General features: G+C 40.0%; 5 protein-coding genes across 5 annotated transcripts; 2 read left to right on the top strand and 3 right to left on the bottom strand.

The window, feature by feature from the left end:
* Positions 1-57,723: 57,723 nt before the first annotated feature.
* On the bottom strand, positions 57,724-80,012 carry gpr176 (G protein-coupled receptor 176). Its single transcript, XM_038727482.1, has 3 exons — positions 79,112-80,012; positions 66,798-67,050; positions 57,724-59,921 (listed from the first exon to the last, which is right to left on the bottom strand). The coding sequence occupies exons 1-3, from the start codon at positions 79,338-79,340 to the stop codon at positions 58,685-58,687; spliced, it is 1,719 nt and encodes a 572-aa protein (XP_038583410.1). The 5' UTR covers positions 79,341-80,012; the 3' UTR covers positions 57,724-58,684.
* A 1,339-nt stretch (positions 80,013-81,351) lies between these two features.
* LOC119909097 (acyl-coenzyme A thioesterase 1-like) lies at positions 81,352-85,972 on the bottom strand. The gene is made up of 3 exons (XM_038727157.1): positions 85,061-85,972; positions 84,762-84,964; positions 81,352-84,272 (listed from the first exon to the last, which is right to left on the bottom strand). Exons 1-3 carry the CDS (start codon positions 85,515-85,517, stop codon positions 83,667-83,669), a joined length of 1,266 nt encoding a protein of 421 aa, XP_038583085.1. The 5' UTR covers positions 85,518-85,972; the 3' UTR covers positions 81,352-83,666.
* A 2,756-nt stretch (positions 85,973-88,728) lies between these two features.
* On the top strand, positions 88,729-119,704 carry susd6 (sushi domain containing 6). Its single transcript, XM_038726284.1, has 7 exons — positions 88,729-88,962; positions 95,345-95,557; positions 114,202-114,396; positions 114,686-114,880; positions 115,012-115,150; positions 115,953-116,428; positions 117,270-119,704. Exons 2-7 carry the CDS (start codon positions 95,386-95,388, stop codon positions 117,293-117,295), a joined length of 1,203 nt encoding a protein of 400 aa, XP_038582212.1. The 5' UTR covers positions 88,729-88,962; positions 95,345-95,385; the 3' UTR covers positions 117,296-119,704.
* Positions 119,705-121,389: 1,685 nt separating this feature from the next.
* srsf5b (serine and arginine rich splicing factor 5b) lies at positions 121,390-128,953 on the top strand. Its single transcript, XM_038726339.1, has 8 exons — positions 121,390-121,542; positions 121,803-121,951; positions 122,866-122,936; positions 123,035-123,157; positions 124,731-124,803; positions 126,156-126,229; positions 126,384-126,491; positions 127,376-128,953. The coding sequence occupies exons 2-8, from the start codon at positions 121,826-121,828 to the stop codon at positions 127,707-127,709; spliced, it is 909 nt and encodes a 302-aa protein (XP_038582267.1). The 5' UTR covers positions 121,390-121,542; positions 121,803-121,825; the 3' UTR covers positions 127,710-128,953.
* On the bottom strand, positions 128,740-137,998 carry slc10a1 (solute carrier family 10 member 1). The gene is made up of 7 exons (XM_038726338.1): positions 137,460-137,998; positions 137,253-137,339; positions 135,986-136,098; positions 131,512-131,716; positions 130,536-130,714; positions 130,222-130,421; positions 128,740-129,212 (listed from the first exon to the last, which is right to left on the bottom strand). The coding sequence occupies exons 1-7, from the start codon at positions 137,676-137,678 to the stop codon at positions 129,151-129,153; spliced, it is 1,065 nt and encodes a 354-aa protein (XP_038582266.1). The 5' UTR covers positions 137,679-137,998; the 3' UTR covers positions 128,740-129,150.
* Positions 137,999-144,179: the final 6,181 nt, after the last annotated feature.

Here is a 144,179-nt window from a genome sequence, read left to right as displayed (position 1 = left end):
CAACTTCTCGGTACTGTGTGTCAATTTACCTAATACCAAAATGGATCCAGGTGGACTTGCTATTAGCTCTGATCTCACTGTATATCACAATCATCACCCCTCACAGTGTGATCTGTAAAGTGCAAGAAAAATTACATCTTTTGGATCAGGTGTCGTTGTGACTGGGTCTATTGGGATCAGGTTTCACAGTCCTTGTGTTTGCATAGGGTCTTTTTTTAAATAATTAATCAGGTCAGTTCCAGTAGGTTTCACATGGGCCCTGTTGGGTTTTGGGTCCAAAATTTAGCAACAAACATAATCTCATTAATGTCAAGCAGACTTTGCTTGACATTAATGAGACTGGGTCAACGAAATAAAATGAAAACATTGCATTTTAAAAACAACGATGTCAACACATTCCTACATCACAATTCAAACAATTGCCTCACTCAGATGTGACCAGACTGCCCATTTTTCCAAAACTGTGATATTTCTTATGGTTTTAGCTTAGGCGAAATTTATTTCAGGGGAGGTGGAGCACATCTACTATCAGACAGTGTAGTCATTTGGAGGCACAAGCCATATTGCATGTTAAGTAAATTGACTCTGTACAGTAACTTGTTACAGTAACAGCAACATAGATAAACACTTTCTTTAAACAGCAGCCCATAATGAAAAGGGGAATTGATACCGTTATCCAGCCACTTTCTCTGCTTTGTCAGATTGAGACAAAAATTTCACGTGTTTCAGCAACATCCTTTGAGTGTAGTGTCTGAAAGAGAACCTTTGGGACCCATTGTGGTATCCAAACCAACCTCAATGCCAAGAATTCCCATACAACACATGAAAACTCACAAACGTCAGCATATGGAGAAATCAGGCCACTAATCGTCCTTTGTCACCCGGTGACATTCCTGATGTTCACCCCTGGCAACCAGGACTTAGGGAAGCGCAGAGATTTTGTTTGACAGCCGTGTCACTGAGCTTAGTGTTTCTCAGGGCGGGACTGACCTCCTCTCACGGGGGACCCCTATGGACTTTGTTTGGGTGAAGAGGGGGAAGCTTGCGTGAGCTAATATCACAACCCAATGTAGTCCAGCCAAGGACTCAAACATTCTGCAGAACATCAAAACAAGGTAACAAATTTGATTAATGAACCAGCTTTTTTTGTCCACTTTGAGCCCATGAATGTCAAGCAGCTTCTGACTGTCAGTCAACAACCATGGGTCAGTTTAAGGGCTTGTATTTTGACCTATTAGATTTTTGTTTTTTTTATGAGTGCACAATGCAAAAGGAAAATCTCAATCTATTTGTTCCAAATATTCTTGATCTGATGGTGGATTTCAGAAGGGAACAGGTTTTCAAGCTAATTTACTTTATACATGTTCTGACTTTTAGATGAATTAGAATTGTGCATTAGCAATAATTGTGAATTAGATTTGAAGACATGCAGTTTATTATTCTTTAGTTCAAATCTCACATGCGAATCACAGTAAAACTAATGCAGAGACATGCACAGGGACTTCATTTTGGTATCAGCAGAGAGAAGCAACCTTAAAGCTGTTGTCAATACTGCAAACTTGTCTGGAAAGATGAACTATGTATGTATGCAGATGTTTGAGGATGCTGCTCAGAACTGAAACCAGCTGTGATGTGGTGACTTTAATGGATGGGGTACCCATGTACAACTTTAAATCAACAGAGAAAATACATTTTTGGCGGGCTTGTCAGCATAGATCAAATACTGATAAATGCAAGAATGTAAATTAGAAGTATTGAACCTCCACGGTTGTTCAAAGTCAACAAAGTGAAACGTCAACCTCGCGCTAAATGTGAAAAATATCTTGTCAGCATGTTTTCCTAAAAAACGATGTAGCTTTGCTAAAAATCCCACTATGTCAACAACTCAGCAAAATTTAACTGCTGAGGTCTTTGATGCCATTTTTATGTAGTTGGTACTGTAATTGCCCATTTTCAGAATAAAGCGGTTTGATCCTTTGATTAGAGACAGGGCCAGTTGGAAAGGCTCTAAAATGAGCGCAGAGGTTCCTGACCCAAAATAGCCAAGTCTAACTCTAGCTACACTCTGGCCGGCAGAGAGCTGTTTCATGTTATACTGCCTTTGGCTATTCCTGTCACTTCTCCACGGGGTTCAGATAAACACTTCCATTCAACAATCCCAAAGACATAGTTAAGAGGCCGCGATTATAGCCTTGGGAGTGTCGTAAAAATATCTCCATTGGGAGGGAGGGGTGTCCTGACAGCCACAGTTTCGCTTCCTTGTTTCTATTTTGCGTGTTTCCACAACTTTCCCCACTTAGGCTTGTTGACCTGTAAGGTGAACTGTTTCTGCACGTGCCGAGAGTTTCCCTGCGACTAAAAGAAGGTGTACTCAGACAGCCTGGCTCCCTGTCTATGCCTGGCCTCATAATTTTAAGTGCAAAGCAGCTATGTTTATTCTTCTAAGTGAATGTGACTCTCTAGCAGTGCCACTCACATGTTTGCATGACACTGTTAAAGTTTGTGTTATGCACACAGCAAGTATAATTGTAAACATTATCCTCTACTTTGGCACAAATACAATAAAACATTTCCATATTACATCTTTCTCCACAATGTATGACCTATACACTACAGGCCTAACTTGAATCTTGACACATTAAAACTCACTCCGAGAACACAAATCCAATATTTCATGGTGTAACAGGGGACAAATTGTGAGAAGAAATATGACCAAAGCTCTGGCTGCAGTTGTTAGGTCCAAGTCTGCGGCTGCGGTTGCCAGGTCCTGGAGGAAAAACAATGGGAAGCGACTGAGCAGTGAATGTGGTCGGCGGCAGAGAAGCCGCTCCTGTCCTTTAATGTGGCTTCTAGCTGTCTCATTGGCTGCCAGCTTCTTGCTGATTTACACCACAGCGGCAATTCACAACCCAAACAAACCCCAGACAACTAATTATGTCAGGTTGACTCTGTCAGCTTATCATGGAAGCAAAGCAGAAAAGAAAATGTTGACCACAAAGGCCAAAATCTCTGGAGTGCTACTCCAGACAATATGATGATGGAACCCCGGTGATGTCTGTTGTGGCCTGGTTGTGAATTTACTATACAGTGCATAAGCCCAGGGAGGTCTGGGGACACTGAGCTGTATATTTTATGAGGGACGAAAGGGGATGTCTGCAGGATAATTCATGTCCCAACTCTAAGATCTATGTAGTATTTTAAATCAACATACATGCATATTTGTGCACAAATAACCAGGACTCACGAAAGAAGCAATCACTAGCTATGAAGTCTTTGAGAGTGATGAACCCAGGAAGCCCAGAGAAAACACAATCTTTTCCTCCTGTCAAATTCCTCAGCTCTCAGAGTGTATGAAAATCAAACACCCACATTTTATTAAACTGCCAACTATTAGAATACAAGGTAGGGCATTATCATGAAAGAATGAGACAGACATAAAAGTTTATTTCTATGAATTAAGTCTGCTGCTGGTACTTTGTGTGACACTAACCATGATGACATCCTAAATGTTGACATTAAATATCTGTTAATGTTACCAAGATTAGTAAATTAAAGTGAAATGTGATTCTGTTGTCTGTTTAAGGTTCAAACCATCTACAGTGAACGCTGAATAGCAGTGTAACCAAAACATCACTAAATAAAAGCTACAGTCAGATAAAAAAAACACGATTTACATTAAAAAGTTATAACCTATCGTTACCAAAGTCTAGACATATCGCAAATATAAGTTATTGACTTCAAATGTACATTTTATGCCTCCAATAATAGAGTCGTTTTTGTATGCTGTCAAGAAAATTAGCATTAGTCATTAGTTAAATCAGGCCAAACAAGAAAGAGCATTGTTATTGAATGTCATTTAGCCACCTGACTGACCCTTGAAGTTCAAACCAGACATGCTAGCCTATATTTTAGATCCACTTTGGTTATTCAACAGGCTTAACACCTTAAAGAAAACTTGTTTTTATGCTTTTTTTACCTCTTTTGAGCTGTTAGTTGACTAACTTTTGCACCCAAAAACTTGAAGAAACACTTTTTTCAGTAATAATTCAGTGTGCTAGAAACCCCAGCCTACTGTTTAGCAGCCCGAGTCCTCGTGTCTGGCTCTGGTTCCTCCCTGCATCAGTTTGGCTTTCGTTCAATCCACCTCTCGCCTGTTATAAAGGCTCGTTTTACTGCATACTTTCCTATACACTCCTGGCCCAGAGGTTTACAAGTTTCCCAGTCTCTATGGCACCATTGAGGCATTTTTTTCATGCGTCCTAATTTTTTCCTCTAAAAACGGTCGAAATGAGAATAAAAAGGTAGCAGGGAAGATTTTGACAAGATCAGGAGATAAATATTGTTCCTTTTCATTTTCTTTAGGAAAGGCCATGCCTGTTTATCATTATAAAGAAAATTTCACTGGATAATGCTCACCTCAACATGTTTCTTTCCAGATGAAATCAGAAAAGCAGATCCAGCACTGCAGCTTACTGATACTCAACTACAAAGGGCACACAAGGCATTTAATATGATACAGATCTCCACTGCCTATCTAAAAAGGATGGGAACAGTCAGGCTTGGTTCTTACAGGAACTTCGGGTATTTCCTTTGGTCTTTGCTCCCTTGGAGGCAGAAATAATGATATTGTCTCTCCTCACTTTGTCCGGAAACCAAAACAAGAGCTGGTGGTCTAAGGTGACTCTTTTCTTCAAGTTATAGACAGCAAAGAAAGATGACAGTATAGTACTGTAATTACTAGTGATGCATAGTTACTCATCATTATGACTACTGACAGACAGAGAGAGAGAGAGAGTAAACTGTACGGGCTTTAATTCAAAGAGACCTTTGCGTCACTGGAATAGTATTGGATGACCAGAAATGCACTGATTTCAAACAGTGTTTTGTTTTTGAAAAACAACCTGATCACAAGCACAAACACATGTGCAAAAAAAAATCAGTGTTTCTGTATTGTGCAATATGCTGACAGTTCAAAAGCTTGACATGTTTAATGATTCATAACTACCTTGATGTGGCTTCTAGGGGGTGCTACTGAGCATATTCCAGCTTATTCTGACATCACATTAATATTGTTTAATCACAAAAACTCTGACCCAGTTTTCCCCTTAACATTCACAGACTTCTAAAATGTAAACTATAAAACCATATCTTGAAGGTTTTGAGTGGAAGTCTACACTTAAATTCTACTATTTTCTTTCTAAAAGCAAACATTACAGATGTTACTGTGCTCCTCTGACACAGTGAATTTTGAAATGCATGCGCTCTTATCATGCAAATGGTCCATAACAGAATTTTTAAAAACAGATTAACGTTAATCTGTTTAATTGAACAGATGCAAACCAAAGAGTTGTCAGGGGGGAAATATATATATGTTTGTTAGGATTCAGGCAAACACAGAAGCACGGACCATAAACATTGCTTTCAGAAACTTGAGAACAGGACATGTTGGTTTTTTACAGTCCTAAACAACTGACACAAACACTATTTTTCAAGGCCTTTTGTTTAGGCTGGAGACTTTGACTGTCTTCACAATCTAGCAGACATTAAAAAGAGATGTTGGCCGTGTTTTGGTTTATTTTTGGTTGACATCCATGGATCGCTGAAAATAAACGGAGGCCTTTTGTTTAAGGGTTGAACAGTGCTTTTCATAGCAGCCTCGCTGTCCTGTCGGTGCTGAGACAGAAACACAACGGATGATGAGAAGGAAAAACTACAGTGAAACACTCTGAGACTAGGAAAAAATGGAAAATTAATGGAATGATCCAAAATGTCAGGTTGTGTGAAACATGATATTAAAATAAACTATTTCAGATATTCTATGACAATTTCAAATTTTTATCAGGTTCTGTATCTGTGTAACTGTGGTAATTTTGAAGTATTGACAATCGCAGGACCTTGCCAAATTTGCAAGATGTTGACACATCTCCTCCTTAAAATTACGGCCACAATCATAAATCCCTGTAGGGACGAATTCAAGGAATTGCCTGCTGCTCATTCAGGTATTCCCTCTAAATATATCAGCCTGCTTTGAAAACAACGGACTGTCCTGTAAAAAAATTGAGGAGTCTTCAATTCTAAATCTGCTTTGGGTTGGGTTAGGCTGTAAATCTCAACATACAGTGGAGATGTGGACACGGTGTAAATCTTTTGCCCCTCTTTGCCCTGTGGCCTTCTCCTCTGAATGGGGCTCAGTGTTTCAGTCACACCTGCTCACCTTTCCCGGCCTGCAGCCCTGGGACATGGGTGAGCTGAGACTGAGATGAGAGGAGAAGAGAAGAGGCCTTGGACAGCTTGGAAAGGGGCAATGACCCTGCATATCCCAAGACGTCATGGTATTGCCTCTGGCTCTGTACTTTGTGAACCACCAGTTGTGGTTTTTAGGTCATGTGCGAGGACATGGAAGGAAAGATTCATGACCGGTGCGTTTTAGATCGGTGAATACTGGCACACTTCGGACAAAAAGCCACACAGCATGCAGTTTGCAAAGGCTTAAATAAACACACTATATAGTCTCAAGTAGTCTTGCAGAGTCCCTTCACAAATGCAATGCCATGTGACTGACATGTCACTTATTCTGGCTTCCAAAGGATGGGAAAATAACTAGCGCCTTGTGTCTTTACTCATTCTTAAAACCACTAACAACCTCTCTTACTGTGCAGCAGCTATATGTATACAGAACATGCTGTATTAGCCACAGCATGTCTAACATTAGCATGCACTGATTTTGCAGACAATATAATGCAAGCAAAACATAACTTTTGGAGTCCGTTTAGTCTAAGCATATAATTCTCTCTTGTAAATTTTGCCCTGCTGTCTCGACATTATAACCACAAAGAGTCTGTTTGTGTTGAAACTTGCCAGCAAATTTTAATAATATATTGTAAATATTGGAGGTGGAAAAAAAGATTACAATGTTTTGAAGCATGCTCAGACAGGGAGAGTATGGAAGTATGTTAAGATTACTAATGCTAAGCAGGCAGTGAGAGCGGTAGGCAGAATCCTGCTTTCCATTAGCACCAGCTTGATAACTGCCAAGTGCAGCCAGCTTAGACTTTCCAGATGTGCCTGTCCTTGTATGATCCTCAGCGCTGCTCTAAGATCTCACCTCAGGGCTGCAAACCGAGACAAGGAAACGAACGCAGCAAGGGAGCTAGCTCAGTCAGCTAGCCTCACAAAGAGTCGTGTATATGCAGGAAGCCAGACAGACTCGGGCAAGGCTGCCCTGCAGAGGGTATGCCACGTTAACACCGCATCTCTGCAGTCAATGACTGGCAAGGCTGCCTGAAAAGATGCCAGGCTTGTTTTTTATCACTGTGTTTTTTGTTAATGGGTTGCTGTGCTTTCAAGTGTCGGACAAACAAAAGTCTATAATCATGAGAAAACACAGGAGGTCTTTCCTGCTCTTAACAGCCTGTGCTTATTACCTAACACACTTTGTGTTAATCACTTTTCGAAACTTACAACTATACAGCTTATATAACCAAACACATAACAGGATTCAGTTGCAATGCTGACAAACTCCTTTTGAACGAAAGACAATAACAGCAATTTCAGTTTTATTTAAACAAAATAATTAAACAAATCAAATGACTATCTGGTTAGTTGAAATCTGGGTGGCCTGGACACGAGAACGCATCTCATCCCACTGAACTCTAACAGAACTAAATGTTCAGCCCTGAGAGCAGAGGTGATTGATTCCAGTTCGAGTCAGATCACTGCCTGTGGCTTAGCAGCTCACCAAATCAAACACTAAACAACAATGTGTGAGCCCAAGCACATTCGGGCTTTTATTCTCCTGACTGTAATGTTTGGGATTTCAGGCTGACAGCAATCTGCAACAGTTGCGAAAAGTAACGCATTGCCAACACAAAGACGCCAGCTGTTGGCTGCTCTGTAGCCCAGTGGCACTAAAACAATTCATGTAAATCACGCAGTAAAATATAAATTTTGAAATTGAATCATTAAACTTTAACAACTGCATATTTGCCATAGACTGTATATAAAAAAATATTTGCAAGATAAATGAATGAATAAATAAATAAATTAGCCACTAAAACTCAAACTGAACTTGACTTTAAGACATAACTGTAAAATCCAAAATTAATGTGTTTTTAAAAAACTACTCAGGAACAGCATGTGCATTAGCGACAAAGATAATTGACATTTGGATGATATTTGTACTTGGTGTGCTCTCTTGAATCCAAATGAATAACAAATGGATTTGCCAGGGAGTGACGAACACTGGCTCAACAATAGAACTCTTCATAACCAACTTTTCATGTTTGTCCAAAGCATCACACTCTGTATTAATGCCATACAACCAACTTCTTGCAAGGACCAAAATGCATTTCAGAACTGTCCTATATTTTAGATTTTATCCAAAGCTGAATTATGTCGTCATGCTTCCTCTTTACTGCCTAAGCAGGCCAGGACAAAATTTAATTATTAGCAGGCAGAGGAAGACAGCAGAGAGGTTGCTCTGCACATTAGGCCAATCAGAGGGGATAAAGTGATGACATCACTTCCACAGAAGCTATTAGAGCATTTGTGTTTATGGGGAAAACACGAATACAGGTCTGTCAGGAGATTATAAATCAGGCAATTTTTTGAAAAAGGACAGCACAAAGGAATAAAGGAGATGTGTAGCTGCAGTTTGGGAAAAAGTTGAGAATGCATGAAATGGAAAAATATCTATAGATGAGAAAAAGCATAAACCAATGAACCGCAAGCACAAGACTACCCTACCCCTCTTCCAAGTCAGTGTTGAGGTAGCAAACTAGAGACTGTCTTATGGACAAATAGAGATGCAAAGTGGGGAGAACTTATTTCTGGTTCCACAAGTTGAAGTCCAATTAATTTTCTGTGTAAAAATCACTTGGAGACTGGCAGGTGGAGCATTTCTAAGGCATCAAACTACAACTCCCAACTCCTCTTCTGGCTATAAAATGTCAACATCTGCTTCTGTGCGCCCATAAACGTTGGTGTTTTGGGTTGTCACCTTTAGTTGTTTTGTATCATGTTCTCATGCCAGAAAAACAATGCAAAAAAAAGAAAAGAGTGCACTGGAATTTGAATGAACTTCTCCCAAGCATGTTGAAAGCACGCTGAGAGGACCATAATGCTGCTAAACCTTACAGATCTTAAAACCATCCACATCGAGGGAATGTAATTCTGCTAACTTGATCCTCAGCCTAATTGTTGACAAAAAATGTACATCAATCGGAAAAAGTGAGAGCATGAAAATGAACAGATTAACATGTCACATTTCTCTTTTGACCTCAATCCAGATGTGGCACTTCGTAAAGAGACTGTTTCCTTGCCCACAAAGTTTCGGAACTACACCAGACACGGACGTTGTTGTCATCCACTCCCCACTTCTATTTAGGACTACACAAACCGACCAGCTATTATGATACAATGTCTCCATAAAATCATATGCTGCTCGGATTCCTGATGAGCCTCAGCGGGTGATCTTACACAGCGCACAACCATGTGGGTCACAATTTCAAACCCAAATGGCTCAAAATGGCTCTGAGCGAGTCACGAGGGTCCCTGGTGTCATAGCTGCCAGTGACAAACTTTGTTTATAAAAGACCACACAAACACAAACAGCAAGGGATCCATTTAAATCTGCAAGGGGGAAGCCAAATTTATAGTGAAAGCAGATGGCTGCTGATATCATGTTGAAAACAATTACATCATCACGTCATAAATAGTCAGGTCAAAAACAGTGCATTCACACTTATAATAATCAAGGTTTTTGGTGAATTTCGCAGCTTTTCCTAACCACAGTCAGACATACAAGATGTCTTTTTATGTCTTTTCATGCAGTTTAAATATAAGCTGAATTATGAGATTAGTGCAACCCACTGAAAAACTATTCTTTCACTACTGTTGTTGATTTGTGTTCACTTTATTGACTCAACAACAGTTTCCCACCACAAAAGTGATTGACCGAGCTCTTGACACAAGAGCTTATGCAGAATGACAGCTAAGTGTTCAATAAAAACAAATAATGGGGACAAAGTTGAAGAGATGAAGACATCTTACCCCAAGGTGCAGTAAGGACTTTACCACCCAGTGGCTCAAAAAGATATCATGCAAGCAACTGATTGGACCAAGATCAATACCAGTGACTCAACAATCACTTCACCAGGCACTAGTTTAAGTCCTTATCATTTATGTCCGGAGAAGAAATCTTTAAAACAAAAAAAAAGATAATCGAGAAATGCAACTACTAATGCAAATTCTTTTATTTGGGAAGCTGGAAACCAACAAAGTTTGGATGTTTTGCTTACTAAACGATGTTTATAATGATAATTTCATTATCAAAATTACAGCTGAAATGATTAGTTACAATTAATTAAGTCTATCAACCAAAAACTGTTGTGAAAATTGATGAATAATTTTTCAAGCAAAAATGTCAAAAGATTGTTAGTTCAAGCTTCCAAAATGTGATGATTTGATGGTTTTCTTTGTCATATACATAAAAGTAAATTGTCAATCTTTGATGTTTGGGCTGATGGTAGTATAAAACATGCAATTTGTATACATGGATTTGGTCTCTTATTCATTATTTACCTTATATTTTATATACAAAATGATTAACTGACTAATTAGAGAAAATATTCGGCACATTATTCAGTAATGAATATAAACATTAGTTGCAGCGCTAATCAAAATAGTTGGAATCTTATCATAAGTTGTGTTAAAGAATTGTGAAGTTATGTTCATGCTGTCACACATTTTCCCACCAACAGAGGTTGACATAAATTCTATAGGGTAACTTAACATCTTCAAAACATACTGGATGTGGATGGGTTTTATTGTAAATTCTCAGTTGGTTCTAAACCTAGCTGAGCCAAATGAGGTCTCTGCTGCTTATTATTAAACATCATAACCAACACTTTGATGGTGTGCTGAGTTACTGTGAGCAGTGGTGAATAACAGGGCTTGCTGTCTATATGGGTCACTGTGGGGTTTGAATGTGGCTGAGGGAATGTGAGTGAATGAGGGAAAGAGTGGAAGTGGAGGGCTGTGTGTCGTTCCATCAGCCAAGCCACAGCTGGCCAGATTACAAGAGTCTGGATTAGAGGCCAGGGGTGAGGGTAGGGATGTAGATCCCATTGATATAGGACCTCAAACACATGCGGAGGCCACACATTATTATAGCATCAATGTCAACATCAAGACACGCACAAGCTCGAAAATGCCAAGGCATTCATTGTGTTAAGCCAAGAACCAAGCAGCACTTTATTCTTTGAATTGTGTTTTATGTGGTCCGTTTGTTGGATCTGATTTTGAGCAGGTGTGTTTCCTCGTTTCCTCTTCATCATAACAGACATCACAAGCCTCAAGCCCAGAGAATAAGGGAATGTAACCTTGACCTAACATTTATCATGTTACCTATCATTGTGTACAAAACAAAAAACATTTTTGCTTTTGGTACACCATTGTTTTCCGATTTCTTCTCTTGAAGCATAACCACTGTAAATGGGAGAGTGAGGAAAAGAGCACTGCATGAACGTTGCACTATGCAAAACCAAGATGAGCTTTGTGATTTTTTTTCTTCAGTCTTATTAAATCACTTCATCAGAATAATTGCTTCTATTTGAGAGCAGACACATACCAAAACAGGATATAATTAGAAGTGTTGCTTATGTATGTTTAACATCAACACCATGGATACTCAGTGTCTAATTATAATTCATATGAAACAAAAAAATAGACAAATCATTTCCAGGAAACATATTATATCAAACAAACACGTACAAATATATATAAAGGCAGATTTCAGTCATTCACTCGCGTGGAACAGATTTATTTATGACAATACCTACTATGTTCTGAATTGGTATATATTATCCGGCTCTAACCTTTTCACTCTCTGTAAGCAAGATTAACACAGCAGAGGTTGGGAAGTGACAATAATATCACTAAAATAATAAACAATAAAAAAAACAGACATTTCTCTATTTCCCAACATGGGGCCTAGTCATTGCAAAGAATTCACCATCCAGTATTTTTAATTTTATTTTATATTGTTCCCTTATTTATATTAACTTATTTTTAGTATTTTATTTTTATCTTTGTATCGTTATTTTTTATTTTCCTTTTTTCCCCTTTTCTTTTAATATCTCATGCCATAACTCTCTCTCTCTCTCTCTCTCTCTGAGTGGATGCGTGAGTGTGAGTGCAGAGTGATTCTAGAGCGTGTGAGTTTCTACCTTTGTTTCTTCTGTGTTTTTGGTTGTTTGTAAGTGTTTTATGTTGCGTAGTTGTTAGTTGTTGTTTGTTGTTGACAACGTGATGTCTGCCTCCCGTATGAACAGCGCTGTAGTGATCTTTTTGGATGATGTGGCAAAAGTTCAGACCGTGGTGGAGAAAGGGATAAATATTCGTGACACTTTCATCCCTGTTCTCCCGCTGGTGAGTCCCGCTAAAAGGATCACTATTTCTAACGCACCTCCGTTCATTAAATCTGAGGATTTGGTTAAAGAGCTGTCACATTACAGCCAGCTGATTTCTCCTGTTAAAATGGTTCTGCTGGGCTGTAAGTCACAGAAGCTGAAGCACGTCATGTGTCACAGGAGACAAGTCTTCATGATCCTGAAGGATAACGCCACTGATTTAAATCTGACATTCAGTTTTAAAGTTGAAGGCTTTAATTATGTTGTCTTTGCGACATCTGACACCATGAACTGTTTCGGGTGCGGGGATGAGGGTCATTTAGTTCTTGAAACGTTTGGATCATCCCTCCTGGGCCGGGTCGGCCGTGACGGAGCGGTTCTGCCGCGCACGAGTGCTCATGCTGGGTGATGTAGTGGTTGTCGCTGGGCCGAAGCTGAAGGATGCCACTGCTTTGGCAGCTGTTCTGGGTGTGAGGTCGGTCAGAACCATCGCAAGACTGCTGGAGCACTGGACACATAAACTGTCGGGACATGAATCCGTCAGGTTGGAGGAATATACTGTCAGACTGATTAAACCTCAATCGGACGATTCCTTTCCTGGATTATGTGTCAGTGGAGAACAATGATAGGATTTTTTTAGATGTACCACACTGCATTTTAAACTTGGATGAGGCAAAAGGGAACATCTGGTTGTGTGTTGGTGTGTTCGAATAAGGGGAAACTCCACAGTGCAGTGGACACACTGTGGCATGGACATCTGGGTTTGGCGGTGTCTGACCTGCGTGGAGGAGTCTGTACAAACCTCCTCTGACGAAGAGAGTGGCTGACCTGCAGTGGAGAGTGTTGCACGGGATCATGGCGGTCAATGCATTTCTGTCCGTCATCAGTCCCGGTGCAAGCGACGTCTGTCCTTTTTGTCCTATTAAAGAAACTGTGTTTCATTGTTTTTGTGAATGTGTGCGCCTGCCGCCGTTGATTTTTGTTGCTGGGGGAAACTTTTCAGTAAGTTAGGGGAGGTTTTCTCCACACAAGTGTTTGTCCTAGGGTTCAAATACTGTAAGGCTGCTAAACATAAATGCCAGCTGCTGAACTTTATTTTAGGCCAATCAAAGATGGCGGTGTATGTGAGCAGGAAGAGGAAGGTGGACGACTCTGTGGAGGTGGACGTGACGCTGCTGTTCACTCGGATGAAAGCCAGAATCAGGATTGATTTTAATTATTACAGAGAGATGAAGGATATTGATCAGTTCTGTGTGATTTGGGCTCATGGTGATGTGTTCTGTCGAAGATGAACAGCTCATCTTTTCTGAAAAGTTGATGTAATTTTGTTGGTTTATTTTGTTTGTGGGATATATGAAAGTATTTATTGAGCTGTTGTTTATTGTTTCTATTGTTTAATGGTGTATTAAGCTTTTTCTGTAAATAACATGTTGATTTAATGGAATAAAGTCTCTCTCTCTCTCTCTCTCTCTCTCTCTCGGGAGTGAGAGTGGCATTACTGTCATTATTGTCTTTTTTTTAAATATGAAGTACTTTGTGTTACATGGCTGTTGTATGTGCTGTACAAATAAAGACTGCAAAGATGCAGCAGCAGGTTAAAAAAGCAAGCCATGCACCAGATAATTCTTAATTCCAGCATTAACATACAAAGATACAGTTATATAAAATCATGTTTAAAGCTACGGAGCCCTGTGGCCATAGAAAGAAATTAAGTTTTTTCCTTCATTTGTGAGCACAAGATAAGTGTAGAGAGAGCCAGCACAGCAGACCCACCGCATTTATCTGGGGGGAAAGTTAATTCTGAAAGACTATGTGTTAATAGTTTGTGTCAAGCATAGAGGCTGCTTTATGTGTAGCTCTGGTTGTGTCTTCTCTCTCTGGTCCACTGTCAAAACAAACCTCAACCTGCCGGCGCCAAACCAAACGTCCTGGCTGCATCTATTGTTTTCCACACCTGGTGTGTGGCTGCAGCCCAGCCTGGCTCTCTGTATGTACATTTATCTCATGCTTTATCAAAACATAGGAACGAATTGTATCTCGTACAGTAGCATTTCGTGCGCTCAGTAGGGCAGTGAAGTAATTTCCAGTGTTAGCAATATGTTGGGGCTCAACAGTGCGGTATGCGGTATTATCGCATTTTTCATCAATGAAGTAATTTGGTGCCATATAGCAGAGTAAGAGTGTCTGTATCTGTCACCTCACTGCACAGCCAGCCGCTAACAGCAGCTTTATGGTCTGAGCAAGCTAGCTGCTGGGTGCTAGTCAACAACATTGTCAAGCAAACTCCTTTTTGTAGTTTGACTCATTTATTAATTTAACACACCCAGTAAAATGGGTGGAGCGAGAACCAGGTATTTGACTGTACTTGGCTAGTTGCGGACTTTTGAATTGGAATAGTACTTTGGCTGCGACTTATGACGTTTCCAAGTCCACAAGAACACAAGTACAGACAAGAACGCAGATTGAGAAACAGCCCATGAACAACACACATTCTAGAACAGCAAACATCCTGAAACAGCACACCTTCCAGAACAGCACCATGAACAGCTTACAACCTGGAACAGCACACATTCTAGAACAGCAACATGAACAGCACACGTTCTGCAACAGCAAACATCCTGGAACAGCACACTTTCCAGAACAGCATACATTCTAAAACAGCCCCGTGAACAGCACACATTCTGGAATAGCTCAAGATCTGGAACAGCACTATGAACAGCAAACATTCTAGAACAACCCCATGAACAGCTCACAATCTGGAACAGCATACATTCTAGAACAGCACTATGAACAGCACACAATCTAGAACAGCACTATGAACAGCACACATTGTAGAACAGCAACATGAATAGCGCACATTCTAGAAAAGCACCATGAACAGCACCCATTCTGGAACAGCACCATGAACAGCACACATTGTAGAACAGCAACATGAATAGCGCACATTCTAGAAAAGCACCATGAACAGCACACATCCTGGAACAGCATACATTCTAGTACAGCTCACAACCTGGAACACCACTATGAACAGCACACATTCTAGAACAGCAACATTAACAGAACACGATCTGGAACAGCACTATGAACAGCACACATTCTAGAATAGCATACATTCTAAAACAGCCCCGTGAACAGCACACATTCTGGAATAGCTCAAGATCTGGAACAGCACTATGAACAGCATACATTCTAGAACAGCACTATGAACAGCACACAATCTAGAACAGCACTATGAACAGCACACATTGTAGAACAGCAACATGAATAGCGCACATTCTAGAAAAGCACCATGAACAGCACCCATTCTGGAACAGCACCATGAACAGCACACATTGTAGAACAGCAACATGAATAGCGCACATTCTAGAAAAGCACCATGAACAGCACACATCCTGGAACAGCATACATTCTAGTACAGCTCACAACCTGGAACAGCACTATGAACAGCACACATTCTTTAAAACCACCATGCACAGCACACATTCTGGAACAGCAACATTAACAGAACACAAACTGGAACAGCGCTATGAACAGCACACATTCTAGAACATCCCTATGAACAGCACACATTCTAGAACAGCATACATTCTAGAACAGCTCACAACCTGGAACAGCACTATGAACAGCACCCATTCTAGAAAACCACCATGCACAGCACACATTCTAGAACAGCAACATTAACAACACAGATTCTAGAAAACCACCATCAAAAGCACACGTTCTAGAACAGCAACATTAACAACAGCTCACATTCTAGAAAACCACCATTAACAGCACATGTTCTAGAACAGCAAAATGAACAGGACACATTCTAAAACAGTACTATAAACAGCAAACATTCTAGAACAGCCCCATGAACAGCACACATTCTAGAACAGCAGTATGAACAGCACACATTCTAGAACAGCAACATGAACAGCACACATTCTAGAACAGCAACAATAACAGAACACAATCTGGAACAGCACTATGAACAGCACACATTCTGGAACAGCACCATGAACAGCACACAAACTAGAACAACACTATGAACAGCACACATTCTAGAACAGCACAATAAACAACACACGTTCTAGAACAGCAAACATCCTGGAACAGCATACTTTCCAGAACAGCATACATTCTAGAACAGCCCCATGAACAGCACACATTCTAGAACAGCACTATGAACAGCACACATTCTAGAACAGCCCCATGAACAGCACACATTCTAGAACAGCACTATGAACAGCACACATTCTAGAACAGAACCATGAACCGCACACATTCTAGAACAGCACCATGAAAAGCAAACATTCTAGAACAGTGTAGTATCCAATATTTATGTATTTTACTCATAACAGTTCAAAATAGCACTATAGCAGCAGGACAGAGGGTCAGTGACCTTCTACAGGGAGAGCAGTGATTGGTGGTTATGTAGGGACTGAACCCTTCTATAGAATCTGACCTCTAACCCCTTGTTTTGTTACCTCAGAATAGTACTGTACCCTTCTATGGGTTTGACCTTTTACTTTGCAGACTCAAACCCCTCTATGGTACCTAACAGATACCTAAACATATCCTATATAAGCTATGTTTGATGTACAGAGAGACAGAGTGGCCATCGGGCTGGGTCACTCTCCAAGCTACTGCAGAGCTTGTAATTGATGCTGAACTCCTTGATTTAATAAACTTTATGATCAAAAACAGTGTCAAGCGGGTTTCCTCTCAACACATCATTGCAGCATTATTGTTCGGACACCACAACAACACACATGCAGTTAAACAATGACACTGGTGGGAGATTGTTTTTATGAACATTTTTATTAACAATGAGTTTCAGACAGGCCTCCTATTTCTAGCCATGACCACCAACCATCGAAAATGTTGGTCAAATTTTATGAGCTAGTTAGCCAATTAACGTTAGCACACTGGGTTTGTTGATAACGCTGCCTCTGACTGACTCGAGACATGATATAATGTTAACAGACTGACACTAAAAAGGCCAGGCAAGTGATTGCGTAACCTATTGTCTCTCCTACCATCAGCTAGGCTATATCCAAATAAAAAATTGGACTTGCATTGGCATGCTTTTTTGGCAATTCAAGGATTTTTCTCCATCACTGGAAGACCAGACAAAGTCTGTTTTTGATAAATTGTTAAAATTAAAGACAGACATTGCCTCTTTTGAATTTTTATGCATATAAAGAAAGAAACATGAATTGAAAACTGAATGAAAATATTCCTAACTTTTTTCATGAAAATATACTCCTTAATTTATGTCGTATTTTATTTATATTTTATGCCCTTCTCTTTCTCTGTTGTCTTCTTTCCCCATTATTTTATTGGTTTGGCTTATTTTACTTAGGTTAACTGCTGTATGTGCCCAGGTCATGCCACTTGGCTCCCATCTCGGCAAGGCCTCCGGGCAGCTATTTCGGACTAACAAGACCAGGCGCCAATCTGAATGAACGGGCAGAGAGCCAGGTCTGCACTTTTACAGGTCACCAGGACGTAAAAACTACAATCTGCAGTAAAATCTGATGAAAATCGCTGAAAAAGTCAAGAAATGCCAAAATGGGTGTTGTAACAGAAATAAAGTGTAGTATTTGGAAAACAATCATATTATGGTGCAAATTTTTCTATATGTGAGGCAGGCAACAAAGTCAAGCTCCGCTCATTCCAGCATATCGGAGATAGCAGCCATCTTCAGCAGCACATCAGCTGAGAGCTCAGCTGATTCCTCTCTTAACATTCATTGGCAAATTCCAGACAAGGCGCCTATTTAAGCTGCTGTAGCCTACCTGCCCGTCCTCGCTGCTTCCTATGCAAAAGCTCATAACCCATCGCCACTCCAGGTCCACCTTTCGGGCTGTATCTGATAGGGATGCACAATATTGGCCAATCGGCATATCTCATTATCGGAAGCATATAGGGGAATTTATTTGGCAGAATAGAATCAATCATGCTAACATGCGCCACCGCACTGTTGTGCTGCAGACGTCATGTCTGTGTGCGGATAGAGCCACACAGACGCAGTTTAGGCAGCTAGCTTCTGTCCTCCTTCCCTATGTCTCTGCATGATTCACTGCAGGTAACAATGTGCAGATTGAAGCTACATGGAAATCTAAGCATAACAGTTAGACTACAGACATCTTTCATTTAGTTCGTTGTACATCTAGCTTGCAAAGCTAGCATTAGTGCGGTGTGCTTTTAATAACATAGAGGATGAGAGACATGGACAGAGCGGATCAATTAACCCCTTCTACATGTTATGCTTGTTTAATGGATGTATCGACAAAGTTGTCTTTAACTCTTGAGGTTTTGTTGCACATGCTGCAGTGGCTTGGAGTTACCTTCACTTCAGCGTGTCCACGACCTATCTCTGCGCTTGCCACTGTTCGTGCGTGTGAGCCTGCATGTGTGCGTTTGTGTGCGCGAAGCGACACAGAGCAGCAGAGGCTGCATCCTCTTAATAAACAGTATGGTCTTCAACCCCAGGCCTGTTTAACACCAGGCTTCAGTGCCCATCTAGTATCTGATTAAACATGTAAATTGCATGTCTGCTCTGTTCTGTATGGGGTTCTTTACTGCAGCTCTCTGCCTTGGGCTTTCCATGTATGCACATGGATGGGCAGGGAGCTGCTCTCCCTACCTTATGGTTTTTCCATGTAGGCACGTGGAAGGGCAGAGAGGTCCCAGAACAGAGCCATACCACCTACCTTGGCTTAAATATAGCTTTTAGTGCACATCGGCAAGCCACCATCCTGTCCACTACCTTTAGTAGCAGCTTTCAGTGACAGGCGACTGATTCTGAGCAGATGCTGTCTTCACCTAGCTCCTCCAGGTATCTGACAGAGAAAATTAATTCATTTTCATCAGCTGGCTGGATTCTAACTGCCCTTTCAACAGCAATTCAATTTGCACTTGACCAGGAATGCAATCTTAGATCCACCAGAGCTGAGATATTGCATTTTTTGCTCCTGACTGACACAGCTCTGTGCTGACAAAGACAATTATTCATTACAATATGTTGAGACACAGGTGTCCAATTACTATGAGAGAGACAGGTAAAGCTTTTAAGACATATAGAGATGTTGGTTTTTTTCTTCTTCTTGCTTTGGAGCACAATTCCATCAGCTGCTTTTTCCATGAATAATATTTTCCATGATGGCTATATGAAATGTAGTTGATGTTTTGACCTAGACATCAGTGCTGTGTTGGCTGGTAAAAATCTAATCCACTGAATGATCCTCTCAGTCACTCAAAATCTGGTGTTATTCACAAAGGTTAACACATAGATACTGAGGTTGATTTCTAGTTGCTCATGATGTTGACCTTATTGTTACCAAGAGCAGATTAAAAAGATAATGATATTAAGACCACTTTTAAGGGACATCCATGCGATTTTCAAATTTACATCACACACACACATCCCTTTAAATGTTTTTATTTTTCTGTGGAAGTAAGCCAGAGTTGAGATTCATCTTTTGATGTACATTAACAACAATGACTACACACCAGCAACTTAACTAATGTCATGATTGTGAATCTTCCGCAAAGCTACTTAATGCAATGCATGCATGATGAAAGATAATTCAATTTCTGTAACATTGTAAATTGTCCTTAAATTTCTTCTTGTGTTTCCATGAACATTCAAATTTCAGACCCATCATTATGGTCAGCTGGAGTCAGAGCCGTTAATTGGATGCTGCCAAGCCATTTCTTCCCCACACAACCCATACACTCAGCGGGTAACTGTGACTTCATAACCACATGTCTGAATACAGTCTGCAAAAAGAAAACATCAACAAGGTTTCTACATAAACACTTAATTGTTTATAGGGAATTCCCAAAAGCTAGCGCTTGCTCATATTTAGTTTATAAATGAAAACGTGAACACAGGGATTTGGCTCACATCGACCACTGGTGTATGTTTATGACACGTGACATTGTCTCTACTTTAATATGATGCCTGGCGTTACATAGAACTTTTAAGCTTCACTATGCATGAGTTTATATGAAAATACACCCATCATATCAGTTGAATTCATGGTCACTGGCATGGTCTTAATGTTACACAGCATTTGTGCAAAATAGTGCAAGAGTGTAAAAATGTTGCTCCATGTATACCTTACTGTGGGCTATGTTAATCATAAATTCTGGCTCATGTTTCACTCTTTCTGGATTGCTGACTTATGCTGTTTATACTCTCTGAGCTTCTATATTTCTTTTATTTAATTTCTGGCTACGTTTGAGCATTGTATTTACCCACCATTTACACTAACATTGTATGTGGTGTCAGCAATTTCAATGTGTTTAGGACATGACTTCCGCATTAACTGAATGGCTGCATCATTGGTCTATTTATTAAGGAACAATATCGAGGACTGGAAAGTTAGTAAAGGGAAACCAATCTAAACCCATAGTGAGTATGAGGATTAAATTGCATATTTCTTATATTTGCCTTGTTCATAAGATATTGCTCATTCAGGCTCTTGCGTTGTCTTTATGTGTTCGTCTGAGTTGGTCTTAATTTTATCATGACTTTGTGTCCATTTGTGGCTAATGCCACCATGACAATTACGCACACTAAAGACCACAGCTAACAACAGCCAGCGTTCTTTATCTCTACCCATCATTATTCTTCCTTCACATTTCTCTATCCATTGATTTTTCCTTTGCCAGAGACATTCCCATGTGGGCACAGCCAAGCTTTCCAGAATAGAAGCGTACATGTAGCAGCGCACCACCCAAAACCAGCAGCCAGCCAGTCGTCTAAGTGTCTTTCCACATATTTTACAGATTTTGCCCCCTGGCTTGATGTGGCCCTTAACAAGAGGGTGGTGGCACAGCAAACCATGACATTGTGCATGTGTTTAACCATCAGACAACAGGGCTTATTATCTGTTGATGTAGAGAGGAAAGGGTTTACGGGAAGTCTTCAAGTGGAGAAACATGAGCATTAACAATACCTCTGGAGTTAGAAAGAAGTCACCAGTAATCTTAACTATTGTCTTAAAGTATTTGTTTATAACACTTTTCACAAAGTCTACCACTCGTCTTAGTTTTTATTTTTAAAACTGTAACAATGGCTTAAAAACATCCTATCCCTGGAGTAGTGCAAAGACCTCGACTCAAGCAACAGGATTTGATTACGAATGAATTGTGCCTCTGGAGTAACAAATATGGTTTCACTGGTTTACACAGTCATAACTTACATGTCCCCTCTGCCTCAGGCTGCATATGACCGTAAATGCCCCTTATTAACCTATGTTCCAAGTCCCTCAAAGTAAAGAGCTTATTCAAAGTCAAAGACATCTGAAAAACTGATAATGGCATAAGGCTGCCCCTCTGGACTGCTTCAAGGAATCCTGATATTATACTGCATGTCATAACTCTTATTGTGCTGGAATGCAAAGACTACTTGGAAAAACGATAAGTACATATACATGGCAATATTGTTGCTATACATTCATGCCAATAAAGCTAATTTGAATTATATACGTATATAATATAAAGGTCTGTTGGGACAACAAAAAAAAAAGAAAATAAGAAGAAAAGAAAATAAAAGTTGTTCAGGGATAATTATAGACCTTTATTTAAAGTGATGTCTGCCGCCAAAATGTCTAGTTACACCTCCCTTAAACTGTATGCTTAGTAAAACCAAAATATCATAAATTTAAACCAACAATTTGGAATCTTAGAAAGGATTATTGTCATTGCAAAGAATTTAATAAAGACCAAAATATAATGTAATATAAAAAACAAAAATAATATTACTCAGTAATCAATATTGTTTTTATCGTTGCACAGTACCTACATGCAGCGTCCCGCTCAGTGTACGTCAAGTATGTTAAAAGGCTTGGACAACTCTGTCCTTCAGATGTCAAAGGTCACTGATTAAATCTGCCAGGAGACAACTGCTCATCGTTACATCTCACAGCCCACAGGGTGCATGTTGCTAATCAACAGCTGATGAATGCTAGCCCGGGGTCACTCTGCAAGCTGCCTAATAATGCCTGTCTGTTGGCTGGTAACCCTCAGAGATGAAAGGGCTCTCATGGATGACTCTCCCAGACTGACTGCTGAGGTAAAAGTCCTCCCAAAATGTCCTTGGTCACCTGTGTGGATCAAGGGGAGATGTGTTAAGTATGACCTCCAGCGGAGATAGTAATGAGACAAGAAATACCGGGAACTCTTTAAATTACAGACAAGGTAATTCTTCCCAATTTACACGGCTTTATTGCATTTTGTAGAGATAAAGACCAATAACAAAGCTCCTACTACTTTAAAGAGGTTGTATTATGCTCATTTTCAGGTTCAAAATCTTAATTAGGGGTTGTACCAGAACAGGTTTACATGGTTTAATTTCAAAATCACCATATTTTTCTCTTACTGCACATTGCTGCAGCTTCTCTTTTCCCCCTAGGTGTTGTACACTCCGCTCTTGAGCTACAGAGTGATGCATCTTATTTGTACAAAATCTTTGTTGGGAGTTGCACATGCACAGTTCCCAGCTAAGGACTACTAGCCAATCAGAAGCAGAGAAGGGTGGGTCGTAAGAAACAAGGTAGTGTGATCCAAATCAAAGCCGCTTCAGACTACGACCGTAACCTAGCAGATAGTATAAGTTATTACCAGTCCACAACCACACAACATCATTGTTCCACATCTTACCATAAACCACTACAAAATCACCATATTTCAACTTGATTTTACATAAAAATTGGCTAAACAATTTGAACGTTTGCTCAGTAGCTTTCACATCGGGTGTAACGTTAGCATTATAGCTATAACTTTAGCTGTGTTAGCCAACATTTACAACAACTCCGCACTTGAACAGTCTGTGAAGTTACATTGCTGTGTTTATTTTAATTGTAATTCACAACCAATAAAGCATACTTACAGGTTGTGATTGTGAATTTCCAGGCCCAAACAGAGTCAGACTTGCATCGTCTTTTAGGACTAAACGTTGAACTGTTGCCGGTGTTTTTACGATCTATGCTGCCTTGCCGAAAAATGCTACCATAACGCAAATCAATGGACTCGACTCTACTCGGCCCTGCTCCGTTTTCCATTGCAGATAGTATCCAGAGATAGTACGTACCTTGTGTGTGGCGTCGCTATGACGTGCTTTCTGTGGGAGATGGGGACTCCCTTTGGGCTGGACTTTAGGCTTTTTCACTTTGCAAACCCGTTACATGCACAAAAAAGAGATATAACTCAATAAAAAAAGCATAATACCACCTCTTTAATGTCAGGGAATTCAATAGTAGGCTATAATGTACTCTGAAAGCTAATTAGCTATAGCATGAGCCATTTGTTTTTCATGTGTGTACTGGGATTAAACACAGATGTTGTCAATTTCACCTATTTGTGTTCTCCTGTTCGAATTTCCTTAACTTTGAATTCTATAGATGGCAACCACATATTAAGCTATGAAAGGTATTGCTCTCAGCGCATATGACAGTAAAGCTTTGAATCTTGAACCTGTAAAGTCCCAACTCACCAAAGATGGCTGCTAGTACTAGTTACTGCCATTCAAATGCCCAGTGAAGCTCTAATCCATTGCTTTTCTATGGACGAAATCCAGTTGGGAATATGTGTGTAACAAATATTCAGCAATTAATAAACTCAGAAAAGCTTTGATTTGCATTAACTTACTTCCTTCAGACAGAATGTCCCTTTTCATTTTCTGCTGATCACCACACTCTAAAGACAGCCGAGTGTGCACCGAGAGCCGAAATGACAGCGGTTCACATTAAACATCACAGCATGTACCTGTGGAGAAGGAAGGTTTGAAAACAGTCGTGGCCCTGCACAGGCTGCTGCAGAGCTGCGAGGCCACAAGCCACGCAGTGTTGTTAATGCAGCTGCAGCCAGACATTTCCTGGATGTCCTGCACGTGCCATGGAAAAACACATCACTGTCCGCTTCCAACGTGAAGGCCGCTGCCCTTTTACCAATCCACAAAAGAATGTGAGTGACGCATTAAAATCACAAAATTAACAGACAGACATACTTAAAAATGAATGGAAAAGCAATAAAATAAGGACCTGAGTACAATCTGTAAGATGTTTTCAATTTTGAAGGTTGGTCCCATGATGACCACTATGGAAAAACAGGATTCAGTGTTGAAGCACTTTCAATTTTATTACATTTATTTTGTATTTAAATGGAACACCTGGGGGGAAAAAGTAACACCATAGAAACCAAAAATGACAGAGTATGAATATGTTTACAGGCACAATCAGTATTCAGTATTTATTAATTTACACCAATACATTGATGGACAGAATTGTCATGGAAATGCCCCTAATTATCTTAATCAGATCAAGATTTTAACCAGAGTTGGAGTCTCACATCACAGCTAACATCGGGCAAAAGGCGGGGTACACCCTGGACAGGTCGCCAGTCTATCAGAGGGCCAGTAGACCAAATATTACAGTAAATTAATCCATGTGGAACAGGTAATGAGATAAGTCTTTATGTTAAACCATGCAAATGTAGTAAGAGAATATTAATCAGTCTTCATAATGAAATCTATTCAACATGGTTTTAATAACTTTGCACAAAGCACCTCTGCAAAGACTGATGGTGAATAGTAGCCAATTGTAAATCTACTCTGTCATCAGGCTGCAACACCACAAACTTTGGGGGAAAAATTAAGCATCTTCATCTTCTCTTAAACCTGCAAAAACTGATTTTGTGGTCACTTGGGGGCAGCGGAAGTAGGCTGTGAACACAACAGTGACCTTTTAAGTTGATATGGCAAATGCGTTTGCAAACAGTTGCTTAATTACTCATCTAGCCAACACAGAGAAACATTATCATCTATTTGGAATTGTGTTTCAGGCCACCTGATGAATGTAAGTGCAATATTCACTTTTTTTTGCTCTGTTTTGGTCTAAAAAAATATCAGGCTCATTGGCTTCTAAGTGTTTACTGATGGGCAGGTAGCGTACAGTGGGTTTTCAGAGCTGATGTGAGCAGTGAGAGTGAATAAAAACATTTAATTTGCGGGCCAGAAAACCAAAACACACTGAAATATGCTATAAAGCCGCTGAGTTATATTTAGGTTTGTCACTATGTGAGACTCCTTTCACACATATATGTGATCCATTGCTAATGTACAAATATTGACTATAGCAGCTAGGGACTTAACTGACTCAAAAACCTACTAATAAAAAGTCTGTAAACAAAAAGCTTCTCATTCAAAATAATACATCATATATATATACAACCACGAGGGTAGAGGGTATATATAGAGGGTATATACATATACTGTATATACCCTCTACCCTCGTGGTTGTACCTTTCCTTCCAGGTCTGTTGTGTATGTATAGATGTAAGTATTTACCTACCTGCCTGAGTCACCTCTGCATCAGTTATATTGGATGTTAAGTAGAAGAGATGATAGACGGGCATTCCCTCGCCTCTTCTTCAGAAACAGCTGCAGCACTTTATCAGACGCAGACATCCTGAGATGTGAGTTATTCATTAAGGGTCAGTACTTCTTCTAAAGAAGATGGATTTTTATGAGCTTTATGTTATTTCAAACAATATGGATGTTTTTATAATCACCAGGTTTGGCTCTGGTCCATGCATATCACATCTGGTCATGAAAATAATTATACACTGCTGACAGGTGGAGCTCATCTCATAAAATCAGACATAAGGAAGACCGGGACAAATGCAGCAGTTTCACATGCAGCAAGTCCATATACTTTAAAGCGGTTCTTATTATTTTTAAATTAACAATTTAAATCACTACATGTAATGTGAGAGGTGTCACTTGTACAGAGAATTATCACCACTGCGGTTCCCCTCCACTCTAAGAGAGTACTTTAGCATCTTACAGCTAATTTTTTGGGTTGTAAAGCTCACAACTTTACTGTTTAGGTTCATACTTACTGCTTTTCATCTGCATTATTTCTAGACACAGCAGGCAGCTGTTTTAAGTGAAAAAACTCACACAATCTGCTCAGCACCAAACAGCAGCGAGACAAGTGTTTAGCAGCTAAGGTGGCAGATATTTCTCTCTGGGAGGGGTTAGTAGCTGAAAAGAGAGCTAAAGGAGAGTGAATATTGGACTACATTTGTTTGGTGGACAGAAACACGACTGCAAATGAATGCTATCAGTACTCCGTGTCTGCAGGATTTATGAACAGGCATTAGTTTGCTAACATGTTCCCCAAAATGGCTTTATAAATAATACGTCAGGGTTACAACTTCTCACCCCCCAAAAATCAATTAATACTGTTTTAACATGCTTTTGAAAATACAATTTTTTAAATGATTTATTAGCTTTACAGACATACTAATTTTATTTTCAGTGTAAATCATCAAGAAATAACAATGAGAGGTATATCATACAAGCTCAGTCATCACATCACGGCATGTGTGTCAGGGGACATTGGTAGTCTCCATGTCTGTGTACTCGCCTGTTTAGGGCACCAAGCTACACTAGTAACATCGGTCCAAGTTTGGCCTGATCGGTTAGGTAAATGTAGAGTTGCCAAAAAATAATAGCTTGGCCAGGCTACTGGTGTTGTTAGCCCAGCATTGGCTCAAGCAGTTGGCCCTACACAGGAACACAGGGGCCGTCTAGTCCCAGTACACTATGTCCCTGACCTCTGTTGGTGATGTGGTTGCAACTTAATGTCCCCTTTTTTGAAGGCTGTTGAAAAAAACTCTTTGACCTTGAAGATACATATTGAATTTTCTGCACTGCAAGTTTTTTTTCCTGAAACATAATCTCACAGAGGGCCTGGTGCATATGGAGGGCACTGTGAGATGCTGTGTGGCACTATGGCACAAATGAGTCTTTGTGTTGCCTTCATCATCTCCAGACTGCATCTCCAGGCATGACAGCTGGAGGGTTTGGTGGGAGATCCCTGTGGTACACTTGACCCTACATTCAACCCATCTGATTTTTTAACTTTCTCATTGTTAACTTCATCACAATCATATATTGTTCCCATGCAAGGTTTTCCAGGTCCTGTCAGGCCTTTCGGCTAAAGTCCCTGTGCTGTGTCGGCCTCTGAGCCTTGCTGCTTTGGATCAAGAGCTGCAGGGAGCTGAACCCGGCTAGCTGGCAGGTCAATGGCGTCAGTGTTGCTGCACGAGAGTATGGCCGCTTCTGCTCCATCTCACCCTGCCTGCCTGAGCTCAGCTTTTCCAGCCATCATTCCCGCTAATTAGGACAAGGGTTCTTGTCAGCCTGCAAGGGAACCACTTTCACATGGGAAGCCCTACGTTTGTTTCCACCACTGAGGAGAATAATCCTTCGTCTCTTCTCTGAGGTCACCTTCACTTGGAAAAAAAAAGTTCCCCTCACGTGAGCTCTGCTAAGCCAAAGACAAGAACATAAACAATCAGTGGAAACACTTATGGCGCTGCTCATCCTTCATCCAGTAGACATTTTAACATGATCTATCTTGACACCGAAAAACTACTATTTGAACTATTTTCCTAAACCACACAACTTTCAAAACAAGGTTCCATTGATCAAAACCAAACATGTTACATCTCGCTGACATGCTGGCTGTGAAATTAATGAGTCATCAGTTCCAAATCTACACTTAGTTTGTCGTTACTGAATAGTAAAAAAGCTCTGTTGGCAAGAACTTGTTTGTGGCTCAGGTGAACTCTACTCAAGCTAATATAATTGGAAACACATCTCCAAAATAAGTCTGGAAAAGAATGTAGGTTAAGTCCTAAAATGTAAATTATGAATAGGTGTCAACACCTGCAGCTTATCAACTAGTGGCACACAAAAAAGTAACAAGTGTAACAAGTTTTTTTTAATATTGTCACCTGCATAAATTGATTTCTTAATGAATTCAGGCAGCTGTGAACACAACATTATTATCACCTAATATGTTATATTGAGGGCGGCACGGTGGTGCGTTGGTTAGCACTATCACCTCACAGCAAGAAGGTCGTGGGTTCAAACCCCGGTTACCCCGGCCGTTCTGTGTGGAGTTTGCATGTTCTCCTGCGTGGGTTCTCTCTGGGTGCTCTGGCTTCCTCCCGCCATCCAAAGGCATGCAGGCTAGGTTGATTGGTGGCCCTGCGATGGACTGGTGACCTGTCCAGGGTGTACCCTGCCTTGTGCCCACTGCCGTGACCCTGTACACAGGATCAGCAGGTGGCAATGGATGGATGTTATATTGAACCTGTTGGCAAGCTCATGTACACATACAGATAATTCATTTTGAGTCATGCTTCTGGCCTCCTGTTGCATTTATTCAATATTTGGTCTCCACCAATTCCCATTAGGTTGCTAAATGCTCCAAGCTGTTCACCAGGTACTTGGTTACTTTGTCTGTCTGCTATTTGGTGCTGGGGAGGTGGTGTAAATAGGTTTTATTATAGCTTTTTTTGGCAAATACAGCTGCCTGCTGTGATCAAAAACCAAAACAATGATCCAAAAGATGCAGGAATGAATAAGATGAAAACACTACAAACTGCATTCATTTTAATGTGAATTGTCTCATTTTACTATAAACAACTTAAGCCATAAGAAAAATAATGTTAAAATCCCATACCAAATGAAACTACAACCTTTTCATTTTGAGCCTTTCATATAAATGCATAAAATATCTGTTTCAAATACTCCTGAGAATATCATGGACACTTTGTTTTGGCATCTACAAAAGGAAAATAACAGAAACAAGACTAACTCTGCAGCGCTGCACCACCCCCCATTGTACCTTGGAAGCAACAACACTCAACTCGGACGGAGACTTCAAGAGCCATTGTGCATGTTTTTATATGAGACACAGTAAACTGGATGGAAATAACAAGAGGAACACACAGCCCGGGCCACTGTGGGGAATGGAGAATGCTGGTAAACAAAGAGTCTCCCTTAAAATTACAAGAGGCCAAAGCAACAAGAGATGAGGACTGGAGGCCAGGATGGGAAAAACAGAAAAAGAAAGAGAAAGTAAGAAAAAGAAAATTCAAGAGGGAGGCATTAGAGAGAGATCTTAAAACTGGAATACAGCATACATCCATACAAAAGGCTTAAGTAAGACCATCAGTAAATGCTTTTAATTGGGACACCCTTCTGAGCTGTCCGTTGGTAAAACTGTATATTGCTTTGCAGGGTACAGAAGGTTTAAATAAAGCTTAGTTATATAAAACAGCATAGTTTTTTCTAGCTACTTTGGTCAGAAACATCTGGTATTTTAGGCTGGTATTTTAATTGTAATGCTGATTGTATTACATGATAATAAACACATACACACGTGCACCTTAAATGGTTGTGTAAAAAGAGAAGGAAATGACATTTTAACTGGATTTATAGGTCCTCTGAAAACAGATTTCTGGTTGATGTTCCTGCCACTGAACCAAAGGTTTGTCAGAAGTCTTGTGTTTTGCTTATTTTGTGGGACTCCCTTCCTAAAATAAACTCCATTTGGCATCCAGGAGGTGTTTCTGGCATCTGTGAGACCCTGTAACATGCAGGCTGCAAACTTCCAAACTTTCTCTGTGCCACAGAATAACACATTTTCTTAAACCAGATTTTTCTCCAACGCAAAGCGCTAGTAAATCTTTCATCAAGCTCGTGCATGAAAGCCATAAATCAGTATCATACAGCGTCTGAGCTAGCGAATAGACTACAATAGTATCAAATAGTTATATTTTCATTATCTTCATTCATGTTTGTCCTTTTTTCTGAAGTCCTTTCAATGACATAGAGGTAGTTAGATATCCTGATTGGCACATAAAGCTGGCAGTCCACATAAAACCTTCTCACAGCAGTATATAATGATGTGTTTTACCCAGTTTTATCCAGCAGATGGTGTTAGAAGTCCAACAAATCTGAAGTCCTTGATCAGGATAATTATTGCTTTAGTCTGACTGCTTTGTGCACAAACTATTTAGAGCTGGGTCATTTTGAGAAGTCTTATTTCATACAGCCATATGAATATGGAACGTTGACTCTGAAAGGCCTCAAACATTGACAGGAATATCAAAGTATTTTAGCCAAACCCAACAAATCCTAATTCAATATTGATGGTGAATTCCTTTCAGCAGCACTATTTCCAACAACATTGTTGAACCAGAGCCCTTCCACAAACCTGAGAAATTTACCGAAGCCAGTCAGACCAGAGCATGTCCAGTCTCACTGGGTCCCACTGGACTTGGATGGGATAAATATCCATCTCTGTGTGAAGTCAGGCTCTAACAGAGGAAGAGAATCAGCATTTCAGTGTGCTGCTGCAAGAAAACAGCTGATGGAAAACAACTTAAATTCAGTCAGCTACACATATACACATGGGCCTTGATTGCACATACAAAGTCCTGCTTTAAATGTATTAGACAGCAGGGCTTTGGGTATGTCTGCGTGTTCATACTCGCATTCAATATATTATGTGATATTAATATTTTTACAGTTGTGGCTCACGACTCTGTGTTTTTTGTGTTATGCACTGAATCATAAACTAACTTTCAAACTATTTCTTTTGATATTTTATTAAAAATGAATATTATGGTTGATAACATAATTAGATTAAACTTTGTTGTCATTGTGCATGTCACTAGTACAAAGCAATGAAATGCAGAATACTTTAAGTCTTATTGCTTCCCTGTATGGCTCATGTGTGCAAAATGTGGTTATTAGCAGTTTTGCTCTTTTGTGCCTTTTTGCTTTATATTGCATCAGTGTTTGGCTGCTTCCTGTCTTGTGCTTGTGTTTGTATTTCCTAACCGGTTATTTCATTCATTTTGAAACATCTTGCAAAATGACTGCAGTTAAAAATCAGCCTGCAGGCTTGTGTTTTATGATTAAATAAACTCAATTAAATTACATTTGTTGGGGATCGAAGTACAAACGCAACAACATTGTGATTCCATACGTGTCTGGAGTATCAGAGAAACTCAGGAGGATTTTCAACAAACACAACATCCCTGTGTTTTTTAAACCCAAGACCACGCTAAGATGCTGTTACACCCCAAAGATCGCACACCCAAACACAAGAAAAGCAATCTAGTGTATGCGGTCCAATGCAGTGAGGAATGCACTGACTTATTGGGGAGACTAAACAACCACTACACAAATGCATGGCAGTAGTAAATAAAGGGCAGCTTTGCACGCTCCTTATAGACTTAAAAGCAGATGTGTGCAAAGAATCTTGCTTTCTTGGGGATGAGTTGTTATTTGTGTGAGAGTTTAAGTATTTTCTGGGGTTTATCTTTTGACATCGCCCACCTTGGGGCCACAGCAGTGCAAACACATCTTGTTCAACAAAACACCGTTAGAATTATTAGTTGCTCAAAAGTTTCGGAGAGTTTGACATGACCAGTGCTGTTCTCTGAGGGTTCTTCATTTAACAATGCCCGCCATAGGGGCTACAGCACTGCAACAACAAATCTGAGCAGACGCAACATCACAACCTCAAATTGGGATTATGAGATCTTGTCTACAGCATGTACTCGCCAATAATGTAACGAATAATCAGCCATAAGAGTTGTAGCAGTAACTTGTCAGTGCATTGTCCGGTCACCAGCCCCATCAAATAAAACAGTCCCTTCACTCATGGTTTCAATAGCAAACTGTCATAGGAATGACAATTACCGGCAAAAAACATTATATTCTAACCAGAAACATTTAAGAAAACGTAAATTACAAAGCATATTATGTATTTCATACAAATAGAAGGTTTTTCAGTAATTTTTAACAAAGCTCCCATCACGCTATGACTCACGGGATGTCTGACAGACGGCCTTTAACGCTGAGAGGCTAAGGTCCTCAAATTCCACTGGAAGCCATGAGAAACATACTCACTCTTGTGTTTTGCTGGCAACATCTTGATTATTAGATAGTAAACAAAATACTTCAGATGTAATACGTAAAAAACAAATGTTTCAAATGCATGCTTGGTTATTTTTCATTCGCATTCCTCCTGAGTAGTGACGTCACTGATAGAAGGGGGTCCCACACATGCAATAGACCTACAGGATGATCACCTGGATTTCCCCATTTGAAAAGAGAGTAAACCAAATGCATTTCCTCCTGTGTTTAAACATGTATTTAGGTTACACAAACAGTCCACGCGCTTAACAACGATGGCGATGAGTTAAAAGAAATAGCCCGTGACTTGTTGTAAACAACAATGAAATAGACTAGTGTTATTTTTCGTTCTTGTTTTAAACTCCACCTGTATGGCAGCAGGGGGCTGTAAAGACCTGTGGGTGATGCAGAACAGGGGTCTCAATTATATAAAGAAACCTCGCTAAAAGTGTACGTCGAAAAGACAAAATGGCTTACGCCACAAAAAAATATTCAGACTTATAAAACCGTGCATATGCACCCTTGTAAGCTTGCTCCCTTTATAAATCACATTCAACCTGAAATGTGGCCTATGTGAGGAAGCGCCATATCCGATCCCTTCAAATGCTTACAACTGTCTATAAATGGTTAGTGGAATTAATATTAATACGCACTGGCTGTGGGAAGAAAAGGATGCAAACTCTGACAGAGGAGCTACACAATGAGATTTAACTCAGTGGTTAAACTGTCATATAACACAAAACAGATGGCTCTCACAAGATGTTTACAAATGCGTGTGTGATTATTTATCGTTCTTGTTTTAAACTGATTATGCATGAGGAGACCAAAACATAAGGCTCTCGAGGAGAAGTGATGTCAATCGATATGCATATTATTACGGGGTTGATCCGCTTTATAGCTTTGATAATAATAATAATAATAATCTTTATTTGTAGAGCACTTTTCAAAAACAAGTTACAAAGTGTTTTAACAAGTGTAAAGACAATAATATCCAAAAAACAATGATACAAAAACAATACAAGATAAAAAAATGAAAAGATTAAAATACACGTTTAAGATAAATATAAAATTAGTAAAATAGAATAAATAAAAGGGATAAAATAAAGTCAAATAAGATCAGGAAAGGCTCTCCTATAAAAGTATGTTTTAAGAAGGGACTTAAAAGAGTTCACTGACTCAGCTGACCTGATTTCCTCGGGCAGGCTGTTCCAGAGCCTCGGGGCCCTGACAGCAAACGCTCTGTCCCCTTTAGTTTTCAGTCGAGACTCTGGAACAGACAACAGACCTCTGCCCGAGGATCTCAAGGTACGTGCTGGTGTGTATGGGACTAAAAGTTCAGAAATATAACAAGGCGAGAGGTCATGAAGAGCTTTAAAAGTGATCAATAGAATTTTAAAGTCAATTCTAAAAAACACTGGGACACAGTGTAATTAAGCTAAAATAGGAGTAATGTGGTCATATTTCTTTGTTCTGGTTAAAAGCCTGGCAGCTGAGTTCTGGACAGTCTGGAGTCGATCAACAGATTTTTGGTTTAAACAGGTGAAAAGGCTGTTGCAATAATCCAGGCGTGATGAGATGAAGGCGTGTAAAATGGTCTCGGTGTCCTTAAAAGTTAACATAGATCAAATTTTTGCTATATTTCTAAGTTGATAAAAACATGATTGAACAAGCTTTGTGGTGTGCTGCTCGAAATTTAAATTACTATCAAACCAAACACCAAGGTTCTTTGCAACAGGCTTAATGTGATTTACTAGGGAACCAGCAGATGGCAGTATTTGTTTTGCCATCTCCTGGGACCCAATGACCAGGATTTCTGTTCAGTTCAGTTGGAGGAAATGATTTGACATCCATTTTTTAACTTCACAAAGGCAGTTGTTAAGTGAACTCAGCATTCCAGGGTCTGTGGATCTGACAGGCAAGTACATTTGTGTGTCATCAGCATAAATATGAAAAGAAATGCCATGTTTATGGATAATATGTCCAAGGGGAAGCCGATACAAGGAAAACAAAATGGGTCCTAAGACCGACCCCTGAGGCACACCATATTTAACTGGACAGAACGAAGAGACATAGTTGTTTACAGACACGCAAAACTTCCTATTTGACAGGTAGGATGAAAACCATTCTAGGGCAGTACCAGAGATCCCCACCCAGTGCCTCAGTCTGTCTAACATGATGTTGTGATCAATGGTGTCAAAAGCAGCGCTAAGGTCCAGGAGTACCAGGACTGAGCACATGCCTTCAAGAATAGGATAAGTCTCCCACATCATATAGACATGTTTTCTAGAGATCCATCCTTAATGTGTTGTGTATGATTTCTGCAAAGTTTCTCATGGAGGGAGAGAGTAATGCGCCCATCAAGCTGTTTAAAGCAGGCGCCTGTCGACCTGCGCTGAAAGAGCGAATCTTGAATGTAGAAAACATCCGTCTGATCAACGTAATATCAGACACGGGGTAGATCTGTTTTTTATATTTACGAGGAGCAAACGGTAGCCTATAGTTAGTGAAAGGGATGGATTTATGCGTGAGAACACAAAACAGATGTCTCTCACATGATGTTTGCAAATGAGTGTGCGAGTGTTTATTTATCATTCGCATTCCTCCTGAGTAGCAACGTCACTGGCCGAAGGGGGACACACACGCAAGACGGGAAAGAGAGTAAACCAAATACATTCCACCTGTGTTTAAACATGTATTTAGGTTGAGCAAAACAGTCCACTCACAACGATGGCGATGAGTTAAAAGAAATAGCTTGTGACTTGTTGTAAACGACATTGAAATAGTGTTATTTTCCATGACAAACAGCGCTTCACATCCATACCATTTTCCGGTTTTATACTGCATCACAGATCGTCGGACATTATGGGATTTAAGATGAGATAGATGTCACCCTATCTACTAACCTAACAATAGGAGACAATTTAAGTAACAGCGGTAAAACATATTTTGTGAAAATGTTGATTGAAAATGCCAATAAGCTCATTTTAAAACAGATTGAAAATGTTGTATATATTTTTTCGTGTTGGCAACCTTTGTATGACCAGTTATTATAAATTAGAAATGTGAATTTCGTTGAAGGATTGCCATCTTCTTTATGTGATGATACATTGTTGCCTTTAGATAAAAACAATTTGTTGATTATTGATGATTTAATGAGTGATGCTAGCAATAATGTTGAGGTCCAAAATGTGTTTAAAAAATATCTGCATCATAAAAATTTAAGTTGTTTATACCTAGTTCAGAATTTGTTTTTTCAAGGCAAAGTTAGCCACACTATTAATTTGAATACCAATTATCTAAAATCCCAGAGATAAATACCAAGTCATGCTAATGGCTAGACAAATGTTTCCTGGGAAGTAAATTTTTTTATGGATTGTTTCAAGGATGCCACCAGTGTTCCTTATGGTTACTTGATGATTGATTTTAAAGCTAAGACACCTGATGATTTCAGACTCAGAACTGACTTGCTTTCAGACCTGCCTGTTGTGTATGTGCCAAAGAGAAAGTAAAAACACATGTCTGATCGCATTAAAATAAACCTGTCTTTACTGCAAACTATGCACGGAGCATCTCCATCTCAGAGAGTGAATATTATTAAATCTGCATCACCAGACCTTTTGGTAGTGTTATACGAAATAGCATACAATGTTTTAAAAGGTAAAATTCCTTTAAATAAGACACAGTATCAAAAATTAAAAAAGAAGAAGGCAGGGATTAGACTACTCGCGCTTCAAAGAAAAAGAAGACGTTGCTTAAACAGTCTGGCGGTTTTCTTCTCCCCCTCCTAAGTATCGCTGTGCCTTTTATAACGAGTCTTATTGGTTTAAGACAAACTTAGATGACTATGGAGTATGCACAAAAAATGTTTCTGGTACCTAAACAACAGCTTGATCTTTTAAGAAGACCTCCAGCACACGAGTCTATTCGAGAAACTGTTGAAAATAACCTGGATCGTACTATTAAAGACATTCTGGATCAAAAGACTGAAGATCTTCATGAAAAAGCAAAATTGCAGAGATTTCTCACCATGGTAAAACAAGGAGAAAAAGACCAGAACACACTAACTTTGTCAATGCCGGTCGCTGAGGATTTGCCATCAGAATCAAGAAGGAAGAGATTTTGTTTTTGAAAAATAGAAGTTTTAAAAAATATGCCAAAAAACAGCAGGAATAAAGCTCAGCATATTTTGGATAAAATGTCCTCCTCAAAAAACATATCTGCATGGACTGAACGTGGGGAGTTTGTGTTTAACGGTAATGTTATTAAAGGGTCTCGTGTATGATTTGATAAGAGGAGTAACTGCTTCTCACAACATGCCTGACAGTCAGAGACCTACAGGTTGGGATGAATATCTGCAATCTTCTAATATTATTATACACACTTAAAAGAATCTGATACTGGGACACACTGGTTACAGTCTGCATAATTATTTTGACCACATACAACCAAGGGTCGTATTTTTTTCACAAATTTGCACACCATAAAATCATTGCATGACCATTTATTACCATAGTCATTACATTGTCATAAGATAACTCTCTATCCATGTGGTAAAGAAAAAACACACAACGCTGACCGCACACTACAGAACCCACATCTTGCACTTGTCTAACAGAATGTTGCATGGACTTGCAATTACTGTTGAGAAAGACAGAAAAGGATTCAGGAAAATGTGAGTATACCGTAGAGTTCCCAAAACTGTCAAAGAATGATCCCACATCCTGCTTGCCAATATAGATAGCGACCAAGTGTTGTCCTCCCAGGGGGGAGGGGTCTGTGTTTGCCACCAACATGGTGGGTCTCTTTTTAATAACTGATTTAGGAAGCTGGTCACTAGCAAATACTCCAAGAAAGACGCCTTTGCTTCACTACCTTATCAAGTACTTTTGACAGTTCTATCGTATTCATACTATCGTTTGTTAAGTTAGAAAAAAGTCAATGAGAACCTGTCTCCTTGAATATATCTCAATAATAGAGTCATATGTGGTGTAAATAACCGCATTTATTGTGTGTTGAAGCGGATTTCTAAAACAACCCTCTAATCTAACACTACCGTTTTTAATGAGCGACATATGGTCTCCGCATCCTTCATCAGGGCTCAGGTTAAAACAGAACAGACTATATCCATTACAAAACTTGTTGCGGGTTATGGCTATAGCGTTGTTTTAAAGATACTTTCCAGTTGCCGAGTACAATTGATGATACTCCCTGATGGCATTCCTTCTGGTAAAGTTGGGTTGAAAGGGTTTTGAAGGATATTGCTGGCCGTCAACGTATAAACATAAAAACTCTATATCATAATGGTTAAATGTAAATGGATTACGCGCATAACTACCTGTAAATGCGTCATGATCTACAAATCCTACTACAATAAATTTAGGTATTTGTCCCAAGAATACATTTTCTTGATTACAAACACGAGTGCACATTGGTACGCTAAAATTTTTAAGACAGACTCTGTCTATGGGATATTTAACGTTGCCGCGCGTTAATGCCTTAGCGTGCGCTAGTTTAACAACCGGAGATACGGTGACTTTCTTTACAAACAGGCTTGCTGACATAATGTTAACCCGAAAGTCCTTTCCGTAGTTCAAAAGGCACTCTATTATACCCCTGTAAGGATATGTTTTTGATGATTGCGTTATGAGTCGGTCCCACAGCAATATGTCGACCTGTGAAAATATTGTACATCCAGGGTAGTTGATAAAGCCCACTTCGTCTGCTTGATCCAGGTTTCCACCATTTGGTGATTTTTACAGGTAGTCCTTTGTACTAGCTGGAATGAAAAATTCAAGGGGTGCAGAGTCTGATACTGTTGCTAGAGGAGGGAATTCGATGTAGATGCATTTCTCAATACTTGTTTGTGTTAACGGCACCATAAACAGGTCTAGCTCCGACTTGACGCACTCTTGTGACAGGCTATGTACCAACAACATTCTCGTTAGAAAATGTCTCTTGTCTTCTGGCGTTTTGTCGACTTGCTTCTCCTTGCTTGTTTATTTTTTCTAGTCTTAGTATGGGTCTTCTTATTTGTTGTTCGGCTACGCATCTTTGGTGGGGAACTCCCTCTTTTCCCAGGAGGTCGTTTTATTGGTCGGGGGGCCACGGCCACTATACCCGACCCCTCTTGACGTCTGTTCATGACGTTAGTAATAACATCCGTAGCTATGTTTTTAGCGGCTGTCTTTAAATGATGGGCAACAAATGTAAATCCTTTCTTGAATAAGGGGAATGCTAATCTAACCCCCTAACCCTGCACCATACTGAACACCGAGGCCGCTGTATCCTGGTAAATCACCACCCGCTTAGGCTGTATAATATGCAACGTACTTGTCCGCATTGTGAGCATATGGATGGTACATGTTTGCTCCTTGTCTAATACTGATAATTTACGGGTCTGAAGTGTAGCTTTATTATCACTTTGCCATATGTAAAAGGGATATGTTGATTCTGATCTGTCTTGAGAGAAATCTCGATACTATCAATGTGTGTTTTGCAGCGCCTCAGATAGTGTGGTCTGTCATAAGTATTTGTAATCATATGTTGGCCCCGATATATGTACTATTCTTAAAAGAGGGACGTAACTATCCCCTACCGTTTGATGATCAACAATATCGGTATAAACAAATATATTATACATCCCTACATTAAAATCGGCAGGATGTGGCACCACATATGGCATCTGTGTCAACACTGTGTTAGTTCATGGCTGAGATCTAAATGTTGCAATTCCCTCGTGATTTTTAAAAGCCGCTCCGGGGATAAAGCCCAACATTTGTGCAAGTTTTCCTTGAAATGTTAATTCTACGTCTCTCATTGGTAAAATGCTTACTCTGTTGGTAATGTTGTTGTAATCAAGTTCAATGTGACCCATGTCGTTTTCAGATAAACAATTGTTTAGTTCAGCTGTTATCTGTGACATTGTTGTATAGAATCCCTGTGTCGCTGATAGAGTTGTCCTCTTGTTGGATTTTTTATCAAACACACAACAAATTTTGAGTCTTCTGATGAAAAAGATTTCGATGTTTTTGGATATTGTATTTCTATCAAACCCACCTCGTTTGCTGATTTAAAGTGTAAGGCTTGGATAGTTTTGTTCTAAAGTTTGCTATTGTATTGCTCGGGTAAAATAATGCAGACGAGTTGGTGGGCAGGGTGACAAAAAAATCCTCTGTATCCATTTATACGTGTGTTTGTAATCTGCTAAGTTCGCTGAATGACCTGTTTTTCCAAAATCCACAAGTTAAATTTATCTGGCCAGCCGACCCATTTGACTAACACCATGTCCCTGCCTTGTCTTTTCTTTCTAGATAAAATCTTTTCTATTTTAAATGTTTAGTTTTTATCTATAATAACTTTTTGCATCTCTTGCTCATAAAATGTCCCCTGTAATATTTCGCCGTCATAGTCTTTTAACCTGTAAACAGGAGGGTCCCTTGACAAACATTCCTTTACAGTGAAATATTCAGCAGTATAATTTTGCTCATAACCTTTTTTTAAAGGGCCGCGTAGTTTTGAAATTCTTACAGTATCACCCACCTCATATTTAAAACGAATTACTCTTTTATCTTTTGTTTTATACAAGTTGTTAAAAATGATATCTTCATTGTCTTTTGTTACATCAATCGGTTTCATTTTAATACTACGATGATAACTATGACTGTAGGAGGTGACTAAATCCTGCAAACGTATCGTTTAGAATTATTGGCTGTTAAATAACGCCACATTTTAGATTTCAGAGTCCTGTTAAAGCGCTCTACTACAGATGCCTTAGTCTCATTTGATGTAGTAAAGTGTACGATACTATTAATTTTCATTAACGCGTCGAAATCTTTGTTTAGGAACTCTTTTCCCTTGTCTGTCTGAATTTTATGTGGTATTCTACCTTCAGCTAAGATATCTTTAAAGGACGCTGTGACGCATTTACCACTCTTATTTTTTAAACAACGCACCCATGCGTATTTTGAAAACAAATCTATACACGTTAATAAATAGCGTACCCCATCATTTTTAGTAGAATAAGTGGACATGTCGACTAGATCTAGCTGGAATTGTCAATCTATTGAATTCACTAAAACCTTGTTTCTCTTAAAATGCACCGGAGCCGTCTTGTGTAGAGTATAGGCATCTTGCTTCATGAGCCATTTTTCCAGGTCTGAATCTGCGTACCGAACTCCAGTAGTGTTAAATAAGGCCTTTTTAAGTTTTTGCTTGCCTCCGTAAGCCCCTGCATTTTCTGTCGCATAGTATATATTCCTCATCACCTCCTCCATGATCTCTGTTACAAAGACTGACGCTTCAACGTCTGTGTTCAAGTATTTTATTTCCAACAACATACACAACATATCCGTCAGCAATGATTACAAGTATACACTTTTCAGAAAATCAGTACAAGCACCTATGTTTTTACAAAGATTCAGTTAAGCAGTACATTACATCAGCAACATCAACATGTTGTTTTCTGGTTAGCATTAAAACACACAAATCAATGCTAAAAGTACAAAAACAAAACACATGACCCATATGAAACTCATTATCATTCACAGGAAAAACATTTGCTATATCGAGTAGAGTAGATTTCACATCTGCATATTTATCTGCTGTCATTTGCAGCATTGTACGCCATCCCGAGGACATTTGTCTAACGCATTCTGCCTGTTTGTAAAATCTAGAACAACATAGTGTCCTATGTGTGTCACATATTGCATTGTTAAAAGCTTCACACAACAGTGTTCTCATCTTATACACGATGTATCTCTTTTTGACATGGTTTAGCAGACTAGACACATTCCCCATTGTTCCCCTTTCCAGATGTCCAGAGATTCCTTAACTAGTGTTCACACTGTCGTCCACTCTAACTACCCGTTTAAGCGAAGCAATGAGAAAAGGGTTCCTAAGCCAAATCTGTAGAGCAGCTGCTGCAATGTCTCGAAAACTGCATTCACACGTTGGCACCAACCAAAGACCACATAGTACATACTTTTGAGCATCAGCAAAATTTTGTTAAAAAGCTTCTGCGTAATTTCTCTCTTATGTCCTTTATTATAAAAGAAGGGCAGCGTGTCAATGCATGTGCGAGGTTGTTTTCTGCACCATTCGTCTGTATATGCACAATACACACATGTTTGCAAAGCTTTTTGCTGCAGTATATCGTATAAATAATAAGCCACGGTTACCTGTATAATACTGCTAGCAGTAGTGTTAGGAGACGTGTTCTTGTTGCAACAGTCCAGAGTGTCCAAACAGGCACCCTTAAACGGCTTGGCCCTGCTCTTGCCCTCTTCTGCTTTTTCTTCAGGACCGAGAAATGTTAAATTCCTTTTCCCCAGTTCTTTGCCATAGTCATCATCATCCTGTAGTAATGGAAAATATTTAGGGCTGCTCGATAGATCCTCACCCGCTGCACATGTCCTCGTATCTGCACAAAACATTTTAATTAGAACAATGTCACCATCAGCCCCGTCGTGGAGGTCTTTGAGGTTGTCTGCGGTGTTGTTTGTTGTTCATCTTGCTTGTCCTCAGGACCAAAAAGTTTTCTTTTGATCCCTACATAGCTAACATAAGGTTTATGCCATCTGAATAATTTATCAATGTGTGAGAAGATATCAAGGGTTCTATCCCATTCTCCCCACTGGACCACAAAGCCAGTGCTGAACCACATCTCCCACTCTTTAGACGCGATGGGGTAGCCTTTTTGTTGCTCTGGGGTTCCCATCCTTGCCTTTTGAATGATAGAATCGTCCTTGCACGATCTAGAAAAGATGTAGGATTCTGGGTCGTAGACTTCAAGGTCCGTCTCTACACAGTAGAGCTCTCCTGGCACAGACCCGCACCATTGTGTGGTATAGACTCCTTTTGAAGCACTCATATCTTTACAGACTTTGTTTCTGAAGTAATTCCAGTCTTTGGCTGAAAAACAAATGTGCGGTGTGCTTTCACAAAGAAAAATTTCATCAAGCTCTCTTGTATAAAGATGAACTGATCCGTGCTCAAACAAGAATCCTGACATTCTAAAATCTTCCACCGCTCATTCAAACTGAGGCGCCCAAGCCTTTCGGTCCAGAAAATCATCCAATGTTGTTGGGGGAGTCTTCTTTCTGGGAGCCATACTCATTGCAACAGGATCTATAATTATATGTCATTTTGGAGTCGTTACTCCTAATTGATTACCTGTGACGTCCGTGATTGTGATGCTGCAAAGATGGCGCTGTTGTTCTGCACGAAGATAGCTCTGTCCAATACGGATTCACCCAAAAAATCGTTCAGTCACACTGTTCCACGCTCTCGGTCAGTTGTAAGTCAAAAAACTAGCCCGCTATATATATACGACCGATTGCTAAAGCCACTCCCAAACATCCGCTTTTAGAGGATAACACCGGACATCCCATATACGCAAACCCCCCTTTTCACACCCGTCATTGAACAGGGGAGGGGGTCTACGCCACCACTTATCCCCCACTTACAATGCAGTCCTTTCATCACTTCCCAGGAAACTCAACAAACGTAACCTATTGGCCTCAGGTGAAGATGCCAACGATGGTCATTCAGTCTTGGCCTCGGGTAGTCCTAATGACCATAACGACTGTCGTTACAACAGCCAGGAACACTAACGAACCAGCGGTATCAACGATCCTGGCAAACGATCCCACTGAGGTTAAATAGCTGAGTTTCCCTACCAGTCAGTCAGAACTGAAGAAGTCCTTTGGATGAGGGACGACTTCCAATATCTTCAACCAAGTCCAGTTGCCCTTGACTTTAACCTTCGTTAGAGAAGACTCAATTTCTTTGCTTTAAGGCACAAAGTGCCCAATATCTTTTTTCAAGACGTGTATACCATTAAAATTGGACTCATTATTAGTAACTAATGAAACCAAAACTGTAACAAACTCATTATATAAACATACTCAGATATTTCCAAAGAATATACACGTTCATATTTTGCACTTTTTCCAGTTTTCCATCTTCCATGAAAAGCAATGAACAAAAATTAAAAAGAATACTCACCCTTCCACTTTGATTTACATGTTTCATATTGCGACAGGCTAAGAACGGTGCCAGACGCTGCATGACATTGGTTTAATGGAAGTGCAACCATTTCTATGATTTATGTCTCCCTGTCAGTCGACTGTCAGGTTGTGTAGTTTTTTTAGGTCAAAACAATTAAAGAGATTAAAACTGGGGCACTGGGAATGCCTTTCCATTTCACCAACCAAGATGGTATCGCAGACAGCTGCCTCTGGATTACGCTCCATAGTGCTTTTTGTGTTTTTGTTTATAAACTCTGTTTTCTGCATCCCTCTCTGGTAACATTTACCTGAGAAGAGCTCTTAAATATTGGACTTTCAACTGCTCACACTATTCCACCGCTCTTTATTGAACCTGGAACTTTCTCTGAATTATTAGTTCTAGGAGCAGCAGCTCTGTATGAGATCTACCGGAGACGCCGAATGGGGAAGCGTGCCGGCGCACTGGTTAAACTGGGACAGGGGGGTTTTCGCACTGCGCTCCCTTCTGTCCACCTTGCGAATGTCCACTCTCTGGCCAACAAAATGGATGAACTGCTTCGCCTCAACAGAACTAACTCGGACTTCTGCAGATCTGCCGCCTTCTGTTTTACCAAATCCTGGCTCACCCCGCACATCCCAGACAGCACGCTTTACCTCCCAGGATTTAATCTCTTCCATGCGGATCGCATAACGGAGCTCACAGGAAAGGGGAGGCGGACTCTGTTTCTACATAAACGAAGGTTGGTGTACAGATGTCACAGTGTTGAAGAAATCATGCAGTCTTCATTTAGAGACATTATTCATAAACTGTAAACCTTTTTATTCACTGCGGGAGTTTTCCTCGTTTATTCTGGTCGCCATTTACATTCCACCTCAGGTCTGTGTTAGTGAGGCATTGCTACATCTGGCCGACCAGATAACTAACGTGGGGAAAAAACATCCAGACTCCCTGCTCATTGTTCTCGGCGATTTCAACAGAGAAAACCTCAGCCATGAACCTCCAAAGTACAGACAGCATCTCTGTTCCTCGTGCAGCCTTAGGTCTCTCTGATCACTATCTGGTTCATATCCCAACATACAGGCAGAAACTGAAATCTGCTAAACCTGTTGTAAAGATTGTGAAAAGATGGACCAACGAGTCAAAGCTGGATTTACAGGCCTGCTTTGACTGTGCTGACTGGAGTGTTTTTGAGCCTACAGCCACTGACCTGGATGAACTAACTGACACTGTCACATCATTTTAGTGAGGGCATGTATGTTCCGACTAAAACCTTCTGCACATACAACAACCAAAAACCCTGGTTCACAGCTTTGTCAGACCAAAGAGGAGTCCTGTATAACCAGGCCAGGAACACACTGACTAAAGAGGTCAAAGCAGCAAAGAGGAGCTACGCTGAAAAGCTAGAAAGCAGCTTCACAGCCAGCAACCCTGCCTCAGTGTGGAAAGGCCTGCAGACACTCACTAACTACAGGAGACCATCCCCCAACACTGCTGGTACTCAACGACTGGCTGATGAGCTGAATGGTTTCTACTGTAGGTTTGAGAAGCCAACAGTCACACCTCTCCCCCACTCCAACACCATGTTCAAACAATCACCTTCCCCCACTGCTACACTGTCACCCCCCTCACTTGCACTCATGATCTGTGAAGAGGATGTGCGCCAGCTCTTCCAGAGGCAGAAGATCAGGAAGGCTCCTGGCCCAGACGGTGCGTCTCCATCCTGCCTGAAAATCTGCGCAGACCAGCTGGCCCCCATCTTCACACATATCTTCAACAGATCACTGCAGCTGTGTGAAGTTCCCTCCTACTTCAAACGCTCTACAATCATCCTGGTCCCCAAAAAACCCTCCATCTCTGGATTAAATGACTACAGGCCTGTTGCCCTGACATCTGTGGTAATGAAGTCCTTTTAAAGACTGGTGTTGGCCCACCTGAAGGATATTTACAGGCCCCTTGCTGTACCCCCTGCAGTTTGCCTACAGGGCTAACAGGTCAGTGGATGATGCGGTCAACTTGGGACTGCATTCCATCCTGCAACACCTCGACTCTCCAGGGACATATGCAAGGATCCTGTTCGTGAACTTCAGCTCGGCGTTCAACACCACCATCCCGGACATCCTCGGCACAAAACTCACCCAGCTCACTGTGCCAGCCTCCACCTGCCAGTGGATCACAAACTTCCTGACTGACAGGAGTCAGCAGGTAAGCATGGGGAACATCACATCCAGCATCTGGACTATTAGCACTGACACCAGTTGTCAGCAGTAGGCGACCCGCGGACCAGAACCGGCCTGCCAGCTATAATATCTGGCCCGCAGCCAGATTTCTTTGATAGCAGAAAAATAAAAAATAAAAAAATTGATAATGGCTGGTGCTGAAATAGATCTCAGTCATGACAGCTACAGTTACCTGAAGTGGGAGCCCAACACTGACTCCATCATCAAGAAGGCCCAGCAGAGGATGTACTTCCTGCGCCTGCGCCAGATCAGCAAGTAGTTGCTGATCCAATTTTACAAAGCCATCATCCAATCTGTCCTCTGCACATCCATCACTGTCTGGTTTGGATCTGCCACCAAAAAGGACAGGAGCAGACGACAGTAAGGACTGCAGAAAAAATCAAGTCCATTCAGGACTTATATATTTCCAGAGTCAGGAAACGGGCAGAAAACATCACTACAGATCAATCTCATCCTGGACACAACCTGTTCCAGCTTCTCCCCTCTGGTGGTTGATACAGAGCACTTTAACAGACTCAGGAACAGTTTCTTCACGCAAGCCATCACTCTGATGAACAGCTGACTTCTGCATCACAGTGTCAGGAACAACTCCTGTGCAATAACCCAGTAACTCTGTCTGTAATCAGCCACCTGTTTACTGACTACCACCTATTATTTATTCATCATTCTCTATTTCAGAGCTGTTCATACTGTTCATATTATTATATATTTTCGTGTTGTATATACTGTATACCAAATCCACCTACCTCAAGTAAATAAGACCTGCACATAGTACTTATTTATTCCAGCATCCTTTGCACTGATTCTGATTCTGATTCTAATCATTCTTATGTCAAAGGTCACGTAATTGAAAATGTTTGTGGCTGTAATTATTTATTTGTCAGTGGATCTCCATGGTGATATCAATCTTTAGAGGCCTGTAAGGCATATTAGTGTGAAATGAAACTGACTGCAGACCAGAAGCCACCCAGAACTAATTAGCCCCCCTTCGATGTGACCAATCAAAACCTTCAGGCTGCCTCTACTGCTGCTGAGACACTGTGGGGAATTGTCATTGCATTTTTTGTTCAATCAAATGAGGCTGAACTCAGAATGTTTGGGCAAAATTAGTCCATACAGTTTCAGATCACAGTCAATGCAGCCGTGTGGCAAAAAGTACAGTATAATGTGTGATTATAGCTTTTGTGCATACAGCTAAATGCTTCAAAGCACAGATGCAATAACTTTACCCAGTATCCATGGGTAGAAATGTAACGGAAGACAAGGGATTGTTTTGACTGAGTTAAAACAACCTTTGGGTCAAGTTAACCCAGTATTGTGTGCTACATTGACCCACACTGCCATTAAAGCAAAGCTAACTAAGCTAACCAGAGGCAATATATGTAGTTTTCATTTGTGTATCTTTCACCGGAGGCTCAGCAATGTGAGCACAGCTAAATGTATTGGATGATAACAAAACGGTTAGTGAGCTGGACTGAGTAATTACAAATGAGATTGTTGCCACACTTTATAACAGTTAGACCGCAGTAAGTAACGTTCTTGTAGTGAATGGGTCTTGTCCTGTGGTGTTGTCCTGTTGCATTATTGTATATTATGTAGGTCATGTAAGTTACAGTGACTGAGACGGTGGAGAAGCTGTGTACCTGAGTATCAGTAAAATGGCTAAATATAAATTAAATGCGGCAGATCTAAGCTAAGCTAATGTTAGCTGGCAGTATACACAAATCATCCACATTTGCTTTGTACCATTACATCAATTCTTGCAGGCTAAAATCAACATAATACCGTTGGTACACAGGATTGTAATGTGGATCGTGTTAGCTGGTGAAGTAATATGGAAAGCCATACAACTATAGTATTTTGCACCGGATAACGTTAGCAACTGCTTGGCATTAGCCAGTGAGCTAACGTTATCTAACTTGAGCCAACTAAAACACAACATAATATATTTCACATGCTTTACAGTACTGTTAGTTTACCTGTCCAATAGGATGAAAGCCCACTCTCTCAGTGTCGGTTTTGTCAGTTTTGTCAACAAAGTGGTGATCTCTCCGAGACCCAAGTGTTTTCTGATGTTGACTGTGTTTTCACCACCAAAGTCGATCTGATTCTCGTTTTGCCAGGCTTCAACCCATAAAACTTTATTGTTTGTTTTAACTTAACGTGAAGTTTGTGTTGGAGTCTGTGTTTTTCTGGGTGCCGGTCATTTTTTGGTTTTAGCGCTCCATCTCATTAGCTGTGGAGGTGTGAGTGAGTCTTCACATAGAATTAGGCATACTGGCAGTCAGAGGTAACAGAGAAACCAAGTGGATAGTTTTTATGTGAGATTACAACCCCTTCACACATAGGCAATAAAAAGAGATTCACTTCATTAAAAAACTACATATAGCCTTTTTAAGTGATATAGCCAAACTGATGAATGGACAACATACATACAAATAGTTCATTAGAAAAATAGCACCTACAAAATGTGACTCATATTTTACTATAACATCAATTTATAGTTGTTGTTGTTGTTTCAATAGCTCAAGACCATGATTAAATGAAGTGCAAACAAAATTCAATACAATAATGACAAACATCATGGCACCCAGCAGTGCAATGAAAATTAGTTAAAGTCAAATATTCCTCAAGAACTTACCTAATGTAACACGTAACATTTGTTGTTTTATAATATTTATTTATACATAGATGGATGGTTTAAGCAGTACTTTGGCAAGTACTTTTAATACCTGTCTCTCAGAGTGCAGATACTCTGATTCCTATCCAAGCTTTTAAATCTTCCACTGATCTTGGAGATTTTGGTGTTGCAACCCCTGAAGCTACTCATGCACTTGGTTTTAACTAAAGATCCTGTTTAAATTAAGCATAAAGATCACACTTTGACATCCTTGGCCACTATGAATCAACCTTAAACCTGTTCAACCTTTAGCTACAAACATCTGAGGTTGCCACATTACCGTGCATAATGTGATATTGTGAATATTTTATGCTCGACTGACTTGACGTTGAACCTATACGTCTTGTTAACACACACACACAAACACACACACACACACACACACACACGGCCATCCATCAAACGCCTGTTAGGTTGGGCTTGTCTGTGATGATAAATCAAATCAGTCAATGTTAAAAGAGATCGATGGGCATCTGTCAGCACCGGCTCACATTCCACCTGTGAAACTGCTTTAAATCCTCCAAAGCACTGAAGCTTTGATGGTTGCTGTCGTGAAAACAATGAAAAACATGAAAACGCTTAAATCTCGTATATGAAAGCTGTTCTGTAACATGTGTTTAATTTTCAGGAATGGAGAAATTGCCTGAAGGATGAGATGGCCTGTTATCATGACTAGTCATCACAGTCAGACTCCAGCATCATGACCTGGGAAATCTGATCTAGTTTACATTCCTCAACACTTAAAGGTTTCTTACAGTGATTGATTGCCCATTCATAAAGTATATCAGATGTCTGTCTTTTTATTTCCAGTGTTGACAATAGAGTATTTACATTGGTGCATTGTTTTTTTCTGTCTGCAGAGAACATAGGGGACATGTTCATACCTCTGGATGCTAGTGGCAATAAAAGGAAAGCTAAATTAAGCTAAACTAAACTAACTAAATGAAACAAAAGGTGTTTCCTATGGGGCACTACTGCCCCCTATTGACAGAAGAGCCAGTGTTTTGATTTGTTTTTGCCTTGTGTGTGCAGCTGCCTTTCTTGTAAATTTCTCAGACAAAAAAAGGTAATAAAAAGATTTTAGACTTTCTTTAAAGCATTTCAGCATTGAATCAGTTTGTGTTTTAGTGGGTTTTCATTCATCAATAACTGCAAAATTGGAGAGCATTGTATTATATATATTTTTTATAGGCTAAGGTAGTAAAGTCTTTCCGTACCTTGCAACAGGGGGAAACTTTTTAAATAAAGGTCAGATCAATTAAATGAAAAAAATGTCACCTAATGGTTCTGCTCAAGTAGGCAGATTCAGAAAATGAAATGTCAAACTACATGAGTGCCATGTGTGCTAAATGTCTGAAGAACAGAGGACCAGGCTCTCGGCAGAATTAGAAATTACAGTGGTGTTCAGGACAAAATGTCAGCTGTTTGGGTTGGGAAGTAATGAGAAAGTAAAAATGTTAAGTATGTTCAAATCACATTAAAATGAAACTTTATGAAATATGAAATGCACAATGTAGTTGTGTAACTGTAAAGCAGTTTATAGGCTTATTTAAACTTTTTTCAATACTTCTTAAAGCTGGCATATATTACAGTAACAGTGCCTCTGAACTACAGCATGAACACCATGGATACTCAGTCTTCTTGGTTATGAGAAGATTAGTAGAGAGAAGATTTATAATCAGCATGCAAAAGAGTCTTATAAAACAAACCAATGTGTGTATTTATGTCCATCCTATCGGGCCTAGAATTTGACATTAAGACTACATCAAGACGAAGACGTCTAATTTAAAACAAAACGCTGTTAATGTGTGAAAACAGCATGCACCCACATTTTCATAAAGATGAAAATGAAAATGCACTACCTCGCTGAAGTGCTGTAGTGTCGCTGTCCTGTGAGAACCATGTACCCCAAGCTCAGAAAAACAGCGGTGTGTTCAGTTCTGTGACGATGCATTTTCCATCTAATCCTAGGTTCTTGTTTTTTTTATAGGTTATTTATCTTAAAAAGTAGGAGAATTTTCTCAACACATAAAGGGACAATTAATCCTTCAGTTTCAGAAATATTTGAAATCAGCAAATTTGAAGCTACAGGGTGTTCATCTGAAAAGTAACCAGTAACTAAAGCTGTCAGACAAATGCAGTAGAGTAGTATAAAGTTGCATAAAATGGAGAGTATAGTACCTCAAATTTGTACTTAAATGTACGTAGTTACATTCCACCACTGCCTATATTTTGGCATTATATTGTTTAGTATGGATGTACTAAGACTTACCAACACATATTAAAACAGTAAAGGCAACCAGGTTGTAACATCATTGTTTTAAGTTTTGGTGAGAAAAAAAAAACCCTGACACACCAGTGTTTTACATTTTTGGTTTGTTTTGATTTCAAAGAATATGATCCTTGTTTATTGATAAGTGATCTCTGAGACCTACATTGCAGATATTATAGATCTTGACCAAAGGTCAGCATCAGCTGACATGATTGATTTATTGATTCTGTTCACCCTCAAGATTATGAAGTCATCACCTGAAGCATGGCTGGTTGTAGTGCAGTGAGACCTCCAGACCCCCCCATTGACTTCTGGACGTGTTCCGCTATCCTCATTCCATGAATCACCATCTGACACAAACCCTGCATGAGTCCCAGTAAGCAGGAGACGCCTCGGGCAAAACACTGGACTCCCAGAGGGAGGGATGCTCTGTCGCTTAAACATCTCTGACAGGCCAGGAAAAGCTCAGGTTAGGTCCTGCCCTGTGCTCTGTCTAACTGTTCAGTATTGGTGAGAAACTTGAGATCTTTTAACTGTGATCAACTGAACGACAATGTTTAATGTTTAAAAAACATTTGATTTGCTGAGACATGAAGTGCAGTCTGGGAGAGACTAAGAAAGACAAAAAAGAGGTAGTAGTTGTTGAACTTTACCAGAAAACTGTTGCATGTATTTTTCCTGTGCAATCTTACAGTCCAGATTACAGTAAACACGTTATATAACAAGTTGGTCTTTTCCTTCTTTCACCATCATCACCAGAGAGAATTCGGAGAATTGGGGGAGAGGTTGCCATGGGGATGTTTGCTGGTTGCCATTCACCAGCACAGGTAATTGTTCCTCTTGACTGTCTTACTCTCTCTCTCTCATGTCCTCCTCCCCTCACTCATTCACCACTTTACTGACTGTTGAGGGTGTTCTTCAAAACACACAGAAAAGGGTACAATTCGTTTTGCTTGAATATGATTAACTAATCAGGTAAACATTTTTTTGTACATATTTGTGCTGCATTTTGTGGGATATTTGTTCAGTGTTTTTGTTTGTTTTTTTCTACATAGGTGTCATTTACAGTGGGGATGCTGGGGACATGTCCCCACCTCTTTTTGAAAGGGATGATTTTGTCCCCATCAGTTTTTTTGAAAGCATTTGTTTAAAATGTTCTGAAAAATAGCTTGCAAGAAATGTTAAATTCCAAAAACAAATGCACTGAGAAAGGTTTATTCGCACAATAAGAAAACATGCAATGTAATGTAAATATAGAAGAAACAAATGTGCATTATATTTGTTACCTGCCACTTGAATTTTGTGTTTCCCTTTATATAAATAAAGACATTTCCTCCATAAATTGGTGCTGTTCCTGAAATATGAGATTTGAAACTCAGCTGCTGAGTCTGGTGTCAGGAAAGGACAAACAATAACCAAAATCTAAATATGTTGTGATAAAGAGCCGTTGAATCATCTATTAAACATCTTTTGGCTTTTCTGAAGTCTCAGAGCTCACAAGTGCAGTTCAGATAGGTAATTAAGTACAGATTTGAATCCCTCAGGTAGGAACAGGGTCTGTGTGAAGATAGGGTTAGGATTAGGATACAGGAGTCTAGATGGTTCTACAGTATCAGCATTGGATACGCAAGAACCTCGAGGGAATCACCAAGACAGGCTTTTGTCTCCATGAAAATACATATCTGATTAAAGAGGAAAGGCAGAGGTGGGGTGGGGGTGAGGGCTACAAGCAAAGGTGCCAGCTGAGCTCTGAGACCATGTCCACACTAATGCAAATATAAATCTATAGAATCTATCTTTAACTCTTATTTTAAACACAGCTCTTTAGAAAAATGAATTTCAAAATGTTGGTTTTCTAAAACAAGTGTCCTGTGGATGACGAGAATAGAGTGTTTCAAAAACACTGCTGTGTGAATGTGATGCTTTCACAGATGTGCTCGAATGCCAGAGTCAAGATGACCCGATCACACCTGTCACACACATTCACACCTACATCCACACACACACACACACACACACACACACAAACACACACAGGGCCAACTCTTGAATCTCTAATGCTGAATGTGACTGTGCAAGCCAGCTTTATTTTTCTTCTTCTGGGTGATTTCAATGTTATTCCATTATTCTTGAATTAATTTTCATACTATGTTTCTTCAAATGACCAGTTAGTCATCATTGAAACATTTTTCCTGTTGGGTTTAATAGTAGAGCTAAGTGACGCACTGCTGGTGAGTTTCAGGTTGAGGTAATTGTTTGACTCACTCAAACTCAGTCAGAAATACAAGAAGTGTACAGAAGCACACAACTGTGATTCACTAAATTTTCTTTTCCAGGTTGTCAGACAATCTGAGCCAAGCTGAGAAGAAATGTGGGGAGTCTCTGCCCTCCGGCATGCAGTTTCCTTCCACCTGTCAGATAGGGCTGCATTTATTTATTAAGGCCACAACAACAATTGGAAAATCAGACAGACATCTTACACCTTAAATCAACTTTTTTATTATGTAAAAATGTAAAAGCTTTTTGTTGGTTTTAGGGATTGCATTATTTTTTTAAATATTTTTTTATTTATATTTCAGAGAAATTAGTGTAACATTGGTATCAAAAACAAGTTTACCTTTTATAGTGTATTAACACTTCCTCCTGAATCCCAGTTAAAAGAAATAAGGATCAAAGAGTGAAGAAACACACAGCAAATTTGAGACTCGTAACATATAATGAAATATATTTGGCTTAAAGCAACAGATGTGTCTAGACTGCTATTTTTTTACGTGTGAACATTTACTTTTTACTTTGAAAACATTCATTTGACACAAAGCACAAAACAAAGCTTTCACCATGACAAATTGCTTTGTTTCTAAGCTGTTTAATGGGATGTAGATGACTAGCTAATAAGGTCTGACATAAACTTGGCATTGTAAATGTTTGTATTTATTTATATTTATATATTTGTAAAAGTATGTGATTTGTAGTGAAAGCAATACTTCATCATTTGGGAAATACTTATTTGGATTTTCGATATCACTCTCATGTCTGTGTGTTAATTAAAAAGCTAGAGCTGGGAGGAAATCAGCCTAGCTTAGCATAAAGACTGGAAGTAGAATGAAAAAACTAGCCTGGCTATCTCCCAAGTTCTCCCAAACTCTTTATTATATCCCATACTATTGAAGTGTAAGGACCAACACCTAAACTACAATAACATTTTACATTACATTTAGATGACGCTTTTATCAAAGTGACTTACAATTGCTATATATGTCAGGGGTTGCACACCTCTGGAGCAAGTATGGGTTAAGTGTCTTGCTCAGGGAGACATTGGTGTCTCACAGTGGATTTGAATCCAGGTCTCTTACACCAAAGACATGTGTCTTATCCACTACTCCATCACCACCATTTACATTTGCAGGTCTTTGCGACCATCTGCCACAGCCAGCTTTCACTGAGTCTTTCTACATCAACACCATCCGTCTATATCATGTCCTTAGCCTCGCACTTGTCCTGGCCTCAGCCCTGTGTTTGAAGTCAGCAGTGAGGGAAACACTCTGGCTGCTATTCAACCTGCTCTAGCATCTGGGTTACCTGTTGCCTAGTAACCATGCTAATAAAATCAGCCTTTGCTTGTAGTAATTACGAGTAATGGCTGCCAAAAAAATAAAATAAAATCAAGTTGTTAAAAACTCTTTCATGCTGCATCTATTTGTGCACAGCATCTAAGTGGACTTGAATGTATCCATGAAATGTATCCATGGCACCGATAATGGTTCTGTCAACCATTTGGTGATTGATTTTCTCTAACTGAAATAAACTTTGACTACTGCATAATAAGAGGCAGCGTATTAAATGATCATTATTATTGTGCATTTGAATGAACCAATCACATGTAATGCTACACTGTGTTTTCTATGATTCTATGTTAGCTTACAGCCTCCAGCAGCTGCAGCAGGTAGCTAACATTTCAATTAGTTTTCATGAATATGAACAAGATTGCATGATGAACCCTAATGCTGTGACATGCACAAATATAGTTTTATATGTAAAACAAAAAAACAAAAATGTAGAGATAGGGTCCAGGTTCTTATAGTAGCAGGAAGGCAATAAACATTAATATGTCCCATTACTCTGCCTGTGGGTTATGTTCGAGGTTTTTCTGTCAGCCAGGCTCAGCAGTAGTTAAAGGTCTGGGTGACAGCACTTGCTGTGAATTTTTTTTCTATTGGGATAACTTTCTACTAAAATAGAATCCCCATTAAAATCTGTTCATGATCAGGTCTGTGCAATATCCAGATTTACTAGGACATCGTTTCTGAAAGGTTGAGACTGTTCTCACCAGAACAACAGCTTTGGTTGTTTGTTCCACTGCTTACAACAGTGGATCTCAAACTGTGGGGCGAGCCCCATTAGTGGGGCGTAGAACCACTTCAGGGAGTGGTGGATGTTAAGAGGACCTGAAGTTGCGTGAATATGATTTATGTGGTGACATAAACAAACAAAAGTGCTCTGATGCTAGCATTTGCTAACCTGAATCTTGTTAATTTCAATCGCCTGTATTGTTGATAATTAATGAAAATGAAATCCACTTTTTCTGGGGTGGTGGCGGCATTAATTTCTTTTGGCTTCTGTAGGGGTGCATGACAGAAAAAGTTTGAGAACCACTGGTTTTCTGTGGCAAGCGACCTCTGGTGGCCTTGAAAGTAGTGATAAAGGCAGAAGTAGCGTGAAGTTGTTGAGGTGCATCAGACAGTTATAGTTGCCTAAACTTAACAAAATCTCAAACACAGAGGTGGCAGATGTGAAAAACGCTCACATTTTTCCAGTAGTCATATACATTTTTGAAAGCACTAACAAATATTTTAAATGTAGTTTTTCAGTGCTGTTAGTACCACAAACAAACTCTCTCTTCACCTGCAGTCTGTCATCTGTGTCATGAACCCATATGGCTTCCCCTATAAGTATGGGCAATCTGAATCTTACAACAAATCTCGCTAATGAGGACAATGCCAAAGTTTTTAAAATCAATGGCTGGTTTTTGGTCAATGGCTTATGTTCCTTAGTGAATACAATGTCCTAACTAACTAACTAACTAACCAAAAAATAAAAGGCTTTTAAACCATTTTTGTGCATTAAATCCTATTCTTATTTCTATATATCACAGAACAATCTGTGCATGTCCGTTTGAATTTCCATCTCTTATTGTGTGTGATAGGTGACTGCTTCTATACCTTGATAACAACAGTGAATTGATTGTAGCCACTGAAATACAATACCTTTTTTCACAGTGGATTATCCATCCATCCATCCATGGACCATACATCAAACAACAACAATTGCGATACCAGTGACGACTTGAATAACACCACTGACGACAATTCCTGCTTAGATTACAATAAACCAAAGCTGATAACAAACAGAGACTTTGTTATCCTGCTCCTGTTACTCAAAAGCTCCTCATGTGCTCCTTCTTACACCACAAAGAAGATTAAACTCTGCTTTTACATACTTTTACAGTCTGGTCTTTTACAATCCTTGAAAACACGACAAAATTACACTACTTTCTCTGAAGTCACTGGAGAAAAAACTATATATACTGGAGTTTTACTACCCATCGTTGTGTAAAGACCCAATTGTGTAAAGACCCAATTGTGTAAAGACCCAAGGTCTTTCATACTTGGTGCATTAAGTATTGTAGGTCGTTAAAGTGGCAAACATCTATAATAGAGCATATATAATTATTTCCGAAGTCTTTGATATATATGATAAATATGATGTTTGCATTAAAGTATATTTAAACAATAATTACTTTGAGAAAACATCACCACCACATGGTCCATTTAGTAGCTGTTCCAGAGCTTTCAGTCATATCACATGATCTTCCTGAGCAGATGGAGTTAGCTGAGTTGCCATGGAATTGAAGATGTTCAAATGTCCTTTTCTTGTCTGAGAACTTTAATGGCTTTTCATACAAGAGTACAAGTGAAATTGTGTGCTATGTAGCAGACAATATACAGTAAAACAAAAAACAATTTTAAAAATGGTAAACAAAAATAAACTGTATTCAGTGGAGCAGTGCTGAGGATGAATTTGAGTTTAAAGGTCCGATAGCTTGAGTTGGTTTAAACACGTTGGTTGAAAAGCTCAAGTTCAAAGTAGATTCTTAACGGCCAAAATTTCCAGAATAGCTTCTAAATGGATCTTGTGGTGAGATTGACTGCTGCTTCCAAGATCAAGGAAACTCAGTAATGACTTTGTTCAACATTGCCGTCTAATTATAATTCAGCAAATTTCAGACTCCTTTAAAGGCCATGCAAACTTCCAATTTGCAAGCATTTTTAAATATTTATTATTCATGACTAAATAAGAAACAAAGTTTGGGTGGGAAATAACTGTCATCACATTTTGCTGCTAAATTGTGATTGGTGGATAAAAATACATGACATCACCTTTTCCCAATGGAGCCCCGCCCACTATTAGACAGTGAGGGAAAAAAAGACGAAAACACAAATACAGAAATCTCCCTTGTAAAATAACTGTTCTAATTTTGACCGAACATTTCATGTATTCGTGTAGGATCCCATCGGTTATAGTAAGCAGCTGATTGAGTAAATAAGTTCAAGGGCCATTAACATTACGGATGTCAAGTCACTGTTGATGTTTTAAATTTTAAGCAACCTTAACTATTAAAATGTATGTCTTTCCCTGGACCCATCTTATGTGCAAATCAATGCCCAAATATTTTTTAAACTCACCTCTCTGTATTATATTATTGCATTGTATGTGTGTTGTCAAGCTCTTAATGGCTGCAGGAGTGAAAGACTGTTGTTTGAATAAGCCTTGAATCAAATCAATTGAAAGATATGACCCATGGCCGGAGTGTTCTTAAACATTCACATCAGAGAAATTAATGATCTTCCTGTTTCATGTGACGCTTTAAATAATCAACAGCATTCTGGGCTCAGTATTTGTTCAGTACTGTATATCTACTATAGCAGCTACTGTATTCTGCAATAACTGCCCTAATACCATTCATCACTAGTCATTGCCAAGGCAGACGTATAAGAATAAACATATTACTCATCTCTCTCCAGCTTTTAAGTTGTAGTAATACTGTTTCCAGTCATGTGTGACTGCACAATTTTGCCTGACAACAGCACAGGTAGGATGCAGCATTGATGCAGGTTCTTTGTGGACATAACAAAGGATTGTGGGTTGCCCTGAAGGGAGTTACAGCTTGGCAAATATTTGAGGTACAGCCCTTCTCTGTTTACCTCAGCCAAAGCTTCAGGTTGAGGCTGCTACTACTGAATTATACATAACAAAGAAGACAGAACCGACAGTCTCAGTCAGAGGAATTTAAAATTGAAAACCATTTCACAGAGTTCTGATGATTTAAAAATGTTTTCTTGGTTATTTTGCTTTATTTTACAATCATTTGAATGAGCAATTGATTTTCAGAAAATCAATAAAATTGATCTACAGGGACCAAAAGACCCCAGACCTGGATGATTTGATGCACTTTGTGTTCCACAAAACAAGTCTAAACACACAGTTAAACGATAAAAACTGATAAACTGTCACATTTTTTAAACATATTTGCATACTGTACATCTGCATTTTTCATCCTATCAAATCCACTTACATTTACAGTACAAATGACAACAACATCTGCCACATTACAAGAAATGTGAATATTCCAAACGTGAGATTTGAGAAAAAATTTGAAAGGACTGACACAGAGTGCAATCACAGAATAACCATTTCAAAAAATGTTTTGTTAGGAGATTCAATATCTTCGCTTGATTATTTGCTATGTAAATATACTAGTCTGTATCAGTGCATCTCTCAGAATAATTGGATTTGTACAGTGTGTTCATAGTGATCGCCAGCTGTAATTAAAAAAAGGGAGATTCAACAAGGTATCTGCCTTCTCAATCATGTAGCCATTGTAGGAGTTCTTAATCATGGAATTGGGTCTGTCCAAGTCGTAGTGCAGTTAGACTGAGCAGACGTATTTCTCACAGCATTGTAAATATTTGATATCAAATAGATTTTCGTCCAAAAAGAAAGCTGCAGTGCCTCTGGCAGCAAAGTGGAAAAACAGGAATTCTACAATGGCTACTACTGCATCTGAGAAAATCTGAAAAAAGGTGAAAACATTTAAATGAACCAAAAACACCTCTCACATCTCACAGAGCAGCTTGACAGATCAATATCCTGCCATGGCCTGGCCCACCCAAGAGGACTACCGTGTAAAAGAGTTGTGTCCAGTGCTGCAGATCAGTGGCCAGCAGGAGTAGTTCATGGGTCCACAGTGGAGATGGTGCTGACCTTGTTATTCCTGCTGATTCTACGCTCAGGACGCGGCCTTGGCAGCTTGGTCTGAATCAGCTCCTCAGGTGTGTTACCCAATGGAGGCAGCAGCCTCTTCTTGCTGTTCCTGGTCTCTGGTAACCACTGAGGTGGCAGCTCGAACGGTCCAAAACCAAACTGTGGGGAGTCCTCCACCTCTGTGGGTGTAGCTGGTGCCACCTGAGATGAAGAGGCATATGCACATGTGTGGACCGGAGAGGTCCGGGGTGCTATGATTGAAAGAGGGCCATCCTTGGTGATAACTAGCCCTCCCCCTGTCCCCTGCAGAGGGTCCTTTTTGGTGATCACCTCCCCTCTGAGGCTCCCCAGTCTCGACCCAACCTTGTGGTCCTCTTTAGGTCCAGAGCAGCCTCCTGATCCTTGAGATGGGATCTCATTCTCTACATCCTCTTCTTCCTCTTCTTCCTCAGAGGGCCTGAAGATCTGCTGCTGACCGATGTTAAACATCTCCAGGAGCTGGCTCCCAGAGCGGCCAGCTGTCTCCAGCCCCACCGGCTCCCCGATCACACCCTCTGCTCCTAAAGAGGCCAGACCCCCTGTGCTGACCACGTTACGTCGGCTGTAACGTCTGTGAATCCTGGTCAGCAGATCCAGCCAGCTATGACGCGCTGAGCGGTTAACAGTCAGAAACAAAAGTGGATTGGTGAGCAGGGACACCTTGGGAAGCCAGAGGGCTGTGAGATACAGTGCAATGGGTAGCTCTTCAGTGTCTGCCAAAATGGTGCGATAAACCACCAAGGCCCCATAGGGGGCACTGCAGGCTGAGAAAGCCAGCACCACAGCCAGCAGAGTGGCATGTAGCTCAGCCTCTCTCTGGGACACATACGGAATGGAGATGCTGTTCTGGGGAGTCCGCAGTGCCGCGATTATCACCTTCTTCTTCTGACTGGCACTGAGCGCTCTGCGGATGAGCAGCATGAAGAGGAAGACCAGAGCGAGAGGAAGGATCACCGTGGTGACGTTGTAGATCAAAATGTACACCATGTGGCCCAGGGAGCGGGCATGGTCATCTGAGCAGGATGAGGTGACGTACACGTCCGTCACATTGGTCACAGCAAACACAGGGAGGCTCGCCACCGCCGCATGGACCCAGATATAGATGACCAGATCTCGGGATCTTGCATCTGAGATTTTCCTCTCTAACGGGTACAGCACAGAGTAGTATCTAGACACAAAAACAAATAATTGCAAATCATTTCAGAAATTTGGGCAGAAATTTTGACACAAGATCAAGCTCAGGTGTAAAATAAAATGAAAGCAGTTTCAGTTTCAGGGTCCTGGAATTATACACGCTGGACCATGTCTTACTGGGCCACTTGAATGAATCTGGACCATGGCTAATGTTATTAGTAACACCTGTGCTCTTTAACAAAAAGTAAAAATGTCTGCTGTTAAAAAGGCCTATTGTCTGACTAGAGAGTTCCCTGAATGCAGTCATGCTGATACGGCTTATGAAATGGCTTTCTTAAGATGATTTACATGAAAAAAACAAATAAACAGAGTGGAAATTAAAAGTGAATGACCATAAAAAAAAACACATCAATACCTGAAGCTTAAGTATCTTCCTCTGAAAAAACATTTCCACTATTTTTAGTGGCAGTATGGTTAATTAAGTAAGTTCAAACTGGAACTATGACCCTCTCACTGAAGTAGAGCTGCAAGTGTTTTACTGGAAAGACAGTACAAACCTACCCATTCATTTGTCCATTATATAAGCTGAAATACTGACGGAGAGAGTTGCAGTTGCTTTTTAGTATACTGCAGACACCAAATTCACCCTGCATTTAACTCTCATAATATCACTGGAATGAGATGAAAGGATTTTCTCTCATTTCTCTCATCATTTATCCGTGATGTACTACACCACAGATAAACCTTATGCAGAGGTTCAAATAATGTGGGTGTTTTTTTAATGCACATCCACAAACACATAACTAGATATCCGGATAATAGTATGTAGATTGTCTCTCATCCTGTTGTTGTCCCTTAATAATAAGCAAAACTAATCACAAGAAGAGCCTGGATGGTGTGTGTGTGTGTGTGTGTGTGTGTGTGTGTGTGTGTGTACATGAGCATAGGACTGCTGCAGTCTCAGTCTGCCTGCATATCCACAGCCTCTATGGTTGCCCTACTAGTGTATAAATAATTTATCAGTCTGACAGCATTCTGTATTAGTTGCTATGAAGACAATATAATTTATGTAGCAGTGAAACCATGGTTGACAAGGATGAAACAATCCATACCTAATCTAACTGCAACCACCATCAAAAATAAATGAAATCCACACTTAAATGTGCTATTGGCCTACTGTACTTAGTGTGGTTATGCTGATTTGATGAAGTCCTACATGGTTTTTCAATTTTGGAGAATGATAGTGCAGCAATGGCAGTCATCTTTTGTGAAGCCATCTACTGTATACTGCAGTGACCCAATCTACATTTAAAATTGTATACATAATTATCGAGTGTCTGGCATGCTGACAATATCAAATAAATATCCAGAATTAAGTGCTCTTAACTTGTGCAGCAGGCAAACATCAGGAATTTCATATATGCAAATGTTTATGCTAACAGTACAGTGCTAACTTTGTGCTGTCTGGGTTAGTATCATCACTATACGTCTATAAACGTGTGACATGTGGTAGAAACGTTTAATCCAAGGATGAGTGACACATCCAAATGTTAACAATAATTGTACTGGTCTAAAGCCAGTTGCTTTACTTTTAAATACTGCAAATGAAAATGTCATAGGCAGTATACGCTAAACATATATATTCATTGTGTGTCACACTTTCATTGAACCTCCTTTATCTTGTTCCACAAAAGAGGAAGAGTTAGCAGATAGTTATGAGACACAATAAACAGTACAATACATTTTTTTAATTACTGGGTGAACTTTTTTGTCCCATAGTGACCTAGCTAGCATGATAACTAGTGCTAGCATGTTCCCGAATGGCTAGCATGTTAGCAGTTAGCTTGTAGCTACAATGCTTCTGAAACCAAATATATGCAAAACAAACAGAGTGCTTGCTTTATTATTAATAATTGGGGATATACACCAATCAGCCATAGCATTATGACCACGTGCCTAATATTGTGTAGGTCCCCCTTTTACTGTCGAAACAGCCCTGATCCACTGAAACATGGACTCCACTAGACCTCTGAAGGTGTACTGCGGTATCTGGCATCAAGACATTAGTAGCAGATCCTTTAAGCTCTATAAGTTGCGAGGTGGGGCCTCAATGGATCGGACTTGTTTGTGTGGCACATCCCACAGATGCTCGATTGGATTAAAATCTGAGGAATATGGTGGCCAGGTCACCACCTTGATCTCGTTGTTGTGTTCCTCAAACACTTCCTGAAACATTTTTGCTTTGTGGCAGGGTGCATTATCCTGCAGAAAGAAGTCACTGATATCAAGGAATGCCGTTTCCATTTAAAGGTGTGTACATGGTCTGGTCTGCAACAATGCTTTTTTTTATGCTCCACATAAATGACAGGATCCAAGGTTTCCCAGCAGAACATTGCCCAAAGCATCACACTGGCTTGCCTTCTTCCCATGGTGCATCCTAGGGCCATGTGTTCCCCAGGTACACACTCACACACTCACATGGCTATCCATGTGATGTAGAAGAACACGTGATTCTTGAGACCTTCATCCATTGCTCCATAGTCCAATTCTGATGCTCACATGCCCATTTTGGGCACATTTGGCACCGCATTGACCCTGACTTGTTTATGGCTATACAGACCCATACGTAATAAACTGCAATGCACTGTGTGACACCTTTCTATCGGAACCAGCATTAACTTTTTTTCCTTTCAGCAATTTGACCTCTAGTAGCTCATCTGCCTTCGCGGCACGTGCATCAGTGAGCCTTGGCTGCCCCTAACCCCTTCACCAGTTCACTGCTTTTCCTTTCTTAGACCACTTCTGATAGGTACTGACCACAGTTCTGGAGATTGTTATAAAATATTTCTTAGGGGGCACAATTGATATAACAGGGAAAGGAAAGACAGGTCAAGCTTGGAGTCATTAGCTGACTCCACAAGTGCTCACTGACCTTCCGGCTCTAGTTATTTCTCACATGTTAAGGGAGATGACAGTTAGAATGATAAGGTAGAGACAGTAGCTCAAGTGTCTAGGCTAGCAGATATCGGTGTTCTCTGGGAATCTGACAAGGTTGAGTCAAGGTTGAGAATTTTTACAAGAAAATACTGGTCTACAGATTACAGTGTAACACATGGATAGTAATAGATTCCAATATGACGTAGCATTGGAGTCTAAACATCAGATAGATTTATTGTTCTAGGTTAAGGCCAGCTAAAGATGATCTAATAGGGAAACCTACAGGAACTAGGGGGAAGACAGAAACATAAAAAGGGACCAAAAAATGTTATCCTTCAGATTTGGTGTTGCAATTTGACACGTTCACCAGGGCTGCAACAATTAGTCAATGTAATCAACGATTAGTCGATGTAATCGACGACGTCGATTATAAAAATTCATCGACATGAAATTTCATTGTCGACGCATTGTTACAAAGATGCCGTTTAAGGGGGAGACAGCAATCTTCTTATTAAGAACAGTTCTGGTTGTTCATTTCTAACTGCAATGAACTATAGGAAGTGCTGGGGGCAGTATCGCTTCCACTGTCTCCCATGACTGCTCGACTGTAAGACAACTCACGAAGAAGAAGCTTTCACGCAAGAAGCGCAAAGCAACAGAGAAAGAAGCTAACAGCAGAACTGTTGCTAATGTTATCCGGTGCAAAGTTATATCGCTTTCCACATTACTTTACCAACTAACGCGACCCATATTTCTATCCTGTGTACCACTGTTGATTTAGCCTGAAAGAAAGGACGTAACGGTAAAAAGCAAATGTGGAGTGATTTGTTTACTAGCGTTAGCCTATAGTGGTGCAGCCAGCTAACGCAACAGTAGCTCGGACCTGCCGCTGTTTGCTTCGTAACGTTCAGTTTAGGTGTTAGTGCATGGCTCTTCCTCTGGGTTGTTGTCGCTGTGAAGTTGCAGTATTGTTTATTATGTGGGTCACGAAGTGACGGCACGAAGAGGTGGAGAAGCTGTGTACCTGAGTATTGGTAACACCACAATAAACCAGTAATGTTACTTAATGCGGTCCAACTGTTATAAAGAGTGACACAATCTCGTTATAATATTCAGTCCAGCTCACTACCCGTTTCGTTATCATCCAATGTATTTAGCTGTGCTGACATTGCTGAGCCTCCGGTGAAAGAAACACAGATGGTAAAGATAGTTACAAGCAGCAGGAGAGCTAACTCTGTAGCACGTCGGCTAAATGCAGTAAATGTACCGGGATCATGTAACAAGCATGGATTAGTTCAACCTGCAGCTGATAAAACTATTACTGTAAAGTTGCAGTAGGCGTTTACCTGAGTTTCCAGTATATTGTGTGTCTCCCTACCTGTCTACAGCCGCTGTCACTCTGCCTTTTTTCCGGGAGGATTGTGCCGATATGCGACTCGCTGCGCTGAATGAAGTAACGTTACTGAGCCGGAAGTAACTGTCTGAGCATGAAGTAACAGAGCCTGAACATGTCTAAGTGAAAAGCCGCAGCCTGCATGCTGGTGTTTCTGCGTTTATTGTAGGATTTCTGTATGAAACGGTTGGGTTTCGGTTATGCTCGCTCATGAGTTCAAGCGAGCACATGTACAAGGACACGCCTGGTTGCAATCTTAGAACCGCACTGCTTGTGGCTAGTTTCAATGTTCAACCTTATTTTGTCTTTACAATCTGAGTAATGGTTTAACATTTTAAAGTAAATCAAGAAACATCTGTAGCCTACAGAACATTCTCCATTTATTAAACATATAAGCACTTTGGAAAAATAAACTACAGAAGTAGTATGAAAGGGGACTGTTGCTTTATTATTCTAAATAGATATTACATTGTTAGTGTAGAGTTGTGGTTATAATACTTGCTTTTTATGTGCATTTATTTTATATAGTTCCAAAGCAAAAATCTTTGTTAAACAGTTAAACGTTTTAAAGTTAAAACCTACTTGGCAATAAATCAGATTGCGAGCTTATTGTTTTGGGTGATAAAGCCTGGCTTTTATCTTGGAGCAGCCTCTCCATAGAGCTTTGCATTCTGGGTTTTGAAGTCTGGCTGAGAGAACGCTCTTTTACTTGTATTAGCAAACACGTTAAGTGCAATAATAAATCAGTGACTTATAGGAGTAGCCTACCCTGTCTTGTCTTCTTCCCTGGTTTTCCCCTGGCGTTGATACTAGTAAATCTTGTTCACTTAACGCTGTGTGTTGCAGATCAGTAATTCACTTGAAAGATATTTAATTAGTTAAATGGTTTGAAAAAAAAATTGTGACTAGTCGACTAATCAGATAAATAATTAACAGATTAGTCAACTATGAAAATAATCATTAGTTGTAGCCTTAGCGTTCACACGTTGTATGCTGGTACTGTTTCTCCTATGTTAAGTCTTCATCAGTCTACAAAACTTCTTCATCACAACTGAACATGGCTCACAATATTCCTTCAACAGAGATGCTCTGACCCCAGTTATCAAACCATCACAATTTGGCCCATCCCAAAGTCGCTCAAATCCTTTCGCTTGCCCATTTTTCTGCTGCTAACACAATGTTCACTTATTGCCTAATACATCCCACCCACTGACAGGAGCCATGGTAATGAGATATTTAGTGTTTTTCATTTTACCTGTCATTGGTCAAAATGTTATGGCTGATCGGTGGATGTTGCTTTTTTAAATATTAGTAGCAGAAGCAGGAACAGACATGGCAGTAATTAGCAGCAAGCAGGGCTATAGCTATCATTAAGGACATTAGATTAGATTCAACTTTATTGTCATTGCACATGTCACTGGTTCAAAGCAACGAAATGCAGATAGCATCTAACCAGAAGTGCTTCATTGGTACTTAGTACCAGTAGTGAGTGTCAATGTGAGGGGATAGAGGATGGGGGTTGGTGAGTATGTGTGTATGTGTGTGAAGGTGGGTGGGGGGACAGAGTTCACCAGGGAGACATGTCTAGTGAATTTGGTGGTTTTAATCTCATAATGAGTTTACATTCTGTTATCTCACATGTTGTGTTTTTTAAGACAGATTCTGGTTATTTTTTAGACTAAATATTAAGTTTTCGGCAAGAAATATATTAAATTAGATTAGGTTGAAGTATTCTCAAATTACATATCTGAAAGTGGAGAAAAGGCTTTAAACATTTAGACAATTTCCTAGGGATTTACAGAACAGAACATTTTACTGAGCAGTTAGGCCTAAATTAAAAAACAAAATGACAAATAAACAAAGCAATTTTTCTTTTAAATACCCAGAATAGTTCCTGAGTTCACATTTCTTTTTATCACTGTGTTTCTAAACTAATACTAGTAGAACTACTGCAAGTTAGCTGCAGCCATCTCAGGCTGCTTTTAGCTGCAGCCTGCAGCTTTTAGCACTGAAGGGATGCCGCTCAGCATGACTTAAACATGCTTCATCGATCACAACCCCCCAACTACCCTAGTCCACACCACAGGGTGTAGAGGGAGATTGAAAAAGACTTTCTCCCCCCCAAAAAACTAAAAACAATCTTCTGGAGTTTAGCTACAGTTTGATGTTGCTCCATTTGTGCAGTGTGGATGTTTGTCCTGCCAAGTCTCAATGTTTTGGAAGAGAATTACTCCAGCTGACTCGGCCAAGCAATGTATTGATAAACTGATCAGAGAATCGATTTACACCATCCACTTCTCTTAAGAGATACTTTCAAATCATGCGAAGGGAGTGGGAGGTACATCTAGCCTTTTCAAACACATATTTCAAAGTCAGTGGTTCTGGTTGCAGAGCTGAGGTGAGCAAAAAACAAAACATCACACTCATCCTACTCAGGGACAGAGGGCTCTTTTGGTTTTGTAAGAGGTGGATTTTAATTTCAATTGCAAGCCACAATTATCTATCATTAAAAATTGTATTATCTCTTTCTATGTAAATAAACTGGTAAGTATTTTATGTCAAACATTTTTCTGAACTGACCTGTCGAGTGCGATGGCACTGAAACTGAGCACAGTAACCGAGCAGAAGAGTTTATGGAGGAACTTGATGGCCTTGCAGAGCACCAGAGTGTGAAGCCACCAGCAGCATCGAGGGCTGGCTCCTAACGCCACGTCAAAGGGAACGCACACCAGGCCTGCGCAGATACCCGAGCACGCCAGGTTCTTGATGAATCGGTTGGTCACGGATTTAAAGACATTCGTGCAGCAGGTGCACCACAACACTGTGGCATTTCCTGTGAGGAGGAGGAAAGAGATGCTGAGCTTTAGAACAAGATCAAAAACACAGTTTGTCTTCTGATTTCCAAACCTTAGTAGAAAAATGGAAGCTGTTGCATCTTTTGCGTTTGTCCAGTTTCTTTATATCTACTTACATGACTAACATGCCACAAAAACTCAAAAGTATCATATTAAGTGGACAGAGTGACCTAGCAGGAGGAGCGAACCAAAGAGATTTTCTTGGCAGAGCAGTTCCCACTGCTGTTTCCCCTGGTTTATATTGAGGTTTCCAAGGATGAGGGACTACCGGCTTAGATGTTGATTTAATATCCTTAAAAGTAAACATTTAGGGTTGATTCTTTAGTTTTTTATTAATTATTGACTTGTAACCAACTGTGTACAAGGATCAGAAATACTGATGCCATTATTTTTGCCACCTGAATTCTACTGTCTTTGCTATCACCTGTCAACTGGAACTAAAGGAAGAAACCCTTTAAAGTTGGAGGAAACTACTTCGACCATTGTTGTGAATGCATCTTTTAACATCTAAAATATTTACAAAAACTGAATCTTGTTCATGTGTATTTCCTCCAAATCCCCTCCACAGTCCGGAAAGAAAATAGGAATTTGGAGACTCTAAATTGTGCATTGGTGTGAAAGGTAATCTATGTGACTTAATACTGATGGATAGAGGATTTATCCACCATGTGTTCCTGACTTCAATCAAAGAGACTGCGATTGAATAAATTAAGGATTTAAAAGGATTGCATGGACCAAGGAGTAAGAAGTAAAACTTTAAACATGTTATATACTTAACACATTGGTTCCAAGGTTCTCATCTTACATCTTGCACCATTACTGAATTTACCTGTTAATTGGCACCACTACATTTTCAAGACCAAAACTAACCAGCTAGTAATAAAAAATGTTTGCGACACAATTCAATGCATGTCCAGTTTGTCTTAACATTCAAACTTAATAGTAATCAATAAGTCACATTTGTATATGATTATTTGCAGGTGCAATCAACTATTTTTCTCTTGTTGTTGCAAGAACACCTTGTTTGTATTGCGAACAGTGGTGATCAGCATCTTCTTGCTGTAGAAAATGCAAGAAGTTTAGGACCCATGCCAAATATAAAATCCAGATCACAGTCAGTTTGAACACATTTGCTTGTTTAAAAAGTACTTTATCGTGAAAAAACAGAAAACTGTACTGTACATGAGGAACAGCGTGTACTTCTGGACTCTGCAAAGACCTGATGGAAGGGCCCAGGTGTTTCTTCTTGGAAAGGCCTTACACTCCTGTCTAAATATGTTTTTAAAAGACAGATAAGTATAATTCTGTCTTAAAAATTGTTTTTTAAGACTTGCAATAGTATAAAGAACATTGAAATGTTTGATTATCTGCTTCCCTAAAAACTACTGCAGATAGAAATCATAAACAGCTCTTTGCAGAGTGAAAAAATCAATTTAATCTAATCTGAGTGTGACATGATCAGGTGCAAGCAGGGAAACTGTGGCCTTTTTATGTTAAGATCCCTGCATTATTTGGAGCAATGAGACAGTAATGATACTTAATTAGGTTTAAAAAGGTGAACTTTGTGCTCCCTGTGGTGCATCGACTGATGTCAGGTCACACAAGGATACATGTGATACCAGCCTCTTTAAATCAAATGTAATTATCCACAGAGAGCTGTGCTGTCATTGCCAGAAACAAAGCAAGATGTTCTCTGGTGAGGAACCTAAGGTTATTTGTGTCTGGTGTTTGTAAATTATCAGAAACTATCAGTCAGAGAAAAACAAATAGTCATTATCAATGTATGTGCAAGAAAAATCTTTGGTTGTGGTTGTGGCTGAAAATATATACGAAATGTTCCTAAAAGAAACTCTTCATTATTTATAGCAAGATTAAATTTAAAAATCTATTATCGTGGATTAGGTTGTTGAAATTTGGCCTGAAAGGTTTTAGATGGTGCTGAAAGAACCTATTTTGAAAGGAACATGGAGTGCTTTACTGATGGTTTCTAACTGTGCAGGATTTCACTAACACACTGAGTTACAGAGCAGCACACAGGAGTAGTATTTCGGGGAAACCCTAATGTAGCAGTAATTAATGATCAGTCTCTGCGTTCTGTGAAGCTAACTCACATGGGATAATGAAATTAGCACAAACACTCATTGTTAAGAATGCAGCATTACATAAAACGGGATGTTTACAGCAAATATATTCAGATTCCTACATGTGCATCTGCTATATTGATATTGTAACTTCTCTTTATTGTGGCTAATAAATAAGGCGATACTAGGGTGAGGTCCTAACTTTTCAAGAGAAGGAGAAGAATAAGGACAGATAACGTGATGAGCATAAAGCAACACACCCTCTGACATAATAGGTCCTTTGTTACTGCCTTGGCACCCCTATTGTCAGCACAACACAGTTTTCCATTGCTCTTTCAAAACCGTCACAAATGACACAAATGTTACAGAAAAAAAAAGTACTTGGCAAGTGAAGGCAGTGATCATTGTTTAAAGATACCACTGTTAACTATTGAAACACAATGCAAAACCTGACCTTCTTCCAACAGGTGTTCTGATGTTATAACAAGGTCACATTACTTCCATCTTTGCTTCTGAGCGCCAAAAGTCCTAATTTCCACAGTCAACAGAGGTCCATACTAGTCATTTCAGCCCTACTGAGTCCCAGTTTCGGTATGGCTTTCTACAATACCTCTGCGTGGCAACTGCAGTATGGTTAAGGTTAGGGGGAAAGTGTGGCTATGACAAAAAATGTATAGTTACAGTATGTTTAGAGGAAGGCAAGTAAAACACTTAGTTGGAAAAGATCATGATTACAGTAAATAAACAAGACTAAGAGTCAAAGTTATTACAATTCGTCCTGAATTTCATGGCAATCCATCAACTAGCTGTTGAGATATTTCATGGGATAAATGAAAATCTTGACCTCTTGTTAACACTAGATGGAAAGTCAAGGGATCAACAAAATTAGGATTCACCATTAGGGCGCCATGCATGTTTGTACAAATTTCTGTCAATCCAGCAAATAGTTGTCGAGATATTTAAGTCTGGAACAAAATAAAGGACAGACCAATAGGCCCACATTGCCCCAAAGCCATTTTGCAAACACCTCTAAGCTAACGTTAACTGCAAGTCTGTGATGAAACTGAAATGAATTAAAACTTGTTTTAGGTATTTGAACAAATAACCAGTGCTGATGTTTGTCCTCTGAGGACAGTCTCAAAGGCAAAGGTGCAGGGGGGAGGAGAGGGGAAAGATGCATCAAGAAAATTAAAAGAAGAACAAAGAAAACAGAAGCAGTTGGAAAGGGAAATTGTACAATCAGTATTATAAGGAAACTGTCTTAATCAAAATACAACTGGTCATTTTTATCTCAGCAACTTCAGACATTGAGGTCTCTTCACAGAAGCTGTTAAGAGTCTAACTTTAGTACAGCTGCAATGGTGTTGTCACACCCTCGATGTGGTTGCAATATAAGTGATACTGTATGTGGAATCACAGTTCATCACAATATTAATTATTAGATTACGTGTTACACACATTTTAAAGAACTTCCCTTTGAAGCAAACAAACAGAACTAAAGAGGGATTAGTCACTTTCTTTCAGATACTAATTAACAGGTATTTTTTGTATGAGACATTTCATTATATCCTATATAAACATTATGGTTTACATTTTGCCATTTTGTGTTTGATAATTGTGATAATCCTACACGTCATAAAAGTAACGAGTCTAGACAAGCGTTACATAAGCAGGAATGTAAGTGGCTTTTAAAATAAACATTTATTTGTGCAGCAGCAAGACCAGTGGTTACAAGGTGCTTCACTAACTAATAAAATATTTCCTTGTAAGTGTATTCATGCAGACAATACTGGGACTCTTTTATAGTCTGAGCTTGGATTGTTTTTCTATAAAATCACGGTGTCTTTTTGTGTCTGAAATTCTCACCTGCCACTTAAAGAACACCTTGGCAACCACAGCAGCCAATGGGGAAGAAGAGCAAACATGAACATTGCTTTTTCCACTTAACAAATGGCAGATCAACTGCAGGTAGCCTCATGAAAAACTCCAGTGTCATCTCTGGATTGCTGTTAATAAACTGCTGTTGTCAGTGAGGGCTTTCAGAAACAACATCTGACCATGTACACCTGCTGTGTTAAAATAAAAAAAACATCATTAACACGCTCAACACCTTCTTAGTTGAATTCCTGTTGTGCTATAATTACTTTAGTTTTAATGAAAGACGAATTTTGAATGGTAACCAACAGAGGAATAGAGAGCCAGATATCCACATACAGGTGCTGGTCATATAATTAGAATATCATCAAAAAGTTGATTTATTTCAGTAATTCCATTCAAAAAGTGAAACTTGGATATTATATTCATTCATTACACACAGACTGATATATTTCAAATGTTTATTTCATTTAATTGTGATGATTAAAACTGACAACTAATGAAAATCCCAAATTCAGTATCTCTGAAAATTTGAATATTACTTAAGACCAATACAAAAAAAAAGGATTTTTCGAAATGTTGGCCAACTGAAAAGTATGAATATGAAAAGTATGAGCATGTACAGCACTCAATACTTAGTTGAGGCCCCTTTTGCCTGAATTACTGCAGCAATGCGGTTTGGCATGGAGTCGATCAGTCTGTGGCACTGCTCAGGTGTTATGAGAGCCCAGGTTGATCTGATGGTGAACTTCAGCTCTTCTGCATTGTTGCATTGTCGTATCACATCTTTCTCTTCACAATACCCCATAGATTTTCTATAGGGTTAAGGTCAGGCCAGTTTGCTGGCCAATTAAGAACCGGGATACCATGGTCCTTAAACCAGATGCTGGTAGCTTTGGCACTGTGAAAATCAAATCTGCATCTCCATAAAGTTGGTCAGCAGCAGGAAGCATGAAGTGCTCTAAAACTTCCTGGTTGACGGCTGCGTTAACCTTGGACCTCAGACAACACAGTGGACCAACACCAGCAGATGACATGGCACCCCAAACCATCACTGACTGTGGAAACTTTACACTGGACTGCAAGCAACGTGGATTCTGTGCCTCTCCTCTCTTCCTCCAGACTCTGGGACCTTGATTTCCAAAGGAAATGCAAAATTTACTTTCATCAGAGAACATAACTTTGGACGACTCAGCAGAAGTCCAGTCCTTTTTGTCTTTAGCCCAGGCGAGACGCTTCTGACGCTGTGTCTTGTTCAAGAGTGGCTTGACACAAGGAATGCAACAGCTGAAACCCATGTCTTGCATACGTCTGTGCGTGGTGGTTCTTGAAGCACTGACTCCAGCTGCAGTCCACTCTTTGTGAATCTCCTCCACATTTTTGAATGGGTTTTGTTTCACAATCCTCTCCAGGGTGCGGTTATCCCTATTGCTACTTTTTTCTACCACATCTTTTCCTTCCCTTCGCCTCTCTATTAATGTGCTTGGACACAGAGCTCTGTGAACAGCCAGCCTCTTTAGCAATTACCTTTTGTGTCTTGCCCTCCTTGTGCAAGGTGTCAATGGTCGTCTTTTGGACAGCTGTGAAGTCAGCAGTCTTCCCCATGATTGTGTAGCCTACAGAACTAGACTGAGAGAACATTTAAAGGCCTTTGAGGGTGTTCTGAGTTAATTAGCTGATTAGAGTGTGGCACCAGGTGTCTTCAATATTGAACCTTTTCACAATATTCAAATTTTCTGAGATACTGATTTTGGGGTTTTCATTAGTTGTCAGTTATAATCATCAAAATTAAAAGGAATGAACATTTGAAATATATCAGTCTGTGTGGAATGAATGTATACATTATACAAGTTTCACTTTTTGAATGGAATTACTGAAATAAATCTACTTTTTGATGATATTCTAATTATATGACCAGCACCTGTACTGTAATTCCTCACAGCCGTACAATCAGTAATAATAACTGGCGGCTTGCACACTGTGGCACATTCATCAGAGTTACAGTCAAACTCTGATCAATGCTTGTACTTGCACAATAATGTGACATATATCCGCTTTACAAATTGTACGTCTGTTTACTTCCTGTCAATTGACCCTTCGCTAAGCCACGCCCCAAATACACAGCTGGCCAATCACAGCACAGTATAGGACTGTAGTCCAACACTTTCATGGCTGCGCTCCATTGAATCTAATGCAAAATGAGTCGTTTTCTAGCTCTCTTTTGCTGTATTTTTCCAAGATATGGTCAAACACTGTTCCTGGTGCACTTGTAATAGTTACAGCAGCTACCCAGAGAGGTTGAAAGGAGAAGCACGATTAATTCCCTTTCCAAAACCTAAAATAAAGCCCATTATAAAGCCCTACTGTTTTGTTTTTTAATGATTGCAATAGTGAACAGAGACCTACCCAGCTGTACAGGAACAGTCTTGATCCTTAATATTGTTGTCCTCTTTCTCAATCGTCAGGTAATACAGTGGTTCACTTTTACTGTGTGATCGATAGGCTTTAGCTTCTGTCTTTCTTTTTTTTCACGTCAGTTTAAGTCAGTTTGACAGCCTCAATAAAACCTTTAAATTCACAATGCAACTGCAAATCTGTCTGCTTCTTTCTGAGATTGCTTTTTCCAAAAATTGGACAATATTTCTCTGCTGAGTGCAGTAATAAACAGTGGCAAATGCCGTGATAAAAGTGTGACAACTCCGACAGTTTGTCGGACTTAGCAACAGTAACTAAGAGGGATGTGGCTTAGCGAAGGGTCAATTCTCCAGTAACGTTACAGTTCACTTTTAACACATGCTTTGTACATATTTTTAATAGTAGCCTATTTATCGTTTGTCAAAATAATCAAAAACACAATAAAAACAATCACCTCAATGTCTTAGATCACCATTAGCAACGTTAGCTAGTCACTCAGTGTAGCATCAACATTAGCCTGATTTCCACAGCTTAGCTAATGTCAGGCTGCTATGGCTCCTCTTTTTTACACTCGGTGCTTGGAAGAGCTGCTCGCTTTCGCAAGATGGTATATGTCAGTCACTTTAATTTTTGGCAGCTCTTCTGAGCACCGAGTGTAAATAAGGGGATCCATAGCAACATAATGTTAGCTAGCTAAGCTTTGAAAATAAGGCTTACGCTTATCAAAGACACAGGTTTTCTAAATGAACGGTAAATAGTCTACTATCAACAATATGTACAAAGCTAACTGTGAAAAGTGAAGTAGCTAACTTAAGGATGAAAAAGCACTGTAAGGTGATCACTAAGGGAGGAGGAGGCAATGCTATCGTAGAGTTAACAGGAAGTAAACAGAAGTGCAGTTCGTAAAACGGATATAGGCAATGGCACACTATATTGTGCAAGTAGAGAGTTGGGAAAAACTGATAATTGTCTCTGCTTATTATTAGGGAAGTTATAAACTTAAACATTTTGGGGGAAAATGGCTTCCCTCCTTTTCTGTAACTGTCTCGTCTTGAAAAACATTATGTGCCAAGAGGTTTTGAGATGTTTTGTATATATTTCTATATTTGTAGATTGCTATTTTGCCCTTACATTGTGTGAGTTTCTTGATGTGTGATTTCCTCTGCTGGACATGGTCTGTCATGTGACTTTACCTGTCTAAAGTCACATGACACACCCTGTCTACCTTGCCAACATATATAAGAAACAGCTAAAAAGGCCATTTACAATACAACCATTTTGTATTTGCCCTGAAGAAGCATGTAGGCATGTTTTCAACTGTTACTATGACTAAATAGCCCTGATATACAGTATCTCACAAAAGTGAGTACACCTCTCACATTTTTGTAAATATTTGATTATATCTTTTAATGTGACAACACTGAAGAAATTACACTTTGCTACAAAGTAAAGTAGTGAGTGTACAGCTTGTATAACAGTGTAAATTTGCTGTACCCTCAAAATAACACATTACACAGCCAATAATGTCTAAACCGCTGGGAACAAAAGTGAGTACACCCCTAAGTGAAAATGAAAATTTAAATCACTACCCTCTTGAGGGCCTCTATTCTAAACTTGTAGGATCCCCAAACTGAAGAGCACCAGAGGGACATCTTTTTCACACATGAGCAGCAATCCACTCAGGATGTTTAATAAGCATTGGTGTGTCTATCATGAAATGTTTTTTCCAACCTTAAAGGTGCTATTGATAACATTGATGATATTCAGCCACATCATCCTTCCAGTGAATGAATCTTTCCTGGGAGAGTAATTAATTCATTTTGCAACATGTAGTTATTCATTAGCAATAGATTTAGGTTACTGTGATGGGGTTTCAAGATTCAAATTAGGCTATTGAATATCATATCAATTACGAAATATTCATTTGATCTAGCTCCACAGAGAGAGAGACAGAGAGATGCCTGTATCAAAATACATGTAGCCTACCTTAGAAAGGATGAAACCCTACGGTTACCATACTTATTTCAACTTGGATCAATTTTAATGAAAAAAACATTTTGATTCGGTTGATCAGTGGAGCCTATCAGACTAAAGGAATATAAATAATTGAGGAATAGGCCTACATATTCTGACTTTATGACCGCTTTAAAGGTAGAGTAAGAGCCATTTATGTTTTTTTTGTGTTGGGTGCAGTACTCTAGTGGGTCAGTAGGTGTCTCCTGTCTGTTTTGGCTCAAAGGTAATTGAAGTAGTAACCTTTGCACAGGTGACAGGTGTTGCTGGACGGAGGGGAGCACCTATAGTTTTTTGACTTGCTCTCGTAAGCTTCACTGGGCAAGCTGTACAGTGTTGTATTGAAAAATTTAAGATTCAATGGATGTCTGTGAATTGCATTATGGATTAATGTATTTACCATCATCGGTGAAAAATAAATTTGAACAAAACGGCAAGGGCAAATAACTTTATTTCGTATGACACTAGTAAGCTATGGCGGCTGAGCAAGCACGTCAAATAGATGCCTGTCTATGCAACCCTCAGTGGCTTTAAGTGTGGACAAAGCTATTACAGGTAGGGAGTGTCTCTTGTTAACCATGTCAGTAAATCTAGTGAATTATACTTTGGCACTCATGGTTTCCGTAAAATAACAACAATTGAATTATGTAGAATCTAACCGATGTAACAATGTCTTCATGTGTACCATGTCCATACTGAATAAAAGGAGTGTTTCACCTTAATTCCCCTTAATTGAGTTTTACAGTCTATGCACTTTAATCCTGCACGTTAATCTAACAAAACAGTGTTGTTGTACATTCCCAGTTAGATAACATTAACATTAGAAGAAATGTGGTCACCTCCACGTTGGTTTTCAGCTCTTGAAATTCCTTCAGCTGACTCCAACGATCAAAAGCTGAACCAATGTTCATCCTGGTATCAAACATGAACTATAATCTTTCTAATGTATCACACATTACTTGATGTATTTTACCTATATTTGTAGACCCATCAGTTTGTATTGCTGTCTGCTACAGTGTCTTTTTTTATGCTGCCACTGGGGGCACCTAAATAAGAGGTTTTGATATTACACACATTTTATACAAAACACTGAATTCAATAGCTAGGTTTCCATCCAAATGTAGTGCAAATTTTTTGTAAAATTTCAACAAAAAATGCAAAAGAAAATGTAGATTTTGCATGTTTCCGATTTTGCATGTTTCCCCCTACTACCATTATGCAAATTTTAGGAGCTGGTTTGTTATTATAAACAGTTGGTGGTGCTCCAGCTTCCAGTCGAATACCATTAAACCATTGCAGAAGAAGAGGGCCCAACAAGATCATGCAATTAAATGACTGTCTGTCAGTCAAAACTGTAAAAAACAAAAACAATCTGGAAAACACAATGAAAATATGTAAAATTTGTTTTTTCATGTATTCATTTGAAGAATGTTACAATCTCATCATCGCTCCACAAAGAGCGGATGTTTTAATTTGCCCCTATATTTAGTGTCTTCAGAGAAAAGGAAGCTTGCCTGTTTTCATCGAACATCACTTTGTTTTCATTTTTATGATACACCAACTTTTCCACCTCAGCCAAGCATAAAAACATGTTATTTACTGCGTTTCAGTTGTTTTTCTCCAGTGGCGCTTTCATACTTGTTTGAGGCTTGCAGAATCTGTGACATTTAAAAAAGCTTTTTATTAATGCTAGTGCAATGTGTCATCTGTTTTATTATTAATGTTATTGTTTTTATCTTATAGTATTGTTGGGTAGGCCTATTGTATTAATTTCATTTTCATATTATTTTAATTGTCCGATTTTATATGTCTTATTGCAGTCCTTTAGTGTTGTAATCCTGATTTAACCTTGCAAAGCACTTGTGTATGAGTAATGTGCTGGATTTCAGTTTTTTGGTTCAAATAAATAGGGTTGTTTTAAATAGAAAATAAATGTATTATATGTTTTCCAAGCCAAATACACAAAATACAGAGAAAAAGCCATGCTACCACAAGGCAATTTTTGCAGCTATATTGTACTGCACAGCAGGAGGTGGTATTGAGTCAGAGGAATAGTAATTTGGTAATTTTTTGCTGGTTTTGCCGTCAGTTTTGGCGTATTTCATCATGGTGAACTATTTGTACAAGCTGCACAAAGTCCAGCCTCTCACTGAGTCCGTATAAGCACTAGCAATCATGGCTGAGTGTGCTGTGTACCGATGAGGAGACAGATGTTGGATGTTACAGCCACATCCGTGACAAATAACACATTAATTTTAGGCAAGAGGTGATGTCAAAGCCAGGACTGTGAGACTGATGTGCTGGTGCGGTCCATCAATTTACACAGCTCCGTCCACACTTCCATCAGCAGCAGCAGCCTGTGCGTCTGCTGGCACAAGCAGGAATATTTGTCACAGAGCCAGTACAGATTCAGCTTAAAAGAAGCCCAAAATGAGTACGGTAGGTTATTGCTACTAATGTGTGTCTATTTCATGGTGAAATAGGCAGCTAACACCTGTCAGGTTTTCCATCACAGCCCAAGCCAACGTGCCAATGTTGCCAACTTAAAAATTCACACTGATGAAAGAAGACACTTAATACGCACAATAGGTTTTGTTTAAGTCCATATTTGAGTCTTGCATGACTATGAATGCAAAACACAAACACAGTCTCACAGACTCACAGACACACACAGGCAACAGGATTGCAAGTCTTGGAACTTGGTCTCCAATTATTGTATATCATGCAGTAACCTATATTACTTCATAGTGCATCAGCTCCGGTGACAAAGTATCAGGGCCGCTAACAGGAAAGTTCTAAAATTTCCAAATAACTGGTGCGTGTCTTGACTTGTTTCAAAACAACAGAAGGAAGTGGAGTTCATTATGATGAAAATGCGAGCCTGAACCACGTAAGCATTATAAAAGGGAGTATGCATCTTCCTATTGGGAAAAATACTTACATCCCACACTGTCATGTGCACAAAGTCTGAAAATTTTGATGAACAACACTCACATGGAAAGATTTTGGAGAGGGGGGGAATTTTCGCTTAAGTGTTTAAGTGGCTGTTGGGCAGTGTTACAATGTTTGTCTTGCTAACATTAACACTGTAACATTCTTTGGTAAAACTATATGGCTTAAAGAGATACATTGTTTGCAGTTTGCAATGACCAACAGTTTGAATGGGGAATGCCAGCAATGTAGGCCTTTACATGTAGGCCTGTGTACAGTAGGGTTTTAGATATAAGAGCTACAGGCACCGGGCTGTTAAGATGAGAAAAATGCCCAAGAATGTATACAATTCAATTAGGATTAGGTCTATAATCACAGTGACCATCTTTTCAGGGACATAAGACACTATACTGCTGCTTCCCATTTACTTAAAATCTCATAGGCATTGATGATTAGACAACTATTGCAAGACTTGTTTGTTGTTGCAAATTTCCTTAGCTATTATTCTGGCATAAAGGGTGCCCCCATGGGAAGCTTCCCTTGATCCACATTCAGGTATCAAACTGTTGAGGCTCTTGGAAAAACATGCAGCTAGTGTTGTTTTTAAATCATGTAATGCATTTTTTTTTTAAAGTACAGTGGTTTCATGGTTTGCCTCTTTCAGCAGATTATTTGGGGGCCTTTCTGTCATGTATGCACATTATGTTTGTATGAGGCGTCTTACCGAGTAGCGAACTTATGAGGATGAAAACCTGAATTGTGGTGGTGAAGTCCCGGTAAACTTGCTCTCGGATGAGGCGCTGCTGCTCATCCAGCCCGGATCCCTCGTCAGGTGGGCTGTTGTCCCACCGGATCGGCGGGCTCGACGCGTTGAGGAGATCCAGCCTGAGGTGGGCTGCTGTAAAATTGGCTGCACCGTCCCCGACCGTCGCAGCCCGGCTCCCACTATCCATGTCAGTTCACCCCGCGATCCTGGCGGTTTTCAAGAACGCTGGCGGGATATCTGCAGCCAGCATTGAAGAGGCATTTCTGAATAGGCAGCCTACTTCTGGGGATGACGGTGATGCCTTGCAACAGAAAAGGGGGGAATCTACAAAACACAGCTTGGGTGCAGAGATGTCAATGAAGATGTAAGCCAGACACAGGTAGGCAATGCGTGCAGCTGCCAACAATGAGAGGATATTTTGTCAGTAAATATGTCTGCTAATTAAATTAGAAAAAACGTGATGTAACAATCATTTATCAAAGCACGGGGAAATGAAAAGCCTTGGCTGTATGTCCCATAATAATTTTCTCAATGCGGATGCATGGCAGAAATCAGTCAGAGCCAGTCAAATCCGTGCGCAGTGTGGTTGGTTGGATGTTATACTCTCTGACACCCAGTGCACCTAAAACGACACAGGGTCGCTACGTGTCCATTCCGGGAAAGAAGCTTGTAGTACCGAGAACAACGCCGTCCAGGGAAAAAAAAACACATTGTGGCTGTCAGACTGTTACTCCTGCCCGTGCCAATCGCAATGTCAGAGGCTGTTTATTGGTAGACTGACTGGTGCGGGGAGGGTGGGCTGCAACTGAATATTTCACAGCGTGAGGTGCAAGACTGGAGAGGAGAGCCCCTCCTCTTCTTACAGCGGCAAGAAACTCCACTCAATCTTGTGAATGACAAGCAGTGGCATGGAAGGAGTGTGTGGCCAAATTGCACACAACAATCAGCTGTACTTTCAGAGAACATCCTGCACCCAGAGAGCCAATTAAAGAATTTACAGGGGTCGAAATGATAAAATAATAAGACAAAAGCTACTGTCAATCTCTGCTATGTCAAGCATGTATGTTTTTTAGATATACAAGGTATCCTGGCATGACTGTACTGTACATGAGGTTTACCCTCAATAACAACCCTGCTGGTGTCTTGCTTGTCTGTTCTCTCACAGGAGCTTGTCACATTCCTCTTTGGTTTGCTTAAAATGAACATGGGAGAGGACACACCTCAGTAAAACAAAGCAGCATTTTCAAATATACTTCATGTTTTAACGAATAACTGTGAATCCACTGTAGTCACCTTTTTGGAAGCCAGTGAGGGATCCACCAAGGAGATCCTCACATGGAAGAATCACTTGGAATCACCAAAGATTACTCGTTTTTTGTTTTTAAATATGGACATTTAAATAGAAACACTGTAAAATAAAACCTCTCTGGAACAGGGCAAAAAAAATTGTAAATTCCTCCTGAAAAATTGAGGCTTAGATTCTGACATAAATTAATCCTAACTAATAATAATTATTATAGTGATAAATACATTAATTGCGTTCCAATGTCAAGTATTCATATTTTTTAAACCAGCCCAGACTGACATATCTGACATTTTACTTAGGCTTAGAGGATTGACTCACGAAATTACATGTCTTTTCCTTCATCCTGTGATTTAGAAAGTATGACTGTCTCCATAAAAATGGATGTGCTGGGAGAGATTTCATTGTCTTTGTCTCCCCTTTAAGAATCAGATTCCCTTCTTTGACACAGGCCACACATTATAAATAAAATCCCTGAGAGAAAAGCTTACATCATCAAAGTAAATTCACTTCCATTTGAAATAGACAATAGCCCTTCATGAAGAAAGCCCAAGGTTTTGAACTTTAACATGGGAATAAAACCCGCAAAAGTGGGATTAGTGTTAATTAAAATGCATGCTTTTGTTTCACAGTATTTCATCATGAAAGTTCTCCCCTCTCAATCTGTTTCCCATTATAATCTATGTGACAAAATGTCACATTTTGTGCAAGAAACATCAGAGATAATGTAGGAAGGCTGAGCTGCCACTAGATGCCGACATTTGCACAGATGATAATTCACATTCATGGACTTCATGCTGGGAGACTTGACATGTCACAGCTGTATTTATCGTTAACAGTGACAATGAATGGTAAGAGGAGGCATTGTACCTCCAGGCTAAAAAATAAGATGATGTAGTTGCCATCTTTATTCATAATAAAATTATTCTTATAGTTTTTTTTCAACATATATATCATGATGTGACACCATATTAATGATTAATCCATGGTTATGGTGGGATAACAATTCATTTGTTAGTTTTTAATTCCAGTTTTCTTGGAATTATTTATTTGCACAGCATCATTTTGTAAAACCATAACTTAATATGAAAATATTAGCTCCAGCCCCCCTGCACCAGAGGTTATGGACAATTGATGAATGGATCACAATATGACACAACTCAGAAGTAGTCAAAAGAATATAATTATTTCTCCATCCTTTTCCAACCACAAACCAAATATATAAACTTTTATCACCAATAAAGTTGGCACAGCAGGCTTGTTTAATGTAAAGTGCTTAAGTTATGCGAGATGATTAGTAAGAATTCTTAATTTGAAAAGCAGGACATGTCATTTTAGGAGAAGCAAAGCTGTTTTTTGCTGCATTCCATTTAGATGTGTCAGTCCCAGAGTCCTGGTATGGTGCATTCTCGCTCACTTTTTCTGTCACACCTTCATTCAGAAGCTGAAAAAAGTTCATTACCTCCCTGGCAAAAGTGGATTTTTCATTTTAACAATCATTAACAATACACACATTGAAATAAACAAAAGATTCAGGTTAGCAAAATAGCCTTGCTATCGAGGAAGTGCTTTTGTTAGTTTATGTCACCACATGATTCTTATTCATGTATCAAAATATCTGCTCTGAAAAGGATTATAACTAAATACATATGTTTGAACCATGAAATGCTGAGTTTGTTGAGAAAGTCATTAATCCAAAGCTTCAACATATGATACTGTATAATTTAATACACATTTGACCCTAATGACTGTTTTCATTCATTAGAAAGTAAAGGCAAGGCTATTATTAAGGACAGCCACTTGATGCAGCAGTGCTTGCTAACAAGTGCCCTTATTGTCCAGGGCCCCGTTTGAGAAAGCGGGATTAGTGAAAATTCAGAGTATGTTAAGCTTGACATGAGGGAAACTCTAAGTTTTATGTTTCAGAGAGCGAGATCAGATAAACCCTAGATCAGTAAATCCGGCAACTGATGTTGTTTAGGTTCAGGATAAGTTGGAAAACTGTCAGTTTCTCTCTGACTCCTCCCCTCCAGCGGATCCTGAGGCGGCTGTCTGACACCGTTTAATTTCCTCATTCATACTGTCGATATCAAAGCACATATCTGAACGCATTTACATCTTTAAAAACTTTTTTACCCAAACATGATCTTGAAGATGACTGCTTTATGATCAATCTGTCATCGATGTATGGACAGATCTCCGCACATTGTGGATTTTCCTCACCCCAGAATAAAATCTATATCCGTGTTTAGGTATAACGCTGTGACTCTGTGGACAGTTGCACTGAAAACACTTACTGTGGGATACATTACTGCAGTAATCACTGTTTAATATATAACCTATAAAACTGATTGGTAAACAGTAATCTTTCATATTGTAGGCAAGTCGCATGATTGGAACATTTGTAGTTATCAACTGGAGATTGACTGACTATTTCCGAGTGATGATGACTGTGGTGCAGCTGAAACAAACAGCCCTAAATAAGGTTAAAAGTGAGTTTTTCTTTATTACCTGCTGATAGTCTGAATGTGTTTTGACAGCATTAATAAAATATGAAAAGAGCAAGATTTTATTAATGTGAAATAGACGTCTCAAACTTTAACCAATAGACACATTTTCCACTGCAAAAAAATAATTTATAGGCTAACCTGCTAGGTGTGACTGACTTTACAATCACAGGTTCAGGAGTAAACTGTCTTATATTTGATCTATAGCCTACCTATTTTCATAATCAGGTAGCCGACTGCCGCCGGCACTTTGTCCCGTCAGGTTACAGTTTAATAAATATAACCTTCCTATTTAAAATCAAATGTAATGGGCTGTAGGAAAATTCCAGCACTTTATCATTCATTAAGTAAATTCCAGTCTGGTAAATGACGAATGAGCAACACTGTATAGTAGCCTAATAATGTTATCACATTGATCCTTCTTCCACTCCTACGTTTTAGAGCCAATCAGGGTCCGCGTTGGAATGCATTCATATTTATAGCTTCACCCGATTAAAATGGGGGCTCTGTCGTTATTTACCCGTTGCCATGATGATCGTAGTATCGGAGCTCCATTGATGATGGCTTTTTTCCATCCCCACGCACGCGCTTCCATCAGGCTCAACATACTCAGAGTTGATTGAACTTCTTATCAGCTGTTCTGGAACTGAAAATTCAGCGTTTCCCACCTTAGGCTCAATCAACCCAGAGCTCAGGGATAAGCTCAGAGTTTGTTAAGCCTGCTTTCTGAAACAGGGCCCAGGTGGCTCTTGAAGAATTCCTGGACTCTTTCCCACAAGTCCAGCTGAGCCTCGGAGTTGGCTTTTGCCTCCCCACCAAACATCACAACATTCCCCACTGCTGCATGAAACCCAGACGGACAAAAAGGCATGTAAGGGACTTCCAAAAAGTGTCCAGCTTTAGGGTATGTTGCCACCTTAATACACTCTTTGCCATGATTCCTCAGTGTCGCAGCAGCCTGCTTGGCAAATAAAGCACTCTTCCAGTTGTGGTCATCTTCAGAAACAGCAAACAGGAACTGGCAGCTGGCACGTTCAATTGGAAACAACGACACCCTGTTCTTTTCCAAGGAAGTGTCTGGTAAGGCGTTGCGTATATCTAGAAGCCCAGATTCTGTGATTTTAATATTCTCCATGACAGGAGAAAGCGGAGGTATAACAATGTCCTTGTAGTGTAAAGGAATCAAAATATTTGCAATGCAGGCATTAACACAGACCGTCGCTGAGATGCCAGAGAGGAAAGACGACATTGCCAAAGCCAAACCACCACTCTGAGAGATTGATAGGATGCCAATCCCTGGACCTTTAACCTGCACAGAGAGGTGTTATGTTAATAATCATGTTTAGAATATCTTTCATCTATAACAGGTATCCCTGCTTATATGTACAGCTGAACATAAGTAACAGCCATTCACCGTTACACAAACTGGGGTTACAATTAACTATTATTTTCATCACCTATTAATCTGCCAGTCACTTTCTCAATTAATGGCTTCACTTAAAAAATTCCATCCCACCCAAGATGAGTTAAAATGTCTTCCTTTGCCTGACAAACGGTCCAAAATCTAAAAACAGTATATTATCACACGAAGTGAACAAAACAGCAGAAGAGGAAGAGCTTCGTAAGAAGCTGGGATGGCTTAATCAAATAATTGTTTCAGCTCTAAAGTTATCTTAAATCTAGTTAATTTGAGGAAGAAAATGCCAGCAGATGACAACACTATTAATAAATAAAATTGAGGTTCTAATATTATAGTAGGCCTATGCTTATCTTTACTGATTTATTCTTTAATACTAACCTCTGGCCGTCCCCTTAGGTATGTTACTGCCTCTTCAAAGTACTCCAAATCCCACTTTGTAGGGTTTTTTGGTAAATCCTGGAAACCATGATAAGCCAGTGCCAAAACAACATAACCTTTATTTGCTAGGAGGCTGGCTCTGGGCTCAGTGAGACCTCCACCAAGTGTGTACATATCCACTATTCCTGGGAATGGCCCATTTCCTGTAGAAAATAAGAAAATATAAAGGGAGAGGGGACGTTAAGTAGAACACAGACTCTCCAAATCTCTCATCAACTGACTCACAGTGCACAACTAACCTGGTGGTATGAAGAGGACTCCTTTTATTCTTCCCTCTTGCAAAAGTATTCTATTCATCCCCTCTTTCATGTATATTCTCTCGTTGGTTTCAGAGGCTAAGAGATGACCAGTGTCTCCACTCAGTGCTTCTATCTCCACCAGCGTTGGGCTGAGCACATTCTTCTTTAGGAATTTACTGTGTGGAGTCTCAGGTGCCATGGCCCAAAACAAACCCATGGGCTCCACTCCGGTGTAACTTCCTCCCAGCGAGGGTGCACGGCAGACATCCACCTGGCCAGTTTCATCCGCTTTGTACAGAGCAGAAGCCTTGAAAATCACCCCTCTGTCATCAACTAGTTTGGACCTCAGTTCAACTGGTTTGTGAGGAATAAGTCCCTCTAATTTTACCTGCACTGGTTTATCAAACAGACAGCGAACGCTGGGGAGAATCTTCAGGCGGATCTGTGAGTAAGCCATTTCAGGTCGTCACGATGGGAACTGCAATGACCTGAATGTCCTTTGCCTTTACTCCGCACAGCAGTAGTAGTAGTAGTAGTAGTTAACGTTAGCAAACAAAACATGAACGCTAACTTCGCACTGGGAATGTTCTCATCCTGTAGATAGCAAGAAAGTAACTTTGAGAGCTTGAGTTGTCGTTTTTGCTTTTGTTTTGGACAAACTGATTGTCCGTAGATTAATGTCGGTCACAGTGTAGACGCTTATTGTCTTTAACCAGCCAGAACTTGACTGAAGACCATTCTACGAAGTATTTATATTTACATTGGACAGTAGGCCTACCTCCAACCTTAAGCCTCGAATATACTCTGGAGCGGACACGGACAGCTGCAGACCCCGCGGACTGCTTCTGTTGATAGCCTGTTACACCGTCGGTGGTCCCAAAACGAGGAAGCAGCGTCAACCAAGGTGGATGCAACCACTTCCTCCGCAAAGCAGGAAGCCAGTGGTTTAAAATGAAATCACTCTTCTGTTTGTGTGTTTTGTCAGTGTGCCGCTTTGTGTACTCAACGTATGTTAAAATAAGTATTTCAAATAAAGGCTATTAAAATTAAAATCCAAGGAGAAAAGTATGACAATTTGACAAAGAAAGCAGGAGGTCTTTCCCGCTGTGGAATGTATCCAGCGAGAGTAGGCCACCTACTTTCAAATAAGAGATAATATAAATTAAATATTGTATTTATTTTATTAATAATTATTTACCTACAAATAATCGACTCAAGGACCTATAGGCTACGTGTATGTAGGAAAGTAAAGCAGCCACTAGATGTCACTACTGACACAGAACACGGGAAAGTGTGAAAAGTTAAGACGTCCTTCCTTTACAGGAGTAACATTTAGACTAATCTTAATCTCCTAACAAAGTACATGCATGTATGCAGTATGCCCTAGTTTTATTGTGGTGAACACAGTTAGACGAGAACAGTACATGATAGGAAACTCATTTACACCCCATGTTTCCCTTATGGATTATCTGATTAGATGTTGGACCACCTTGCTGCATATATTTTCATATTCATGAGAAAAAAATGGTAGGACAATGGGCTCAGTTGTCTCTTGTTTATTTCCAGGGTAGACCTGTGGGTGTCCTGTCAGAGGTTCTTTACAGGACTCAATGACATATGGTGTTTCCATCAATCATTAGTTGAGCAGTGCAAAGACTTCAGAAGACTTCATACACAGGGGAAGCAACAAACACTTAAACTTCTGACTATCTGGGCTAATTAAATGAAATGTTGTGGTTTAATCTAATATTAATCTGTTTTTGGACATTGAGGCATTGTGGTATGTTTCAATCCTAGCGTGCATTTAGAGGAGAACCTCTCCAGTCATCGCTGGCGTATGAATTTCCTTCCTACTAACAACCGTTGCGAGAAATGATTCATATAACTGGAATGGACCTTTGCTCCATTTGCTAACTGCAAATGACATCATAACAATTACGGAGACAGATTATTTAGACCAACATTTGAAGGACAATAAAATGAATATTAAAAAGTAGAATGAAAACATAAATAAACCAGAAACAAATACTATACAAATATCAAGAATGACTTCACATAAATATGACCCATTAATTCTTGTCAATAAAGTATTACAAATAAAAGAGTGTCTCTTTTTGCTGAAGTATAATATGAATATAGTTTGTTAAAGGCATGATGAGCTCCATACAGTGCACTAGACACTTTGTCTTGGCCTATTTATCATTCTATGTAAAGTGAAAAAGACGATAAAGGAGAGATTATTTTATGATATGGATGACATTATGCTCACTTCAAAGCCAAACCCAGGTTATGTCATCCTACTCAACATTTCACTATAATAAACATTATTTGGTTGCCATAGCTACCCTATATAGTTCGTGGGTCCAGAAAATCAATAACCCATTCAAATTCTAGGACAACTACTAAATGTATGTTTGCAAATACTTTATGAACTATCTTAGGGTATAGGACTAAGATAGGGATTTCAAAAGTAAGTGACTGCCCCCTTTGAGGTTCCTTCATGTGAGGTATTATGTTTTGCAAGGTTACTGTGCAGAATGAAGTACAGTTATGTATGATGATGAGAGATCTCACTTTCTTTACCCATGAGTGAATGAATGTAAAATGTCCACCCACTCATTCTCTTCTATCTGCAAGCATTGTGTAAATAGAGTGCAGTACTATTTACATTTACATTTCGATGTAAATCACTTTTTGGGTTTAATAACTACTCATCTAAGTGTAGATCTAATGTATATGCACGCTGTGGTGGTGTACTCCCTCCACCAGCAACAGCTACAAAGAAAAACCATATCAGAAGATCTAATAACTAACAACAAAGACTTTGTGTGAACTGCCAGAGATGAAAAAGGTTTTGCAATCACCCTAAACATCTTTGGGGTGGTATAGCTGTAGGTGCTGGAAGATATGTATTTAATTTGGCTTCATGTGGCTTATTGACAACATTATAATACATTATAATACATCACAATACAGTATTACGTAGAACAATAAAGACCTGAATTAATTTCCATCTTTGTCCCTGGTGTTTTCAAGGACAGTCCCCCCCCCAATACAGAGCAGTATTATACAGTAATGAGAAATAGCTATACAGAGCAATATTATATAGTATTAACAGAAGTGTAATGACAAATAGCAATACAGAGCAGTATTATACAGTAATGAGAAATAGCTATACAGAGCAATATTATATAGTATTAACAGAGGTGTAATGACAAATAGCAATACAGGGCAGTATTATACAGTAAAAATAAATAGCTATATAGAGCAGTATTATATATTACTAACAGAGGTATAATGATAAATAGCAATAAAGAGCAGTATTATATAGTATTAACAACAGATGTGTAATGATAAATGGCAATAAAGAGCAGTAGTGTTATTAACAGAGGTGTAATGACAAAAAGCAATATAAAGTAGTAGCCTAACTGTACATGTCTATATGGTAATTCTCCATAATGACACATACACCATAATGCATGCATGTTCAGTATCTAGTTAAGACATGTGCAGTTTTATTGTTCTGAATTATGTTGATGAATTTGATCTTTTTGTCGATTCTTTTGTCTCCCCCTCCGCATTAAATCATGTGCTTTTAATTTGAAGGCGAGCCTTGTGGTTGGCTTGATCCGCCCTTTTAACGAGGTAGCCATGGAGACCGCGCGAGAGCGAGGCAACTGGTTCTCAGCGAGTGTTTCCGCACACCTAGAATAAAGAGCAGGCGAGCCGAGGAGGAGGAACAACACAACAGTTAGCCCTACAGACGGAACTACACGACGAAAGCTTTATATTTTTTGTATTATTTGCTACATTCTGGTTTGGGTGTCTCCATGTATACGAGCGTTAATGCCTCGAGTGTGAAGTACTGAGAGGAGGGCTCGCTGCTGATAACCTTTACGTTGGTGAGTGTTGTCTGTTTTTTTCCCCGAAAGCTAACGTTAAACACAAACGTTAGATAGGCCACTACGATATCTTTTTGCTGTGTCTATTTCCGCCAGTGTGTATTTGCTGATTACACAATTTTAAACAAGTTGCGCACGCTAGGGTGACGTTTAACGAAGGCTAAAGGAGAATAACGAGATGTCAGTTTCGTGTTTTGTCAACTAACGAACTAGCCCTTAATATCCGTTAACGTTCGGAGAACTAACTGCCGTATTTTATTTCTGACAGGTCTAACGCATTCAGCCGGCCATAAGTTTTTTTCAGCTAGCATACGCTTGCTTGAGAAAGTGCTTAGAGATTAAATAAAACAACACCGGCTCGAGTAGCTGCTTAGTTAACAGCTGTAGCGTTACTGTATTGTTACACGTTGGTCATGTGAACAATAATAGACAGTTTGCAACGTAGCAAGGAGTCCGCTGTGTCAGTTATAGACGTCGCTCAATATCCTGATTATTTCTGATGTGCGAACATGAAAGTAACTGAAACAGTGATTAAATAATTGCATGTGTTGCGTGTTAGAATTGGGTTGCTTTGTTTTTGTCCTACTGTGTGTGTGTGTGTGTGTGTGTGTGTGTGTGTGTGTGTGTGTAGTCCTGGCAGCCCACCACACTCTTTGTTTAAATAGCGAGCAGTACAGTTGCACGTGTCGAAGCGTGTGACTCTGCTTCAGAGCTGCTATAAAGGCAGTTGACCACTTTGATACAGTTGCAGGGGTGTGTTGTTGAGTTTTGAAGGTCTCTGCTCTGCTCAGATATTCCAAACGCAGTCATTTCCCACTCCCTCATTTATGTTCTCAGTTTATATATTTATATGTACACAATATTCTCTTCCCGTTACGTTACTTCTGCATGGCACAGACCTAGAATAATGCACATGTATATATCTGCAACGTTGTTCTTCCATTCCATATTTATATATTTCTACATTTATTTATGTCAACTGTATGTTTGTCTACGTGTAGCACCTTATCACGTGTATCATGTGTAAAACACTACTTGGAAATAAAGCTCCTTCTGACTCTGATTCTGAAAAGTTAGAGGCGTTTCCTGTTTGCTGGGAAGGGTAAGATATGATAGACACTTAACCACAGCAAAAGGGCAGGGAAGTCCAAATGTGAGCTGTTTATCATAATAATGGAGAACAAAGATCAAACATATTTTAAGAGACTGAGGAAGTTTAGTGAGGAAGATGTGATAAGGCATTCTGTGAGACAACAAAAATGTTTATATGCCACTCTGTTTATGCTGTGGTTGCTATCCCTACTAAATAGTAATGTTGGATTTTAGTTATTTTAGGATTATAGTTATAGCATTAATGTGATGAACTACCTTGATATGTCAGGGTTTAGCCAAAACAATCCTGTCTGGGTATTTTATCTATTAATTAATAAAAGTTCTCAATACCATTGACAGTATTATATGAATGATATATGATATATCAATATTGTACAAAAGTACATTTACCATGATGTAGGGTTTATCCATATTGACCACCCCAAGAGGCATTTTCTATTACATACATAAATTCATATTACAACATAAATTCATTCTGCCCCCACAAGTATAAAACTTGTGAACGCTGTCCTGACTGCGGGCTACTTCGTTGAGCAGGAGAGTGTTCACCGACCAAACAGTATGTGGTTTGTACTTAGTCAATGCCCCACTTTGTCCCTAGAAATACAGCCAAATAAGAGTTTTGGTGGAAACTGTTATTTTATGTGGAAACATTAATAACTGCAGTGTGTGAAAGTGCATGCTTCTGTTATTTCCTGCTATTTTATTTATCACGCCTTTTGAGGTGTTGATACTGTATTCAAGAATACCCAGTCTTTGTGTTTTTATTTAGAGGCGGCGTATTGTGTTGGAACGTATGAATTCTACTTTTTGATGACTTCATTGAATTTATAACATGTTTTTCATTGCAGAACTGAGTAAATTTTGTGAGTGTCACAATCACTCATTTCACTCTCATTGTTGGGACTGACTTGTTTTGTTTTTACACGTTGCACACGCTGTAGCTTTCACAGAGGAACTAGCAGATATATAATGTGTAGCTTTAATGGTTCTCTATTTAAACTCCCGGTCCAACATTCAGAGGCCTTTTCTGTTTGACAACATAGCTTAAAGAAAATATCTTGTGAATAAAGATAAGAACACTTGGCTTCAATCCCATTCTCACATTTCCCTACCTTTAACACTGTCAACAAAGTGTTTCTCTAATTTTGTGTGTGTTTCTCTTCCCACTGTTTTATCTTAATTCTGTCTCCTTTTTTTTTTCTCCTCTCCATCTTACTGTGTGTTTCCGTGCCCTCCCTTGCGGCGGTACAGAGGGATGCTCGGGTACTGTGGGGCTTAACACTACATAATACTTCATGACAAAGGGCCCTTTCTGTGCTGCCATGCAGAGCCCCATCTCTGGGCTCCCTCCACAGGCCCAGGCGGGATCTACCAGTCGCAGTAGCAATGGGTCTATCGGGTGGAAATCTCCTCCCGGCTGTTTCCTTGGCACACTGAGTGCTCTCTGTTCCCGGACACATGCCTGTACTGCTGCTCTCCTTGGCTCTCTTTGCATTCCAGGAGCCCCGGGCAGCTGAAAAACTGCAGTTGCAGCCTGCTGGCTGGCTGGTTGTCTCACTGGTGTCTGAAGTGGAGAGTTGCATGATTTTTTTTCCTCAAGTGAAGGACTTAACAGACAAAGTATTTATGCTGTAAAAAACTCTTAATGCAATGGGCTGAACACAAATGACAAATAGCATTGCATTTTTTTGCAGTGTCATTCAGGGCTGCAACTAGAGATTATTTTCATTATTAATTATTTTTCTGGAGTAGATAACTTCAGTTTGCTTGTTTGTCTGACCAACAATAAAACATAGCTGTTGATTTCAAAACAGCTTTTTAAAGTCCACAACTTCAGAGCAGCTTTGTTCTGATTGTGAAAGTATTTCTTTCTTAAGAGTGCCAATTTTCACTGTTCTGTTTATTTGACAGGCTGCTGCAGATTTGATTTTGTACAATATAGTCTACTCCATCCAAACCTGTGGTAAACTAGAGCTGGTAACACCGTTTTTTGTTGCATGGCTAGTCTTGTCTCTTCTTGCCCTTGTTGGGTTCTTGCCCTTGTTGGGTTGGAACCAAATGATCACATTGATTATAGTGATTAATTAAGCACCGTGGTTACACAACGTTGACATTAAATCATCCTAAAATATTTACATGTTCCTTTTCTGAATCTACCATTCTTCTTAATTAAAAGTAGCCTCAGCCACATGTAGCTTGATTTAGTATGAAATAAGGAAGTTCTCTTGTTCCCTTGCAGGAAGCAAGGTAGTTTACGAGTTTCATGTCATTACATCTTTAAAAAAGTTTAGTAAGTCAGTGTGGAAAGCATTTGCTTTCTGGTTGTTTTTTATATTCCTTTTAGTAGCCATTCTTTTGGTAGTGATATATCCTGTGACACTAATTATAATTGGAAGTAGTCATTCTGCAATAATGGCTTGAATGTCAGCCATTTGAAAGGACTTTGTAATGACACTGATAGCTATTTAAACACGCACTGTTTGACTGTACCTACGCCAATATCATTACAGGCCCTAAAAATGTCACCTGGCGGCTACATGCAGCTGCCGGAAAGAAGTGTTTGTTTGTTTATGTGGCTTGATACAAAATGTTGTTCCAGGAAACAGAAACTAAATCTCTTGAAGTTCAAAATAGCAGCACATCCTTTAATGTGACGTGTCGAGCTCAACATCTTTGGCAGCGTCTGACAGGAAACATGCACAGTGGCAAATTTGGAAAGTTGACACCCAAACTTGAAGTATTTCTGTGCTTTCGCTGTCATGATGCCTGCTGCATTATTAATCGATTAAATGCATGAATATAAAGTCAGAGCATTGAAAGATCTGCAAATAATTCCTTTAAGGCTCCGAGCTATCTTGTTCTAGCTAATTGGAATGCTGTATTTTGTGGGATACCTAAGCACAGAGTTAATGACTTTCTCCTTTCTCAGATGCTCTTGTTTGAAAGCAATTAAGCTAATTCTGCTTAAGTTTTCACTTTGCAAATATACGGGTTGGTCAATACTCTGCCCTCAGCTCTCTCAGGAGGTCAGGCCTGCATTATAAATGCCATCCCAGGTGGTTATTTACATCCAAACAAGAGCCTTTGAACAAAACACGTGTTAATCAGATCACATAATCAGAAATACTTTATCATCATCTGAGTTAACATAGGATCGCTCTGTGAGCACTGCTCTGATCCCAACATGTACAAATGAAATAGCGTCTATGGATCAAATGCCTGGCTCAGGTCCCCTGCATGTGTTTTTGTCTGCCCTTTGGCTTAATGCAGTATCCAAACTGTTCTGCCAAAACCGACTTACGTCACTCTCCAGCTGGCCTGCACCGCATGCAGGTATGCGTCTCCCTCCTGCTCTTGTGGACATCAGAAAGGTGGCAGGCTGTTAAGTTATTTAAAATGTAGCTTAGTGCCGGACGCTAAAATGTGGAAGCACAGACAGGCAAAATATGCTGAAGTTGATTTACAGCATTTTGAGAGCCTATGTATGGAAATGTCCAGAACAGGGCCACTGCGTTTGACCTCCATTACCTCCCAACTCTGAGTTTTGGGGGAGCAACTAATGATTATTTTCATTGTCAGTAAATCTGTAGGTTGTTTTCTCTATTAATCTTTTGTTTTTTCTTTTGTTTTTTTTTGTCGTTTTTTTCATTTATTTTGTCTGTCTGTCAACTAGTTGATTAATTAATGGACTAATAGTTTCAGCTCTATGGAGTATGCACACTCTGACCTAACTGTGTATGTGTGTTTAAAGTTACTTCCCCCATCACAGTAGTTCCGGGTCATCTGTGGCAGTGCCAGTGGCCACGCAGTATATCTGCAATCAAATTCGCCGCCCCCTAAGTGCAGCAGTGCCATTACTGTAGCCATTAGCTCAGCAGCCTTGTGGAACTGTAATGGGCCCTCTGCCCTCTCTTGAGGATATGCTGCCTGCCAGCAAGCTAGTTCCCTACAAAGCACAACTACTGCTACTTCATCCCAATCTCTCTGTAGCAACATATGTGCACCTGCATCTCATTTATGTAATGATAGTGTACATTCTGTTGTATCCCCCTAATCAACCAACAAATGCTTTTAGGAAGTTAAGTTAGAATCATGGAGAGAAGATTGGGTTGTTATTGTATGTGTGTTTTTCCTCCCAGTGATGCCTTTTTAAAGGTGTCTCACTATAACTCTCCATCTCTTCACTGCTTTTCTCTGCTGTCGTCCTAGAGCACAGCATTAGGTTTTACATTTAAGATGTTCTTCAGACACTTACAACAGATATAACTTAAGGTAGATACGAAGTTTTGCAATTAGTAATAAGTTGAGCAAAAGATATTTACATCCGTCTTCAGCTTGTTCAGTATGTTGATATGAGCAGATAAAGAATACAGAAAATATTTCAGATAGTAGCACCTGATGTTGTTGTTTTTACATAATTTATTCATCAAACTTACAACAATCTACAGCATATGGCAGAATAGCATCACAGCTGAGCAGACAGTGATATGGCATCTGTTTATCATTCATTTGTGACGTACTGTACCCTTTTTATCATAACTCTTTAATAACTACATTTGAGGAATCCCTGCCTCGACAGTCTTTGTTCATGTACGTTTATAAATGCACAAACAAACTAATACTGAATTAATACACATTGATTTGGCTGCTGTCCACACACCAAGGAGCCAGAAACATTTTAATTTTTACTTATTTTATGATGAAGCTAGAGTAAAATGCTGCTCTCTGGGCATGCTCATCTCCTGACTATCAGGATTTTTGCAGCTGTTTTGTCTCGCTCTCACACATTTTCAGCCTCTATCATCCTAATGCTGCTACCTTGTCAGCGGCGGGGATCTGTTTCCCTGTTACATCATCTACAGCAGAGTGTAATGGCGGGTTTATTTAGCTAGATCTTGTGGCAGAGCCAAATGAGGGGATCGAGGGGAGATCAGAGGCACTCTCTTGCTGCTGCTCCTGCCACTGGTGGTTTTTTTAAAAGGAGAGTTGCTGTCTGTCTGGTGGGCGGTTTACATAGCAAGATGCTGTTTAAGGAAATAAAGCACAAGAAGAGGAAATACACATAGTCAGTCATGTTGCTACTTTTATTAGTGAACTTACTGTTACTTGATGATGCGCAGTTGTGGCCTTTTCTCTGCCTCACACCCTATTCCCTCCTGTCTGTCTGTGTTGCTTTTGGTTACATAATCCTTGCTGAATGTTGATAGTAATCCTCCCTCTCTCCCCCCTCCCTCTCTATCCCTTCCTCTCTATGTGGCCTGGACAGGTTAAGCTGTAGAGGACTCTCACTGGTCGCCGGAGGAAAAGATGTGCGATGGAATGGTAGCGTTTCAGACGAGAGCCCTGTCCTCCTCCTCTTCTTCTTCTTCTTCTTCCTCCTCCACCTCCTCTTCCTTCACCTCCTCCTCTCTAGCCCACAGGCTGGCTGCCTCCGCGCTTCTCCTCCTCTTCACCCTGCTCCCTCATGGTCACGCATCAGGTAAGATGCAGACACACACACACAAACCCACACGCATTTCTTTTTGTCTTCACTCCCACATGATATACATCGACTAAACCGCCATCTTAGCTCCCGCTTCTTGTGAATTGATTGAGGTTATTTTCCCTTCGTCTCGCAGGTCAGTTAGTTTAAATTGGCTTCCTTTACCCTTGGCTCGGTCAGGTTGCTTTGCCTCCGAATGGCAGCTGAGAGCCCAATCCCACACACTCTCTGAATCCATTCACTGCCCTAATGAGTCACAACAGTCTTCCTCCGCTATTGAATAAAACAGAGAGATGATGTTGTCTGCGGTCACATTGCTGTCATAAGGTTTTAATCAGCCATGACATTTAGCGTCCTCTGAGAGCTTTTAGCACGTCTAGCCAGCTTTGGTTATTGCCCCACCATAACCTTCAAAGCAGGTTTTGTATTTCGGCCTGAGATCTTTGATTATTATCTCTGAATGTGAAGTGTCAGGTTTTCAAATTGAATGGGTTGTTCTCTGTTGGGAGGGATATTTGGTTCACACTTGGAAGTTAAAGTAAACATGGGTAATACGGTTATTTATCAAGCACCACAGGACCTACAGAGCTTGTGTCGTGGGTTTTCTTCAAGAGGAACACAATGTTGATGGCATGTCCTCGCTGAACCCCTTCACGTGTGCCAGCTTTCCTTTCACTTTAGCCTTCCAATGTTCTAGTCCCCTCCCCCCAAACAAACACACACTACCTACACACACACACTCTCACACACACACACACACACACACACATACAAACATGCGCACACTTTCCTCACATAGCCAGCTTGTGAAATATGCCAGATGTCCTTGCCACAGAGAGGAGGCGGTGTGTGTGTGTGTGTGTGTGTGTGTGTGTGTGTGTGAATAAGTAAATGTGTGTGAGGGGTGGTTTAAGGCTCTGGGATGTTTTTAAAGCATTTATTTATTTCCTTTCTTAAATAAATTAATGTGTGAGAAAACAGCAACAAAAGGAAGAGACAGAGCAGAATGGGTGGATGGATGGGCAAGGGGAGGGCACTGTTGATCCCAAGTGTATCGTCTCTCTTGCTCGGTCTTATATAATAGGCTACACATGATTCATGTAGATCCCAGAGGGGCTGGTATCACGCTCACGTTCTCCGTCCAACACACTCACACACATATTCTTGCTTACGAACACAGAATTGTGGCTGCAAATGCCCAGGCCACGAGCTCTGTGTACTGTATTTGTGTGTACATGTGTTTGCTTGTGTGTTATGCCTGTAACATATGGTTGTACCAAAGATGATGAAATGAAAAGACCCTGTATCGACCGGGTTTGTGACAGTTGGTGCATTACGTAGGGACAAATGTCCATCCAATAATTTCTTTTCAATACCCATGATGCACCTGCGCCTTTAAGACTGCCAGTCAACTGATGGAAAAGGACAGATAGTTCTCTAGACGCCACCACTAGGACTATTTCAACTGGCATGTTTAAAGACAATTTATTAACTGTGTGGTCTAAATCTTTTTAGGCCTACTATCTCATTAGCTGCTTGAAGGAATCCACATGGTCAACACACCCAATCAAACTTTTTATTCGTTTCTTTTGTTTTTATATTGCCACTGGTATTATTTTATGTTGTAATTAACCTAGTTTTCAGACATGTAATGGAACATTCCAGGAGAGGTTTTGAGTGAACTGACAACAATACAATGGCACAAAGGTTAGTTTTGAAGGTATGATTTTTACTTCCTTATAGTGGGCAGTATCGATGCTGAGTCACAGTTCAAGAGTTCAGGCTCTTCAAAAATGGCGTGTAGCACACGATATTTGATCTCTTGCATTAAATGAATAGTGAGTGGCTCATGCACAGGTTTCTAGGCAACTTGGATTGCTCCATTGTAATAGTTTGTTCTGATGATTTTTCATGAGGATGACAGTTTAGTGTGTATTGAGAAATAGGTTCACTTCATTGCAGTAGAAAACAGAGGACACAGCCAAGAGAAATTAACATAAAAATAGACAATGTAAGACCATAACAGCACACACTGGGTGTATGTAAACATAAGAAGACCTAACAGAAATTACAACACTAAAACAGCCATTTACATTTACTCATTTGGCAGACACTTAGAAGCATCAACAGACCATCAATACGGCATGAGATCTACAACTGACGACCAAGACATGAACTGCAGCATTTACAGCATGAAAGTATGAAATTAAATCTATAATTATACATATAGCCATAAAGGGGAGGCGCTAATTTTAAAGCTTTAAAGTCATTATCTTATTAGTTCTTCTATTCACTGGCCTCCCTCTCTCTCCTGCTCACCATACATAATTCACAGAGGTAATCCATTGACGCGTTCCAGGGATGGAGATTGCTCTCGAAATTTTCATGAATATGAAATTTCATCACTGCTGACAGGCTTGTTCCAGACTCATACAAATAGTGGTGTGCAGTATGAATAGAAATGGATACTAAAAAATGTACTGTACAGCATTTGCATACTAGACACACCAGAGAACATCACAGATAAGCGACAAGCCTTAATTTTTGGTCTATGGGGGTTTATGTGCCACCTGTGGATATTGCTTTTTTAGGGAATTTGGCCTTTAAGTGATGGGAAATACAATGTAGAGACAAGACGATAAACAGTAAAGTTCCTTTTAACAAAGAAAGGAAAAGCTTTAAGTTTTCACATTGGTGGCTTCATGTTCTCTGTGGAAAGGTCAGGACAACAATTTCTTGTATCTGTTAATATGCTCTGTTAGGAAGTGGTCACAAAGCCTTTTGGGGGCGAGGTATTTTTAGAGCCATCACAGTCCAAGTCCGTGTCTTTTTTTATCTCGGCTGTTCATTGCAAACAAGATTACCAGCAAGGTATCTATCTGCTGAGCAACTGTAAATGACTCCCTAAAATTTGTGTTTGTGATTACTGTTTATGATTATATTTGTGTTTATGATTCAGGACATTCTTCCAAAAGTATCCACATGCCAAACAAAACATCCTCTGCATTCAAGCAGGGTGCCAGTAAACAAACAGCAACAAAGCGGCACCTTGGGATTTGTGTATGCACAGGATAAACGGCATCAGTCTGGAGGATTTTCAGGGCGCTGTGGAAATACTGCTTGTTTCATGTCTTTACTGAGTCTATCTGACATCCACTAATGTTGACTGCATAGAGCTCAGTTCCTAATATGGTGTCAGTTCCTTACAGTGAGCCTTTGTGGTTTGTTTCAGAGGAAGTGGACCTAGACAGTGAGTCAGATCTCAAAGAGAAAAGATGGGACTCAGAGCACCAAAGAGTCTATTCACATGATCACATGCCGTGTTTTCTACTCTAACAGTGTTATATGCCAGGAGGCAAAATGACTCTGTCCCTCCTTGTGCGTCCACTTAAATAGATAAACGATGCCCTCTAAAAACCCCATTGTCTTCTGAAGTTGAGATATAGCTGTACAAGAAAGTGCCAGTGAGGACCAGAAGTCTCCCACAAACAAGCCTGCTGTGTGCTCTGTGTGGCGGTGACGTTTATGTATGTTCACATGTGAGAACAGGAAATGGCTTTCCCCGGGCCTGGAAGAGAAGTGGAGTCATAGGGTAAAGAAAAGTTGTGAGGGGAGGAGAGCAAGAGAAGGAGCGGAGAGCCGTGTGTTTTTGACAATCGATTGTTGCTCGCACATGGCAGGTCCAACCCAAGGATATGAGGATGTTTTCTTGAAAGTTGAGTTGCTCAAAGAAAAAGACAACTCCCCTTTTCTCTGTAATAACAGAGTAGACTCTTGTGGCTAGTATAGCGTCATTGCTCTGACCACAGAGGAAAATATCTGAATGAGCCATGCCCTACTTCTGGTGTCTTCAAACAGCTGTAGTCTTTGAAACTTGTTGCTTTCTGTAGTCAAACAAAAGTGTGTGTGTGTGTTAGTTAATGGGTCCCCTGCAATTTACTGTTCAGAATAGTCCCCTGAAGTCCTGTTAGCAAAGTGGTTTGCAAGCAGGCAGGAGTAAAGCAATACCTTGGCTACTGGCTCCTTTATGAAATGTGAGAAGAAAGAGGGCTTTTAGTGGGGTGTTGGAAGCCACGGGCCAAACCACTGCAAGCTGCAGTTCCACTAGATCACCAATCTGCAATTAGGACTGCTAACTCACACTGTGTGTGTTTGTGTGTGTGTGTGTGACTGAGTATATTGATCACAGCACAGCCCCCTTTTCTATGATGTCTCTGTTCTTCTTTTTGTTTCTCTATTTTTAAAGCTCCAGCCATTAGCCAGGTGACACCAAAGCTCATTAGCAGCAGTCTGGTCGAATCCATCAGCCTTTCTCTTTCATTACCTGTGTGTTTATCACTTGAGCCATCACTCTGTGCTCTCACCTCATGCCATTTAACAGCTCTCCCACCCAATCAAGCCCTAAAGGAAAACTCTAAATGCCTCACCAGACAAAGAAATACTCCATGGAAACAGATACTGCAGTGTGGACAGGCGACGCAAGACCATTTCATTCACTTTAACAGTTGACCAGACCGTTCCATTACTTCGTGAAGATCCCATTCAGGATTATTGTTAGCTGCATAGCTCTACCAGCTAGCACTAAGCTAATTAGAGGATGTGATTTCCATGTTTTACTATTTTGGGTGTCTATGTTTCACATTTGTGTCCTGATAGACACTTTTGGTGGCAGTTTGGTGTGTGCAATGTGCTGACCACCATCTTGTTATTTCTCCCCTGATGACAGGTGCAGGATAGTAACGGTTAATGAATGTCAAAGCAGGGAGTGGTGGCACTGGCAGCACCAGGCACAAATCTGATAATTTACAAAATAAGTTAAGATATATGAATTTGAATTTAGCTCTTACTGTTGTTGGTTTTTTCATGTTATTCAAAACACCCCGTTACTTTGCATTGTTCAAAGCTTTGTTTTTGGGCATCTCTCCAAAACCTGAGGATTATTTTGAAGCTACATTAAGGCTGGGGAGAGGAGAGGCAGTTTGTAAATTGTTTTCCAGTAAAATGTGTGTGGTTGTCTGAAGCAGCAGGCAGTCATAATGATTTCCAAAGGGCCTCATCTGAGGGACCAGCCTGCTGAGTAGAGGACATCTCTGACTAATGAGCTGCTAAATATATCCCCCAGTCTCTCCTGTCTTCTGTTGCTTTTGCTTCTATTCCTTCGTTCAGTTCAGTTCATTCTTTATTTCTTTGCTTTCATTCTGTGTTTTTGTTCTGTCTTTACTTTATTGTTTGTGTTTTGTATTTGCATTGTCAAGCTGCCTCCTCAAAATCTTGCCAAAGTACATATTCATGTTCTCTTTCTTTTTTGACTTTTTTGTCTCTGTTCTGTCTCCCACTTTCTTCGTCTGTCTTGTGTTTTTTCCCTCCCCTCTCACCTCCTCTTTGATGTGTGCTTTTCAGGCCCACTGAAACAGTGTGGGCTGATTTTTCATTACACCCTTAGTCAACTGCAGCATCATGTTGAAACAAGTTCGTCAGCTTTACACATAAAGCACCGAGCATCCTACACACATATGCTGAATTTGCCAATGGTTGAGGCATCCACACCGCGACAGACAGTGAGCAATCATGTCAGCTCATGACGCAGGTACAGCATGAGTGGTTTTCTGTTCAAGAGTATGGAAGGGTAAAATACGATATCTTGAAGACAAATTAAGGGCTTGAGGGTTTATTCATCTCACCAGTTTTCTGTGGCTTTTACCATTTTCCCACAATGACATTGGAAACATTTTAAACTGTATATTGATGACGAAAAGTGCAGAAAAACATCAATGTCTTGCTTGCAGACTACGGAGATAGGAGTTGTTCACTAACCTTGGTTAGAAATAAAGCTTCACTTCCTGTAGCTGCTTCACAATAAAGCTTTGTAGGGGTTTCAAGGCTTTTAATGTGAAGCAGTAGTAAATGTTTTGCTTGCATTAGCACTATCTTAAAACAGCATTTACAACTCCAAGCCACAGAAATTCACATGTTAGACAGCAGTTTTTAAAGTACTGCCAGCTGGATATAACAATGCTTTTGCTTCTTATTAAATAGCTCTTTCTGTTTAGCCGCCTGCATGACCATCAGTTTAGCATAACAGCAGCTCAGTTGAGAGCGGCAACTAGCGTGTTTGGACTGGTGTTGTTATATTTTGCTGGGAGTACATGGTGGAGTACACAGTGGACATGTCTCAATATGTCAAAGTTGTAGCGAGACACCGGAAGTAGGGCAACACCGTACTGCATCAGCTTTTAGTTTAATCTACGATTACCGGTGTAATGATAAACCATGGTAAAATTCCCAACAGTTATTATTACCGTACACATTTTAATTACCATGATAACCGGATTCAGTTACCGTGCTATTATAAACTCACGGTAAATACTGTTTAGCATCAACGAACACTGTGATTTTTTCAGTCACTCTGAAGTCTGGTCGTATTTTAGTTTGTATGAGAGCGCTAGGGAAACTTGATTGAAGAAAATAACCTTATAGTGAAAGCATTGTGAGTTAACTTTTAGCTTTGGTTTGTCTGTCTGACTTGCTAACAGTTTGTAAACTTTTATGGAACTGTGCATGGGCTCATTGCATTACCTATAAAATATAAAATCTTGATAATGCACACTTGGATGGTTTTCTTATGTTCGCAAAAAGTATTGGCTGGTATTTTATTGTTTATGCAAACAAAATGGCAATTTTATTTGTAGTTTTCAATATAAAACTTGTTGAAATGGTTTCAGTGTGTATATCAGTACATTTTAATATTTTTCGGCACATTTTTACAATACCAGTAGATAACCATGATAATTTTGGTCATAAGCGTGAAATGAAATTTTCATACCGTTTCATCCCTAGTTTAATCCAACTTCAGCTTTGTCAGAATCTCTATACTAGTTTCTTGCTAAATAGTGTATCCAAAGTGCATAAAGGCTGCTCAAAAACAGTCAATCTCAGGTAGCAGAATAGACTGCAAAATAAAGTTTCTGATTCTGAGCTAAAGGGTTGGGCTAGGCTATACATGCGCTATCCTGCCGCATTTAGTTTAGCTTGTCGTCATTGTTGGAGGTCGTGTAAAGCTCTTTTTCCTTTCAGCAGGAACGGCTCCATCACTGCTGTCTTATTTTTAGGCCATTTCTGCAATCTCTTCAATAGATGTTTAATTGAGATTGTAAATACAGGGAAGAGAGGGCATGACACTACACAATTCATGATTCTTAGCTGATCTTCCTCCAGAGGGAAGTCAGAACATAGATATTCAGAACAGCACCCTTGGAGTTGTTAGGGATTAAATGCCTTCTTTGAAGACCTCACTATTATGCATAGTTGCTGACTCGTAGACCTGAGCCTGGGTTCTCACTTAAAATATGTTCTCCCTAGTTTCTGTACCTCCCTTTTGACACAGCTAGAATTCAGCTTTTGCTGTTTACGTACAGGCCTTTGGTTTCATTTTTGTCAGCAGCAACATTCAATATTTCCTGTCTACTTCTCATTATTTCCTGTTTTTGTTTTGTTCCATTTAGTCCACTCAAACTGTAACCAGTCCATTTGATGGAGTGTTAAGATGTTTGTTGGCCAGTTGGCTTAGCTCCATCCTTAGCTAATGCCCTCTGTCCTGATTACATCATCTGTAAACAGCTCGCAATAACAAACAGCAGCCAAATGGTCTTTGTATAGGCTACATTGGTTTCCATTTGGCTAACTGTGTCATTTATAAGAAGCATGCATGTCTCTGTTTTTTTCACATCTATTTGTATAGGTCTGTATATTTATAAATACATTTTTTAAATTTAAATTCAATTTAAAAATAATGACAAATGGCACAAGCCATCAAATCCAAATACCTCTTTAAATTGCCAGCTTACTCTGACCAACAGTCAAAAAGCTCAAGTAATAAGTTTACAATGAGAAATAGAGCAATGTGTGCAACCTTTGGCATTTGTGAAGCTGCAACCTGCAAGCTGCAATCAATCAATCAATCAATTGGATCTAATACATTTTCTGTAATCCTCTCACTAACAGTAACTGCTTTTTTAAACATATTGTCTTTAACTGCTTGTGTTTGTGGGCAGAAGTCATAGTCATTAAAGGTTGTTTATGTGGTTCTAATCCAATACACGTCTTTTTGTCAAATTCAGCAAATATCTCTTCATGGTCCTCTAGCTGTCCGTTCTTTGTGTGCGCTGAAAAGAATACACAGCCCTGACTCTGTGAATAGGAAACAAAGATGGTTTAGACCAAGCTACACAACAGTATTCCTGCCATGATTTGTGTGTCAGCAAATGTTAAATGACTTGCCCACGGACATTCGGCTTACTTACTAGTTATGCTGTTGTTGTGATGTTTGGTATAGTAGGCGGAGAGGTGTGAGTATCACTGTTTGGAGCTGGTGTGCTGGCTCTGGGACCCTCTCGTCCTCTCTGCATGTTAACTTTGCAGCAGCAACTGTAGCAACTGTTTGCAAACCCACAACTTAGCATTAGTTACATTACCTGCTGTGTCGTTCCCCGGTGGTATTGAATTTCTCAGTATTGCATACCCCACCTTTTAACTGTTTGGGCTTGAGTCACAAATTGATAATTTATAACTTACTTGGCATATTTGAAATTAACTTGAAACTTGTAGATTTGTAGATGAGTCTAGGCTTCACAACTTTACAAAAGTTACAACATTTATTTCAAGATGTAGATGTATGTAAATAACTATATTGTCTATTGTTTATTGCTGTGGAGTGGAGATGATGTTACTGTGCTCTTTATGCTGGCAGCACGCCCGTCCAGGCCTTGGATGTGCGTTTCATATCTGTGTGTTTGCGTCCACAAACTGTTTGCTGTGTTGGATCTCTGGCCAGCAATATAAACACTACTTTATATCTTCTTCATGACAACACAACAACAGTAGTTTGTTAGTAACTATCTCAATGGACTTCCAGCTGACAATGAAAATCCTGTCATCTTGTATTTTTGGCTTCTTGTTTACCAAAACTTTTGCACTTCTTTAACTAATACTCATTTTATTGTCAACATGTGAGGTTTCAGTATTCTATTATTATGTTTGAGTTAGAATTCAGAGTTATACAGCAGTGATTGTGGTCTTCAAGAAAATGTACAGCATTAAATATTAAAGCTGATATAAGCTTTTAAAGGAACTATCCAACTTGTCTTGACATGGCATGCTTGGCTTATACTTGAGGCTAATGGATAGTTTCCCAGAAGCTTAATATTTTTCTTGGAAATGTCGAGTTGCCTCTGCCAAATATAGGTAGGCTGTTGCTTATCACAGCTTTCCACACTCTTCAGTAGAACTGACGTAGTGATACCAGTGGGTGAAAGTGTCCTGATTAGGTTTTATGGCCTCCGATTGAAATCCAAGACTGTTTTTTAATATTTAGCATCCGGCATACTGAACACAATTCATCGCTTGCTAATGCATGATGATATATGAATTTAAATTGCCCCTGTTTGTTTATTTTGTGTGCTCAACAGTTCATGTCCTCACAGTGGTGTTCATTAGGGACAGCGGTTGCTATACCCAGAGCAAACAAAGATTCAGCAATGGATCAGGCTTTAAAGTATAGCTGAGATGATCTGTCTACCCCAGGGCAAACGTACTAGCAAGATTAACTGATAGTTACTGCAAGTCGTATCTGCACTTAGCTTTGGCAGGTATGTCCTTTGATCAGCTTTCCCTTTTGATTAGGAGAGTTTCAGCCTATACTGTCTATTAAACACAGTATGTTAGCGTTTATGAACCACTGTTATGAAAAACAAGGGACACACACTGGCAGTAAACGGCATACCGCTTCTCTCAGTAGGGTAGTCTGTATGTGTGAACAGGTTATACACTTGGTGTCATTTGATCACTCTCTTGGTGGCTTGCTAGAGCAGTTGTGTGACGGCAGGTGATGACGTATTGGTGCTGTAATATTTACTGCATTGTGTAATAATTGGAGATGTAATGCAAAAGCATGGGGCACCATCTCAGTCATTAATGCTACTTTTTTCCCACTGCCTTTCTTACGGGGATACTGTAACACAATCATGTATCCTAAATGATAGACATAAAGAATTATTATGTTGTACTTCTCCCTATTTTCTTTTCCTCATAGCTGTTGGGTTGTCTGTAGTATGGTATGTGCTGTGCTATTGCAGTGAACCTGTTCACCAAATAACTCAAGTGTGCCGGTAAAGATAAATTGGCCAGAAAAGAACAACTAGCTGAAGACAAAATTTTGTCTTATCGCAGTTTTCCATAATATTACAGCTCTCAACAGACGTCCCCCACCTCACTAGTGCTACCAACATATCAGCACACCAGCCCGGTAAGCAGGGTTGGGATTATCTCGCTGACTTTCACCTTCAACAAATGTCCCAGGCTGAGCATACCTCTGCTGGCTGACAGGCCCAGGCTGCTGAAATATGATCAGCCCACAGTTGCATTGACAGTTTTTTGGGGTTGGGGGCTGGGTTTTGTGTGTCTGAACACATGCACGTGTGTGTAGGAGGGGTCCCACACACTCTTTTGTTTTCCTCTGAAAGCTGAGAAGAAGGAATGTCTGCCTCCCAGCTGTCCTCAGCAGTGAGGGTGATAGAAGAGAGAAGGGGGAAGCTCTATGTTCGCTAACATCCTCCCATCTGTTACTCGAGGGCAGAGTATGCATGTATGTGTGTATGCTTGTATCTTGGGGTTAGAAAGGGGGTCACACAATAGTGCTCCCCCCTTGCCCTCGCCCGCTTTGGCCTCTCATGCATATTTAACCCTTCAAATGCAAAGTTGTCTGTTGTCCTTTTCCGAGGCACGCTGCTTAAGTCTGTCACTGTGCCCCATCCCTCAGCAAGCGGGGACAATAGGGTGTAATAGCAGCACACGTGGCTTGCTTAATGCATTGCAACAGCAGGGGAGGAATGGGTGGGGAGATGGAGGATGTGCCTGTCTGTTTAGAGACTTCCTTCACACTGGGTGTATGCAGCATGTGTGTTTGTTTCTGTGTGTTTCAGCTGCAGGAAGAGATGTGACGGGTGGAACGCTAAGTTCTCTGGAAAGGCTCATTCGGAGGCCCACAGCTGTTTGACTCATGTTTTTTGGCAAAATTCCTGTTAGCTGGAGAAATGACACTGCTGGCTTTGGCACCAGTGTACAGTGGTTGGCCTTTTTTAAGTGTGTGTCGATTGAAATGAGTGCCCATCGCTCTGTCATACCCTTAACCACTCACGCACACTTTCACAACACAGAGAGGATGTCAGTGAGCAGCACTAACCTACCGTTTACAATGGCGCCTTGGGACACTTGCATCCTACACTTGCTTAGTGAGTAAACTGTCCGCCTGGATCTGTGTGTACTCTGGCTTTTGTATGAAATGTTCCGACACCACCCTCAAACTGCCTCCCTGTTCTTCATCCTCCTCCACCTCCTCCCCCCTTCTTCCTCAGTTATGTCCTTCCACCTTCCCCCAGGGGCCCTGGAGAACAACAGCGCTTTTTGGAAAAATGCTTTTCATGCTTTAAGGTTTCAGCTTTGCTCTACATTCTTTCTGCCCTTCAGTAATACAAGCCCATCTTTGAAAAGCTGTTCTTTTCCCACATTGTCTTTCCCATAACCTTTTCCCTAGTTCAACACAATCTGCTCTAGTTCTCTTTTGAGTCCAGCTGCTATGAGTGGACAGAATATGAAAGCAGAAATGAGTTTGACTGTGCGTCTGTGTCTCAGTGTTACAGTGTGACGACTTCTCTCCTCTCTCACAGGAGAACATGACACTGCCAGTATCGCTCACCTAGACATTAATCGTCCTATGTTACAGTCCCAACGTCACCCACCCAGCTCGGCGTCCAGAGTTGTGTCCCTTCATACTGTGTGAAGTTTCTCTCGCTGAAAGCTCATCTGTGATATTTGTGTATGTGTGAAAGAATGAAAGTGAGTGCAAGAAGCTTATTTTTCACTCATACTGTATACACTCCATATCACATTTTGCAGTTGCACTATAACTCACCTAATCATTTCTTGTTTATAGATTAAGTTACCAAATTATGTTTGATAAACATTTAGTCTCACTGGAATTGAAGCCAGATTAACATAAAATTTCATCATCATTCAAACTAGGCAACGATCCACAATAACATGACCGTGGCCATATCATGGCCCTTTGTTATGACCACCTGCTGGTCATAATGTTATGTCATAACGTTATGACCACCTGCTGGTCACGCTTTTGCCGGCAAAGCAGCCCTGACTCCACTGTGTATGCACTTTGACACTTTTCTACAGAACCAGCATCAACTTTAGTAGCTCGTCTGTTGGATCGGCAGACCACACAGGCCAGCCTTCGCTCCCCACATGTATCAGTGAGCCTTAGCCATCCATGATCCTGTCACCAGTTGACTGCTTTTCCTTCCTTGGACCACTTTCGATAGGTACTACTGACCACTACAGACAGTTTTGGAGATGCTCTGACCCAGTCGTCTATCACAATTTGGCCCTTGACAAAATTGCTCAAATCCTTATGCTTGCCCATTTTTCCTGCTTCTAACATATCAGCTTTGAGTTCGCAATGTTCACATGCTGCGTAATATCCTACCCATTGACAGGTGCCATGGTAACGAGACAATCAATGTTATTCACTTAACCTGTCAGTGGTCGTATGGCTGATCGGTTTATATCCTTTTATTAATGAAAATGATCATCAGCACCAAAAATGATGAAAGAAATTGCTTTTTTTATGCCTGTGTTAAATGTACACCCAGTTGCTTGTTTATTAGGTACACCTAGCTTAATCTAATACAGCCATAATACAACAGTCCTGCCTTAAATCCTACCTTCATGAACCTTCAGTTTTTGTTAAAACTCTTTACAGTGACATGCTAAATTTCAACTGTATGATCATTTTGGAGGCTGCACTTGGTGGTGCAGTTGTACTGCGTTTTACTGACAGTTGTTTGTATTATTCTTTCCACTCCATTTTATATTTGATTTGATTTGATACCTCTTGATTGTAAAATGTCAGCGAACAGTGAAAAATACCCAAGTTTCCAGAGTCCATGGCTGTGTCTTCAAATGCCTTGTTTTGACTGTCTAACAATTAAAAACCCAAATATATTAATTTTTATATCATCAGACTACTACTGAACGGATGTTAAAACTGTTTCAGTATAACGGTACTTCCTGAAAGGATTTTCATGGTTTGTAAAGAAGATGGATTTAACAAGACATTCTCTGGAGCTTCCAGTGATCTAGTGTAAGACTTTATAATCACAGCGTCCTTGCTGTTCCCTTCTCTCTCCATCTACCCAGGTTTCCTGTTTTCAGGTACACTGTCAGCTGTCCAACAAAGGCAAAAATGCCCCAAAATCTTAGAAGAAGAGCACCTGCGATCCACCAATGGCAGAAATAAGTTGCAAACCCTCCTGTTATTTCCACCACTACCCCACCGTTGGCTCTGCCGCACTGCAATGCACTGCACTCTAATAACAACAGCTTGGCCAAAAATCCCATGGATTAGCGGGAGAGACAGGGGAACGTGGCAAAAAACAAAAACACCCTCAGCCCAAAAATGATAGCACCTCATCAAAAACAACAATAACAGAGGGCTTGGAGAGAGGCCAAAAAAAGGAACAAAAACATATTTACCAGACCAAAGAGAGCACCATCATCCCCTCGGTCTTTAGCCTAATCCAATGCACAATCCCCCTTAGCATACATTCACATACACAAATTCCCCTGATTCTCGAAACACTTGAACACCCACACTTACACTGGAAAACACACCTTCTTTTATGTCCTGTTGTTCTATAGAGCGACCAAACAGCTGGTTGCAGAAGTCATCAGTATCTGATCTGCTTTAGTGCGCTCCCAGCTTGTAATAGAGGATAATTAGAATTTTAATTTGCCTGGGCAAAGAGAGCTGAAACCCAACACCCCCCCCCCCTTTGTTTTCCTCAATCCAACCCCCTCCAGCTCTTAGCGGGCGAGTGCCATCGGTAACAGATGGGGAAAGGGAGATATTCACAGCTAGGCAGCCACTTCAGAGCTAGTCAGTCCCCCATGGTCTGAGCCTCCACCGGCACAGCCTTAAGGCATTGGGTGTTGGGATTAACAATCAGTCTCATGGGCCCTGTGTCCTGGCCCAGTCCTCCCTCTACATGAGGAGTTCCTCCAGCCTTTTAGCAATTAAGCTCTTTGATCAGCTTATAGTTGTGTGCCCAGAAGATTTATAATAGCGTCAACCTTTTTATATGTCCACTTCTTTTATTTAACTCTCTATTGCAAAGCAAACATGGGATGATCTCTGACACATCTTTTAAACACTAGTGTGCCAGGCAATTTTGTAATTTCTGAATTAATGCAATTATGCTTTTCCTACCCGCTCATTCCACTATCTTTCACAAGACACGTGTGACTCTGTTTTAGTCATTATTGTCATTTCTCAAAAACCTGTTCTCTTGCGCAAACTCTTAACATCAGACCAGTGGGAGAACAGCTTGTGTTTAACTGTGACTCATTCCCTTCCTCATAAGCACAAAACGTGGCGTGCTGAAATCCACTCTGTGTGTGTGTGTGTGTGTGTGTGTGTGTGTGTGTGTGTGTGTGTGTGGGCTCAGAGGGCGATTGAAAAGGGAGAGACAGCAAAGGTTAGAAATCCTTACCACTCTGCCATCTCTGGCCTCATTCATTCCTATAACAGAGACTCTCGTTTGTGCTTGCCCAACCCAAAGTGTGGTATGTTCTGTAGCTGATGGCTGCCTCCTCTTCCCATTGTTTGTTCTACATAGCCTCTCCCTCACACGCAGAACTATTGGTCAACCTGCCATGACATGTCTGCTTTTGCCTTGCAATTGCTCAGGGCCACAGTGCGCCATGATACTGACGTTTTTCTCTCTCTCTTTCTCCCCTCCCCCCTCTCTTTCTGCCTGTTTATCTGATGAGGAATACCTTTTCCCATCACTGTCTTTCTCTCGTGTTTTGTTTCTCAGTTGCTTAATCTCCTCATTACTTTCTAGCCTCACATTTCTGTTTCCTGGTGAGTTGCAAAAGCCGTACAAATGCTTTGATGTTGAAAATATTTATATATTTGTCTCATTTGTAATTTTTAATGCCATCTAACCACACAGCCAGTTGTGTAAGTGCAGTAGGTGCAAATGACATTTGGAAAACCCAGATGATGGAACTGTCAGGTTTGCACAGGAAAAACAAGGTTTTCCTGGCGTGAGAGGAAGAGCCTGGTTTCAAAATGGACATTTTACTGGCTTCATGGCTTGTCAAGACTGACTCTGACTTAAACAACCTCTGTGCCCCGATCTCTCTGTAAGATATTCCTCGACTGGGTTAAGCCTGACACTGTCACTGTTTCTTAGCGCATTATCAACTGATCCCATGCTAATGCAGTGACGTTCATTGTAGGTTTAACAAGAATATAAACAGCTGATTTGCTTAAAGCTACAAGAAACACTGTATGTAAAATTATGCTGATGAGGAGCTAGATTATGTTGTATGTTCTTCCTACTGGAGCTGAGTCTCTGGTCTCTTCAGTGTTACCCTCCTCCAGCAGTTCACACTTTGTGCTCTGATCTGGTCAGACTTTTGTGTGAAAGAAGCCTTTGTTACTTAAGTTTTCTGGTATTGGCAAGGCAAGTTTTAAATATGGTATGGTATTAATAATATAGAAAAATATTACTGTATACTTTTTTTATATGAAAAGGAATATAAAATACTTAACTATGCACATGCCTTTTATTTCTAAGACAATCCTGCAGATAAGAAAGCAATTCAAAATCAAAAGATGATGAATACCTTTAACACTAATCTGTTTTCTACAGTCATATTGACTGCCTTGCTGCGCACCACAAAAGATCTTAACAGTGGTCGTTGGCTAGAGGCTATTGTCTTAAACTGCCCCCTTAGGCCTTTTTGTCTCCCGCTGCCTCCCAGTATGGGGTCGTCAATTAATCACTTTTACCACCACCCCCATTAACACAATCTCCTCCTCAGAGGGCCTTCAGTTGCCCTGAAGCAGCTCAGTGAACAACTGCTCAGGTCATGGTGTCAAATGGCATCCAGAAATCTGGGTTTGGAGGTAGTGTTGGTGCCGGTGAGAGAAAAAAGCATGGATGTGTTTGAGTGAGAAGGATTAATTCTGCTTTAACACACAAACCTTGCTTATGTTGTATCATATTAAACACAACTTCAGCTTGGGTTTGAGACATTAAACCAGACTGTTAGCTGAATCCTGGGTAATCAAAATAAGTAATTTGATGAAGTCGAACTTTCACTACTTTGACTATTTTACAGGCTAAACAATAAAGCGATTTAATCAAGAAGATAATCAGCAGATGAGTTGATAATGAAAAGAATAATTAGTTGTAGTACTATAACACATTATCTTGGGAAAGAGAAAGATAGAGCTTGAGTAGGCCAGCGCTGACCTTCAGTATATTCAGTAGTTGTTGTATCATAACTATAGTTTGAGAATCAGAATCCGCTTTATTTGCCAGGTATGGGTACAATGCTCACAATGTGCTTACTTATACAATAACACAATAATACAGTAATAAAATCAAACACAGGCTACAGTATAGAGAACACGTATATACACACTATAACAAAACAGACAGATATAGTATACCTGCGGTAAGCCGTGTTAGCACTTCTTATACACACACCAAATCTGTCCCCAGCTGAATTCAGTAACACACCCTTTGGTATCACACGACTTAGTCCTGGGAGTGTCTTTGTTTGTGGGTGTTGACTTTGTTTCGCGTGTGTGTGTGTGTGCGTGCGGTTGAGTAGGTCGCTCGCGCATTTGAGTGTTTGCATTTAATCTTGTGCTGCCAGCTTAGAGCGACGTTTCTCCCCGGAGATTAGAGGATGTTAGCAGCACGGCTGTGGAAATAGTCTCTCTTTCAATCTCTAAAAACACACACACACACACACACACACACACACACACACACACACACACAGGCAAGACAAAGTGGCTGCTTGCAATGTTGGTGTGTTTGTTTATGTCAAGCAAGTGATAACACCCTGCAATATACCTTGACTAATATGATTTTTATAAATACTAGACCAAGGATTAAATAATGAGCCATATGGTCGTTAGTGTTGATGACATTATTAGTGATCTTTATTGTGGGGGTGTTTTCATTGTACTTGTGTCTGTGTGCATTGTATAACTCCTTTTAATAGATCACACAGAGAAGATGTACAGATAAAACGCCGAAAATCTTTCACTTATTATGACTAGCTTATATAAAATGGTCCAGGTGGGTTTTAAGTTTTGAGTTAGTATGGAGACATTTCCACTGAAGCCAAGCACACATTCTTGCTCATCCACTTTTAGCCAAATCAGCAGTATTAAAATTGGTATGTCTCTATCACTGGATTCTACCATTCTGTGTTGAAGCTCAATAACTCTGAAAGTAAACTCAGGCTCCTTCTGTCATGGCTCAGTTTACACAGGTGTTGTAATGTTGTGTCCGACTGGCTGGATTTGGACACTCATGTGTGTGTGTGTGTGTGTGTGTGTGTGTGTGTGTGTGTGTGTGTGTGTGTGTGTGTGTGTGTGTGTGTGTGTGTGTGGCACAAATTTGCTCTTGTACAGCGATGAAAAGCACACTCAGACACAGGGGCTGGTGTGACACTGTAACATTATAGATGGAGCATTGGAAGGTGGATCAAAGCCCAATTAACTTCAGGTCTTCTGCCTTATCCTGTCTTTACTGGCTGGCTTAGAGCTTCAAGTCTGTCATTAGAGCCAAGTAAATGAGCCTCGCTTAAGATCCTGTCTCACCGCCTGATAGATAGACCCAATGCTGGCGTGGGATGAAGACAGTTTAATGACCACGAGATAATCTGGAGAAATTAGATCTATATGAAGCTCCTTGCGACATTTTAATCCACTATAGTATTCTCTGTACTGCACAGCATGGCTGTCATCCCCTAACTTGTCATGATGATATAGTGCTTCTCCCATGACTGTGCAAAATGCAGTCTAGTTTCAAGTAACGATACCTTTGAGCTTTAATTATCAGCTCAACCTGTCAACTTGACAGAGTTTCCCTGTTAAAAGTTGTTTGACCCAGTGGCAGCTGCCTGCAGAGGAGACCAGCAGACGGTTTATTTCATCATAATGATAGAACAGCAGCAGCAACAACATTAATGTAATATCCAACCTTTAGAGTCACTGGAAAACTATAATCAGTGTTATCTATTAGACTGTGATGGAGTCAGCCATAACAAGCACCATTCATGATCGTAAATACCCTGTTTATTTGACTTAATATTGGTACATTATTCTTCAAAGAATCAGGCCACATGTTTGACATATTGTCCTTGTTTCCCCAGTAATACACAGAACTACATGCATAAATTGAATATTAAGATGCTTTAGATCCTGTCTACAGGCAGTTTCTAACTCTACAAAATTTACTTAAAACCCTTTTTATATTTACGTTGACCTTACATTATTAAAATATGGTTCAGGATCCCCAATTTGCTTGTGGTTCCTGGCATGAGCAGTAAATGACCATATAAGTGCAGCCTAGGACCTGAGAAAGAAGCTTAATATCTTATTATTGTCCTGCTCATAAAGCAAACCCTGAAGGGCTTCTATCACTTAAGCCTTAAAGCAGCCAACTAATTCTTATTCTCTTCCCTTGTTTATGTACCTTTAGGTTGTGCGCGGCCACCTGGCGTGCAGCACGGAGACCTGCTGAACCAGACCGAAGCCAACCGGGGTTCTTTTCCCCCGGGTACCCTGCTGACTTATGGCTGTGAGCCTGGCTACACTGCAGATGGACCCACCAGCATCATTTGTACCAGCTCCGGAGCGTGGTCCCATCAACCTCCACACTGCATCAGAAGCATCGGTGAGCCAGACTCAGAAATACATACAGTATCTCACACAAGTGAGTACACTCCTCACATTTTTGTAAATATTTGATTATCTTTTCATGTGACAGCACTGAAATTTACACTGTATTTTGTACAATGTAAATTTGTTACAGCAGGGAACACTGGGAAAGTTCACCCAAAAATATGAGCATTTAAACCACAGTAATCAAACCTGACCACAGGTGGAAATAATGGCAAACACATTTTCGGTACATAACAACAGCCACAGCTCTTAAAATCTCTATTGTCTCTTCCTCTTCCCAGTGTGTTCACCCCCCACTGAACCAGAGAACGGGGGCTACCGCTGTCACCCGTCTCCCTGCCACAGCCTCACCCAGAAGACTGTTATCGAGTACTTCTGTGACGAGGGCTACGCTCTTAAGGGCGACTACAAGTTCCTCACCTGCCAGAACGGCGAGTGGGATGGTCCCATGCAGATCAGCTGCCGACTCACACAGGGTCTGTCGCCTCAGCTAACTTTAATCTTTATTAGATCTTTCTGAGGACAAAGCACAACCTTACGCAGGAAATGTAAATCAAAATCTGTGAACCACATTTTCACTTTCTCTCTGTCTTCTCGTTTCCCTCAGACAAGGAGCCGAGCTCTCCACTGGGTATACCAGCTCTGTCTATTGTGGCGTCCACAGCTAGTTCCGTGGCTCTCATCCTGCTTTTAGTGGTGCTGTTTGTTCTCGTACAGCCCAAACTCAAGTCCTTCCATCACAGCAGGTAAGATACACACGCACACACCCACACAGTCAAAGTCAATTCAATAAAATATCATCATCATCATCATCATTCTTTGAGACCACATTTCCCCTTACTTTTTCTCGTTAAGAGAATGTTTATGCTTCAATGTTGCTCTGTGTGCATTTTGTTTTCTTCTTCACTTTACTGAACAATGTGAACATGTGGAAACATTTTTCAATCAACCTTTTGCTTATTTAAAAACCTATTGTTGCCAGAAACTCTTGAAGTTATAGTTCTGCTTGCTCTGGAAGAACACTGCCCTTTTGTATGCGGTAGTGTAAAACCACCTCCCAGTATGTCACAAAGTAACGCAGCAGATACAGCTATTAATCCCTTCCTTGTGTCGACACACCTATTATTCAGACGTTTTGATAGAAACTGGTTTTATAAACTAGTTGTCTATGTAAGATGCGCAAGACCTGCCAGCTAGTTTTACAAGTTGGCATATCTTAAATATTTGAGAAATGAAAGTAAGAGTAAAACATAGGAGTTTATCCCATCATAGTCACAAATCACCTCTGTGGCTCTGTGATAAAAAGGCCAGAATGATTTGATCTAATGCTCATTGGCACTCTTGTTGATTGTGAAGTGGGCCAGAGGGCTTAGTGCAGCCTGCAATAAAGGGACTGTCAACGCTAATCACCTCCTCTCAGAGGTTGTGCTTCAGCATGCAACACACATGACTGCATCATGCTTATCAAGCTGAGCCTGGTGTCGTGATCCACCTTGACTTCACTTGTCTTTCTGTCCGTCTCACTTTCTCTTTGTCTCTGTCCATCAGGAGGGAGCAGGGAATCTCAGGCCAGCCCAGCTCCGTCATGGTGGAGGGCGTCCAGGTGGCACTGCCCTCATATGAAGAGGCTGTATACGGAAGCAGTGGACCCTGTGGTGCGTCTGGTCCTCCTCCTTCTCCCCCACCTCCTCCGGGTCCCCCAGAGTCTCGAGTCCCGATCGTGCTCTCTGAGGGGCTTCCTCAGGGAGCCACGGGAGGCCAAGGCCCCAGCAGAACCCGCCACCACAGAGACTTAGACTTCTGTCTCCCATCCACATCCTCCTCATCATCCTTCTCCTCCCGCCGTTTAGCAGAGACGGTTCTGGTTCATCAGGCCCCGTCTTCCTCCTCCTCTTCGTCATCATCATGGGCTAGAGAGCACCCTGGGGGTGCATGCGCAGGCCCCCTACCGCTCCGTAGAGACTCTGAGAGTAGCGACCAGCACAGTCTGCTTTCTGTCACTTCTACAGATGAGTTTTCTGATGGTAAGAGGAAACGGTCTGTGTTATTCCACATATTTGCTTCATAACAAGGAGAGCCTGACGGGTACCAATATGTCAGGTTGATTTACTTATTTTAACATAACATACATTTTTGGTAGGAATTTCTAAATAATTAAACCAAGGTATAATACAACTCAGAACAGTAAACAGTTTTTCAAGGTTTTCCAAACACATCTTTTCATACATATCAACACTTGTTATTTCTTAGCTTGCAGACATTTACAGTAGTAGGTGAGCAAATATCTGCAGATCCGTCTAGCTCTAATAACAACAAACAAAGTCGCGTATACGCAACTTTTTACTCTTTTTCAAGGGCTGGTGAAGGAAAAAAAACACCTGTCAAAAGTAATTTCATTGATCTCATAATCAATACTTTTTAATAAATATGTCAACCCATTTATTTTGTTATTTATTGTATAGATTTGGGTACTGCTCAAAATATTCAATAAAGCAGGTTTAATTAAAAGCTTGCACTCTCTTCACCTAAACATTTCAACTTACCCTGCATGAAGTCGTAAAACGGTGGGGAATGTTTAGACTCTACTGGTTTTTGTGGAGAATTGTGTTACAAATAGTCACTCAGGAGCCTGTGAATACAACCTGTTTGTTAAGATCTCAACCAGACAATGTGTTCAGTAGACAACAGGGACAAAATTGAGAAAAGGCCAAGGCAATAACTTTTCATGATTTAAACACACTTGAAATCCCAGTTACAGGTAAATGTTTTTGATGATGTAGTGGATTGCATGACTGTGTGGTGGCAAGACAGCTGACTCTAGCGCTGCTTCTCTTTTCTAATGTGTCTGTTCTGTTCCACCTGCAGATATTCCCCTGTTGAAGGAAGCATGAAGCCTGCCAGCCTGCCATCAGCAGCAGACCCCCTATTTCCCTATCTCTCACTGCTGACCAGGACTGACTGTGGCTGTCAACCTTCTTCTCCCCGGACTCCCCTCAGCAGCCAGCAGAGAAAAGACTAGAACTATTCCCATTCCCCGATGCAACCTTTTCTGCCATTACTACCCATGCAGAGCAAAGCCAACAGCCAATACTCACTACATCACAAGCAATGATGAAGCACCACTGGATCTAGCTACTGGATCAAACTAAAGACAAGCCAGACAAACAAAGTGGTGCCAGCTCAACATAAATCATGTAGATTCTCTGTACATGAGTAAAACATACATACTGAGTCAAGGTTGTGTACTATAGGCTATGTATTACCTTACACTTGCCTCCTCCCAGGTGTAGTTCTCTATATTAACATTGCTCACAGAGGCTTCATTGGAAAAGGCTATAGCAATCAAGACACGTCGACTCTGTCTGGGATTACTGCGGATAAAAAAATAAAATAACTTGTGATGTTTGCTCCTGACGCTGTGGCGCTAAGAATCAGAATTGTCTTCCCGCTGTACTTGAAAAGTTGTGAGTGACGACTGGGTTTCTGCAACCCGCTTTGTGAATGCTGCATGTTGTTTTTAGTTATTGCTGTCACAGCACGGTGGCCCACTCTGAATGAAGCATGAAGCCCGCTCTCTCTCTCTCTCTCACTCTCTGTCGCTCTCGCTCTCTCTCTTGCTGTCTGTGTCCTGGTGGCGTCTAGCATATGGATTAGTGGGATTGAGAACCACTTCACATGAGCTAAAAGCAGGGTGCGGCTTTCACATATATAAAAATCACATATATTAAAAAAAACCCTGCTCCTTTCCTTTCTGTTGCCAGCTGCACCCATTATCTTGAAGGTGCTTCTTCTGTCGCATGAGTGGGATTGAATGGTGCTTTGGTTCCAGGACTCTGTTATACATCTTTCCTTGTATAAATGGAAGGAGACTTAATGTCACATTTTGTCTAAAAGCTAAGGAGAGCATTTTCTTTAAACACAGTGATTGGGCACATGACTGAATTTCAGGGTTCAATTTTCTTCCCACTCTATTTATTGTTTGGTGTGTGGCTCGGTTTGCTTTTAGTTGCTGAATCTGAGTGTGTGTGTGTGTGTGTGTGTGTGTTTGAGCATCTTTGTGTGTCAGTTAGGCAGAAGAGGACATGTCCTCATAAGGCAGGCCTCGATGCAGCCATTTTCTGATTTGCCTCTCTTAAGATCAGAGACTGGCTTTACAATGTCCCTGTCTTTCACCACAGGAAAGTATCCCTCCCTCTGAACAAGTCACATGAACAAACTAGAGTCACATCAGGCAACGGGTCCACTACACAATGTGTGTATTATTCATCTGCTCTCAAGCTAGAATATTTATCCTTTTCTGCTGAATGGCTCCTTAGAGGAAATGGCTCTCACCCACTTTCACACTGTACCGAAGACTCTCCACTCTTGTGCATTACTGACACAACTGCAACTGGTTGCAGTGAAATTATAAAGTTTTGTTATATAGCACCCCACCCCCACCACGTACACTCATTCACCCTTCTTATACCAAGTGCAAATTTAAGAGAGAAGCGTGTTATTTTGTGAGAAATCATCCTCTGTTTTCATTGCCACTTGAAAGGCCTTGGTGGTTGAGCTGGTCACCCTGGAAACAGCATGACTCCGAAGGATCCTAAGAATTACTTTTCAAGCTTAACTGCTGGGGTAAAAAAAAACCTTCTGCAGTTCTGTTCTCCGCTTTATTTGGCATTTGTGGCTGTCTGTCATTGTCAACGGCTACTTTATTAATGCAAACAGAATGTTGCCTTAGACTTGTACATTTTCTTTTTTTGTTTTTGGGATGTATAATCTTAAGCCTCCGCATTGGTTGCTTTACAGTATTGCAACGTGTTCTGTTTTCCCAATGGCCTTACTCTGTTCTTTTCTATTCTATGCATACAACTGTCTTTGTGTATTTATCAGAGTTTACTTTTGTTGTGGACACAACTCAACGGATGTCCATCTTTCTCTGTCCTTCCCTTAGCTTTTCCAGCTACTGTGGTGATGATGATGATGATGATGATGAAGAACCTATAAGCACCTATATTTCACTATCCCTTTGCTTGTCTTTTGCTACAAGGCATTAAAATATTATTGGATTGAAAAGAAAAAAAATGAAATTAACTGCGTTCAGAAGCACTGTTGTACGGTGTTGCTTCCCTGACAATAACAGGTTTCAAAAAGTACACATCTTGATTCTTAGTTTCAATGCTTTCAGCTTTGGTTTTTCCTCTGTACATGGCAGTGGGTGTGAAGATAGTAATTTAATATTTGTATAAAGTTTAATTTAATTTTACAGTGTGTATATAACTTTCTAATTAAAGCTTTCTTTTGAATGTGGACGACTATGGGTCATTATTTAAGCCAATGTCAGACTGTTCCTTCTCTGTGTTACTGTGTGATTTTTGGAATATGTTGATCTAACTGTCACAAAATATACATTTTCAGACTCAGAGTTAGTTCTATATTATATGTCAAGACATTTCCAGTACTTGTAAACCAAGCAACATGCATCTGCTTGTATCAGTGAAGATTAATTCCATTTTCCAGTTTAGCTTAGCTGTAGTATCTTTTAAACTTCTTCTCAAAGCCAATTTAGTATGCTTGCAGTGGATCTTTCTGGCTCATTTATTGTGTCCTTTGTCCTGCTGTTATACTGTTTTTGGCTCATAGTCCGATAAAGCGATATCTACTGTACAGAATGTGATTTAATTCTTCCTCCCTGTAGAGTATTATAGTGTCTGAGCGACACTTTGTGGTAACAATTAGAAACTGCACTAATAGAAACTCGTAATATTCGGCCAGACATACAAGACATTTTGATTCGGCGGATGAGTGACGTCATTTTCGGGAAACCTACACACCGCACTTCCGCTTTTTTCGTATTCTGCAGGTCTTTGTGAACATTGTCAGTACCAGATATTGTTGAAAGTGTGCTTGCTTGTTAGTTGCGGGAAATAGATATTAGAGACAAAAGACATGATGTAAAGAATTAAAACATAAGGGCCATCGGGAGCAGGATTAAAGAGCACACTGGAATAACGTTATGGTGGAAGTGGACAAGGCAGATGATGTTTGGTCAGTTTCATAAGGTCGTGACTGATGGGAAAATGGAACATCTGACAAACTTTACTACTACTTTGTGTACAAAAGATAAGGCAAAAATGTCTTGAAATCGTGGCTTGAAATACTGAGCACACAATAGACAAAAATTAACGCTTTCATGCATGACGTCCACTACAATGGACTGATATTTGGAAGCCATTTTGAGCCATTTTATAGTACCATGTCCTACCTACTACCTATGCAACCACCAAGTGGCAGAACCCCAAAGCGTTTGGTTGTACCATTTGATTTTTATGTTTTACATCTCTGTTATTTTGATATAGTGCATCATAAGGAGGGAAGTAGAGATGCACCAAGCTCAGCAATAACTCTAAATCCTTTTATCCTCAGGAAATAAGACTAGTAAAAAAAAATATTTTTTAATTACAGATTTTAATTATATATTTCTTGTACATTTTATTCTGGGACTGAAAATACATCTGTCTACTCCAGTGGACGGTTTGGCCAAATTCTGCCAATGTATATTATGCAATATTTTGTATGTTTTATTTAAAATGATGATATCATTTGCACGTGAATAACGTTATGAGTATTTATACCACTTGCTCTTTGTAAATGTTTTATAAACATATCGTTTTTGGACCACTTTTTTTGAGGTGGACACATTTCAAAATGAAATATAGTGTGTGTGTGTACACACACACTATATTTACACAACTACACTATATAGTATAGTGTGGGGGGGGGTTAATAGGCATATTCTTTCAGTTGTTTAACAGTAAAAACAAACAATATTACTTATTAATTTAATAAGTCATGCATGAAAGGGTTTAATTAAAATACATAAAAAACAAGAATAAACAAACGAGTAATTTGAGTGTGCAACTTTGAGGTGCAGTTGCAGTTAGCTAGCACCTGAAGTTGGCCGCTAGGGAGGCCAGTTGCCGATAAACCTCAAAGAGGAAGAAGAAAAAGAAGAAAAAGAAGAAGAGTCCGCCGTTATACGCGTCACGTGGGTCGTTTGGTTCCCTCTCACTTAACAGCAGAGGCTCCATTTTGTGTTTGCGCTCTCAGTCGACAGTCAGCAAGGAAATACTGCTAGGACCACCTAAGGGTATGTGTTGAACGATTAAAACTCACCGTGCATGTACTGTTGTGTTAAAAGAAAAGTTAACGTTATCTGTCGTGTATAGGAGTCGTTATCTTAAATTTGCTCGCTACGTGGCCTGGTAAAAATCTGGTAGCTAGGCCCCACAGTTGACCGGCTAACGTTAGCTTGCTACAAAAATAGGGCGTTTATAATTCGACGTTGTTGGGGCCGCTAAATATAATTATTTATATACACTAATAACGTTATTGTTCTTACGCTTGCAGAAAACTTTACCAACAACACCAACATGAGTGGATGTCGTATTTTCATCGGCCGTCTGAGCCCGTCTGCCAGAGAGAAGGATGTGGAGAGGTTCTTCAAAGGATACGGCCGCATCCGAGATATTGACCTCAAGCGAGGCTTTGGGTTTGTGGTGAGTCACACACAATGGGAATGGATCAGGGCAGTTTTCTTAAATATTGATAGAATTTGAATAAAGGCCACTTTATACTTCGCTGTACAGTAATGTAATGTTTCATTCAGCGCAGTCGGGTTCTTCTCCGCCTCAGCGTACATGCAGAGTAGATACCAAGTTCTTTAAATTTACGGCCTTCATTTTGTTCCGTATCCAGTGTTGTGTCCTTGCAGTGTCAACCATTTCGAAATCTAGAAGTGTTTAAATGAAGTGCTGATTTTAGGGTTTTCTGCCCAATGCACCCCTACATTAAATAAGTTACTGCCAAAGGGTTTTTCACAGTATTCACACCTTTTTCCTTTTCTCACACTAGATTGGAGGGCTGGGCAGTGAAACAATGATAATTATCGCTATGTATTTTTCCTCTATAACAATACAACACATTTTTATTAAATGTTTTATTTAATTTATTAGAATCAAGAATGAATTACCACTGGTGCTGGGTGATGTGGCCAAAAATGTTAGTAATTTATTTTATTTTTTTTAAATTGTGAAAACATTTTTGGCCATGCCACCCAGCCCTACTCCATTGTACAATAGATTAAATTAACTTCGGGCTTTCAATATCTTAATATCCCCTAACCCATGATGACAAAGGATTTTAACACATTTGATTAAAATCAACAAATGAAATCCATTAATATTAACATGCATGGTTGGTGGGTAAACGAGTCCAGGATCGGTATGAAACTGGGTCACAGCAATTATCTGCTTGGTATATGCTGGTATTTTTAAGGGAAAGGAAGAAAGGCAGTACTGCCATATTTAAAATAGTCTAATGCTGTACCTCACACATTTAAGAATGACACAGAAAAGGGGATAAAGAGACACAAACTTTTAAGTGTTATTAATGTGCGTTCTGTTTGTTGTAGGAGTTTGATGACCCCAGGGATGCTGAAGATGCTGTTTATGAGCTTGATGGCAAAGAGTTGTGCAATGAAAGGTAGGAATTTCTCTTGTGGTAAATGTTTGTACGAGTTTTCCTTCACCGTTTGCTCCATCGGTTTCCATGGTAATACAGAAGCTTTTCTGTAATTTCAGGGTAACCATCGAGCACGCCCGTGTACGTCTGCGAGGTGGCCGTGGCAGAGGAGGCAGCACTGGAGGAGGAGGAGGAGGACGTTTCTCTGATCGCTATGGCAGAGGATCCCAGAACAGTCGGAGGTAAGGTTTTCACACCTCAACCAGTTTTGGTAACATCAACTGCTTTGATACGTAAATATGTATTTGCCGTTTAATATGTAAGGAACACGTAAATGAACGGTTCTGTAAGTATGTTGTTTAAACAATTATTTGGTAAAAGGTCAATTATCAGAGTCCATGTTTTGAAATGGCTACTGTGGGTGTTCAAGTTACTTGTATATTTTGCGGTGATCCAGTTTAATTACAGACTTGGAATTTTAAATGCATGCAACACCTGGCCTGTGCTCACTGAATTTTAAATACCCTTGAGAGCTCTTAATGGCCAGGCCACACTGCTTATGTGATAAGCGCATGTGCATCGTGGAACCTCTTACTTTTTATTTTGGCGGCCATGTCAGTAGGTTAGAGCTGCCACACAGTCTGTGCGAGCTACATGCAGCAGCAATGCTTCACTTACAAAAAAAAGAAAAAAAAAAGTCAGTCTTCACTAGTTTTTGACAGTGACAAATGTCTATCTGTAGAATATGTCACAAGACATGAAGAAAAAAATAAAACCATTTTAACCCAACACCTTCTGGATACTTTTCAGATTAATAGCCCTCTAGTGTTTCTCTGAACATAATCCCTTCATTTGTTTACTAGGCTTTTATTTTAGAGGATTTATTAAAAGCAAACATGATGTAGAAAGATAGTAGTTAAGCAAGGTAGCCGTCACACACAGGTTAGAGGTAGGCAGTAGGGATGAAACAATTACCGGTTTAACAGTAAACCATGGTAAAATTCCCGGTTATTACCTTTACACATTTTAATTACCATGATAACCGGGTACGGTTAACCGCGCTATTATAATCTCAAGGCACTTTTTCAGTCACTCTGAAGTCCGGTCGCGCTGAGGGGAAACCTTGATTGAAGAAAATAACTTTATAGTGAACGCAGGGTGTTAATTTCTAGCTTTGGTTTGTCTGTCTGACTTGCTAACAGCGTATAAACTGAAGCTCTCTGCGTTAGCTGCTCTTGTAAAAACGCTACACGTTGTTCTGTTGCTGTGTGTGTCGTGACGGCAGAGTTTATTCGTCCACTGCACATGATAACACGTTATGCAGTTTAGTCAACCAAGCAGCATACCTAGAAACACTACATACTGTATTTATGTCAGTTTTTGGGCTCATTGCAGTTACTTTCACTGTCTTCTAAAGACTTTGTTTTCATGTAATTGTCCACGGGATCATTGTATTACCTATAGGCCTATAATATAAAATCTTGATAATGCACACCTAGATGATTTTAATGTTTACAAAAGGTATCTGCGGTTTTATTTTTTATGGAAACAAAATGGAAATTTGTAGTTTTCAATATAAAACTTGTTGAAATGGTTTGTGTATCAGTACATTTTAATATTTTTTTGGCACATTTTTACAATACCGTGATAATACCATGATAATTTTGGTCACTATAATCGTGATATGAAATTTTCATACCGTTTCATCCCTAGTAGGCAGTATGGCCTCAAGCTTTAGTCTGTGTGCTAAAGTCTGTATCTCAGCCTCACAATGTCGTTCAGTTGAATGAGTCTTTTTACATTCTTTTGTTCCAGTCGAAATCCTCCTCCGATGCGCACTGAGAACCGCCTGATTGTGGAAAACTTGTCATCTCGTGTCAGCTGGCAGGTTAGTATTGCCACATGTTTTTCATACACAGCAAGCCTCTAAACGCTGCAACACCACAGATGTTATCACCTCAAACAGTCTGCCTCCAACAATATACACATACAAATGTAGAATATCCATACTGCTAAAAACATAGAAACAATCAGATCAATTGCTAATGTGTATAAACAAACTTTTATTGTGATAAGGCCCAGATTGTTATTTTAAAAAACACTGCTCATATGAATCTGCATCTGATGCAGTTAAGTAATCAGTCAAAGAGCAGCAACTACAACAAAACAGTTAATTTGTTCCTTTTTTCAAATTTTAACCAATTCTTCACCCCTTTATTTGCCAGCCTGACTGTTGTGTCATATGGAAGAGCTCGCTTATGGTGGAGTTAACCCCTTCTGGGTCCTTCTGTCTGGGTTGAGCCTGTGGTGTCAGCCAGTCTGTCCTACTCCTAGTTGACGCCTGCTGGTCTTGTGAGCGCTCGCTCCACACTAGAGGCGCTGGCGGCCCCTACGCTCGCTCGCAACGCCCCCTGTCGAAGGCAGGGGGGTGCCTGGTGTGTGACTGAGAGCGAGAGAGAGGAAACAGAGAGTTGGCAGAGAGAAAGGAGAGGAAAGAGCGAGAGTCGATGGTGATGGTGGTGGCGTATTGATCGATGGTTCGTTAATTTGAGGGGCTTCGATCGATCGATATCCCCCTTCCCTCCCCCCCTCTGGTGTTCCCGCACATCGCGAGAGAGTGTGAGTTCCTTCCAGGTGCCCATGGATATAATCTGCTGTTATGGTGGGCTCGGAGAGCCTGCGGCCCACCCCAAAGGGTTTCGCTCTCAGGTAGTAGTTTCCTCTCTTCCACCCTGTTCACTCTCTTTACTGAGGCGGGGTGCCGAGACGGGCGGTCCCGGCGAGGAGCCCTGTGCCCTCTTTGCCAGGGAAAATGGGGCTCTTAGTGCCAAACGCTGCCCAGTGGCGCCACTGCAGTTCAGTTCATGCAGATGGTGTTCATGTCTCTGTAGTTATAATGAGCAGTGGGTCCAAGAATCTCAAAACTGTTGTTAATACTCACTGTGTCCAGTAAAAGTACTTGTAAAAATATGTTCTATACATTGGCGTACACTACATTTTTCTAGTTTTGTGGGGATTTAAAATTTTTTTTAAATGTTTTAAAAACACACTTTTTTGAAGGACAGGCTTGATTAAACGGTCTCTGAGGTTCTTGGACTCATCCTTATCTGCTGTAGCCTGTGTAGTCCTCTCAGAGAATCTAACCATCTCTCTTTTTGGGTAAATCAGTCCTGTTTTATGTCTCAGGCTGTACTTGTGTCCTGAGTCTCTCCGTAAGTTGACTGATGTTTACATGTGTAGGACCTGAAAGATTTCATGAGACAAGCTGGAGAGGTGACATTTGCAGATGCACATCGCCCCAAGCTCAACGAAGGGTAAGACCATTAACTCAATTATGAACATCACCATGTGAGTCATATGTTTACCATATCAAAATTACATTTGAAATTTGAGGAAAATTACAATCCAATTTATGACAAAAAGCATATCTAAGATTGTTAATAAAATAGTTTCATGCTGTTTTTACAGAGTGGTTGAGTTTGCCTCATACAGCGATCTGAAAAACGCCCTTGAAAAACTGTCTGGAAAAGAAATCAATGGCAGGAAAATCAAGCTCATTGAGGCAGCCAAGAAGAGGTGAGTTGTCTGCCCGAACCTCCAAACACACAAAAAGCGATCAATACATATTAGAGAAGTCATTTGATTGTGGCTGATGCGCTCCTATTCACCCATGATTGGCGGCACGCAGATGGCGGCTTCCGCTTTCCCCTCATGTTTCATTTATTATCACAATAAGAGCATGCTATTATCTGAGATAACTTCATTGAATGCTGAGAGATCAGTGCTCCACCTGCATTCAAAGAACAGAGTCATGCTTATTTTAGAGCCTATAGTAAAGGTGGATAAAGAAATGGTTCCAGGCAAAAGTATAACTTGGTTTATCACTATATATGGATTTAGTAGAAGATGGGCTGAACTGTTGCTGAGGTTGCGCATTAGTCACACTGCTGTTGGGAAGCATAGTGTGTGTAAATGTATAAATCTGTATTGATTACTGTGCCACTAACACACTTTTCAGAAGAGCACTTATCTTTTAATCACCTTTTTAAAAGGGGAAAGTCGGCACAGACACAAGAAGCCCTCATCTTATTGTTGCGATCAGATCTTTAGAGTCTGTCAGGATTGACAGTGATTATTCAATTTATTTAGCTTTTATTCATACATGGTGGTAAGTTGACTGCACATACATGCTCTTTAACTGGAAAACCTTGTCAATGGTTAAATTAATTTAAAGAAAGTAATAAGGAATAACTTGTTCATAAGCCAGACAGTATATAATGTGCAGGCTCAGTGAAAGCAGTCTTCACACTGCCTGGCTTGCTTGCTTATTCATTTATGAATGTGTTTACTTAATACTTGTGTGAAAGAAACCCAGTAGTGTATTTCTGAGAGCCTGAATGTGTATACTATGTATTTTGGCAATATCCTAATGATCTTTCTTTACTCTTCCTCTCACCCAGGTCGAGAAGTCGTTCCCGGTCAGAGAGCTCCTCCCGCTCACGGTCCCGTTCTCGTGGTCGCTCTCCATCTCGCTCACCTAGACGCTCTCGCAGCCCCGCCAAGGCCCACAACCGTTCCCGTTCCCCCAGTGGCTCACCCTCCGGCGGTGCCGCCTCCCCATCAGCGAAATCCAAGGATGCCACTAAACGTTCCTCAAAAACGAGCAAGTCTGCCAGCCCGCACTCCCCTCTGCCTGCCCAGAGGGCCTCCCGCTCTCGCTCCCGTTCCCGCTCCCGCTCTCGCTCCCGTTCCAGATCTCGCTCTCGTTCTCGCTCTACTGACAGCCAGCGCTAAAGGTTGTGTTTAAGTTTAACAGGAATCACCAGTTGGAACAACTTGTTTCAGCAGTATAATCAGCTTGGAGGTGTTTGCACACTGGAGCTCCCATGACCCCTTCTGAAAGCTGAGACAAGTGTTTCCCTCAAGTAAAGTTTTTTTTTTTGTTTTTCTTGTCTGGATTGTCATCCTCAACAGTCCTCAAGGTTTTCACATTTAAAACACATGTCGTACAGAAACAATGATATTAAGTCAGATATTTTATTGTCATTTTAAAGTTAAATAATTGTACCGTTGAGTGACTCCTCACCTCCAAATTTACTCATCTAGCTTAGCTGCAGGTCCAGTTCTGATCCAGCACCATTATTTCTTGTCACAGAAACACCAAATCGAACCAGCACTGCCATTATTGGGCCTCTAACGTTGGTCATCTTTACACTTTGAAAAACTTTGAAGAGGGAACCTGTGTTTTTCAGCAGTAATAGAATACTTTTGATAAGTCATGTGACCACTTTCTTTACTGTTTTGCGATACTTTTGTTGTTGCTTGTCAGTAGGAAGATTGATCCTTTTTGTTGTTTTTTTTTACATTTTTGTCCTTATCATTTGCGTTTTCCAAGTCCTTTCACCTCTTTCCCCATATTTTCTGACCTGCTGTATCTACCACAGATGGTGTATGCGATATCTATAACTTAAAATGCTTGCATGTGCTTTTGTTTGATCGAAATTTAGACTTATTAGTATTGAAAATATTTTATTTGTACTTAAAGCTCAAAAACAAACCATTGCAACTGGCATTGGCAGCTTCAGTACCAAGAGCACTGTACAATGACATTGTTCCAGCAGTTGAACAGCTGCACAGTAAAATAACGGTTGATTTCATGGATCGTGCAGTTGACTGTTGAACTGTCTTGTTGGGAGATGTAATACTCTTGAGGATAAGGTCAACACTTTAATTTCAACACTTTAAAATGGTGTTGCATACAGAATGTTTATTCTAGCGTTGTAATTTACTTGTTTTTGTTTTGATATAGGGGTTTTGTGTACAGCATTGCAGACTTTGATTTTACATACGTGTGTATTATACTTGTTGGTACTGTGACTGATGTTACTGTGGTGACTGAACGTGTAGACAAGAGTTTGGAAAATGCAACATTTTTGTAAATAAGGATTTTATTTTCAGTGGGGGGAAAAAAAATATGATGGGCGTTTGTATGGTTTAGGAAGACAATTGACTAAAACAATAAAACCGTTTTAATTAAATCATGAGTTTTGTGTTTGTCAATTACAAGTTGTCAACTGACAATTCAGAAGTAAATACTCTGAATTCTCCCAGTCTCAAATCACTTTGCTTTCTGACAGTTATACATCTTATTTGTTTCAAGTAGTGCAGGAGCCCTTTCAGCGAGCTGCAGGGCGTTGTCTAGTCCCCATCAGGCTGGAGAGTCTTTGGTCCTCCATCATACAGTCCCCTCAGAGGACACTTTCAACTTGTCTTCAGCGTTAGCTGGCTGGTACGTCTCTGTAGATCAGGCAGACAAAGTGGTTTGGCAGAGCAAGCGCATGCAAGTAGTTTTATAAAATGAAATTTTAAGTTAATCGAACAGTCAGGCTCATTAAATTTCACATTTAAAATGAAAACACACATTTGAGAAACTGGTAAGATTATTATTATTTTTTTTAGTTGACAGTGTAGAAACGGACAGAGGACTATGAGGTGCAACCGAGGTCACAAGCCAAAATCCAGCAGAGCTTACACAGTATACAATTTTAATCACAAGGCAACCAGGATGCCCCTGTGATCTTTCAGGTTTGGACCATCATTTCTGACGGGTGCTTTTAGATGGTGGTGGTGATGCAGTGGATAAGAAGCATGCTGTTGGTGTGAGAGACCTGGGTTCAATTCCCCACTGTGATACATCCACAAATGTGTCCATGAGCAAGACTTAACCCCTAGTTGCTCCAGAGGCATGCAACCTCTGACATGAATAGCAATTGTAATTGCTATTGTAATGTCAGAGGAGGAATCCTAATGACGACGTTGGTTCCCTCCCTCACTTCCTCTAGCAACATTTGGTAAAAATGTTCATTTACTGTGTCTAAGTATCCACTTGATGGATTGGCACCACATTTTGGACGGGTGACTTTTCCTCTAGTGCCACTTATATTTTAGTTTATTATTGAAATATCTCAAAGATGAATTGTAAAAAACTTTCATCTGAACACCATCGACAGGTCAAAATGTCTGTTTATGACAAAATACCATCAAAACTAATGAGATTCCAGTCAGCCTCCTGTATTTTCTGGTTAGTACTAATTCAGCATGGCTGTAGACTCCTTTTCCTGTTAGATGAGAATTGTTTTCCCCTGTATTGCTTTGGAAATTGCTTGTTAGCTAATATATTGCTAACACGACATTTTTTTCTGTTGTGTTTTTTCAGTCCAGTACAGTACACCCCTTTATAATTTCATGTTAGCTTTTATCCTCTGGCTTAAGAATGAACATATTAACCCTTTAAAAGCCTGTTTACCTTTCTCTGTGAATGTGAACCTTTGGTAACACCAGAACAGCACGATGAGCACACCTGCCTCCATCATCTGGAAGGACACGTAGACCAAGGGGAACAGAAACAGAGGGCCGATCATTTCCGGGGGAAAGGCCATCTTCAGAATAGTGCTGCAGAGCTGGATGTTCTGACAGCCTGTTTCCATAGCGACCGTCCTCCGTTCCCTGAGGGCAGACCGATTCATTCATAAGTCACGGGTACATAAAGGCAGGCTCGTGGCTCTGACATGACTAACATAAGCGCTTGAATTTAAGCAGATAACGCTCCGCCTGACTTACGCTTGGTTGAGCTTAAACAGCGAGGAGATGATGTATCCGAAGGAGTAGCCTATAAAAGGCATGAGAGAGCCGATGGCCATGAGTGGAGGAGACAGCACTGTCAGGATGGAGCCTCTGATGGCAATGCTGGAAATGATGCCAATCCCAACTACAGAAATCATCATGATAGTGAGGCCTACCTGGGAACAGCAAGACAGGAAACTCATTAAACTGTAGATTCCTTTGGTTTCTTAATTATTATTAAAGAATAAGTCTAGTGGTCTATGTTTTCTTTAAAGTATTGTCTGTGTAGACACAGCCTCGCCTTATTCATCTGTGACAAGAGCATCAAATGTGAATTAATGTGCCAAACAAAATAACCCAAGAATGCACCAGGAAATGATCATCATTTGTGACCTGTTTTTTAAAAACATTTATGTCTCCAGTGGGAGCCAATGGGAGCCAATATTTGATTACTAGTTTGCCCCATATAATGTCAAAACAATGCCCGTTAATATTACACGTCCAAGTCAGTGTCTTGAAATTGCTTGTTTTGGCTGACCAACTACCCAGAACCCAAATATATTCAATTTACAGTGATGTATTACCACACGTTTTTGCCATTATTGCTTGATAAATGACAGAATGACCACATTAGGCACCCTGTGAAATTTAACGTAGGAAAAGTCATGTTAAAATCGCAGGTGAAATATGTTAAACATGTATTTTACACATGGGAAATGTGGTTTTGGAACATTTTCATGGTGTAAAGTGTAAAACCTATGTGAAACCTATGGGATTACAGGTATTTCCATGTTTCCTACATATCATCACATGTGGAAAACATGGGATATTCATTTGGTTTGTCTGTAAGGGATAAACAATAAATCAAGCCTGTTCATTTCTTTCACAAACCATTAATCAACATTGTTTCTGCCCTTTAACCTTCTGACCCTTGTGTGTGTGTGTGTGTGTGTGTGTGTGTGTGCGTGCAAACCTTTGTGATGAACTTTGCATACTGCGGCCTGTAATAATTAATGAGGATGCCGGCACTGCAGGGAATGAGAATCATGAACAGCGAAATAGTGATGTCGACGTAGGGCACGAAGTCCTGCAGGTTAGTGAAGCCCTGACAGTAGAGGTACAGCAGCAGAGGCATCATGCCCAGAGCCAGCAACGTGGAGCAGGAAGTCATCACAATGCTGAGGGGAAACACAGGGGTGATAATGTCTTAGTCCAGTCTTAAACTGAAACAACTGCTTCCTTATTATATTGGTGACACATGACCTTAAAGTTTAGGCCCACCATTGGGTCAACACTTGGTTGTAAATGAGGAATCTGGAAGAGTAGATTAGAAAACAACCCCTCCACAAGATCCATTTAGTAAAGAAAAACAGTCACTAAATGGTCAGATTTTTTTCTCAATAGCTATTTCAAAGGTCAAGAATTAACTTTGAACCTCAAATCTGAAGCCAATGTGGAGGAGAACTCCTTAAAGAGTTCAGCTTTTGGGAGTGCAGGTGGCTCAGTTGGTGGAGTGCTCTCCCCATGTGCAAAACTTCGTCCTTATAGCTGCGGCCTCAGTTTCAATTCCATCTGTGGGCCCTTTGCAGCATGTTTTTCCCTCAATTCCAACTTCTCTCTCTGTACTTACCAGAGAAAAGTGTTCAGATTTTAACATCTACAATTCCATACAAACTCAAGATCATGTGATATCAACCAAAACAGCTCTATAGAAATAGAAAAATTATATTCTCTACTGCTGTTCTAATGTCAAGAATGAAGTTTTAACTTGAACCACTGAACAGATTTGCCCATATGTTTCCTTGTTCACACTGAAATGTGAAAATCAGACAAGCATACATTTATTCAGCACATTTAAGAATCAGTGTCACTGTAAATGGTCCATACACATTTAGAGAATTTACTTTTTGTCATCATTTTGTAGCAAACTTGACAGCATTATGTTTAAAGTCTACAAAGTGTGAGGTGCAATGAACAGTGTAGCTTCCGGGGGCTGCTGGTGGGGCAGCAGACTTGTTAATTGCAGGTTGAACGTTTTCTGAGCTGAGTAAACTATCTGCCAGCCAATTGTTTCAAGATTTATTGCTCTCATATCACCCTTTTTATAACAGAGGCTGATTAACAATATGCTTGTGTCACCTTTACTCTCTAATAATGAGTAAAAAAGTGACAAGTCACTTTGAACTTGCCTGTAAATTTGCTGAGAAATACTGTGTAATAATATTTTTAAAAGGCCTCGTTTGCTGCCTGCATGAGATCCTTAATAATCCTTATTATTAGTTGTAAGCGGGGTCCGCGCCCCTTGCCCTGCGCAGGCCGCGCGAGTTAACCCGCGTTGAATAAATGAACAGAGTTTGAAATTAAAGGGACTTGCGGTTATGGGGATATAAAATTAATGTATGTCTAAGGGAGTGTCATTTGATATTCGATTAATAGTGCCACCTAGAGGCCGATTGACACCAAATTTCATACAGCCCCTTGGGAACGCCTAGTTATGAGGCAAAATGTCCCTTAGTTCAAAATCCCATTCAAATTAATAGGATTATCCCATGGTATTTCAGCTTCAATTATAGCGCCACCTTTAGGCCGAATTACACCAAACTTTTCGGGTGTCATCAGGGGCCTATGGGGAACAATTGTTCATAATTTCGTATCAATCGGACTTGTGGTTATGGAGATATAAATGCTTGTAAATCAATGAGATTTTTTAAATGTCTTTAATCTGCAATAACAGCGCCACCTAGGGTCAACTTTGGTGCCTGGAGACTATCCTGAACAATTTGGCTCAAGTTTCATGTCAATGCAAGTTGTGATTATAGAGGAACAGATAATTGCTGTTACACAGCACCACCTAGGGGCTAAGTTTTGCACAGCCACACAGCAACCCATGCCACATAAGGTCACCAAATTTGGTGTTGGTGCGTTTTCACAAACATTTGTTAGCTTATAATTGGGACATTTTGTGGCAGATCAAAATTTTCTCTACAAACTTTTATCAGCTTGGTCCAATGATTGTCCGTGCCAAGTTTAGTGTCGATCGGACTTCCCGCTTCGGAGAAGTTATTTAAAATAGGTATTTCAGTTTTTTCAGGAAAAAAAAGTCTTGGCGAAAATGGCTGTGGCCTGTACCAGGAGATTCAACTCGATTCCCCAAATGAGTGGCTATGAGGTTTTTGATATGCGCCTTTGTATGTGGGAGTTCCAGGCCCAAACACAATTATCTTGCTTATAGCGCCCCCTAGAGGTAGAAGTGTGCGGAGTTTTGCGTCTGTAGCACTTACTGTCTAGGCCAGTATCACTTTTAGCGCCAGAAGAATAATAATAAAAATCCTGACGATTACAATGGGGTTCCCAGCCCTACTGGGCCTGGGAACCACGATGCCTAACTAAAAATTTATTCTCTGAAGGACTCTGTTTCATCAGTGCTGTTTTAGTTCCGTCCTGCAACACTATGCTCAACAGCTGCAAGCCAGATAAGATCCTTAGACATCAGATAGAGGAGGAATGTCCTGAACACACAATCTACACACCGGGTCCTTGCTGAATAAGGTGACTAATGGGGTGAATGGCCTAGAGGATGAAAGTTGAAAGGGGCTTGCATATTATGATAATAGCTAATATAGATTTATGATCAGACTGGTGATGTCCTGCAGGTTATTCAACTCTAATAATGACAGGGCGGGTGTGGCTGGTATATTAAATCACAGGCCATACTCTGATTAGCACAGCATCCTCGATTGTAGATACATGAAAACAAAAGATAGCACATTGACCGAGGTCACTGAATTGCCTTAAAGGTCAGTTCACCAGATAAAGTTTTATGTTTTTCATATAATATGTCTCGAGTAATTGAAGAAGATAAGTACACACAAGCATTATCATTCCCACAGGCACCACATTACATATAAATCTCAGATCAGTGACAATAAGCAACAATTGTTGCTTTGGACAATGGACTAAGCCACAAGACTCAACAATTGGAAACCTTTTGTAGGAAAGGATACCTTACTGTTTCAGTGCTATGAGCAGCACACTCACCTTCTTTGCAGTGGGTTATTTGACAAGCAAGATTAAGCAAGAATACATGTCTATCGCTGCTGAGAGAACCATTAATTGTGATGAGGCAAAGATAAAAAGTTTGATTTATCTGACTCTGAAATCAACAACACAATGTGATCAATCAGGGGCAGTCCCCAAACTGAGATACGTTTCTGAGACACGCAGCAGTCTGGCAGTGGTAGTAAAATGCCTCATCTGCCATTTAAAGGAGACAATGCTTCAGGAGAGACTTGTCTCAATAGGAAGGGAAAGATGGGTGACTGCTGACAACCAGTTTCATCTCTTCATCCACAGACTAACTGGCTCTGCTAGCCCCAAATCCCTCCCCTTTATTTAGTAACAGGCCAATGACCGGTATTCACGAACTGTCAATGTACGGTCTCTCTTATTTTAATAGCCACCCCAACATAAATGCTGCTCAAATAAAAATCACTTTGCAAGACATTCTTGTGACTGAATTTCTCACAGCCTTCCGACACATTTCTTTTAGACTTTCAACCCATTCCTCGTGTGCTAAAAAGCTTCCAGCTCACTAATGTTCTTTGGTAGGTTTCCTTGCTGCCACTGCTTTCTCTAAATCCCACCAAATATTTTTCATGGGATTAAAAACCTGGGGACTGAGGCGGCCACATGAGGACACTCGAGGAACAATTCCTGAACTTGGACGTATGCTTGGGATCATTGTGATTTAGATTTACTCATTTATTTATTTAGCTGATGCTTTTAACCAAACTGATTTACAATTGATATATGTCAGACTAGGGGGTGACTTGGTGCCACATTCCTTTTCAAAATGGCCTGATATTTCAAAGACTCCATCATGCCAGGTACAGGGTGAAGTTTAGCAGTTCTTAAAGCAGCAAAACACCCCCAGGACAGATCCACCTCCATGGATGATGCTTGGGACAGTGTTCTTCTTTTTGTCAAAGACCTTGCCCTTCCTACGCCAGACATTCACTGAGCCATGGGTCCAAACAGTTCCAGTTTAGCCTCATCACTCCATAAACAGACTCCCCGAACTCTACAGACCTATCCACATTTTTTCGTGCATATTCAAGTATTAATGTGCTTTTTGGTCAAGAAGGTAGTGCAGCAAGGTTTCCAGGCACGAGGTCCTTGCTTGTTTAGTCTGTACTGATTTGGGGTTTTATTACTGCCTTCATGAGGTCCTCCTGCAAGTCATGGTTGATTCCCATTTGAGAAATGTTGCTCTTTTCTTCCCACATTTTCATTATCAGTTTATCATTTTAGCCTTTCCAGATCAACATCTGAGCTCACAAAAGGTTCAGGAGCCACTAACGTCTGTCGTTCAAGTGTTCACTTGGACCTTAATTGCCTGAGTTTACGATAGAGTTTACAAAAACAGTTTCAGTAGGTTGTGTGTGTACCTGAGGTTCATGTCTCCCTGCAGAGCAAGGGCCAGGATGTTGGAGAGGCTTCCACCAGGACAGCAGCCGCAGATCAGAATCACTACAGACGTAATTTCAGCCAACTGGAATGCCTACAGCATGAAATAATAATAAATTGTTGCCCATGTGTATGACTGATAATAATGTCTAATAGTGATACCAGTGCTGATCTGATTGATTACGGAACACTGTGAATCTTGATTGTGCATAAATAATTAAATAATATTATATATGTATTAATAATATTATTTAATAACATTATATATAAATAATAAACAGTGTTGGGGAGGTTGCAGATCACAAGTTACCCTATTTAAAATGTAATAGTAGTGTAACTATTTCAATCAATTTATCAAAGTAATTTTAATTACTTGTTGATTACTTTTCTAATGAATGATTGAACTTGAAATGAAATGAACTGTTAACCATTTTCAAAAGACAGCTTGAGAGGCAATTTTATTAACAGACGTGTGGCGCTGCAAATTCAAACATAAGAACCAATAAAAGCATCAGAACAGCCTCAAACTTTACTAAACGGCTGTAATGACAAATGAAGACACTGTGCAGATGAAAAACATGCAGGCAGCAAAATGAATTTTCTCCATATAACTTAGCTTTTTACAGAAAATATTCAGCTGTAACCCCCAATGTAATCACGAACATTTGCAAAAGTAACTTTAATTTAATTACACATGTTTTCCAAGTAACTGTACAGTTACTTGGAAAAAATGTGTAATTAATTGATTTTGTAATTACATCCCGTAACTAAATTACATGTAACTAGTTACTCCCCAACACTGATAATAAAAACAATTTGTTGGAAATGCTTAATTTTTCCTGATTCTTAGCTGTTTTGATCCACAAAAGGCTTTCATGCAGTCTGTTAGTGTTACTATTTCCTCTTTGTCTTGTGTTGTTATTATGCAATTTTCAAATGTCTTGGGTTTTTTTTTCAACAAGCAGTCGATAACCTAAAAATATTCAATTTACACTGACATAAAACAAAAAAATCGTCAAATCTGAAGGCTGGGCCTGGGAATATTTGTGCTTTTTCCTTGAAAAGTGACAAACAAAAGAAATTTCTTTTCTGTCGATCGACTAATCATTTTCAGCTCTACTAAACAGTACTTAACCAGCATAATGAGATACATTCTTTTAGACTGCAGGAGGCCTCACATGCCTCCTGTATATCAAAATTGCAATGTGATTATAATCTTAAATACCAGAACATAGCAAGAATACCAACCTTAGCTAAGCAAAACGCTGTCAGAGGCATAACACCGTACTGGGCCAGCACTGCTATCACCACACCCTTAGGTTTCACTATGTGACTCTGGAAAGAAGAAAAAATGGTTGATGGTTGACATGACTGTAAAGACCTTCTATTTCCTTAATAAACACAGATCATTTACTTGCAGGTGGATATGAAAAGACAGCATGCTGCTGAAGTCACCTTGATCTTGGACACCTCCATGGTGCATCCCAGTGAAACCATGGTGATGAATAATACAATTATCATAAGTATGTTGATTGTTTTGTCCATTATAGGCGACATCATAGCCGTGTAAACTGAGCTGGTGTTAGCAACCATCATGTTGACCAGGAAGCTGTCATTTTGCCACAAATCTGGATGAGGGAACAGATCCGCTGCGTAGTCCAAGGTGCCTTCCATGTTGGAGCAGCACGAGTTGTAATCCTCAGACACACACAGGCACAAGCATGACCACAATGGAAGACAGAGAGAGACATCACAGAACGAATGTTGAAATGAAATTGGTCCACAAATGTAACCACAATGGTTTCAGGATCATGAAATGCTTCTCCAAGCTTCACGGTTTTCTCATTATGTCACCCATTATCCTACACTTCAGCTGCTCTTTCTCATTATACAATCAGAAAAAAAAGAATCAGAGCATGACAAGAGTGACACAGACAGAAAAACAAAGAGAAACAAATCCTTTATAACACAGCAAGAAACACTGGTTTTAGTGTGAGACTGTGCCCCCCCCCCCACACACACACACACACACACACACACCCTAGTTTACTTGCTTAGTTTAGCTCAATCCCTGAATGCCTCTGACTCTGGGGAAGTGGAAAAAGAGTACAATCCCCCCAAAACTACTGTATCTCTGAACTCTCTTTAACCAAATCACATACATTTAGGATTTTCTATGTGATCTTCTTTTTAAAATGAATATAATTTTTTTCACCTCCGTTCACTGAGCCTACCCTAAAACAGTTTGGAGACCCCTGAGGAGGCCAGCATCCCACTTTGTAAACCTCTGTTCTAAAGAAATATGGAGATCCTGAAGTCAGATGTATATCCTTTAATTGTTTAAACAAATAACTCATCCATGCTTTCTACAGTGTTTCCTTTGGAGTGTCCATTGTCTCCGAACAGGCAGCAAGGTCACTGTTATGTTGATAAGCATTTCAATCAGTGAACATAAAGAGCATAATCTTTCAGTTCATAGTACACATTATATGGTCCTGAGAACCTTTAACCTAATGCTACATGACATGTAGTTTTGAAACACAGTGTGCTTTCATTAGATATTCATGATTTTACACTTGTATGACATTTTCAACATACATTTTTGTTTAAATATCAAGAACATTAAGACAAATGCTCTAAAAGTAAGAAAGACATTACACACATTTTTAGAAATTGATTAGACCTCTATCACCGTAAGGCACCTGTAGCAGAAAACACTGTATGTTTGTTTATACAGTTGATACTTGCATGTGTTTTCCGCATTTGTAGGATGATGACTATACCTGCACACACCAGCTTCCCAACATGCAGAGAAAACAACACTTTACTTTAAGTCCCCCTATTTAGCATTTATACGCAGTATATAGCAGTTGATAAATGGTTTTATAATACGCTAATTGTTTATTAATGACCAGTATTTGTCAACTTCTCCTCTGAAAACATATTTTATATTAATAATGTTACTTGTCTGCTATATTATCAGTCATTATCTGTTAATACACCAGTCTCCATAGGATTTACATTACATTACATTAATAAATGCTTATATTTGCTTACAACTACAAGGCAAGTTATTATTATTCTGAGGAATGCACAACAGTGAAATTTGGATAGAACTCTGATTAAAAATGGTAAGACAGACCTACAGAATGTTTAAATAAAAGCTACACAATTTTAGCAGCAGTTGTGAAACATTTAAGATATGAAGGACGTGCGTCCTGCTGTAGGTGTCTAATTTAAGTGATCACAACAAGACATTTCCAATAAAGTCACAAACATTTCTCTATTCACTTATAACTATTCCTTTTTTAATACTGATCATTTTATTGATTTAACCAAAAAACACTAAGATATTGGATGTTCAGTAACTTTTGGCTGACGGTGTAGATACATGTTACTGCAGCGAGTCATTTAAATCTGGCTAATCTGTTAAAGACTGAGGAAAAACACACAGCACTTGCTTTTTTTTAAAAACCTCACTCTCCTTTGCGCTTCAGTGACAAGTTAACCTCCATCTCCAGAGTAGGCAACCACATCCTCCCTACTGGCATGCTCACATGCTGTGTGCAGAAAAATTACCTTCACTGGATTTCTCATATCTATTTTGCACAAAAAACATGCACACGTATGAAAAATACCACAGAGATTTATAAATGTGTCAACTCCATACTGACTTGTTGACGCTTCTGAAGGTGAGAATTGCACACCTATTCTTTGGGGTCAATTCGTACAGAATAGAAGAAAAAGTGCATTCCCACAAACACATATCCCATCTTAACATGTAAAACTGACAGATTTGTTTACAGTTCTATTGCATACATTGAGTTACCTGTTGGGCCAGAGGTTCCTCAACTCTGCTCTCCTCTTCTCTCTGAAACAAAATCTGGTCCTTGTGTGTAGGCTCTCTCTATTTTTGTCAGTCACAAATGACACCTGGAGGCTTCTGGTTGTACAGAGGTGCCATCTAGTGCACAGTTTACTTCTGTAGCTCAAGAGAAACATAAGAGACGTCTACAGCAGGAAAACTCCTCAGATCTGATTTAATGAAAGTGAAAAAGTTAAATTAAATCAAATTAAAACACATTATTTGATTAAAAGATTGTTTGTAGGAGGTCAAAAGATGGCCTTGTGCTCATAGGTTTCATTTACACTGGGGACATTGGGGACATGTCCCCACCACTTTTTGAAATGGCTGATGTTGTCCCCAACACTTTTTGAAAGCATTTGTAAATATTTAGTTTGTTTCACTCTGTGTTTCTGAGATTTTACTTTTGTTAAATGTTGACTTTAAGAAATACTCTCTCTGGTAAATTTGTGTCTGGAAGAACAGATGTGGAAATTTCTGAGGAATAAGATCCTGTGAAGATGTCCCCAAAGCTCTTTGAATTAGTTCAAATTGTTTACTAATCACCACAATGAGTCACAGAGAGGAAGAGAAGAATATTATCATCTATGTCCTGTGAGAGTACAACTTGTGATGCATGTCATTATCTGCTGCAAATTAAACTGCAACAGCTTTGCTTTTAAAATGTAAAAGTAACTGTAAGTATGGCTAAGGGTTCAAAAGAATTAGACTTTTCTTAGTCAAGCAAAACAACATAAAAGACTTCGTCCTCTTCAAGTTCTCCATGGTGGAGAGGAGGTTGTGTGCCCCCCAAGAGGCTGCAATTTTCATTACATTTCACAATAGAAAACTGTTGGATGGAACAAACACACAGTAATTCTGCTTTTACTGGTGCCTGAACAATAGAGAGGCTTAAGTGCTAGTTTTCGGATAAGAAACGGTCAACTCAAAGTGGCCACCTGTCGCCAAAGACAGAGTCAGAATTTGTCAAGAGGAGAGCATTAAAAACACAAATGGATGATCTGCTCATTAAATGTCTACAGTCTTGCATTAAGGCTTGTTGGCGACAGCATTCTGGCTAGCCAGCAGATTAGCTTTTTGCCAAGTACAAACTCTGCACATGATCACAAATTACGCTCAGCTCACAGATTGTTACTCTAAAGCTTGTGCCAAGGTTCCAGATAGCTATCAGTTTGCAGGGCAATTCTGCTGCAAAACCCTCTGCAGTCAATGAAAGAGGAAAGTTCTTATGCATGTAGCTCTGTGCCGGGCCAGAGAAACTCCTAAAATATATTCTACATAGCTATGGGACAAATTTATGATCAAGGTAAATCCAGTACATCGGTTCCAAACGGAAGTAGTTTTATGTAAATGAAAATATTGTGGAGTAGCTCTGCCAATTTGAAAGGAGGAAAATAAACACAAAAATAGGGTTATAAATTGGTGTAAGGCTGCTATATATATGTATATACATATATATATATGTATAATATATATATATGTATATACATATATATATGTATAATATATATATGTATATACATATATATATATATATATATATATATATATATATATATATATATAATATATTTATTGTGACAGACAAACTCGAGTCAGCGGTAACCATGAACATCATGTCCTGCCATTAATAGTGTGTGAAAAGGCAAAGCAAGTCAATTTGTATAGCCCAAAATCATAAATCACAAATAAAGGTCCTTCATAATCCATACAGCATACAACCTGTTTTTTTTTAACTTTGATTCGAATGAGTAAAAAGTCCCCCCAGAAAACCCTTTCACAGGGAAAATTAAAGAAACCTCAGGAAGAGCAACAGGGGAGGGATTCCTCTCCCAGGATGGACAGACAAGCTCTATACGCCATGTGTACAGAATAGATCAACATAATAAAAGACCTGAGCCACACAACCGTTTCTCCGCCACGGAGACCTGGAAGAGGATAGACTACACAAACACACAAGAGGCAGAACCCAAGCACACCAAAAGAAAAGAAAAGAACAAACATACACAGAGGGAGAGAGAGACATGGACAACATGCACACAACAGAGAGAGATAGAGAGCCAAGAGAAAGACAAGAGGAGAGGCTGAATCCTGGAGGACAAAGATCCAGATTCAAACACCTGGTGTGAGGCACCGACAGCCGGAGAGAGAGGGTACCCAGGACGAGATGCCTGAAGAGAAACTAGGGAGAGAGACAGAAAGATAGGCACACAGCTTGTACGCTCATGTGTTTATGAGACACAAACAGATGATAGAGAGATGCAGAAAGTTTACAGAATTCTTGTCGTACCAAGTACCAATCTTAATAGAAAAGTAGTTAGCAAGCCAGCAGAAAAGTCTAAATAGATTAAAAGACATGGATAAGTGGTAAAAACGCCCAGCTTCTGCCCCTCTAAGTGGCAGTACAGCAAATTCAAACTTACCAACAAAAAGAAGCTAAACCCAAATATTCACAATGTCTTGTAGCTTTAAAGTAAAGTCAAATGAACATGACATTTGGAACATGACACGCGGTGTCGATGAAGGGGTACTTGAGCAACTGGGGGTTTATCAGACAAACAAAAGGTTGGAAATCACTGCAATAGACCAAGATGTCATATGTCGTCGTCCCCCTCTAAAGTGGAATTACTGAACAGACAACATTCTGACCGACTTGTTAGTGAATCACGATGAGTCATAAAGAGGGTAAAAGTTAAATGTAAATATGTCTCTACCCCAGTGAGACAATCAACCCTGTTAGTCATCCTCCGCTGCAACAATGGAATAAAGATTTGGCGGAGTAAACTAGTCCAGCTCTTGTTCCACAAAGATGTCACGTGTGGCGTTCTTGAAGCATGTAGCAACACAGCAGTATGGCAGTATTTTATAATCCAGTCCTTTTAATTTGGGGCTGAAAATCTCACATGGGATACAAAATGACTTCTGTTTCAAATACATCATCGAGTTTATCACTGTATAACACAAAAAGCATTCATTGTGAAATAATACTGTCAAACTAATTCACATCAAAGGTCATACAAATATAAATAGTAACAAATGTATAAGTATTTGAAATAAGCGATTGCTTGTAAAAATGTACAGTATTACTGTAAATATATAGATAATATGCTGAAGTTTATACAAGGCAGCATGATGATTGTGACTGCACTTAACGGTATCAGTTTGTTTTCTCTTCAAGACAACAAACATTAGATATTTTCATTTTGATATGTAACATTACGGTAAATTATTTTCGTAATGTGTTTTCAGATGTTAACACTGCACAGTTTATTGACATCACCGCATGAACTGCATTTTAAACTACATGATGCTCATTCAAGGCACTTACTGTGTGGAGAGAAACCACTCTGCCCTTAACACCATGGGATATCTGACAGTACACCACCTCCCTCCCTTTCATAAGTCATGCACTGACAACAAGGGCAAGAACAAAAAAAAATCTTTAATGGTGACCGCATATGGGGCCCCTACCAGTGTAGTCTGCAATATGCTGGAAGGGGACAAAAGGAGGGCATTTTAATGGTTTAACGGGGCTGCCCTGTAAGGACATAGGGGGAGGGGAGGGAGGTTTTGCCTGGACTGATCTGCCTCTCTATAATTACAGGCCAGTCCTTCCAATACCTGGATTTTTACTACTTTTTCCTCCACAGCTAATCACTGTCTGAGCTCCCTGTCTGAATATTGTGAGCTGAAATGGTACCAAAACACTTCATAACTCACCTCAGGCCTGGGGGGAATAGCATTAAGGGTGTGGCGAGATGGCCGATGCGAATCTCGGTTTCTGTGAGCGCTGCCTCATTATTGTATTGTTTCTGTAACAATACCCATCCCTACAGGTAATTTAAATGCAATTGTAGTGCACAAATATAGCAAAATGCATTGTTGCCATCCATGAAGATGGAGAGGTTTTGCTGCATTATAACATGCATTATTAAAGCCTGGCCTTATTGTGTTGTCATCCTTTAAACAGGCTATACTGCTACGGTCCATATTCCTGAGTGACCCTGTTTGGCTCTGCTGCTGCAGGACATACAGTATAATATAGGATAGTTCTATAAAATGGGGGGGGGGGGTTACAATTGGCAGGAGGACTCGATGTAGAGGTCTAAGACAGGAAGGGGGATGATCCAGATTCACTAGAAGGTGGAGGAAAAGATGGTAGGATCAAAAGTCAGTGCAGGTCTAAAGCACTGTGTCTGCAGGGAAAACGATGGAGGATAGGGTGTCGCCTCTTGACCTGCTGGGGGAATGGAAGGGGCTGCTCCCAGCTTGTTTTTTTAACCACATTTGCTGACCCACTGCTGCAGTGC

This window comes from Micropterus salmoides, unplaced genomic scaffold (genome assembly GCF_014851395.1).
Source record: "Micropterus salmoides isolate LMB-PRFRI ecotype aquatic unplaced genomic scaffold, ASM1485139v1 Ms_hic_scaffold_18, whole genome shotgun sequence".
Lineage (NCBI taxonomy): Eukaryota > Metazoa > Chordata > Actinopteri > Centrarchiformes > Centrarchidae > Micropterus > Micropterus salmoides.
Note: the sequence above shows the minus strand (reverse complement) of the source record. Positions and strands in the feature narration are given on the sequence as shown.

Bases quoted from the DNA above. Each gene is read 5' to 3' on its own strand.
- LOC119909097 (XM_038727157.1), bottom strand. From the start codon at position 85,517: ATGGCTTACTCACAGATCCGCCTGAAGATTCTCCCCAGCGTTCGCTGT. The intron at 84,965-85,060 runs GTTAGTTGTGCA...TATTTTCTACAG, and splicing joins AGTCCTCTTCATACCACCAG to GAAATGGGCCATTCCCAGGA. The intron at 84,273-84,761 runs GTTAGTATTAAA...CTCTCTGTGCAG, and splicing joins ACCTAAGGGGACGGCCAGAG to GTTAAAGGTCCAGGGATTGG.
- slc10a1 (XM_038726338.1), bottom strand. From the start codon at position 137,678: ATGGAAGGCACCTTGGACTACGCAGCGGATCTGTTCCCTCATCCAGAT. The intron at 136,099-137,252 runs GTTGGTATTCTT...TTCATGCTGTAG, and splicing joins CAGCGTTTTGCTTAGCTAAG to GCATTCCAGTTGGCTGAAAT. The intron at 130,715-131,511 runs GTTTGCACGCAC...TGCTGTTCCCAG, and splicing joins ATGCAAAGTTCATCACAAAG to GTAGGCCTCACTATCATGAT.
- gpr176 (XM_038727482.1), bottom strand. From the start codon at position 79,340: ATGGATAGTGGGAGCCGGGCTGCGACGGTCGGGGACGGTGCAGCCAAT. The intron at 67,051-79,111 runs GTAAGACGCCTC...TCCTCCTCACAG, and splicing joins CCTCATAAGTTCGCTACTCG to GAAATGCCACAGTGTTGTGG. The intron at 59,922-66,797 runs GTCAGTTCAGAA...TTTTGTGTCTAG, and splicing joins AGTGCCATCGCACTCGACAG to ATACTACTCTGTGCTGTACC.
- srsf5b (XM_038726339.1), top strand. From the start codon at position 121,826: ATGAGTGGATGTCGTATTTTCATCGGCCGTCTGAGCCCGTCTGCCAGA. The intron at 121,952-122,865 runs GTGAGTCACACA...TGTTTGTTGTAG, and splicing joins AGCGAGGCTTTGGGTTTGTG to GAGTTTGATGACCCCAGGGA. The intron at 122,937-123,034 runs GTAGGAATTTCT...CTGTAATTTCAG, and splicing joins AAAGAGTTGTGCAATGAAAG to GGTAACCATCGAGCACGCCC.
- susd6 (XM_038726284.1), top strand. From the start codon at position 95,386: ATGTGCGATGGAATGGTAGCGTTTCAGACGAGAGCCCTGTCCTCCTCC. The intron at 114,881-115,011 runs GTCTGTCGCCTC...CGTTTCCCTCAG, and splicing joins CAGCTGCCGACTCACACAGG to ACAAGGAGCCGAGCTCTCCA. The intron at 116,429-117,269 runs GTAAGAGGAAAC...TTCCACCTGCAG, and splicing joins TACAGATGAGTTTTCTGATG to ATATTCCCCTGTTGAAGGAA.